A 144,179-nucleotide genomic window follows, 5' to 3' on the forward strand; every position below is an offset into this window, starting at 1 on the left:
AGGTGAAATTGTTCTGTGGAAACTAATGGTTCCGTTTTAATAATTATATACATTTGAAATTAAAGTTGCAGACACGGGACAACACAAAGGGTCTTTATTTTGAAATGGCACATCAAAATGACTTGAGTGACATGTCCTGATATCTTCATTATTTCCACAAAATAGCAAATATTTGTTTTTTATTCATGTATTATTTATTATTCGAAAAGTATTATTTATTACATAATTTCCTTTCAGTAACTTTTGGCTTTTATTTTGAAATTCGTTCTTCTACACGCTCTTACAGTAATGTTCAGAATACGCAGTTCCACCAAAACTAAGCGGGGGCTTGTTTGACCAAGCTTTTCCAAGTGAAGGCTGGCCTGACTCCAATATTAAACTCCAAGTGGAAACGGAGAGAACACCCAACTCCTCACAGGCAGGCACCCGCAGTAGGGCTCGAACCCACAACCCCTACAACCCTGGAGATGTGTCCTCACACCGCTTGTTGTGCCACCCCAATTGTTTTTACATATGGATACGTAATATTTTTATGCGTACAGGCAAGTGATTCTATATGATGCTAGCCCCCTGTGAAGCACGTGTGCTCCTGTATCTACCCCACCCCGATTTGAGAGATTTTTTCACAACTAATTTGCAACATGCACTCACTCCATTGTGACGTAAGCACAATAATTCCATGTGGTTGTGTTCCGCTTAATACTGGAGGTATGTAATCTCCTGAAATAAACCACCATATAAACCATGGCTTGGTATGATAAATAATTACCTCCCACCCAGCACGGTTATGTCAGCCATTTTATCGACTGTAAATGAAGAGTGGCTGTATTTATAAGCAATTTACTACATTAGAATAAATGCTAAAAATATTTATATAGTTTTGTTGCAAATCCTCTTCAGATTCCCTTGATTTCTGATAAGACACTGTACAAACTCTTGGATGTACATTATGTGATCAGATAATTATGGTATATTCTTTTTGTGTAGTGTTACATTTCTCAGGATCCAATAGGGGGCGCAGATTTCAAGGTTATAAGAGCACCACATTCTTCATGCTGATTAAGTTCTTTCAAGTAAAGCTCTTCCAAGTAAACCCTGGCCTACTCTGCGAATTATCAAATTCTCATTAATTAAAACATTAACCGTTTCTCTGAAGTTGTACTTCTTTTTCTCTGTGATCAGACTGCCGTTGTGACTATTACACGTACAGTTTTGTTTTGGATTTTTATCAATGCCCCCCAAATTAGCCCCCATAAATTAGCAGTAGTCCTCCCCCTACTCTGCCTCATGCCATGATAACAAGCTGAGAGGGTGAAAGCTAGAAAATGCGTCATATCAAACTTGTTATGTTATGTTATGTTATGTTATGTTACTTATGCCTATGGTGTGAGATTTGGAACAGCCTGTGGCTCTCCGTATCTGTGGCCTGGAATACACAAATGAAATTCAGTGGTACACATTTCCATTCACTTGTCTTCAAAGGTGTTGAAAAATGGTGGAACCAGAGACTTGGGGTGACCCCTCAGATAAGAAGGAGGAGTCTGGGTCACTTCTCAGTTCTCTGGACATCTTGTTCTTCTCTGTCATTGCTGGTCTGCTTATCTACTGGCTGCTCTTGCAGGAGGCCAGTGCCATTCCCAGAGATAAGGACACCCCCACAACAGGGTAAGGCCTGTATGTTCTATTTTGTCCTTAATATAACCTTAATATAGGTGTTGGTACAAAACACAAGACTCTTTAAAAGAAAGCAGCATCCACATGTAAGAGTACAAGGCAATAATGAGGCCAGGAATATTTTTTGTATCAGCTTTAGCTAGAAAAGTTACAGTTTGCAACTTTAGTACAAAATAACACCACCTGAAATTGTCTGAAGACTTGAATGTGTATGAATGACAGATATTCAGGAGTTTATTAGTTGATTAAAAAATCCTACATTGTATAGCTAGAGTTTTTGGCCTGTGACACTGCAAATAACAATAACAACATTCAAGAAGAAGCTGCAGATGTTTAGGTCTGGTCTAGGCAGACTTTTAACCCAGTTTAAACAAAGCAACCTTTTTATTGTCATGGCCTGTTTTAAGAAAAACCTTGCAGTTGAGTTGGTTGTCATTAAGTCAGAGTCATGGAAATAACAGAATTAATGTTTATGCTGTCTCAGAGTCCCAGTTTTACCAAGATTGAATGAAAGTTTACATTAAACATTGTAACTATATGTGAAAAAACAACAGTGCTTAATTTAAATAACACAAAGTTTCATATATTTCCTTATAAACATGAATAATAAAACATAAACACATTCTATGAGGCCTGTAGCACGTCCCGAAGTATTATTAAAGATAGTTTACCTATGTGCTCCATGACATTTATTTTCATCAACACTCTTTCTTTGGAGACAGAAGACACCAGTTAATCCAGTTCTGAAAACCAAATTCTTGGCCTTCTTTCCATTATACACATTTTCAGCTATGTGCCTGTACTGGGCATACATCCCTCAATTTTCTCTTTGATCTTTATATACAAACATTTCTACAGACTCCCTCAATCTTTTATTGATATTATGTGCTGTGGAGTTGGTTGCTTGTGTGTTTTTGGCAAATTTGTGAGCTTTGACCCTTCCTTTCTCATAAAGGTTTGCACCTATTATGGATGCAGCTTTTATATACAAGCATGGATACATCTAAGACATTTTTTAAATGTTTCAGGATGGATTCTATTGCCTCTATCCCAACTTCAGTTTCAGGATTAGTTCAGTTTCCGTTTTATAACCATAAAAAGCAGGGTGTTGAACATGTGAGTAAAAAAATAAATATATTTGATACTGCTTCACTTTTAAATACATGTCAACATGGATTTACATATAACTGTTTTCTAGTTTCATTAGCATTTTATCAATTGTGCAACAGCAAAACGGCTAAAAAATGTGTTTGTGTGCACTGCAAGTGCATAGGATTAGTCATGGTCCTTGTTAAAACGGTGTTTAATAATTAACCTCACCTATGGGTGTGGGCAAGTTACTGAAAAGACTGCAATTAATTTTAGTGACAGAAAGGTTTGGGAAACGGTCACAAATTAGACTGCTTTTCAGATCAGTGTTTTTTTTTAACCTTGCTGTTAATTACAACTTTTCCCTAATCACAGTCTGCTGTCAGACAGACTATTCATGAGAAATATATAGCGTTCAGTTGTTAAAATGGAATTCATTTGCTTAAAACTGAAAAAAAAGAATTTCAAAATGATTTTGCATGAGTCATTCATGAGAAACGTGGGGAATTCCCAGTAAAGGCGCCGCCTAAAGTTATACTTCAAATATACATCAAATAAAGCTTCTACAGAAGATTAGTATATCCCTTTATAAAAACTATTAATTGATTAATTAATTAATTAATTAATTTAACAACAAATTATTTAACCTCACAAGCACTGGATTTCAGAAAACATATGCTATTTCACTGATTATATTAGAAACAAACAAAATGGCTAAATTTGCATGTATTCATCACAAACGCTATTTCCTATCGCCCCCATTTTTTGAACTGGTATGGTTCTCTACAAAGTCCTATTTTCATTCAAGTACTTTTAAAAATTTTCATTAATAATTAACGGAGCTGGCATTTAACAAAACTGTTTCCTCTGAAATCAGAGCTTGTTTCTCCATATGCCTGTAGTAGCTAATTGTTTTTTGTCATTTTCCAGTATGACCTTTGGAGGAGTTACTGTGAGAAAAAGAATTATAGAAGGAAGTGGCCTATAACTAATTGCGTTGTAAGAATTGAATGTTTCAGGAAGAGCATTATTCAAAATATATTCCTGCTGTAGTTTCCTTTTTGCCTGCCATTTGCCCCCAGGTTGCAGCTACAAATGTCCAAATGTCCTGGGAAATGACTGGTCATCTGTTGTTTTTTCAATTACTAGTATGCAATGGAGTGTATGATGATGGACAGACCCATATATATATATATATATTTATACCACAGCATTTTTTCAACACTAAATTGTTTTGTTAATTATTTCATGTTTTTAATGTCTGTTTTTAATGGCCTCTCATGGTATTTTAATGCATTTATTTACAAACCCTATTTCCAGAAAGTTGGGATATTTAGTAAAATGCAATAAAATCAAGAATCTCAGACTTTTTTTTTTTTTACATTCTTTTGAAGCATTGTTTAACTGCCACATGCAAAAATAATTTCAAATGTTTTCACTGAACCACGGATTGTGTTTTGTAAATATTAAAAAAATAATAATTTCATGACTTAAACTCACTCAAAAAATAAATAAATAAATAAATAATAAAATAAATAAAATAATTGGGAAAGGGGCAAAACAAGAATGAGAAATGTAGGAGTATTTACAAAGGCTTAAAAAAATAGTAAATTGCTCCTTGTTTATGCCAAACTTCATGAGAGAACTGTCAACAAGTGCAAACAGAATCTTTTTCAATGCAAGATCGCAAATAATTTAGGTCGTTAATAGCACACTTAATATTGGGAAATGTTTTAGAATATCTGGAGAAATATAGTCCATGTAAGGCTGGGCATCAATGAGCATGACCTGAAGCTATTTTACGTAAGGAGAATGCTATACTTCTGCTATATATAGCTATAATGCTATATATTAATTCTATAAAGAAATTCTAATGAGTTCTTTGGGTACAAGCTCATCTCAGATGGTCTGAAAGACAACAGAAATATGTGATGTGATCAGAGGAATCAAGGGTTCATATTATTTTCTTGAAAATTGACCTTAATTTGTCCCATGCTAAAGACAAAAGACTTTTATAAGTGATAAAAAGCCAACAGTGCAAAGCCAACATCTCTCTCTCTCTCTCTCTCTGTACACACACACACACACACACACACACACACACACATATATATATATATATGTGATATATATATGATAGTGATAGAGATAGATAGTGGGAAAGACAAGATTGAAAGAAGTTTGGGAAATTAAATAAAGCAAGGAAAATGGGGGAGAGGGGGCAAGCGACAGAGCATAGGGGGAGAGATGAATGGGACGAGGACATAGATAGTTAATGGGGATAAAGAGAGGGAGAGGAGGATGGGAAGAGGAAGACAGAGAATGGAAAGTGGTGGGGAGGGCGATATAGGGAGAATGAAGACATGCATGCCTCAGTTCAGGTCTGTTTTTTTTTTGAGGTTTTAAGGTAGCTCTGAGGATCTGGAGGTAGATCTTGTTGTAAATGTGGGAGGAGGTGTTTTTTGTTCTCTAGCCATGGTTTGCTTGTTCTCTTTGCCTCAGGACAGGCTGAGAGTTTAGTTAAGTTTCTTCACACAGGGTCAAAGGGCAGCAGTTATTTTATATAGATGTTTGGACTTCAAACTAATTCACAAGCTCTCTTTTCTCTTCCATCTTTCCACATTTCTGTCAACATTTATCCTCTTTGTCCTCTATCTCTTTTGTCTTCCCTCACACTATACTATACAAACAGTGATTCAAACTATTTTATTCACAGTGTGATTATTTTGTTTTGCTTGTCTGTTTGTCTGTTAACTGTTTTAAAATGACTAATGAAGCCTGGAGATGAATGCCATTGTGTATTAGATGTGTTGCAAAATGCTGAACACAGAAAAGCGGGCGTGTACTTAAAGTCATGCGTCATTCAGAGACGGTTTTAAATCTAATAATGTTGAGTAACGTCCTGCTGCTGCCACGTCAGAGTCCAGACAATCTAAACTAGTCCGAGGAATGTGAATGGGCTTTTTTTGGCTCCCATGTCTTCAAGTAAAAGTTTTGTGTTCCAAAGCAAAGCATGGGAGTGCCTTAAACTACGCCATGCTGGCTTGATGCACCATATCAGTATAAAGGTACATTGTAATGTACAAGTCAAAAGTTTGGACACATCTTTTCATTAGTCATTGATGGAATAGGGCTGTTCACTGTATAGAACTGTATACCATCCCTACCTCGGCACAACCCAAGTTATGGTCTCAAACACATTAAGAATGCGAGCGGTTCTACAAATTAACTCTTGACAAGGCCACAGCTGTTCACTGAAGGCCATTCCAAGTGACGACCTCATGAAGCTGAGAGAACGCCAAGAGTGTGCAAAGCTTTCATCAAAGCAAAAGGTGGCTACTTTGAAGAATCTAAAGTATAAAACATATTCTAGATTGTTTAATACTTTTTTGTGTATTATATAATTCTATATGTGTTCCTTCATAGTTTTAATGTCTTCTATATTAATTTAAAATGTAGAAAATGATAAAAACTTTTGACTGGTACTGTACATTCACAATATGTGGAAAATGGCCCAAAACAAAGGAAACCCTCCTTGAGTGGGCGTATCCAAACATTTGACTGGCACTGTATGTCCAAACATTTGTGGGCACTCCTTATAATCAATTAATGGTACTACTTTAAGCTGCACCCTTTGTTGAAAGAAGCATTCACTTAAGCAAACATAGATTGCACAATCTGCATAGGAAATCTATAAAAAATGAAATGGGCCACTCTGGATTAACTGCACATGAACCTAAGCTCACCATGTCCAATGCCAAGCATCAGATAGAAGAATTATGAAGCCCCCAGGATTGGGCTTAGGAACAGTGGAGCTTTGTTCTCTTGAATAATGAGGCAACATCTAAAGCCAGTGGGATGTATTGGAGTGGATGAGTGAACTGCTCATCCATTATCAGTACCTGATTTCAATAATTTTCTTGAGGCTGATTGCAGTCAAATACTCACAGTAATGGTCTAACATGCCATCTAAATTCACAGACAAGTAAAAGCTCTTATCGGTTCAAACTTGAAAAAATTTTCTGTGCTGAAACCTTTGCTACATGCTACACTGTATATTTAATTTTTGCAGTATATTAAAGGGGACATATTATACTTCTTTTAAACAAGTTAGTGTAGGTCTATGGGTTATACAAAACATGTACATGAAGTTCTACACAAAATTACTCTCACATAAAGAGATCTCACCAGTTCTATTCTCCTCCGTTTAAGGTGCATTTAAACATTTAAGGTGGAACTGAAATTTCAAAGAACTCAACTTAGCACTTGGAAAAAACTAAGTCATTTTTTAAGGTGGTAGGAAATAATAAGCAACTTTAGACTGTACTGGTGTATTTGGGGAAGTTTAATCGAGTACTAGACAGGATAAAGACATCAGTATATGTTCACTTCAGCATCAAAATTTGGTTCATGACTGGGGGATTTTGGTCCAGACCGGCCCACCACATTTGATAACCCACACTTAGTTCAGGATACAAGACATAAAAGTACTATAGGCTTATTTTCTCATCTAGTCAGTGTAATGTCTTATAAATAGCCGCTAGTGGTAAGGACGTTATCAGCATATTTCACCTGCTTTTAAAATACAAACTAACCTGGCCAAGAACATTAGCCTTTAGAACATTAGAAATCATTAAGTTCTACTACATGTTCCTGCCACTGCCGGAACAGCCGTTGCCGCCATCACTGTCACCAGCCACGGGAGCTGATGATGGTCCTGCTGTGGCATGTCTTTAATTTTGGCACATTTGGCAGCTTTTACTTGAAGAGCAAGTTTCTTTTTTTCTTGCAGTTTCTCCATGCCTCCTTTGCGTTTTCTCTCCATCTCAGAACATCATCGTCATCATCATCATCACCTTCTTTTCTGCTTTTCCATTTCAGGGACACGGTCAGAAGATCATGTTACGTTCATTCTACATTGCACTGCACACCGGCGCACAGAGCTGAAGGGAGGAAGTGTTTCATGACATGATTTGGCCAGCGCTGTGTCAGTAAAGAAAATAACTCTTGCATTACGCATGCACGACCCACCAGAGCCTGGGACCAACGTGAAAGGAGTTAGTGTTTAACAATGTGTTAAAGCCCAGTTTCCAGCTACTGGTTTTATGGGCCGGCCTGATATAAATTATAATTAAAAAAGGGTCTTGACTGTTGGCCCACAGTCAACGCCTCGTATGCCAGATGGCCACTCCGTCCCTGTTCATGACACTGTGGCACTGAGTGGCTTTGGTCGTGGAGAGCAGCTGCACAGTGCAAGCCACTTCTAAATATATCCCAGTGGCTATTAACAATCCAACCTCGAGAAGAACAGTCACAGGTTTACCTCACTGCTCTGTCTCGTGGAGTCTTTTATTTCTGTTTTGTTTTCATGAAGCATAGTTTCTCTTCATCTTCTGATTATACACAAACTCTCTCTAACTTGAGACAAAGGGGCTTTCGAAAATTTGTGGGACTGTAGGCAATGTGCGTAGTGAGTGTATAGGTTTGGAGAGAGATTAGTCTCAAAATACTTTACAAATGCGTAAATGTTAATCCACAGATTAAACACAAGTCACAAATATGTTTCATTATTCACAAATGAATACATCCCAATCAGTGTCTCACGGTCTGCAGTTTGCTTTGTCTGCTTGAAAAAGTTAACATTTTCGCTGTGTCTCTCTCTTATTTATGCAGAGCAGTACCAATGAAAGGAACAAGCTTCATCGAGAAATTGAAGAAATCTGTGAGTTTAATTAACTCATAACTTTAAAAAATGCATACATTCCATGAATAAATAAAACAACATATTTTTTTTAATAAATTCAGTATAGACTTCAGTCTATGCTTGAGGTCCCCCATGTAAATACATTTTTGAATAAAACTAATTCTAATGTCCCTCACAAAAGTAATTCTATGATTTTAAAATGTTTCCTTATAGGTTGAGGGATATTGCTGTTTGCTTTGCTATAGCCTATTACTGATATACGATTAATTATGCTATTGTACGATACGTTACACATTTGGGTAAGAAATTACATTTACATTTTATATTGACAAATCAATGTAATAAAGTATATTTGACAGTTGTATACTTTAAGCTTTTACTGAATCATCCAGTATGCATTAGTATAAAAATGAATATTACAAATAAGTATTGACATAGTTGTTTTTTGTTTTTTTTTTGACAGAATTTTACCATTTGTTTCAGTAGATGAAAAAGTGTTAAAGTGCTTTGTTTGAGAATTATATTTTTGTTTTAGCTTACCTTAAAATTATTTTATATTTATAGAACAGAAATGTCATAGTGTTCTATGGCTCTCAGACGGGCACTGCTGAGGAGTTTGCAAATCGCCTTGTGAAGGATGCCCAACGCTATGGTATAAAAGGAATGGTAGCTGACCCAGAGGAATATGACATGGTATTTTTAATTCACACTTGTGTACTCTATAAACTTTATGTACAAATGATATTATATGCCAGTTACTTTAAAATGTATACATTTGTAAACAAAGACAGTCGGTGTAATTACCTTAGCAATGAAAGATATGAATTGGCACACTCTAAAGCAGCTTCCCAGCTAAAGTTCAACATGCTCAATGCCAGTGTTGAGTAGAGGAGTATGAAGTCCCAAGCACTGGGCTGTAGGTTAGTAATTGTGGTCTCTTTAATAATAGAGCTCAAGTTGGTATCTTTGTAATGAGATTGAGTGGTGTTTGTGATTCAGAAATAATCTTCCCAGCAGAGTACAATTTCCTATTAATATCCTAAAATCCAGAATAAATGTTGGAAGAGTATATGTCCACAAACATTTGGGCTCATTATATATTTGAGAATAAACTGCCATAAATATGCTTACTGAGTACTGTTGAAAAATCTGATTGTTATTGTGCTACTACACTAGTATGCACAAGTTTCTTTCACAAAGTGAAGAACACTTGTTTCACTAAATATAACCCACGATAGACAGCTTTTTTAAAGATTGAAATCACACAAACTATACCTTTTCAACTTATTTGGTTATTGTAGAAACACTTCTTTATTTCAGACAATATACATATATCTGACATTAAAGGGGCAATATTTCATCTTTACCCTGGCAATATAGCAATCAGTATTTATGAACATGATAAGTTATTATGATATATTTTCAATTAAAATGCTTTACATATGTGCCCTAATTGAACCTGTTTATTCTTTCATTGAGTGGATCCCTTCATGGGACAGCCATGTTTAAAAATAAGTTTATAACAGAATCTTTGATACAGCCATGCCACTAGGTATCAGTATAAAGGTGTTTCTTAATGTGAAGTAAAATGATTGACTGCTCTTTACTACAGTATATTTAGGATGGTAGTACTAATAAGTAATTGTTCCTCTTTTGCTACAGTAAAAAATTTTTACTCTTTTGGGAAGGCCTTACGCCGTGTTAATTTAGCCATGACAGTGTTAGGGAAGTCAGGTACTGATGCTGAAAAATAAGTTCTGGATCCCAAAACTAATCCCACTCATGCCAAAGGTATTGGATGGAGCACCATCACTCCACCAGATAACATGAATGCATGTTCCACAGCCAAGTGGCCTGCTTTATATATCTGAGTAGGTTTTACACTGAACTTATCATTCCAGAGAACGCAGATCAGCTGCTCCACTTCTTAATGCTGGGATGCTTACTACCCATCTAGCCAGTGCTTGATATTGGGTATGGTGACATTCAGTTCATTAGCAGCTGCTCCAGTGTGTACAATACTCATTTTATGTTGTGTGCACATGTTAACATTCACAAAGTGTGCAAATTAATTCACTAATTACAAGGGGGGTCTACACACTTTTTTACTTATACTTTTTGACAGCACTGTCATTTCAGGAAACTGTGCTGCAAATATACGTTCATTTGATCTAAAATGTAAATTAAAATGCTTTTTAGCTACAAAGTTCAACAGAAAACTGATATAAGCAAAGTTTTAGACATCCCTAGTGAGATGGTTAGGTATTATTTTTGAGTGAAAAACAACATTTTTTTGCCAGTTTCTATTGTCATTTGCTGAGTTATTGGAAAAAACATAAATCATTTATAAAATATACTTTTATGTTTAGTTAATTGCAATATGTCAAATTCTGCAATAATAATAATAATAATAATAATAATAATAATATTTTGGCATGAAAGTAGTGTGTAGTTCAAGTTACAGTCAACAAAACTCTTTTAAATTGGTAGGACTTTTTAGAGCACTAATTTGCCTGTGTTTTTTCAGTCTGAGCTTCCTCGTCTAGCAGAGATTCCTAGCTCTTTAGCTGTGTTCTGTATGGCAACATATGGAGTGGGAGAGCCCACTGATAACACACAGGATTTTAATGATTGGCTGCAGATGACAGATGCCAGTCTTGAGGGAGTCAATTTTGCAGTGAGTATGGTTATTCCACAACACGAAGCCATGAGAAAATGTGTTTCATTTTGGAAAATATGATTGCTGCAGATGTGGTAACATGATAACTCTTATCTACAGACTTAATCTTCAGTAGCCATCTCTATTGTAACAGACCTAAATCCGGGCTTCTTTGTTAAATCATTGCCTTTAGAATGAGAAGTATGTGGCTGGTGACAAATTCACTCTGAAAATGTTTAATTACAGGGTCCAGTTTTCATACCATAAACTACCCATAGAAAAGTTCTATGTGCCAAATGCCCAGTAGACTCGAGGCTATAAACTCTGGGGCTTTGTGCTGTAAAGCTTTGTTCTCTGCAGTAATGGAGTTCCACAAAATACCAGGAGGAGTTGCAGAGGCTATTGTAACTATTGTAAACTAATCATTCAACAAGAGTACCTGACATAAAGAAATATCCTTATGGCTATATGCCATCAAATCCTCACAGCCAGGAGTAAAAATTTTTATCTAACATTTTATTTAAAATTGTTTATTTAAAATTGTACTAAATACATGTTGTTTCACATAGTCCATTCATTTAACCTCTGTAAAAAGCTCAGAATCATTGGGCACAAGGCAGGAACACACCCTGTGCTGGTCCATAACAGAGCATCATTCATGCAGTCACTCACATCTATGGACAGTTCATACCGCCAATCCACCTACCAACATATGTTTTTGGATTGTGGAAGAAAATCATAGCACCCGGAGGTAAACCCATGGGGAATCAGTGACCCAAAGTGGTAATTTAACCCACAACCCCAAGACCCCAGAGATGGGTAGTAGCAATAATGCATTTCATCACTTTTCAGCCCTGTTCATATAGATGTTTCACCAAATTATTCAGTTTAATTCACTAAATAACAATTATTTTAGAAATGTACATTTTCTGTTACTTAAAGGTGTTTGGTTTGGGGAATAAAACCTATGACCATTACAATGCAATGGGAATGTACACAGACAAACGTCTGGCAGAGCTCGGAGCTTCAAGAGTCTTCGAACTTGGCCTGGGAGACGATGATGGAAAGTACGTATATGATGTTGTTGAATAAATTTGTTGCTATTTATAATATTTTCCTATCTACAGTTTTAGGGTGAATCCCATTTCTTAATTCTACCCCTACCCCTCATTTTCGAGTGTCATCTTGCCCCTTGGACCTGAGTTACAAGTTGTGGTTAAAATCTTGATCTATGAAATGGGATAAGCCTTCAAGATCCTGATAATTCATCAAAACACAAAAACGTAGCCCCTCAGCAGTGCTCTGCAGCAATATTAGAGCTTTTAAGGGCATTTTAAGCCTCCAAAAGCCTTTGACCATCATCTATTATCACCCAGTTCTAACTCTCTGTGATCTGAAGCTGAATTCTGTGTTTTTTGTTCGAAACTTCCAGTTCCACCTAAAATGCTGCGGTTGCCACAAACATTAGAATGTAATTGCTTCAGCATTTAAGGTGTAACTGGAAATTCTGAGAAATCAGTAACCATTTATGCCTGTTATAAAATAATGGGACACAATGCACTGAAACTATATTAAACTAAGGTAATATAATGGTTGTAATAGTTTTAAAGGAGAAAATACTGATTTTTGTGACTTTATTTGGTTGTTTGCGCCACCATTTTGCCAGTGATTCACAAGGCATTTATTGCTCTTTCGTGAAGTGTGCCCCAATTAAAATCACAGTTTGAAGGGTTATCTAGACCTTCCCTCATCTCTACTCTCTTTCCCAACATGAATAGAGACAACCCTACCCCTAGGCAACATGGAGAGGTAGGGCAAAGGGATGAAATGGGATTCACACTTAATTCTACTGCAACAATTGTAAGCATATTTTAGAACTTAATATATTGAATATTTGACCTTATTTGTCATTTCAATATTTGACCTATTGATTCAGTGTTTATATGTCAACTGTTTACTTTTATGAGCTCTACTGCCACTTTAACCCGTCTAGTGACAAGTGCACTAAACAAAAACTAAGTGACAATTAGTTGTACTGCATATATCTATATATCTATAATGTAAATATTTGAAGTTTTATTATCTTTGAATTTGTTTTTTCTTTTTAAGTTTGGAGGCAGATTTTATTACATGGAAGGACCAGCTCTGGCCGGCTGTCTGTGAGTTTTTCGGACTGCAAGCAACACAGGAGGAATGCAGGTATTTTTGTTGGTTCAGTGCTAATTAAAATTAATCATATTAATTATAATCATACACAGGATACAATGTAATATATCCTATGCCATTAGAGTCTCACTTAGGACCCACCACACTCTCTTCCTACCTGCAGCCACAAAATTTCTGTTGTTTGAAACCTCAACACTAACCTTGCTGTGGCCGTTTATGATCCAGTCAGCAACTAGATACATCTAGCAACATTTAATAGTATCCTAAACCTACCCACTCAGGTTGCTGTGGCCATTTATGATCCGATCAGCAGCCAGCTACCCTTAACAACTACGTTTACTCATTGAGGCCAACCCATTAGTGCCTAAACCATCCACTGTATCACTAGCTATTCACAGGGGTCGTTAGTTAGGCACAGCCCCTCGTCTGTGTTTCACTGAATTAAGCCCACAACACCTCCAAAAGGTTCAACAGTGAAGTCTGGCATCCCAGACCCAGCCCCCTCCAAGCCAGCTTTACATTCCTACCTTACCCTTTACCATCAAGAACTTTAAATCCTCGCTGGCCTCCCTGGTGCCTAAGGCAGTATCTAGCCCCACTGGCACCATTAATGCATGCTCACTGCCAAAAGTTCCATGTGAACTTTACATATATCACACACAACCACAATAGCACTTCTACCATGCATTTCCCCAACTAATCTGTGCTCTCTTTATCTACAATCTACAAAAAGGATATATAAAACCTGAATATTCATCATTTGTATTCATTTGCTACCATACTAGTAATATTTTATAGTTGTGCATTTTCAGTGTCTCATATATACATATGCATTAAAAGAGTGACTTTAGACTTCATAGGTATTCTTCAAAAGCAGACAATGTAGGAACATAATTTCTTTTTATGTTTGCAGTGTTCGGCAATTTAAACTGGTGGTCCACAATGATGGCAATATGAATCAAGTGTACACAGGCGAGGTGGGCTGTCTCATGAGTTTTAAGCTCCAGCTACCGTGAGTTACTTTTAGACAACGAGTCCGTTTACTGATCAATGTGTATCAGCTATTTTGTCTCTGTCTATAAAGAATGTTTGAAGCTAAATTACAAAAATTCCTCAGCCGCTCCTGTCCCAGCGAAGGCGGCTTCCTCAGCCGCTCCTGTCCCTGCGAAGGCGGCTTCCTCAGCCGCTCCTGTCCCTGCGAAGGCGGCTTCCTCAGCCGCTCCTGTCCCAGCGAAGGCGGCTTCCTCAGCCGCTCCTGTCCCAGCGAAGGCGGTTTCCTCAGCCGCTCATGTCCCTGTGAAGGCGGCTTATTCAGTCGCTCCTGTCCCTGCGAAAGCGGCTTATTCAGCCGCTCCTGTCCCTGCGAAGGCGGCTTCCTCAGCTGCTCCTGTCCAAGCGAAGGCGGCTTCCTCAGCCGCTCCTGTCCCTGCGAAGGCGGCTTCCTCAGCCGCTCCTGTCCCTGCGAAGGTGGCTTATTCAGCCGCTCCTGTCCCTGCGAAGGCGGCTTCCTCAGCCGCTCCTGTCCCTGCGAAGGTGGCTTATTCAGCCGCTCCTGTCCCTGCGAAGGCGGCTTATTCAGCCGCTCCTTTCCCAGAGAAAAATCCTAATTTTTGCAGGACATTTTCCTGTTGTTATGGTTACCATTGGTTACCATTGGTACAAACAGTACAATATAATTTTGTGGATGCTAAACAGTGGCTTGCACCTATTTTAATGTAATTAAATGCTTGGCTAGCTTTATTGTTTGCCCATTTTTCCTGTTCAGACCTTTTGATGCAAAGAATCCCTTCTTGGCACCTGTAACCATCAACCGCAAGCTAACCAAAGGAGAAAGTCGCCATGTAATGCATATAGAACTGGACATCTCACGCGCAAATATTAGGTACTCTTTCATTTTTTATTGTTTATTTTCCTTTTACAGATTCTCTAGCAATACAAGGTTTCAAACATTATATAAATATATATATATATTTTTTTTTTCATTAACCTCTCAGTCATTCTATATTTTTATTCAACATTGTACCATCCTTAAATTCATTCATTCATTGTCTGTAACCACTTGCCCAATTATTATTATCCATTATTTTTAAATCATATTGCTGGTTGTGTGAATTCTGGTGGTTCTCAGTTACCCTTTTGGGTTTTAGTCCATCTGAAGGTTTGTTTCTAATAATTTGAGGATGTTTTTATGTTATTACATTGCTGATGCTCACTAGGGGCTTGGATATGAAGGTCTGTAAAGTGGCTTTGTAACAGGGTCAGATGTAAAGACAGCAATATAAATGAAATGGAATAGACTTTGAATTGAATAGATATTATAAGTATTATTATTATTATTACAATTTTCAACCCTTTGGAAAGTTAGTTTTTATGGGCTGATTAAAAATGGTTTCTCTCTCCACAAACCCCAGCTATGATGTTGGAGACCATGTTGCTATTCATCCTATGAATGATACATCACTGGTGAATAGACTGGAAAAAAGACTGGATGTTGACCTTGACACAATCATCACACTGAAAAATCTAGATGGTAAATGGCAGCTTGACAAACAGGTTTCAGTAATTATGTGGTGTAGATGTTTGTGGATACAAATGTTTGTACATGATCTAATAAAACATTGTCAGTTTTTTTGAAAGGTACATTGTTTATAAGATTTTTTGTCCCTTAGAGGAGGCCAATAAGAAGCATCCGTTCCCCTGTCCCACCACTTACCGAACGGCACTGATCCACTACTTGGACATCACCAGTCCTCTGCACACAAATGTGCTGTTTGAACTGTCCCAATATTCCTCTGACCCAGAGGAAAAGGAGTTTCTGTGTAAAATGGCATCCTCTTCTTCTGAAGGCAAGGTAGCAGAGATGTCACATCGCACAAAATGGCTTAAGTTTCAGAGCACCAATGAGCACCTCTGTTCTATCTCTAGTTACTTAAGGTCTGATATAGACTATGTATTTCAGGCCTCATTGGCTAGCTAGAGATTTTACAGTTTGAATAAACCAATAAAAATCTGTCTTTGTTGATAATTTACATATGATTGTTAGGCTCTATATCATAGCTGGGTGGTGGAGTCTGAGAGGAACATCCTGGCTGTGTTAGATGACCTGCCGTCCTTGCAGCCTCCCTTAGATCACCTATGTGAACTTCTACCTCGTTTGCAGGCACGCTATTACTCTATAGCCTCATCTGCTAAGGTAAGCCTTACAAAGGCATGATAGCAGGCATTGGGAAATATTTTTACAGTTAGGTCACCTTTCAAATAACCAACAAAATTTGTTCATGGATCAGGTAGATAAGAATAATGAGATAACACTTTATTTAAGCCAATGGTAACTGCATTAGTGTGCAAGAAGGGAAAATACAATGGCTGCTTTAGCAAACTTTTGCTACTACTACTGTCCTTCCCTTTATGCTGTTCATCTTCTACTACATATAACTATGGAGGGATCAGTTATTATGTAACTTTTATCTTAAGAATCCTTTAGTTAGGAAACTACTCCATATTTAATTTCTGTTTCATTTTGTATAACTTAAAATGCATTTATTCCATGAATTCATTCTAAAATAAACATGTTCGTATTTTTGAAACCGTATTCTTTAGAAATGCACCTTACCATACAGTTTTTCTTTTCTGAAAGTGTGATGCTCCCAAACATTTTGGCTTCTTATACATTTGTACCTAAAATGCTGAAACTGCTTAGAGGGATTCTGAAAATTAAAATGGGCTTTGTAGTCAAGGCTATTCAAGGTGATTTCCATAAGTAATGTTTGTTGTTGTTCTTCATAAGGTTTACTGACAGCTTCTGTTCCTCTGTTTAGGTTCACCCCACCTCTGTACATATCTGTGCTGTCGTAGTGGAGTACACTACTAAGACAGGACGAGTCTTCAAGGGTGTAGCCACCAACTTTCTCAGAAACAAAGTAGTGACCAACAGTAACCCTAGGCCTGTGGTGCCAATGCACATCAGGAAGTCGCAATTCCGCCTCCCCTCCAGAGCCAGTAACCCTATTGTTATGATTGGGCCTGGCACCGGCATTGCTCCCTTCATGGGTTTCATCCAAGAGAGAGCATGGCAAAAAGAAAAAGGTAATACTGAGCCTAAACACCAGAAATTTTTTATCTTTTATCCATTTTGTTCGGTTCTCTGCCTATTAACTGGTTAACTACTTGTGGATGGTTTTTTGTGATTAATTTTATTGTTTGTCTTTGCTGGAATTCTGTGAAGCTGCTTTGTGACAACATCAGTTGTAAAAAGAGCTATATATATACATTTAATTTGATTTGATTATTTAGACTGATATTGGTGTCAACTGAATTAATGTAGCTCAGCAGTCTTTCTCTGTCTCTGTCTCAAATCTGATCAAATTCCTTTCCATTCAACATTTGACCCTAAACAAAAATAATAAACTAATATTTTTTGTCATTTCTTGACAGGTTATTATCATTGAAAGCCTGTTGTTTTATGTTCATACCAAACTACAAAGCTGAAGCCCTGCAATAAAGCGACTTGTTTACACCAGAAAATGGAGATAAAATTTTAACTGTGTTTTATAAACGTTATTAAAAGCACACATATATTATCAAACAGACTTGAAAAACGATCAGATCAGAATACTTATATTTCATATTTTATAAGGTCTGGCTGATAAAACCTGCTGTACGTTATACAATTAATTCTCGCCCCTGATCTGGCATTAATAATCCGGGGATTTCGCCTGTTTTTCTATAAAATTAATCATAAAAGAAAAATTGTGCAGATGAAAGTTGAAGGTCAGTAACGGTCAGGTGTGTCTGTGTATTCATGTCCTTATATGTACAAAAGAGAAGACTATCAGATTTGTAAAATATAGAGCAGAAAGTGAAAGTATCATGTGACACAGAAACTTTCCAAATACAAAGATTAGACTATGGTAAATTATCTTAACAACGTTCAACACATTTCTGTTCAAGATTCCAGTAAAACACTGTGATATTGAGTGGAGCTCTGCTGAAACTGTATAAACCGTAGTGATGTGAACACGAGAAGGCGCGGCGGACATTAGCTGATAGCGAATACCCATAATGCACTGCGCAAACATGAGGCTGTCCACTACTCTTCGGAATTCAGTTAATTATAACAGTGGACTATATAGTGAGTAACATAGGGAATAGTGAATAGGGAGCCATTCTAGAGACAGAGTATGAGAGAAGAGGTGATATTACGCAAATTTGGAATCGCCCAATTACAGCATGGACTGTAGGGAACGAAACAAAACCTAATGCTGATTGGACTGTGATACTCAGAGGTGGGAGTATACAAAACCTAACGTTGTTTGGCCTATGACTCTCACAGGTGCGACGGAGTATTAGGGCCACGGCATTGAAAAAAATAACATCCGAGAATAAAGTCAGAATTCGGAATAAAATGTCAGAATAATTCTGAAAATTATCACACAACCATAGTGTAAGTGAGGAATGCAGTGTATTGCTGAAGTCATACTATGGTACAGATTTCAGGAATAAATACTCAATCCTCTGCCACATCAGGACCAGATTGTGATTAGTATTTAAACCCTGAATCTGTTTTGCAAGTGCCCGTTTAGTCAGAAGAGGGCATGTAGTTTCACAGGATACAATGATCATGAAAAAGATCGATCCAGAGGGAGAGGTTAATATTGGGGTAGAGAAAAAGGAAAAATATTCTTCCTTTTTCCTTTGGGTAATGGGTCGCTCCATCGCCCTAATGAATAAACAGCGCCTATATTTTGGAATGGATTTTGGCTTACAAAATTTTTGTGCTATGACCTGGCTTTATCAAAAGTGCACATGCCTGGTTACAAGCTGTGGGGTTTGGCACTAGTTAAATACATATATATGTCATTGCATGTAAGGAACCTGTAGATGCTTATTTTGATATTTTGGTATTATATGTGTTGTTATATTATTATGTTTTATGCACTCATTGCAGGCATGGAGCTTGGTGAGACCATACTTTTCTTTGGCTGTCGCCATAGGAATGAGGACTTCATTTATCAAGAAGAACTGGAAGCGTTTGAAAAGGCTGGGGTGCTGACTCAGTTAAACGTGGCTTTCTCCAGAGATCAGGAGCACAAAGTAAGATCACATTTATTCCCTGGACGTTAAAAATAGGTCTAAAAGTAGTCTGTCCGTCAAGGACATATTTTAAACGTCAATGGACGTCCAAAATCCATCTTAATAAGTTAGTTAAGTGGTGACCAATCGATAACGTCAGTGGACGTCCAAAACTTTTTATACAAGTAATTTATTTTGGGACCAATTAATAACGTCAATGGACGTCCAAAATACGTCTAATAGTTGTCTTTTCAATGTCTGTGTTTGGACGTCTTTTCAACTTTCATTTTCAACCCTAAGAGAACGTTGATTAGACGGCAGTCATTACGTTATTTCAACGGCTAATTGTTTACTGGGTTTTATTTTTGTACACATACAATAAGGAGTTACTCTAGTAGTAAGTGGTGAGAATGGATATTCTGTATGAAAAAGTATCATGCAGCAGTTGCATCTGGTGCCTTCCATACAGCAAATTAAGGTTTAGTTCCAATCTGCGTTTTTGTGCTACACTTGCCTGGCTCTGTACTGTAATGCAAAATGTATGTTTCTCTTGATAAGAGCATTTGCCAAATGTTTACAATATTAATATTGTATGTAACAACAGCATTTGCTGTGTTATGGCATAGGTCTATGTTCAACATCTACTCAAGCAGAACAAGGAACATTTATGGAAACTGATCTACTCCAACGGTGCACACATTTATGTCTGTGGGTAAGATACTAAATTTTCCACTTAATTATAATTCTAGGGCTCTTCTTTACAGAAAAATAATTCCATAAAAAAAATAAAATAAAAAAAAAAGGGTCAGGTTTTTTTTTAAATGCAGAGGTTTTCAGTTTCTGCAGATGTAATCCATAAGCCAAGGTATTTTTTGATATTCTAATATTTTTTTTTAATTTAGAGATAGAGCTACATATGAATAAAATCCTGGATGCACATTGTGCCAGTATATAGATGCTAAATTACATCTGCAATTTCTATATTTATATTATCAGTAATAACATTTTGTATTATTCATCAGCATCCATACATGTGACATGCAGGTAAACAAAAGAAGTAATATCTCACTTAGGCCATAAGCTTAATTTGACTAATGGACTACATATGCTACAAGCAGTATATTAGATTTGTATCATTGTTTTGAATGGTTAATGTATAGTTCATAACAATTAAAAAATGCATTAACTTAATATCACTTTGCTCCTTATAGTGAAGCTCGTAATATGGCCAAAGATGTCCATGTGGCTTTCCATGAGATCGCTGAAGAGGTTGGAGGACTGACACATTCTCAGGCTGTGGACTATTTCCAAGGGCTGATGACCAAAGGGTGCTACTCTCAAGATGTATGGAGCTGAAGCAGACAAACTCATCCATTTTCCTTCATAACATACATTAAATGATAGCCTGTGGGGCCATTCATGAGCTAAGATACAGATATACGCACATTTTGAATTTGACAGAATAAACTGATTTGTCAGATTGCTTCTGTACTTGAAAAGTACATGGATCATTGCTGAGCTAAGAAGGGTCATCAACACACAGAATCCCATCACAGCACTTTAAATTTTTCAGCATTATATGGCAATGAAACTCAGGGTTTTTTTTCCAAAGTGTGAATTATCATAATTTATTTATTTACTTATTTGAACAAAGCTTGAATAGCTTTAAATAATATAAACATTACACTATATGTGTTGTTTTGTAGTGTTTCATGCTGTAACCCTTTTTTGAGGAAGTAAAATAGCAATATTGTTTCATGTTTAAGACAAAAAAAGTCACTCTTTGCTTAACTAAGCAAACTTAGCCAAGAAGTTTGTTTAACATTTCTGTTCAAGTTAAACTAATCACTATCCCATTGTACAATAAATAAAAGGACACATCTGTCCAGTTACTCACAGAATAAAAAACTTTTATATAAAATATGATATAAACAGGACTGTTAATATTATTAATACCTCACAACATTCCTGCAAGTCCATGTGTGTGTGTGTGTTGTTATATATATATATATATATATATACATACATATATGCATTGAATAGGGGGCGGCACGGGCGCAGCACGTAGTGTCGCAGTCACACAGCTCCAGGGACCTGGTGGTTGTGGGTTCAATTCCCGCTCCGGGTGACTGTCTGTGAGGAGTTGGTGTGTTCTCCTCCTGGGTTTCCTCCGGGTGCTCTGGTTTCCTCCCACAGTCCAAAAACACATGTTGCAGGTGGATTGGTGACTCAAAAGCGTCCGTAGGTGTGAGTGTGAGAGTGAATGTGTGTGTGTGTGTGTGTGTGTCTGTCTTGCCCTGTGAAGGACTGGCGCCCCCTCCAGGGTGTATTCCCGCCTTGCGCCCAATGATTCCAGGTAGGCTCTGGACCTGTAACTCTGGACGGTTACAGATAATGAATGAATGAATGCATTGAATAGGGCCACAAGGAGTTGAGAAGAGGTGCTTTAGGTTTAAACTGGTCCGGTTTAAATGGCTCAACTGGGCAGCACAGTGGCAGTAGTAAGGGACTCAGGCAGAGGAGCTTGAGCCATTGCTGGATGTGTTGCCTGTGTTTGGTTATTGAAAGTCGGCCCAGTGATATTCACAAAATGGTTGAATTGTGAATGGGCATGAGGAGTGTTTGGAGTCCAGACACTTGATTCCAAATGCTGGTGACTGTGTCCATGAGCATGTCCACAATCTTGCCCATGGCTATATCCGTAGCCATGCCAATGACTGTGTCCATGGCTGGCCCCAAAGCCATGCTGTTGCATGTAGACTGCATATGGCCACCCATCTAAATGGTTATGGAGGCTTTCTGTAGCTTGAAGGGTGAGATTGGGTACTGGAGCATAGGCCTGAACAGGATATGATCCTGGTGGTGGGTTGCATCTGGAACAGGTGAAATATATATTATTGTCCAAATTCTACAACTAATAGACCACAAATGAGAGAATGATAAACTATGTAACAGATATTTCTTAAAGTTCAATATAGACTTTCCTTTTTTTTTTTAATTCATCTCCTTTAACTGCTTCATTATTATTGGGTTTATTATTATTGGGTTTGTAGTGCACAGCCTACACAGCCTACACAGCCTGGAATCACTGAGGACAATGCATAAAGTTTATTACTGTCATTAAGGTGTGTTAAGCTGTCCAAAGACAGGAGTATTAAAAATGTAAATGGCCTTGGAAGAAGCCTGTGTTAGTCTCAGACTCCCAGTTTAGTAGCATCCTGTGGTAGGAAATAAATTGGGCTATGCAGACATATAGTGAAACAATTCAAGAATAATCTCTCTCAACTTATAATAGCAAAGAACTTTGGGACTTCTTCAAGTACAGTACATAATTTCATTAAAATATCTAGAGAATCCAGAGAAATAGCTATATAAAAGCAAGTACTCAGAAACACTTTCCAAAACCACTATCTATGCACACAGTTCGTCACTGCACCCACAGATGCAAGTTAAATCTCAAAAATGCAAGGAAGAAACCATATATAAACAGGATTCAGGAATGCTACCATATTCTCTTGACCTGAACTCTTTTAAGATGGACATTTGTAAAATTATTTTGGAAGTTATGGATGGAAATGATCCTCTGGGTTAAAGAGGAGAGTGACCATATGACTTGTTACACGTGCACAGTTCAAAAGCCAACATCCATGATGGTATAGGGTGAATTAGTGCACATAGATGGGTGACATGCATATATGAGATGACAGCGTTAACTGTGAATGATATATACAGGTGTTGGAGAAATATGTTGCCCAAGTCATTTTCAGGGAATATGTTGCTTTTCTGCATGGATTACAATAGCATGGATTCTTAGTGAAACTATCCAGGTAATAAATAATTACAGGCCTGAAAAACAATTGATATTTTATGTTTACAGTGTTGTTATACACAGTGGTAATGCAACACAGCTGTTCACATGGCACCTTCCCAACTTGTTTGGAATCTGCTGAGGGCATCAAATTAAAAATGGGCAAGTATTTTTCAAAAACCATAAAGTTTCTCTGATTCAAATTGACATATATATATATATATATATTTTTTTTTAATTATTATTTACATTTTGAAATGTTCCATATTTGTATAGTTCTAGTTTAATTATGCCTATAGTGTTTTACTTTGTTTTATAGTTTATAGAACATTTGCCTTAATAGCTTGTGTGTTAGCTAAGGGCTAGCAAAGTAAGAAATTAATTGTATATAGTTACTGCCTATTTACTGTGCAGTGTGCACAAGACGATAAAACTCTGGAATCTTTAATCTAATTTTAATAATTGGCCTATTGGGGCATCCATAGCATTTACAGAAGTGTCAAAACACAAGATATTTAATTAGATACATTTTTAGGTCACTTACATGGCATGTAGAGTCTTTTTTCTCTCCTCAGCAGATGCAGGGACAAACTGCACACCTGCCATCTTCTTCAGTAACCTAAAAGGGATTTTCTTTTCAAGCACACAAGCTCTGGATTCTGACATCTCCAACACTGAAACCCACCCCATGCCATCTGGAAAATGCTCTGGTTAAGGACACACTATGCAATTGCAACTGTGATTAATTAGTCATGATTTAACAATGAAAATTAAGACAAACATATTATCCTGTAAAAAGGATACATATCTCACCTATAATTACAGCCACAGCATTGCAAAGAAACACAGTGTTTGGGATAAAGAATGTGAAGAGAAGCAGAAGAAGCCATGGAAGAGATGCAGTGGGGACATTAACTCCAAGAAGGAGTGCCTTCCGCATGGGGGACCTGATTGTTACTGTACCCAAAATGGCAAGAGAAACAGGAATTAGGCCTGAAACTAAGCTCCTGTTGGGTGGAGAAAACAGCATCAGCTCCAGAAAAACATGCAGTAGGCCAACAAATGTGGAAAGGAGGAATAACTGGTGTAGAAATCGTACTGTGCCAACTCCTTTCTCTAATCCACTGCAGAAGATCACCAGCACAACAACACTGAGGAAGAGGTGTCCCACATCCTTATGGTAAAAGCTGTATATGAGGAGTCTGTGGACTGTGGTAGAAAGGTTTCACATTAAGAGAAAGAATTAATGTTGGCAAACATTAAATATCACATGGGATTTGGGCACAAAAACAACATAGGTAAAGCTGTCATTCTGGTATGATGTTAATAACAGTGGTAATAAGTAAGTAAGCAAGTAGCAAAATGATGCTGATAACAGGGTAAATATCTATGTTTGGAATATTACTGATTAGTATAGCTGTAATGTATGGACTAAGAACAGTTCAATGCTCTGAGTGAATGAAAGCCTTTAGGTAAATATAATTGAGTTTATACAACTTTGATTGATAGCTAAAAGAACCTAATACATTATTTCAATATTCAAAGATTCAAATTTTGACATACAGGTGATAGGAATAATAGAACAAATTATAGTTTAAACCCATTCATCCCCGATCATAGTTTAAACCAATGAAATCAAATTTATCTTTATTAAAACTAAATATTAAAATTGGTTTAAAAAAAACACCCTATGTCCTAAGTTGGCCTAATTTATTTGTTAAAATTAATGTTTGTCTTAAGACGCTCCCATTCTGCAGCAACTACCCAGTAAACAATTAGCCGTTGATTCAACGTTGAAATAACGTAATGACTGCCGTCTAATCAACGTTCTCTTAAGGTTGAAAATGAAAGTTGAAAAGACGTCCAAACACAGACATTGAAAAGACGACTATTAGACGTATTTTGGACGTCAATTGACGTTATTTGGTCCCGAAATAAATTACTTGTATAAAACGTTTTGGTTTCCGCTTATGCATGTTAGTGTAAACAATTTTATACTCTGTAAATTCTGCAAAGCCCTTACCTTGACCATTAAGAATAGAGCTCGACTCTAAGCTCAGTATCTGCTCTGAAATGTGGAGATAACCACTGACAACACAGAGAATAGTGGACACGGCCACTGTAAACATGACTCCACTGGACACCCCAAATTCACCCACCATACGAGAACAACCACCAAGACCTTTACTCAACACGGAGCGCATGTCTACTGCATAACGTTAGTGTACCGAAATATGTTTAAATGAAAACGCGAAACAACAGAGCCAGCCCTTTATTTCAGTTCAGTTCTCAAGCTGAGTCTGTATTTCTACCTAACGTTACTTCCGCATGCGCACGGAAGAACTACAGCTTTGGTCACGTGCGCCAAACTGCGCAGCATTGCGCAGCCCACAGACAAACACGGCCTTGCCTGTTTTGTCAATAACAATTCTGATAAAAAAAAAAAACAAGTCAGATAACATATATCTAGTCTGGTTTTGCTAATTTAGCAATTAAAAAGAGCTAGGAAGACTTGCCGTGGATTATCTTTCCCTGTATATCACTCAAAATGTAAAATTTTTCGCAGCATAGTGGCTTTTTCCCCAGTCACATTTCTGGGTTTTTTTTTTTTTTTTGGAGATGAACCCAGTATTTGTACTGGAGATCTGCAGATGTATTCTGAATAAAACAGCACAGTAAATTCATGCCGCAAGACAGCGCTCTCTCCCACCCTACACCATCCACTATGATTCTCCTAAGTCCATAAACAGTCGCAGTCACACAGCTCCAGGGACCTGGAGGTTGTGGGTTCGATTCCCGCTCCGGCTGACTGTCTGTGAGGAGTTGGTGTGTTCTCTCCGTGTCCACATGGGTTTCCTCTGGGTGCTCCGGTTTCTTCCCACAGTCCAAAGACTCAAAAGTGTCCGTAGTGTGTGTGTCTGTGTTGCCCTGTGAGGGACTGGTGCCCCCTCCGGGGTGTGTTCCCGCCTTGCGCCCAGTGATTCCGGGTGGGCTCTGGACCCACCGCGACCCTGAACTGGATAAGCGGTTACAGATAATGAATGAAAAGTATGAAAGTATGACCCCCACTGACTAGGGATAATGTGCACATGACCACAGATTAGAATTTCGTACATGAGAGTATATTAAATCATCTCATCTACTCCTTAACAGTATCAAACGCAAAAGCCGTATAGCTGAGCTACTACATGGAACTCAAAAACCCACAGGAGGAAAAGAGAATAATACTTTTAAAAAATGAAATAAATACATGAATATAGTGTCATTTGTGATCGTATATTGTTTTAAATACTATATTAGAACCTGACAAATCTCAGTATTTCATTTGAACCCTTGCTAAACACACAAATCATGAAACACACCTGAATAAAGCAGCATCCCAGTAAACAAGGAACGTCCCTGGACGTTCAAAATATGTCTAAAAGTAGTCTGTCCGTCAAGGACATATTTTAAACGTCAGTAGATGTCCAAAATGCGTTTTATACAAGTAATTTATTTCGAGACCAATTAATAACGTCAATGGACGTCCAAAATACGTCTAATAGTCGTCTTTTCAATGTCTGTGTTTGGACGTCTTTTCAACTTTCATTTTCAACCTTAAGAGAACGTTGATTAGACGGCAGGCATTACGTTATTTCAACGTGGAATCAACGGCTAAAAGTTTACTGGGATGGGGCACGTAAGCTCATGCAGCAAAACAGCGCTCTCTCCCACTCTACTGGTAACGCAAAAGATAAAAATTAAAAAACTTTGACTGCGTTATACATACTCACACAGTGTCCGTTATTTTAATAGATTAATACTGCATTTTTCTAGAAGAGCAGAGCATTAGGCCTTATGCATATAGCATCCACTATGCTTCTAATGAACGCGGTGGAACCCCCACTGTATGTACTTACATTAGGAGTAAAACCAATTACAGGTGCTGGTCATAAAATTAGAATATCATGTAAAAGTTGATTTATTTCAGTAATTCCATTCAAAAAGTGAAACTTGTATATTATCTTCATTCATTACACACAGACTGATATATTTCAAGTGTTTATTTCTTTTAATTTGATGATTATAACGGACAACTAATGAAAAGCCCAAATTCAGTATCTCAGAAAATTAGAATATTGTGAAAAGGTAGAATATTTAAGACACCTAGTGCCACACTCTAATCAGCTAATTAACTCAAAACACCTGCAAAGGCCTTTAAATGGCCTCTCAGTCTAGTTCTGTGCTACACGATCACGGTAAAGACTACTGTCTTGACAGTTGTCCAAAAACGACCATTAATACCTTACACAAGCAGGACAAGACACAAAAAGTCATTGCTAAAGAGGCTGGCTGTTCACAGAGCTCTGTGCCCAAGTACGTTCATAGAGAGGCGAAGGGAAGGAAAAGATGTGGTAGAAAAATGTGTACAAGCAATAGGGATAACTGCATCCTGGAGAGGATTGTGAAATCTGCTGGTGTTAGTCCATTGTGTTTTCTGAAGTCCAAGGTCAATGCAGCCATCTACCAGGAAGTTTTAGACCAGTACCTGGTTAAAGGACCATGGTATCCCTGTTCTTAATTGGCCAGCATACACAGCAAATTCACCAGTGTTAAATTAACACTATTAGGTATGGTGGAATGAGATGTAGGAGGTTTGATTTTCTCAGCCTTCACATAATGTTGAGATGCCAGTGGACTTTCTTGGGCCTATGTGTTGAATACATTGCTTATTGGGCTAAAGTCCAAGAGCCTTCAGAAGACTTTTTGGCTTTAGTTTAATAAAACAGACAGTAATATTATAAAAATGAGCATTTAAATAATCAGGCTCCTGGTGAAATCTGGTGACCATATTATAAATTTGCATGTCACACGTTCACAAAGAAGCATGATTAGTTAGTCCACAGCTTACCTTATATGTTCTGTCACTATGTCCTTGGTATGTCTTTGAACTGTAGAGCCTACATGCTCCTCCTGTTAAAGAAACCTATTTAGGATTGTAGGGAGTTGATCCTTGCCTGAAACACAATTATTGGCACGCATTTTACTTGTTCAAAACAGATACGTCATTTGGTCACAAGGACCATTATATTTACATTCCCATCATCTAGAAATACTATCTAAATATAGATTATGCTGTTAAGCTATTATTCCATGAGGCCAAGCATAAAACAAAAAACAAGCTTGGTCCCATTCCATTTTGCTTACATAAGAACAAAGGTGTTTCTGCTCACCACCTACATGTTGGTGTGCACCTGCCTTGATGTCATACATTTCTAGCCACATTTCTGAAATTCTTCTTTTTTTCCTCTGTCTGGGTTCCATCCAGAATTCATAGATAAAAATTGACCTTAAAAAACGAGTTTAATTAAAGACTTATGTTGACATGTTCATACGGTAGATTTTGTGCATTACTTACAAATAAGAAATAATCTGAAGGGTGTATACTTAGACAACAAATAGACAAACAAACCGCTTATCTCTTCCCTTATAGAAAACAACAAAGACAACCCTAGATTCCTTTTTAGCACTGTATCAAATCTAATTGGCAACAAAAAGGAAATCAACCCCATTGTCCCCTCTGATTTCTGTAGCAATGACTTTATGAGGTTTTTTAATGATAAAATTGATTGCATTCGCCTCAAAATCCAAAATCAGTCCAAAGTCACATCGGCTTTTGTTAATGAACCCCCCGCCAGCTCTGAGGTGCACTTAGACTACTTGAATTCTGTCGATGAAAATGACTTGCTTAGTTTAATTAGCTCATCTAAATCAACTTTATGCTTACTGGATCCTGTACCAACACAATTATTTAAACAAATTTTACCTAAAGTCATTAGACCATTGCTCACAATAATAAACTCATCCCTCAACATTGGATATGTACCAAAAACACTAAAACTAGCGGTAATCAAACCAATTATTAAAAAACCCAATCTTGACCCTCTTGTACTCGCAAACTACAGGCCAATATCAAACCTCCCTTTTATTGCTAAGATTCTAGAAAAAGTCGTGTCACAGCAGTTGTGCTCTTATCTACAAAACAATGACATTCATGACATTTTTCAGTCTGGATTTAGACCAAATCACAGCACAGAAATGGCTCTAACAAGAGTAACTAATGACTTACTCCTTTCACATGATAAGGGCTATATCTCTATTCTGGTGCTGCTTGACCTTAGTGCAGCATTTGATACCATAGATCATGTGATGCTTCTTGATAGGCTGGAAAATCTGGTAGGAATAAAAGGATCTGCCCTCTCTTGGTTCAGATCTTATTTATCCAATCATTATCAATTTGTTTATCTGAATAATAAATCATCTAATCATACTTAAGTTAAATACGGTGTTCCACAAGGATCAGTGCTTGGCCCTGTATTGTTCACACTCTACATGCTGCCACTGGGTAGACTAATCCGTAAGCATGGGATTCAATTCCACTGTTATGCTGATGACACACAACTGTATATATCAGCCAAACCTAATGATGTTGCTTGTCTACGTAAAATAACAGAATGTCTAACTGAAATTAAAGACTGGATGATGCAAAATTTTCTCATGTTAAATTCTGATAAAACTGAAGTCTTGTTACTAGGTACAGATACTCAGATACATTCACTGAGAAATGCTGCTATTAATCTTGATAATTCAACAGTAAAACACAATACCATCATTAAAAACTTAGGGGTAGCCTTTGATTCGACTCTCACATTTGATACCCACATATCCAATACAATCAAAACCGCCTTCTTCCACCTACGCAATATTGCCAAAATTCGGCATATTTTATCATTAAAAGATGCAGAGAAACTAGTGCATGCTTTTATAACTTCACGTCTAGACTACTGCAATGCGCTCTTGGCAGGGAGCTCATGCAAAGCATTACACAAGCTTCAGTTAGTTCAAAATGCAGCAGCCAGGGTGCTCACTAGAGCTAGAAAATTCGAACATATCACCCCAGATCTCTCGTCCCTACACTGGCTACCTGTAAAATTTCGCATTGGCTATAAAATACTCCTCTTAGCTTATAAATCTGTAAATAGTTTAGGCCCGCAGTATCTTACTGAACTTCTCATACCTTATTGCCCGTCACGTACACTTCGTTCACAGGATGCCCATCTACTCTTTGTTCCTCGCTTTAAGAAAAACACTGCAGGAGGAAGAGCCTTTTCTCACAAAGCTCCTCAACTCTGGAATAGCCTTCCGGTTTCCTGTTCGGGGCTCAGACACACTCTCAATCTTTAAATCTAGATTAAAAACCTACCTTTTCAAACAAGCTTTTGGTTAATCATTCACTTTCAGGTTACTCTTTCTCTATTTGTGTTTGGGCTGGTTTTCATATTTTCACTGTTCTGTATTAACCCTGCATTAAGCATTTTTAGTTAGCCTTCTAGTAACCACCAACACGCTGTCTGTCGCTGGGTTCTCTTGCCTGACCCGTGGAAGCTTTTTTCGCAGGACAAATTTGCCCGTTCTTTACCATGACCCTACTAACCTCTATTTTTATTAGTTCCCTTTGTCTGGTTTTCTTTCTCCCGTCTCTCTCATGCTTTGAGATATCCTGCTGCTCTCCAGGTGTTGCCCTGATTCAGCCCCTGTGTATCCTGTACAAGATCCTGGCCTTGTCTCATCTACACTATCATGCTTGGCCATACTGTTTTATCTCAGATTAACTCTGCACCTAATTTTAACTCACACAGAATCCCCGATCACCTCCTCCTTCATCAGACTCATACATCACTAATATCATCATCCTCATCATTTTCTTTTCCGCTTCTCCATCATCACTAATATACTACATTTATATTACTATAACCCCTTCATCTGTCATCATTTCACTTTTACTTCTGTTCTCTGTTGTGTCTCCGGTGTCGACCCGAGGAGGATGGGTTCCCCGTATGAGTCTTGGTTCCTTCCAAGGTTTCTTCCTCGTGTGCTGAGGGAGTTTTTCCTTGCCACTGTTGCCCCTGGCTTGCTCATAGGAGGCTTGGACCCGGATCTTTGTAAAGCTGCTTTGTGACGACTTTTTGTTGTGAAAAGAGCTATATAAATAAAATTTGATTGATTGATTGATTATCCAATTCAGGGTCATGGTGGGTCCAGAGCCTACCTGGAATCACTGGGGGCAAGGCAATTAATACCCTAATAGACAAACATACTTAAGAATATCATTGTAAGACTAATAGGATGATTGAAACATTGAATGTAAGTTTACTTACAGCATTCTGGAATAGTTGAGTACAAATATCCTCATTACTTTGTAATGGGGATTTTATATGTATAAATGTGGGTTTAAGTACAGCTCTCTGTAAACAGCAGTATCTATAGTTACAGGACCAACAATAAAAACAGGCAAAAACAAAGCCTGGGAGAAAAAAGACCTGCAGGCACTTAGGGCTGGGCAAGAGGTGTGCTCTAATGACATGTATGATGCCGATATGGGTGCAACCACATAGTCCAGATCTGATAGTGGAGAAAAGGGTGTATCAAAATTTCAGTCTGTAGAGGATATGCCTGAGATCCTCAGTGTATCCACGTTAAGCGATTAATACAAAGAAAACACGAGGATTATTTTCTTGACTCTGTCACGTATATATTTTTTAAGAAAACAAACATTTTAAGAGGCTGTATTAAACCGTCGAGGATTTTGCAGCTTGTGGAGAACACTGGTGGGGTCGTTGTGGAAAGAGGCTACTCAGCTACAGAACGTAATGACCTGAAGTGTAGGGGTCTCACAGCTGATCTTCGTCCGTCCACAAGGTATTACACTTACATGACATTAAAATGATATTCGAAACGCTTCCGTCAGTTTATAAAGTTGCACGTAATTCTAGGCAGATGAGATTCAATGCTTTTTTTTTCAGAATGTGTTCATTCAAACCAGAGCAATCTGTGTCGAAGTGAATGATATTAAAATGTACATTTAACCCACGCGCACAATGTTTGTTAATTATTGTGCCATTTGGGACAACTCTCTTTAGGAAAAGAATTAAATTAACTATACTTCCACAATTGTTCCTCCATTTATTAGATGTGTAATATGAGCGATCAAATAAGGAACGAGAGTTGTATGTATTTAAAATCGTTAATAGCCACAATCCTCAAGTAATATCTATGTACAGAAAGGATCAGCAATTGAGTTTGTAATATACTTCTATTCGAATTTATATTTTTAACTATCCAATCTGACCAGGGAATAATTTTCTTTTAAGTTGATTATAAATTGAAAGTGACAGGTGATTTAAGTGTATAAATGTATAGTGGACGTTTATTCAGTTTGTATTAATATTTGGTAATTTATTTTAATCTTCTAAATAGGCTTTGGCTTTTACCTTTGTTCTTCTAGAGACAGATTTCATTTAAAAAATCAGCAAATGAAACTGCCCTTCATGAAACTGTCTGGACAAACAAGAGCGGCATTGTCCATGTGGTGAAAATAAATGTAACCTTTCCAGTAATAACTAGACGGAACAATAGAAACCTTACCTCACAGGTAAAATACAAAGCATGTTGATCTCCCACTCTATGTATATGTGTGATCATCAAAGGCATTTTAATATTTCACAGCCTTTGTAGTAGCTAGATTTATATCAGTGTTGATAAGACAAAATCACTGCAGCTATTGAGGTAATGCTTCCTCTTTTAAGCAGGCAAAGGCGTTCATTAATTTTTAGGTGTGTTCAGAATAGTTATGTGGTTAAAGATGCAGTGTTTTTTTTTTTTTTTATCTTTAATTTACTTAAGATTCGCTTGCATAACGTCTTATAAGTCACCTTTCTCCAGTGTACATTAACATGTTGGTTTTGTATAAGGAAGTAAACAAGACTTGAATGTAACACACATTCAACAAGCATGCAACAATGAAATAATCATACAGAGTACCCAGTGAACAATTTGCCGTTGATTCCACGTTGAAATAACGTAATGACTGCCGTCTAATCAACGCTCTCTTAAGGTTGAAAATGAAAGTTGAAAAGACGTCCAAACACAGACATTGAAAAGACGACTATTAGACGTATTTTGGACATCCATTGACGTTATTAATTGGTCCCGAAAAAAATTACTTGTATAAAACGCGTTTTGGACGTCCACTGACGTTATCGATTGGTCACCACTTAACTAACGTCCATTGACGTTTAAAATACAAACCGGATTCCCAAGTCGGGACACTAAACAAATTGTGAATAAAAACTGAATGCAATGATGTGGAGGTCCCAACATCTAATATTTTATTCAGAATAGAACACAAATCACAGACCAAAGTTTAAACTGGGAGAATGTATCATTTTAAGGGAAAAATATGTTCATGGCGTCAACAAATCCCAAAAAAGTTGGGACAAGGCCATTTTTTACCACTGTGTGGCATCCCCCTTCTTCTTACAACACTTAACAGACGTCTGGAGACAGAGGAGACCGGTTTCTCAAGTTTAGAAACAGGAATGCTCTCCCATTCATGTGTAACTAACATTCATGTCCTCATATAACATAACATTCATATTATTCATGTCCTCTAACTGTTCAATCGTCTTGGGCCTTCTTTGTCGCACCTTCCTCTTTATGATGCGTAAAATGTTCTCTATAGGTGAAAGATCTGGACTGCAGGCTGGCCATTTCAGTACCCGGATCCTTCTCCTACGTAGCCATGATGTTGTGATTGCTGCAGAATGTGGTCTGGCATTATCTTGTTGAAAAATGCAGGGTCTTCCCTGAAAGAGATGACGTCTAGATGGGAGCATATGTTGTTCTATAACCTGAACATAGTTCTCTGCATTCATGGTGCCTTTCCAGACATGCAAGCTGTCCATGCCACAAGCACTCATGCAACCCCATACCATCAGTGATGCAGGCTTCTGAACGGAGCATTGATAACAACTTGGGTTATCCTTATCCTCTCTGGTCCGGATGACATGGCGTTCCAGTGTTCAATAAAGAACTTCAAATCGTGACTCATCTGACCACAGAACAGTCTTCCATTTTGCCACACTCCATTTTAAAAGACCCCTGGCCCAGTGCAAACGTCTGAGCTTGTGGAGCTTGCTTAGAAATGGCTTCCTCTTTGCACTGTAGAGTTTCAGCTGGCAACTCAGATGGCACGGTGGATTGTGTTCACAGACAATGCTTTCTGGAAGTATTCATGAGCCCATTCTGTTATTTTCTTGAGAGTGGCATTCCTGTTTGAGGTGCAGTGACGTTTAAGGGCCCGGAGATCACAAGCATCCAGTAGAGTTTTACGGCCTTGACCCTTACGCACAGCAAATGTTCCAGATTCTCTGAATATTTTTACGATGTTATGCACGGTTGATGATGATAACTTAAAAGTCTTTGCTATTTTACGCTGGGTAACACCATTCTGGTATTGCTGCATTATCTTTCTGCACAACAATGGTGGAATTGGTGATCCTCTTACCATCTTGGCTTCAGAGAGACACTGACACTCTGAGAAACTCTGAGCATCATGTTGTCAATTGACCTAATTAGTGTTAATTGGTCTTCCAGCTGTTCTTTATATGCTCAATTTCCTTTTTCCAGCCACTTATTGCTACTTGTCCCAACTTTTTTGGGATTTGTTGACACTGTGAAATTTTGAATCAACATATTTTCCCTTTAAAATGTTACATTTACTCAGATTAAACTTTTGATCTGTCATCTATGTTCTATTACAAATAAAATATTGACATTTGCCATCTCCACATCATTGCATTCAGTTTTTATTCACAATTTGTTTAGTGTCCTAAATTTTTGGAATCCGGTTTGTATGTCCTTGACGGACAGACTGCTTTCAGACCTATTTTGAACGTCCAGGGACGTTCCTTGTTTACTGGGTAAGGCATTCTTTAGTAATAGTATTAGTATTAGTATTAATATTTGTATTTTATTAGAATTAGTAGTAGTAGTATTTATCTAAGTGTAACTCACAGCTCACTTGTGCTCTTAGAATCATTGAAAAGCAGGCAGGGTTTTTTTTGTTTTATTTTGATCTGTGAAATACTCACTAGGATGAATTAATAATAAGATCTGCAGTCTCTAAACATAATTTCCTTTCATGTTTGTGGAACAGGATTACAGCCCTAAATCCTATTGCCAGACCTAGTGTCAGTAATCTAAACACAAGGTGACGCCATATATATCGACTTTGTGAGTGATTTTACTACTTTGAATTTACTCTCTGTACATGTTATAGAAGTAATATTTCTTCGTTCAAGCTTCGTTCAACATGTTCAAGAAAATAATAAATACACACACAAACAACCCCCCCTCCCAAAAAAAGAGTGAGAGGGAGAGAGAATGAAATTTAATTAACTTTTGTAGGAAATCATTTGTAGTGCATGTCAGAAATATGGTCTGCATGATGGCATAACAGGATGTGTTGCTGTCACACAGCTCTAGTTCTGTGGTTGTGGGTTTGAGCCCTGCCTCAGGTGACTGTCTGCCCTTGTCTGCGTGGGTTTCCTATGTGTGTTCCCATTTCATTCCACAGTACAAAAATATACATATTGGTAAGTGGATTGGTTATTCAAAAGTGTCCTTAGGTGTAAATATGTGAATGTGTGTGCTATGTGATGACTAGCGCCCTGTCCAGTGTGTGTCTCCGCTTTGCACCCGGTGAATCCGGGTAAGCTCCAGACCCTCTGCAACCCTGAACTGGATAAGTGGCTACACACAATTAATTAATGAATTTTCTGCTTAAACAGATAACAAATCCTTCTCATTCTGCCTTTAACACACTTAAAAAGGTGACATTAACAAATTTAACCCATAAATTCAAGTCTAAAATCCAGATAGCAAAAATACTAATCTAGGACAGAGGTCAAATTGCGGACTTCTCAGGTAAAGTTAATGTCCACAGAGAGACTGCATTTTTTTTGCATTCCATTGATTGCAGCATTAAACAATCACAGTGCCCTCTTCTCAAAACCACCAATCACAGAGCGGTCACACAGTGTCCCATTTCCTGCCCTGAACCCTAAAGAACCTCCTTGAAGTGAGCATTTTAATGGCAGGGTAAGCATGAGCAAAAGAGCACAATGTTCTATTGATCAAGGGGCCTGAGAGTAGAAATGGAACACACTTCACCTCATATCTTTGTGTCCATCACTTTTGCTCTAGTTTAGACGATCTCTGCTCAGTGTTAGAGTCTTTTACTGGACGCTCAGACAGAAATATGTTGAAAGTTGTGGAGATTTTATAACTCTTATTCATATGTGGAGGTGTTTCTGTGACACAAGCCTTTCACTTTCTGACTGAAAGTCAGCTCCTCTGTCCGTAACCCACACCAACATTGAACACAGATTGTTACTGCCTTTCTGACAAGTTCACAGCAGATTTTATTCTTTAATTTTACACAAAAACAAACAAGATCCCAAGAATATTAGAGCCACAACACCAGAGAGCGAGTGGCTTGATCAGTAACCATGAATCACAAATACTAACACTGTTTTTCAATCAAACATTTATAGAAATATAAATATTTCTACAAAAACACCTCATCAAGTATATATTATTGTGGTTAAATAAATGTAAAGATGCTTGGGTTTAATGACACATCATTATTAAAATTTTAGTTTTTCAGCTCCTGCCATGATCGAGTGTAAAGGAATTGAGTGCCATTTATCAGTGTCTTCAATTTTGTAGTTTGTTATGAACATAACATGATCATAAACTGATCTGAACTTTATGAGGTTTAAATTAAATCTCTACTGCACGTAACACAGAGCTTTTCCCCTAACACAATATCCATTATTATCTGTAACCGCTTATCCAATTTAGGGTGGCGGGGGGTCCAGAGCCTACCTGGAATCATCGGGCGCAAGGCGGGAATACACCCTGGAGGGGACGCCAGTCCTTCACAGGGCAACACAGACACACACACATTCACTCACACACTTTCGAGTCGCCAATCCACCTGCAACGTGTGTTTTGGACTGTGGGAGGAAACCGGAGCACCCGGAGGAAACCCACGCGGACACGGGGAGAACACACCAACTCCTCACAGACAGTCACCCGGAGCTGGAATCGAACCCACAACCTCCAGGCCCCTGGAGCTGTGTGACTGCGACACTACCTGCTGCGCCACCATGCCGCCCCCCTAAGACAATATGTTTTTAAAAAAAGACTGTACAGAAATGGCAAACATTTACACGAGAAAACTGTCAGATCATGAATATATTCAATTTAAACTGTGATATTCTTAATGTTACTAAACCCAAATACTTTTATATAATTATTACCCAGAATAATATGGTACAGGGCATAGTGGGGAACCCTTCATGTACATACAAATATTTTATTTCAGTAAATGTCTGATTATAAAACAGTGCTAATGGAGGTCCAGTCGCCTCATCTAAAATTAGTGAGACCTGAACCTGAACCTAAAAACATGCACTGGTGGCTTTATAATTGGGAGACCTGCCTTGTTTGGAGTAAAGTTAAGAAGACAGGAATATACTTTTTCTGAGAAGCCCACTGGTTCACCTGTGTCCTTGATTTGTATTTTTGATTTTTTAGACTTGAATTTATGTGTCTGTATTTTTTAAATACATTTTTTTAAACATGAAATATTATGATCTGATTTTTAATTTACATTTTTTCAAATCTAAATATTTGACCACCTCAAAATTTTAAGTATATCAAATGCCATTTATTATACTAAAATAATACAAATATAAAATATTCGGACAAATATAATTAAAATATTCAAAATTCAGATTAAAATACTTATGTCAATGATTTAGCTCCATCCTAATGTGCGTTAATGAAGCCCCAGTGCCTGTATCTGGGTAAAAAAAAACAAAAGGTCTCCATATTTTGATAATGAAGAGATCTTCAAAGGTTGAAAAGCAAGACAAGAATATTGCTCTATTCCTGTCCCATTTGTGTGTATTATTCAATTATTTTTGCTGTAGATGGAACTGATCCTAATTTCAGGAAAGCACTAACTGCATGGAATTAACCACAGAGAAGAAGTGCTCAAGTAACAAGTTTCTGTGGTAATTCAAACAGTGAATAAAAAACTTAGACAGTTTTTTAAAGTTAAATTTCAGCCACGTACAAATGTGTACAAAGTCATACAAATGGTTCCACTTTAAAAAACTCAGAGCTTCTGAAGATAAACAAACCAGAATACAGTATTTTTCCCCACAAATATAGACATTGCCTTTGAGGAACCAAAAATAGTTATTCTATGGCATTGCTCAAAGAAACTTTGGTGGCACCTTTGTTTTTAAGTTTAAATGAACCTTCAATTTTAAACAGGGAAGCTGGTTAGAAAGGTGAGCTTGAGGCCAAAGGGTCGCTTATTCAATTCCCAGGACTGGCAGGAACAAATTATTCATGGCTGAAATGCCCTTGAGCAAGACACCTAAACTTCCAAACTGCTCCCTGGGCGCCGAAGTCATTGGCAGCCTCTTGCTCCAGTTGTGTGTATGTGTGTGTGTGTGTGATATGAGACTAAATTTAATAACAAATTAATCATAACATTACTACCACTTCCTTGTTTGTGCACTCACTGTCTATTTTCTCAGCTCCACTGACTATACAGGAGCATTTTGTATTTCTACATTTACAAACTGTAGTCCTTCTGCTGCTGTTCATACGTTTTTTACCACCTTTTACAATTTTCATCAATACTCAGAACCCCTATAGGACCATTACAAAGCAGGTATGATTTGGGTGATGGATTATTCTCAGCCTTGCAGTGAAACTGATGTGATGGTGATGTGTGAGTGTGTGTTGTGCAAGGGGTTGTGGGTTGGGTGCAACAAAGAGCTACAGTGTGTAATTTTAAGTGTGTAGATCAAAGAGGTGGTATTAATGTTATGACTGATCAGTGTATATTGGTAATTAATTAGGAAATTATTTGGGAAATTAGTTATTAGTATTTTTCAGTGTATTAAGAAGTATATTAATATCTCTATAGTTTTGTTAAAAACAAGTAATAGTTTTTGGCACCTACACATGTTGTAATCAGGAAAATGTTACTGTGCTGTGTGTCACTTTAAAGGAGCAATATGTAGGATATTTACTGTACTTACTCTTAAAATGTCCAGGGTGTGTGATCATAGATTAAGGAAACAGTCACTGCTGCCTCTCAGAGCATTGCTAAAACAGAATATTCTCCTTGAGAAGTGCCCAGTCCAGAGCAGAGCTCCTATGATCCTGCCCTCCGAGGTCCTGCCTGTCATCCCGCCCTCTGTCCAATCCTGACCAGGTCTGCAAACAGCCTGGTGAACATAGTTAATGTTATATTTCACCAGACCCAAAAAGCCCCACTGCCCTTCTAAAAATCTCCATGACCAAAGATGGAGTAAAATGAGAGGAAATATTGGCCTTGTGTTTGAAAAGTGGAGGCAGTTTACAGAACAAAGCAATTCTACAGAACAAAGTCAGCGCTTGCTAATTTCCTCCTGAACAGGTAACAGCAAATCATTTCTGAAAAAAATATATAGAAATATTTCAGGTGTATGTGGACAGTAAAGACAGTAAATGCAGAGAAATGGCGGCCGCATGTTCACTTTTTATTTGGCATAGATGGATGTTTTAGTGAGATGAAGAAAAATTTTGTGTGTAAATTGGTTGATTATGGCACATTCTTCTTAGGTATTACGACCCAAGTTCTTAAACTCGTCTCTTGCTTGTTTGTTCAGTTTTCCTGGAACTGGCAACCTGCTCGATCTTTACGTTTGGGGAGGAGGCAGACAGTTCTCTCAAATGTTTTGAAACTGTATTATAGTTCCTATTTTAAACGCTTGATGTCAGTATTACAGATTGCTCCTTGAAAGGGAGTTCATCTGATTGGATATCGGTAAACCACTTTTGCTAATCAATAATTATGTCTCAGCCAAACTGTTTTGCAGCTGCAGCCAGATTTTGCACATGCATTGGTCACAAGAATATCAAAATATTGTCTGCCAAGTTCACAAGTTTGAGTGGTGATCATATGCCCATGTCTGCACTCGCCCTGTTTAAAAAAAAACACACAGGATATTGAATGAATGAGTGGGTGTTTTCCAGGGATGCTAGTAGATCAATTACATCTTCTACAAATTAGGCAAAACTGATTTTCATATTAAAAACATGAAGCCCACATAGCCTAAATACAGTGCAGATTGATAACACTGATTACAGTGCTGTATTTAGTGTTGCAATACTGAGCCTTTAGACATTTAGCGCCTTCAGGTTTTAACATTTTTATTATGCTTACATTTATGGGCCAAAATAACACAAATGTGCCAGACACACATTGCAACATGTAATTTGTTCACTATGTTTTATATTATTTTATATAAAAAAAAAATCCACACATATTTTGGATATAGTATTATGCCCATCAGAACAATGCAAAATTTCCTGCTCTGTTTCCTGGATATTACTCATAATGAATGTAGTGACGAATAAATTCTTACCACTTGCCATTTTCAAACTTTTTTATGGTTATTTTTGTTGAATTAAATGACCATTGTCATGTTTTATATTATGCTACAGTTACCATAAAATGACAAATGATTGGAGGGTACATTTTTTTATTACTGTTGAATTAAACTTTTGTTGAATTAAAGTTTTTTTGTTTACTTAATCTTTATTGACCAAGTCATGTTTTCTTTCATGTCTTTTTTTGGAAATAGAAGAAAAAAAAAACAGTAACAACAAAAGCCAAATCTGTGTTGCATTTACAATTTTATCATTTGTATTTAAACCGGTGTGTATGAATGTTCATTCATTGTCTGTAACTGCTTACCCGGAATCACTGAGCACAAAGCGGGAACACCCAGGAGGGGGCACAGGGTGACATAAACTCACACATTGGGACACTTTTTGAGTCACCAATCCACCTACCGACATGTTTTTGGAGCGAGGGAGGAAACCCGAATATCACGCATATGAACGTTGCTGAATAACTCTTATAGAATTTACGCTTTCCTAATATTTAAACATATAGCCCATTTTTGCTTAAACAGCATACTATTAGGACATTTTACATGTTTTGTCACTTCACCTCTTCTTGTTTATTAACATCATTCATTCATTCATTATCTGTAACCGCTTATCCAGTTCAGGGTCGCAGTATTATTAACATTAATAATATTTATTATTATAATTATTGCTGATTGCTAATGTTGATTAAAGATGTTTTAAATGAATCATTCACGTTTCCTCACAAAATGCGAAAATGACAATGGACTTTGCAAAGGTTCTATACAACTTTATTAAATTTGCATTCATTAAAGGAACAAGAACATCTCTCACACTCCTTATTGTCATGTTTCTCTTTTCTCTGACCTCATGTAACACAAAATGCACATATGAAATTTAACTCTGATCATCAAAATAAAATCTGAGCATTTAAATCATAACAGCCATTGTGGAATAGGTTCAACACATTCGTAAACGGGATTCTGAACAGGAGCTCAAGCACTAATATAAAAATATTTTACAAATAAACAGAAATAAATGCTCATTTATTCTGTTTTATCCTGAGTAAACACAGACATCACTGTGCATTTACCTCAGATCTGTATCTACGAGAGACAAACAGGTTTGTTTTCACAGTAATATTTTTTAGACGAAACTACATCAATATCTATATTGATATCGTCGGACTTTGCAGGTATTTTAGCGTTTTAAAACAGTAAATCACAGAGAGTGTTCATGTTTATGTAAAATCCCCACTGTGTCTCTTCACTGCTGAGCTGCAACGTGAAGTACGCATGCGCAGTTCAAAATACCTTGGACACTGTTGTCACTTAAAAATTCATTAGCCAATGGGAAGGCATCCCTGAGAAAACCCGCCCACGCGAGAGGTTTGTGTCAAAACTGAGAGAGCTCGCGCACAATACTGAAGTCATAGAGCACAAACGTCAGAGCTGGATATTTTGTTTGCTAGTTATAAGTTTTATGTTTGAGATTATTTCATTTTGTGCGATTCTTTATGGCAAAAATCTGATTCCATACAAGAAGGATAGTGCAGAAGGCCAATCGATTTGATATACTGCGCATGCGTGGTCTGCTGCGTCTTGTCTTGAACTGGTGGGAGAGGTGTCAAATAAAAGCGTATGGTGTCCCCTTGTGTCAATATCCATCCATCCATTATCTGTAACCGCTTATCCAATTTAGGGTCGCGGGGGGTCCAGAGCCTACCTGGAATCATTGGGCGCAAGGCGGGAATACACCCTGGAGGGGACGCCAGTCCTTCACAGGGCAACACAGACACACACACATTCTGTGTCAATATATGTTATTTTATTATTATATGGTATTAACCTGTAATGAAGTGTATTTACATATTAAAGCCCCATTTCTATGTTTTATTTTATTTTCATGTGGTAACTGATGAATATAGTGGAGCAAGGAAGTTGTAGACAGACAGATGAAAAGGACACATTTTATTAAAAGTAACATCATCTGAGTTGTATTTAATTTTATTTTGGTCATTTGTTTTTATCTATGTTATTTTGTTTTTCCTGCTTGTGCAATATTAAGCTTATGTGCCTGGAGCATTAAAAAAAAACGAAAATATAACATATAAAGTATTTTTCTGTGGTTGAATTATAATGCCAGATAATAGAAACATGCCCATGTTCGTTATCTATAATTAACTCTATGAGCAGGCAAACCATATTCAATTTCATGAAATTCAATTTAAAGATGATTTTATAATCCATTTAAAATAAAATGCAACCCCCCCACCCCATGTTAAATTATAATGTTAAAACACAGTATACATACAAGTCTGTAATTTCACACAAACTGATAATACATGCGTGTCCAGAGTCTAAGAGTTTGGGAGTTTTATTTTAACTGCAGAGAGCTGCTAAAGAACAGGTTATCGCTCAGACTGACTAAAGAAGTTTAAAGTGTGCTTTAAGCCCGCCCACACTTCCTAATCAAAATAATGAACCGACTGTATTCTCGTTCCTGTCTTCGTGTGTTCAAACTGAAAATGAATAAATAAGCCGTTTTTTCGTTTCTCCCATTCTCCATTCAGTCCAAGAACCAAACTAATAAAATGTACACTGCTGCCACCACCAGTTCACAACAAGATGCAGTAGACCACGTATGCGCACTATATTAAATCGATTGGCCTGCTCTATCCATCTTGCCTGTGAGTACAGTGACTTATTTACTGCGGTTAAACCAGCCGCCGTTTGAGAAAACACGGTTAAACTAGCCGCACGTCAGATTTTAGTGCGCGTGTACTAGTGACAAACCGGTAATACTCAATGCGCGTGAAGACCTGAGCTTATGCCCTTCATTTTAAAGGAAGTTACAGTATTTAACCGGTTTATATATTGGTCATTTCTAGTAAGTAGGCCAAACAATCAACAGATATCAGTTCAGAGTTTACTACACTATGTATCTATGAAGTATGAAGTGATTTTACTGTATAGTTTTTATGTAAATGACATTCAAAATCCCAATAATTATCCATTGTTTTTAATATTAACTCAAGTTTACTGCTTTATAAAATGGTTATTTTGAATAAGTAGTCCACACAACCAATATATATCAATTTAGTGTTTGCCATACTATGTACCTATAAAATATGAAGTGATTTTACTGTATAGTTTGTATGTAAATGACATTCAAATTCCCCATAATTGTCCATTGTTTTTAATGTTAACTCAAGTTCACTGCTTTATAATATAGCCATTTCTAACAAGTAGTCCACACATCCAAAAGATATCAGTTCAGAGTGTACCACACTATGTACCTATGAAATATGAAGTGATTTTACTGTATAGTTTTTGAGTAAATGATATTCAAAATCATAATAATTCTCCATTGTTTTTAATGACGACTCAAGTTTACTGCTTTATAAAATGATCGTTTCTAATAAGTAGTCCACACAATCAACAGATATCAGTTCAGGGTTTACTACACTATGTATCTATGAAGTATGAAGTGATTTTACTGTATAGTTTTTATTTATGTGATTTAGTGATTTTACTATACAGTAAAATCACTTCATATTCATAGGTACATAGTGCAGAACTGATATCTGTTGGTTGTGTGGACTACTTGTTAGAAATAACTATATTATAAAGCAGTGAACCTGACTCAGGTAAAAAAAAACAATGGATAATTATTGGGATTTTGAATGTCATTTACATAAAAACTATACAGTAATATCATCTCATACTTCATAGATAGATAGTGTAGTAAACCCTGAACTGATATCTGTTGATTGTATGGACTGCTTACTAGAAATGACCAATATATAAACCGGTCAAATGCCGTTACTTTTGCTTTAAAATGAAGGGCATAAGCTCAAGTCTTCACGCTCCTCGAGTATTACCGGTTTGTCACTAGTGTACGCGCACTAAAATCTGACGTGCGGCTAGTTTAACCGTGTTTTCTCAAACGGCGGCTGGCTTAACCGCAGTACATATTTTTGAGTGTTCTTATTTTCCAATTCGTGTTCGTAATCCGTCGTACCCGTAAAAATTCAAGTCGTATGCGTAAGTCTTTATAATCGTATATTTTTGAAGTCTTATTCGTATAAAAAAAAAACCCAAAACATTTTTGTGTACAAATTAAATATTTATGCACGGAAGTATATGAGCATGCACACGTTTATTTTTAACAATAATCTTACGAGAGGAAATGAACAAAAATATGTTACGGAAAACAGGCGAGTGACTTAACCCACAAACGCAGATACAACATTTTAAAAATACATTATATATTCGAGACTGTGACATTACATATATATGCAATGTAAAGGTAAACAAATGTATTTATTTTTCACATAAAGTGATGATATATGTATGAAAACCAAACACATCTATTTATGAATATAACTATTAATGAATATAACTATATATAACAATAACTATTGTACAAATTGCAGACCATGAGACACAGATTGGGAAATATTTATTTCTGAATACAGAAACTTATTTGTAACTTGTTTAATTTGTGGATTAATATTTACGCATTTGTCAAGATCTTTTAGACCACCTCTTGAAGATAAAAATGTTCTTTGGACCGTTCTCAAAGTATTTTAAAATTTACCAACTCATGAGAAAGTAACAAAAAGGTCCAAAAATACACTCTCCCTCTTCGGGGGAGGCGTGTCCGTCACGAGAGAGTCGCAGACACCAGTCGAGTGAAGTTCAAAGCAAATCAAAGTATTTATTTTACAATATTGGATCCAAGAGAATTAACACATTGAGAACAGTGTGATACCCCTCCCAAGTAAAAACTCTGACCTCCCATGATCTGACTCCAACAGTTATACCCCAGATGACGTATAGCCTGGTGGTGAGGCGTTTCTGGCTGATTAGCGTATATTAATATGCATAATTTCACGTGTTAGTACTCAGCTCTTCCGTGCAATATTCAGGTGCCTGAATTCAGGAAGCTACAGATCAGCGCCTCCGTGACCAACACTATGATGTCAGTGTGTTACAATCCTGGAGTGCACATCTGTTCAAGGTTAGACGTTAAGAATTAAAAATGTGTAAATATCAAGTTATCATGCCATATAGTGAAGTTAGTCTTTAGGAGTAATTATCATATGAGTTAGTAGTGCAGAATCAAGCAAAAATGTCAAGCAAAAATAAATGCTGGTTAGTCATTCATATAAATGCATATAAGATATAGGATTTCACACAATGAGTATGTAATTGTAAATGCTAATTTAACTAATCATCATTTAAGGACATTTGTCAACAAACACAAAGTAATAAAATTGTTTTCTACAACACTCTCTATATGTTTTTCTGTCAATGATTGTAATAGGCCTTGATCGTTTTTTGTTGATAAAGTCATGGCCATAAGTACAGTCCAGACGTGTATTTCAATTGTTAGTCTCATCATCTCATTAAGTTTTGGATTCCTTCCATTCTAACAGCTTAGAAGATATGTTGGATGTGACTAGAAAATTAAAGCCATTCACTAGTGCTCTGGATGTGAACCCTTTTCCTTTATTTTAAAAAGTTTTACCAAGTATTGTCCCTGCAGTATTTGCTATTATTAATTCTTCACTGTCTACAGGTTGTGTTACATCTTATTTTTAACATGATACTGTTTAGCCATTATTGAAGAATTCCAATTTAGAGACAGCTGTGTTTCAGAATTAGAGGCCTATATCGAAACACCCTTTTTTGGCTAAAATTCTAGAGAAGGTGGTGGCCAATCAACCCCCTGTTGCTTTAGAGACATACAATATTTATGATCAATTTCAGTCTGGGTTTTGTAAGTGGCTCTTCTGAGGGTCTCTAATGGTTTGTTAACAGTGGCTGATGTAAGTGATTATTCAGTGTTAGTATTACTCGGACCATAGCTCTGCGTTTGTTAGGGTAGACCGCTGATAAATAGGTTTCAGATTTTGTGTCTGAGTCTACTCCATTATCCTGTGGTGTTCCGCAGGGTTCAGTTTTGGGGCCATTTGTGTTTACTTTGTATATGTTGCCATTGGGGCAGATTATACCTATCACTGTTAATGCATGCTCAATGCCACCAGTTCCATGTGAACTTTACATGCTACATCACCAACAATCCCAGTGCAATCTCTACAGTGTGTTTGCTCCAGTAATCTGTGCTCTCCTTATCCACAACCACTGACAACACCTGTCAGCTGTTTCCGATAACTTCTTCACAGCTCCCCTTCATTTCTGGCCCCTGATGCCCAACTGCACAAGCAGGGATGTGGCTGATTTGGCTACAAATACAAATACAAACACCTATCTCCACAGGTCTTACGTGTGCCTGCTAATTCCCTCACCTCAGCCGCCAAGTTTGCGTACTTCAGCTTCTTCCTTTCAACTGCTTTATCTACTGCATCCTCAAATGGAACCATTAACTCTATGAAATAAACTATCCGTTTACCTTCAGTGTACAGCACCATGTCTGGCCTCAGTGTTGTTAACTCAATTCACTCTGGGACCTGCAGCTTTTTTCCTACATCCACCAGCAATTTCATTAATGCATTAACCTCTAGCAATTTGCTTTCCAGCAAACATGCTAAAATCATTAGCACCTGATTATGTCTCCATATATACTGACCCTGTGACAAACTAACTTTTCAAGCTGATAGAATATGCTTCAGGGTGCCAGCCCCTGTACACTACTCACACCAGAAAATCTACATTCTCCCATTGAAGCCACTGGCCTTGTTTTGCCTGTGACGCTGCTGTTACGAAACCGTGCCTCCTCTTCCTGCTCGCGCATAAAACTAGTCACTTGCCTTTTATACTGATGTATCAATTAATTTGTTGTTAAATATATTATTTAGTTTAACACACATTGCTTGTCAGCTTTTATGTCATGTTATCTGTTTTAATATCAGGTCAAATATTGCAATATGTTCCGGTATTTTCCAGAATCAAACTAAATATAGGCTAACAGGCATTTGCTCATGTACGTTCTGCTTCTATATTTCTATCAAAATATAGTTAAGCATCTGTATGTATATGGTAGAATACCTGTGGTTTGTAGTGAGTTCTAATATTGTGGATCTCTGTTGCAGAAGGATGGCGAGCCCGAATCCCTGTGGATGGCATGGCAAGCAGAAGAAATTTTGGTATCATGTCCTGCACTTTGTCCTCATCTGGCTTGCATATGCAGGTAGGGGTTAACCTCACATATTACAGAAGGAAAACATGTACTAATTTTCATCACTTAGATGACGATGTTAATTTGAGCCATTTCTGTATCATGTATACACTTATTTAAAGCAGCAATTAACAAAATCTAATTAACACAAATGTATTTTTATGCCAAACCCTATTTTCAAAATGTTGGGAGGTTGTGCAAAAAAAAAAAAAAGATGTGCAAATCACTTAAACCATATTTTTAACAATACAAAGACAACATTTCAGATGTTGAACTGAGAAATTGAGCTCATTTGGCAGGGACTGAATGACACAGAACAAAAATTTAACATATCAGACATGTCATCATTTTGAAATACCTTCCTCATTTTGCCATATTGTCAACATTATTACCAAATTATACAATATTACCGTTAATATGTAAAGTAGTTGTGGATCGGGTGGCAGCCGAGGTCGGGGCCCCTGGCGTTCTGATCCTCGGTTACAGAAACTGGCTTTTGGAACATGGAACGTAACATTTCTGGTGGAAAAAGAGCTTGAGCTGGTGCGCGAGGTTGAGAAGTACCGACTACATATAGTTGGGCTCACCTCGACGCACAGTATGGGCTCTGGAACCAATCTCCTTGAGAGGGGCTGGATGCTCTTTTACTCTGGAGTTGCCCAGGGTGAGAGGCGTAAGGCAGGAGTGGGCTTACTCATAGCCCCCCGGCTTAGCGCCTGTAAGTTTTGGGGTTTACCCCAGTGGACGAGAGGGTAATTTCCCTGCGCCTTCGGGTTGGGGAAAGGGCTCTGACTGTTGTTTGTGCTTATGCACCGAACAGCAGTTCAGAGTTCCATGACTTCTTGGGGACCCTAGAATGGGTGCTGGAGAACTCTCATTCTGGGGACTCCATTGTTCTGCTGGGGGACTTCAACGCTCACGTGGACAATGACAGTGAGACCTGGAGGGGCGTGATTGGTAGGAACGACCCCGCTGATCTGAACCAGAGTGGTGTTCAGTTATTGGATTTCTGTGCCCGTCACACTTTTGTCCATTACATATACCATGTTCGAACATAAGGGTGTCCACAAGTACACCTGGCATCAGGATACCCGAGGCCGCATTTCGATAATTGACTTTATAGTCATATCATTGGACCTGCGACCATATGTTCTGGACTCTGGGGTGAAGAGGGGTGCTGAGCTGTCAACTGATCACCACCTGGTGGTGAGTTGGATCAGATGGCGGGGAAGGATGCCAGACAGACCTGGCAGGCCCAAACATGTGCTGAGGGTTTGGAACGTTTGGCAGAGGAACCTGTCAGAAAGATCTTCAACTCCCACATCGGGCAGAGCTTTGACTGCATCCTGGGGGAGGCTGGTGACATTGAGTCTGAATGGGCCATGTTCCGGACCTCCATTGTTGAGGCAACTGAAGGGAGCTGTGGCTGCAAAGTTGTCGGTGCCTGTTGGGGTGGCAATCGGTGCTTGGACACCCTGGCTGAGGGGGGCTGTCAAGCTGAAGAAAGAGTCCTATCGAGCCTGGTTGGCTCGGGGGACTCTGGAGGCAGCCGAAAGGTACTGAGGAGCCAAGCGGCTCGCAGCTTTGGCTGTCGCTGAGGCAAAAACTCGGGTGTGAGAGGAGTTCGGTGAGAACATGGAAAACAACTTTCCATTGGCTCTGAGAAGTTTCTGGCAAACCATCAGGTGACTCAGGAGGGGAAAGCGGGTTTCCACCAACACTGTATATGGTGGGGGTGGGGGACTGTTGACGTGGGAGTTTGCTCAACCAGTCTACATGTGTTTTGTGGATCAGGAGAAACATTCGACCGTGTCCCTCGGGATATTCTGTGGGGGGTGCTCTGGGAGTATGGGGTACTGGGCTCTTTGCTATGAGCCATCCAGTCCCTGTATAAACAGAGCAGGAGTCTGGTTTGTATTGCTGGCAGTAAGTCTGACTGGTTTCCAGTCAGAGTGGGACTCCATCAGGGCTGCCCGTTGTCACCGGCTCTGTTCATAACTTTTATGGACAGAATTTCTCGGTGTAGCCAAGTGGCGGAAGGTGTCCGGTTTGTTGGTCTCAGGATTCCATGTCTGCTTTTTGCAGATGATGTGGTCTTGTTTGCTTCATCAAGCCGGGACCTCCAGTTTGCCTCTTGCTGGACCAGTTTGCAGCTGAGTGTGAAGCGGTATGGATGAGGATCAGCACCTCCAAGTCCGAGTCCATGGTACTCAGTCGGAAAAGGGTGGAGTGCTCTCTCCAGGTTGGAAGTGAGATCCTGCCTCAAGTGGAGGAGTTTAAATACCTCGGGGTCTTGTTCATGAGTGAGGAAAAGATGGAGCGGGAGATTGACAGGCGGATCGGTGCAGCATCAGCAGTAATGCGGGCTCTGTACCTGTCTGTTGTGGGGAAGAGAGAGCTGAGCAGAAAAGCAAAGCTCTCGATTTACCGTTCAATCTACGTCCCAACCCTCACCTATGGTCACGAGCTTTGGGTAGTGACAGAAAGAACGAGATCATGGGAGTTTTCTTCGCAGGGTGTCTGGACTCTCCCTTAGAGACAGGGTTAGGAGCTCAGACATCCAGGAGAGACTCGGAGTGGAGCCGCTGCTCCTCCACGTCGAGAGGAGCCAGTTGAGGTGGTTCGGGCATCTGGTTTGGATGCTTCCTGGACGCCTTCCTGGTGAGGTGTTCCGGGCATGTCCAACGGGGAGGAGGCCCCGGGGCAGACCAAGAACACGCTGGAGAGACTACATGTCTCGACTGGCCTAGGAACGCCTCGGTATACCCCTGGAGGAACTGGAGGCGGTGGCTGGGGAGAGGGAGATCTGGGTTTCTTTACTCCGACTGCTTCCCCCGCAACCCGGACCGAGATAAGCTGTGGATAGTGGATGGATGTAAAGTAGCAAATAACCTCATATGTCAAGTAAAAAATCATCTACAGTACTTAATATCATTACAAGATTGAAAAAATCCAGATAAATCTCTAAAACAGTATTAGCTGGCTGTGAAATTTGAGCCTCAGGTGGCACTGCATTCAAAACTCTGTGGTGGAAATTATTGCATTAGCTCAGAAACTTCCCAAATCCATTGTCTCTGGACACAGTTCATTGCTATATCCACAAATGGAAGTTCATCTATCATGCAAAAATAGAAACCATATAAACAGTTTCCAGAAACAACACTGCTTTCTCTGGGCCTGACCTGATTTTTTATGGGCCTGACTGAGGCAAAGTTGAAAAGTGTCCTGTGTTTGACTAATTAAAATGTGAAATTCGTTTTCGGAAAGAGAACCACTGGTCCTGATGCAGAAAATCTCCTGCTAGGTAATGTATGTGTGAATGGGACATCTCTGTTCCCAATACTCCAGAGAGTCTCTAGAAATTCTTGTTCATGTGTGAAAGAGTCATTGTAGTCCAGTTAAACTAGCTCTGCTTCATTTTGATGGCTTGACAAGCAAGTATGAAATCAAGTCAGGGATTTTGATTGGTATTTGAGCTTCTGAAATAATATTCAAAAATATTTAGAATATCTGTGGTTGTATATCACCTTTTGATAATTTTGGTTGTATAAGGGCCCCGTTTGCCCTTAATATACTTAAATACAGAACCCAAAAATACAAAGCCCAACTGCACCTTGGATTTTTACTCAGAAAACAAGAGCATGAATTTTTTGCTCCCTTATTGGCTACTCAGGGAGCAGCATTCTCACTGGTTAGTGATTGGGAAGCATGTGATTGGCTAGTCATCTCAGGTGTATAAACAGGAACAAAATTAATACCTGTGTTTTGAGATTCAAACTTGTAATTTTAGTGATGCACACAAACATATATAGTGTGTGTCCCAATCTCAAGACATGTGAAACCTCACTAATGAAAATATTTCTGCAAAATTTGTATTCATTCATATTTACATATGTTTAGATTAGATTAGATTCAACTTTATTGTCATTACACATGTACAAGTACAAGGCAATGAAATATAGTTTAGCATCTAACCAGAGTGCAGTAAGCAGTAAGTGCAGAATGTACAATATAGAAAATATAGGCATGAATATGAACAAATATACGTGTATTTTTGTCCATGTACATGTATATTATATATTATGTAATAAAACAATATATAGTTTGGCAAACCGTGACCCTGAAATGGAGAAGCGGAAAAGAAAATTTATGTATGTATGTATGTATGTAGTTTGGCAAGAAAGACATGATGTGCAGATGGAGTACAAAAATGCTATAAACATGATATACAATGGATATATAGATTCTATAAACATGATATACAGATAACTAATTTACAGGTTGGGTTACCAAAGGAGGGTTGGATATGTTTACATTAATTGAATGTGCAGAATATGTGTAACCCAATATAATATACAATTATGTACAGTGTAAAAATAGTATATAGAGAATGTAGTGCAGTCAATGACCAGATTACGGATGAGTATGTGTTATCGGTGGACAGAGTTCAGTAAGGAGACAACTCTGGGGAAGAAGCTGTTTGTCAATCTACTTGTCCTGGTCCGGAGGCTGCTGATGCGCCTGCCAGAAGGCAAGAGGACAAACAAACTATGAGCAGGGTGTGAGGAATCTATAAGAATGCTGCGGGCTCGACGAAGACAGCGTTTCTTCTGTACGTCCTCAACTGATGGAAGTGAGGTCCCTGTAATTTTCTGGGCCGTATTCACCACTAGCTGTAGTGACTTACGGTCAGCAACAGTGCAGTTCCCAAACCAGACTGTGATACAGCTGGACAGGATACTTTCAATCACACAGCGATAGAAGAATGCACCAGAATGGCTGGAGACAGATGTTGTTTCTTTAGCGTCCTCAGAAAAAAGAGGTGCTGGTGAGCCTTCTTGACCAGGCTGGAAGTGTTGCAAATTATATCTGGGTGTGCAAAACATATGCACACATGCACAAAATATTTCTACAGTGGCGAATCATTTTTACATGTTTACAATTTCACGCATTCATGTGTGTGTGCCTGTTATGCACATGAAAAGTAATATATAACTACAGAATCTAAAAGTATTTGTGTATATTATTTCAGAAGCTCAAAATATTTTTACCCTAATCTGTTTCCATAAGCATGTGCGAAACCAAAGCTGAGAAGTATACATCTGTGAATTCTCATTAGTCAGTCAAAAGAATTATGCATTTCATTGCTCTTTTTATTATAATTATTTTTAAATATATATTTTTTAAACATTAAAATGAGATACACTGGCATGTTAATAAATAACTTTAGAAAACTTTGATTTCTGACCTAAACCAGAGCTTGCTACTGGAAGGTTGCTGGTTCAATCCCAAAGACTGGCAGGAACATCCATGGCTGAAGTGACCTTGAGCAAGACATTGAACCCACAGCATCTTCCTGGGTGTTCACAGTCCCTAGTGCTCTAGTGTGTGTGTTCACTGCTACAGATGGATTAAATGCAGAAGACACATTTCTTTGTATGTTTTACAATGACCAATAAATACACATAAAAAAAAATAATAAAGGAATGCTATTAGTCTTTCAATTTATACATAGACATTTTTATAATATTGTGATTTTCCAAGTGAAATTATATTAACACATCCTTTACATCCAAGAAACCTCCTGCATTTTGAAAAAAACAAAATTCAACAAAATTATAATGTGTTTTTCTTTCATATGTAAAATATTTTATTCTTCAATTTTCAGATGCATCTTCTCAGAAATTAACTACAGTAATTACTAGAATTTCATCTACACCAAATTCTCCAGTAAACACCTCACCTAATCGAAGCATAAAGTCCTCTCTGGCATCAATTGTCGAATCATCCACAACTGTCAGAGACACAACATCCTTATTTAAACTTAGTTCATTTGTTCAACATCAGTCATCCACAAATGGAGCCAGTTTAGGAAATGTGTCATCACCTTCTCCTGACTCAGGATCACCACGTTCATCCTCAAAACCACCATCCAATGCAAGCATAACATCCCTACACTCAACTCTAGGCCAGCTCAAAACATCTGGTAAGAGAGGTCAGGTGCTATGCAAATATTTTTAGTGCCCCTTTTTGTAGTTATTAATGTGGGATTTCAGTGTCACCTTCTCCCTCTTTTAAAGATTCTGGTTCCAAAGATCAAACAAACATAAGTACATCACTAGTAGGAGACACAGCAGTGACTTTGACTTCACTGACCACAGTTAGCTTAACTACAACAGGTGAGGTTGCCAAATATAATAGCATTTACTAGGTTTTGCAACAATTGTATTATCCAGATTGAATACACTGGAAGAGTGCTGTGATTAGTGTTGTAGAACTCAAGCCCAGTTTCTGTCTTGAAATAACTTTGTCTCCGTTAGTCAAAAGCTCCCTCCATTGGATGTCTTTGGAGAAATAGCTATTTTTATTGTTTAATTATTATTTAATTCAGATATGAGTATCCATGAATATCACTGTAATTAACTGCTTATGTTTTTTTCTGTGAATACAGGCATTATTAAAAAAAATTAAATTTTTTTCCCTTTTTCAGGTTCACAGTCTACAGATCAAACAAATACAACTGCATTGCCAGTAAGAGGCACAGCAAATTGGTCTTCACTGGGCACATTTAGTTCTCAAGCTACAACAGGTAAGATGGCAAAATAGAGCGGCCTTTAGTAGGTTTTTCTCCTGATTGAGTGTACTGGAATCAGGATTGTAACTAGCAACTATCACTGTGACTCTTGTCTTGGCCTAGAGGTAAGGCAGACTCATAAATTGCTTTTGAGGGTTTGTACATCTGGCATAAAAAGCAGCCTAAAGAAGAGTCTCCCTACGATGTCATTTGGTTGCTCTTGGTACACACGCATCTTCCCCTAGTGCTGTTACACAAGGTGTTCTCCAAGGTTCAGTCCTAGGCCCTATACAATTCATCATCTACATACTGCCACTTGGTTAGATCATTCACAGGTCTTAATTACCATTGCTATGCAGAAAATACTCAAATATACTGAGCACCAAAAATACCTCCACTCTGCCCCACTCTGCCCTTATTTCCTGCATTTGGGATCTGAGACACTGGATGCATGCCCACATTTTGAAACTCAACACAGAAAAAAACTGAAGTCTTGCTCATTGACCCAAAGTCCACTCTATCAAAAATTTCTGATACTACACTTAACTTTGATGGTGTGGCGGTAAAACTTCTCCAGTTGTTTGAAATTTAGGTATACTTCTTGACTCCCTTCTTTCCTTCCAACATCATATAAAGGCCCTAACCAAACCATCCTTTTGTCATCTACGTCATATTGCTCGCCTTCGTCCCCTGCTTTCTGTTAAGGATGCTGAAATTCTGGTCCATGCAATTTATCTCTTACCGTTTAGACTACTGTAATTCTCACTTAATTGGCCTTCCTTTTTTTGCACCCCTATTGTCCTATAAGATCATTGAGGTCCTCTGAGAGCAGTCTTTTGTCAGTACCCAAATTCAAATTAGTTACCGCTGGTAAGGTTCAGTGTGATGGCACCCAAGCTCTGTAATTCTTTCCTGTCTTCCTGTCTGCTCTTCATTTTCTGCCTTTAAATCCTAGGTAAATACCTATCTCTTCTCTCAGTACTTCTGCACTTTGCAGCTGTAAGTATCTTCTGTTTTCTTTTTTTGTTTCTCTTTTGTGTAAAGCATCCTTGTGTATTAGAAAGGCGCTATATAAATGTAAGTTTTTATTTTTTTTATTATTATTTATTTAGAAACAGAAATTTTATTGAATATCTTAACTATGACTGGCTAATAAGGAAAAACAAATCATGCTCTTCTCATACACTATCCGTTTAGTCCATTATTTTGACTAATGTAATATTAATGATAATGTGCATTTTCCCCGCCCCTACTTGCTGTGTTGTAAGTTTTACATTACCATGTCTGTACAACCTGGATTTATAGTCTTTGATTATTTTAAGTATCCTGAAATATTTTGTAGAACATCTCTAAAGAAAAGATTTAACTCAGCATAATCTCTGCCGTTTTTCAGTGACAGTTCCATTGTCAATATTACATTTTCCAGACATCTGGAAATCAAGAATAAGGAGGTGCAGGTTTTAAATAATGTAAATAATATTCTTAGACAATATTTTATTTATTGTTAGATATTCTTCTAAATATATTATAAGCTATTTTCATTTTTAAATATTAATATTTATTATTTAGTATCTTTCATACAGTTGAAATCATAAGTTTACATATACCTTAACTATTTCATTAAAACATTCCTCACATTTAATCCCATATTTTAAGAAAGTAAACTGTCAGAATAATGCCAGATACAATGATATATATATATATATATATATATATATATATATATATATATATATATATATATATGTGTGTGTGTGTGTGTGTGTGTGTGTGTGTGTGTGTGTAAACTTCTGAGCCACTGGGAATGTGATGGAAGTAATAAATGCTTTTATATATATATATATACTGGGAATGTGATGAAAGTAATAAATGCTTTATATATATATATATATATATATATATATATATATATATATATATATATAAAAGCATTTATTACTTTCATCACATTCCCAGTGGCTCAGAAGTTTTTCAGAAGTATTAGGTAGCATTTCTTTTAAATCGCTTAACTTGGGTCAAATATTTTGGGTAGCCTTCCACAAGCTTCCCACATTGCTGGACTTTGGTCCATTCCTCCTGTCAGAACTGGTAATAAAAATAATAATAATAATAATGATAATAATAATAATAATAATAATAATAATAGTAACATTATATTATATTTATATAGCACTTTTCAAGAAATCAAAGACGCGTAAAATAGTCAGTACATAGAACACTGAACGACAAACAAAACTGTACAGAAATACAGAATTCAAAACATTAACAAACAGTACAGAACAAGCATGAATATATTAAGTTTGAGGAATATTATAAGCAAGGGAGAAAATATATATTTTGAGGTTTCATTTGAATATAGAGGGAGCTGGAGAATGTTGACCCAGAGAGGGAAGAGAGTGTCAGAGTCACAGAGCACATCTAGAGAAAGCACGATCACAATAGCTGTGGAGGCTGGAAGGAGGGACAGTGAGCAGCCCGGAAGACCTGAGAGTGCGGGCAGCAGAGTTCACAACAAACTGAAGTCTTTGGACAGAGGAACAGCTAATTCCAAAGAGAAGAGAGTTGCGGTAGTCCAAATGGGTGGAATTGAAGGCATGAATAAGATTTCAACAGTGGATTGAGAAATAGTTGGCCTGATTTTGGCAATATTACGCAGATGAATACATGACATTTTGATTATAGAACTGATGTGACCACTAAGAGTTGAGTTGAGGATGACCAGATTATGAAACAGGGAGGAGGGAGATACACTTGAATTATCAATAGAGAGAGAAAGGGAACCAACATTTTTGAGAACTGATTTGGGACTGATTAGCAAGAGTTCAGTCTTCTCACTATTTAACCTGAGAAAGTTATGATTCATCCATTTCCTGATTTCCAATGAACAATTTTTTAAAATAAATTTATTACTAAAATAAATCTTTATATCATTTTATAGCAGTGAAAGTCAAGATTAAAATGATGCAGGATATGTACAAAGGGGAAGCATGTATACAATGAAAAGAAGGGGCCCAAGGACTGATCCTTGAGGTACACCTGGAGTGTCAGGATAAATGTAAGAAGAAAGGGTAATGAACTGTTTTCTGTCAGTTAGATATGATGTGAACCAGTCCAGGGCGGAATCATCAACGCCCAGCTCCCACAGTCTGGAAAGAAGGATGGGGTGACTTACTGTGGCAAAAGCTGCACTTAGATCTATCAACAATAGGATACAGAGAGAGCCAGAAACCATAGCTAAAAGGAGATCATTCAATATTTTTATTAAGGCAGTTTCAGTGCTGTGGAAGGGACGGAATCCAGACTGGAAAGGTTAAAAAAGATTGAGTTTCAAGATAGTTCTGAACTTGACTAGCAACAGTACGTTGGAGGAATTTGGCCAGAAAAGGAAGATTAAAGATAGGCTGAAGTTTACTAGAGCCAGAGGATCCAAACCAGGTTTTTTGAGTAGAGGAGTGACTGCAGTGGTTTTGTACGTAGATGGAACTTGACCAGGTTGATTGATTAATAAGGTTAATTGAGTTGTGAGATGAGGGATCAAGGAAGATTGACAGGCTTTAGTTAAAGAAGAAGGAAAAGGGTCTAGTGAACAGTTGTAGCTTTAAATTTCATTAAGATATTAGCAGTGAAAAAGGAGAAGTTTAGTGACTGTTGAAAAAATATGGCGAGTATTTGAATTAACACTGTAAATAAGGCTGGACAAATAGGATGATTTGTCTGCATGTAAGGCATCTCTGTAGGCAGCTAGGTGCTTCTTATAGGCCTCAGCATGAACTGAGAGCTTAGACTTCCTGCAGAATCTCTCCAGCTTATGGCCAGTCTGCTTCATAGTGTGTAATTCTTTAGTGTACCAGGGAGAAGAAGAAATAAAATAAGTTACTGTTGTAATTTAGTCAGGTTTGTAGGTCTCATTGCTTGTGCAGGCTTTAGATGGGCTGCCTCTAAATTTTCTGTGGGCCTGAGGTAATGGCTTTGTGATGGCCACCCCATAAAACTCACTTTGTTGTCCTTAAGATAGGCCTTAAAATACACCTAACAGGTACACCTTCAATTAAGTCAAAAAAGGTCAGTTAGCATATCAAAAACTTCTAAAACTAAACTATAGTTTGTTAACAAGGATTCTGTGAAGAGGACAAATGAGTTTTAATGACTTCACCCTAATTGAATTCAATCATACAGACTGTGAATGTGCTACAAATTAGTTTATTTCTTTTTACTTTTATATTCTGAAATATTGTTAAACTGGTCTCAGTCTTGACTTGGTCTTATCTCTAATAACCTTGAGTACAACACTAGCTGTAAACAACTCCTATTTGTCTGGGATGCCAAGCATTATGAAAACACCACTGTAAATATTTAATTAATATTCTGTGACTTTTTCTTTTAGGTGTGGATTTGAATTTTGCTTTTTCTATTTGTCAGGTTCAGAGATTACAGAGCAGACCAACACAAGTACATTGTCAGTAGGAGGCACCGCAATGACTTCACTGACTATAGTTAGCTCAAACACTACAACAGGTAAGGTAGCTAAATACAGTGGCTTTTAGCAAGTGTAACTAATCGTGTATAATCTAAATAAGGAACTGTCGCAGTTCCCCCTCTGATCATAGATAAACCACTTAAAACCAAATGTCTGTTTACCAAAATGTCATATTTAGATGTTATTTCTAAGAAGAAATGCCATAATTCCTTAAAAGTCACATAAATGTAAATTTAAATTTCTGATCTTATTCATTATACACGCATCTATGAATTTGCAATTAGTCCCCACATTTATTTCCACTTAACCCTATACAATTCACCCAGTCAAACGCCCCACATCAACAGATTGAAAGAATTGATTCCAGGTAATAAACCCTGGCTAAATCCACTGGGTTAAGTAAACTGCAGTTTCAAAGCAGGAATACTCAACCATGGTATTGACTGCTTACTTGCACATTGTATGTATTTTCGTATAAAAAAAACACTATACACAAGCATGTTAACAAGGTAAAAGAAAAACTTGCACTAAGAACTTTTTTTTAAAGTTGATTTATTTTAATGTTGCTTTTTGCTTTTTATGTTGCTTTTTTCAGGTTCAGAAACTACACATCAAACAAACACAACTATAGTGTCAGTTACCACATATAATATAACAGGTGGGCTAACAGTCAATAATTAAGCAAAATGACTTTCATTTGTTTTTTTCATTTGTTCATTTGTTTTGTTTTTGAAACTTACCATACGAATAGGTTCTTGGAAACTATCTAAGATATTTCCTTATGCACCAAATTGATTATTCATTCATATAAGAAAATGAAATGGACACTGAACTATCACTGGATTAGACCTCCTACCTCGTATCTACATTCATTGTTCGTTTTATCAGCTCCACTGACCATACAGGAGCACTTTGTAGTTCTACAATTACAGACTGTAGTACACCGGTTTCGCTGTATACTTTCTCATCCCCATTTCAATCTGTTCTTCAATGGTCAGGACCCACACAGGACCACCACAGAGCAGGCGTGATTTGGGTGGTGAACTATCTCGGCGCTGCAGTGGCACTGATGTGGTGGTGCCGTGTTAGTGTGTGTTGCAATGGTACAAGTGGATAAGACACAGCAGTGCTGTTTGAGTTTTTAAATAGTGTCCACTCCCTGTCAAATCTGTTAGACACACCCACCTCATTGGTCCACCTTGTAGGCCACGTATCCCTGTTGGTGCTTCTTGACCTAAGTGCAGCCTTCGATACAATAGACCACAATATTCTCATAGAAAGGTTAGAAAACATGGTTGGAATCACAGGGACAGCCCTATTATGGTTCAAATCTTACTTAACGGAACGTTATCAATTCGTAAAAGTAAACAATCTAAATTCAAATTATTCAAAAGTAAGATTTGGAATTCCACAAAGCTCTATTTTAGGACCATTACTATTTACATTATACATGTTACCGCTAGGCACAATTATAAGAAACCATGACATTAACTTTCACTGTTACGCAGACGACACACAATTGTATATTTCAGCCAAGCCCGATGACAAACACAGATTAAAGAAAATAGAGGACTGTGTAAAAGACGTGAAAGGCTGGATGTTGCGTAACTTCCTCCTTCTAAACAGCAACAAAACAGAGGTCCTGCTTTTGGTTCCAAAAGTGGCAAGAAATAAATTATCAGATTTAATTTTAAATCTAGCTGACTTTCCAGTTATCCTGGTTCAGCAGCAAAAACTCTTGGTGTCATAATTGACCCGGAATTATCATTTAATCAACACATAGGTAGTATCACTAGGACAGCTTTTTAACATCTTCGCAATATTGCTAAGATTAGAAATGCCTTATCCCTTCAGGACGCAGAAACATTAGTACATGCCTTTATTACTTCAAGGCTTGACTACTGTAACGCACTACTGTCAGGATGCACCAGCAGCAATTTAAGAAAACTTCAACTAGTTCAAAATGCTGCAGCTAGGGTCCTCACTAAAACTAGAAAATTTGAACATATCTGCCCAGCTTTATCATCACTTCATTGGCTGCCTGTTAAATTCCGCATTGACTACAAAATTTTGTTATTAACATATAAAGCTCTACATGGGCTTGCTCCTGAATATCTTCAAGATACAATTTCCTATTATGAGCCTCCACGTTCACTCAGATCACAGAATACTGGATTTTTAATTCTTCCCAGAATTCAGAAGGCCTCAGCTGGGGGAAGAGCCTTTTCTTATAAAGCCCCCAGACTCTGGAATGATCTTCCAGAAAATGTTCGGGACTCAGACACAGTCGCAATCTTCAAATCTAGGCTAAAAACACATCTGTTTAGTTTATCTTTTGGTAGCTAATACTCGCCCATAGATAAAGGCGGCAGATCAGGGAATTATAGTAAACTGAGACGCTGGTGCTGTCGTCCCGCCGCTTCTCGCGATCACTGTTTGTTGACGGTGGAGCGGAGGGATGCCAGTGTTTCAGGATGCTCCCTTGTCTGTGTGTCCTTTTGGTTCTCTCCTTTTAGTTAAAGCTGTCATAGTCAGATCTGTCGGAGTCATTAGCCACACTCTGGAAATTTTCATATTTTCTACTTTACAAACACAAAACAGTTCAAAACTAATTCCATCCCTTTACATCTTTCCGAGTAAACAACTGCCCACCTGTCTGTCTGGACACTGATGGATGACTGTCGAGATCCTCCTCCACGCTTCAGACCAGCTGCCCACGCTCCAGCAACCACCAAGTGCCTTGAAGCTGTCCCTACACTGAAGTTCTCATGGACTACTAACTATCATCACCAGTAGATTGACCAGAGGAGGATGGGTCACCCCTTGTGAGCCTTGGTCCCTCCCAAGGTTTCTTCCTCAGCTGGGGGAGTTTTTCCTTGCCACTGTCGCCCCTGTCTTGCTCACTTGAGGGTTTTACATTTTGTTTTTACATTTCATGTCAAATCTTAGTCTTACTGGAATTCTGTGAAGCTGCTTTGTGACAACATCAGTTGTGAAAAGCGCTATATAAATAAATTTGATTTGATTTGATTTGATTTAGATGTAAAGTCAGAAACATTAGCTCAACTGCTGCTGAAGTGTGTGGTAGTCCTCTAATACTTCATCAGTGGACACAGGATGCTGCCCTCTGGACGCTGTCAGCTGGATGTTTTTTTGTTGTTTTGTTGGAGGATTATTCTCAATCATGCAATGACACTATAAGGGCTTGAAAACTCAAGTAGTGCTGTGTCTGAACCACTTGTAAAAGCACAACACACAAACACATCATAACCACATCAGTTTCAATGCAGCACTGACAATGATCTAAATAATTCCTGCTCTGAGGTGGTGCTGTGGGGTTCCTGACCAATGAATGTGAAATGGGGATAAGAAGGTATGCAGAGAAACAGGTGGACTTCAGTCTGTAATTGTAGAACTACAAAGTGCTGATGTATTTTCAATGGAGCTGATAAAATGGACAATGAGCGTAGATACAAGGTAGGACTATACAGTGGTGTTAAATGTCCTCTCTAATCATTGAAAAAAAGTTACAATTCATCTCTGTTCATCAAAATGACATATTTAGATGGTATTTTGATGAAATTATTATTTTAAAGTGGCCTAAACATTTAAATCTAAGCATTTTCCTTTATTCATTATGCATGAATCTATGAACATACAATTAGCCCCCACAAATGTGGGATATTAATGTTGCTTTTATGTTTTGTCAGGTTCTGAAACCACAGATCAAACTAATACAAGTATATCTTCAGCTACCATATATAATACAACAGGTAAGCTGAGTACATTGACTTTGATTTGTTTTAGCATTGTTCAGATTAAAATAACCAGATGAGTTGGCTTTTGGTGTTTATGTCTTGCTACTCTGGTAGAAAATGGATTGAAAGAAAAGACATTTCCTCATGCGTCAGTTGGATCATTAATTCATGTAAGAAATTTATATATACACTGAACTGGTCACTGGAACTATCACTGGATTAGAACCTTGTATCTACATTCATTGTCCATTTTATCAGCTCCATTGTCCATATCCAAGCTCTTTGTAGTTCTATGATTACAAACTATAGTCCACCTGCTTCATTGTTTACATTCTTATTCCCATTTAACCCTGCTCTTCAATGGTCAGGACCACCACAGAGCAGGAATCATTTGGGTGATGGATCATTCTGCTGCATTACACTGACATGGTGTAATGGCACTCCTACCTGGTTGGTCCATCTTGCAGATGTAAATTCAGAGACCATAGCTCATAAGTTTCTGCACAATTGTGTCAGTAGTTATTCATTATTAGACAGGCTGCTGTTGGCTGGGTATTTTTGGTTGGATACAGGTAGGTGTTCCTAATCCAGTGATCATTCATTGTATAATTGTGATAAAGAACAATACATTGCCGTTAAAATCACAATCTGATCATTAGAAAACCCTTAAAATTCATTTCTGTTCATCAAAATGACATGCAATACCAGTCAAATGTTTGGGCATGCCCACTCAGGGAGGGTTTCATTTGTTTCGGGCCGTTTTCCACATATTGTGAATGTAGAGTACCAGTCAAAAGTTGGACACATCACATTCAAAGTTTTTTCTTTGCTTTTTATTATTTTCTACATTCTAAAGGAATATGGAAGACATTAAAACTATGTAAGAAAACATATGGAATTATGTAGTAAACAAAAAAGTGTTAAACAAACCAGAATGTTTTATATTTTAGATTCTTCAAAGTATCCCCCTTTTGCTTAGATGATTCTTGGCTTTGCACCCTCTTGCGTTCTCTCAATCAGCTTCATGAGGTCGTCACCTGGAATGGTTTTCGGTGAACAGATGTGGCCTTAATTTGGTCAAGAGTTAATTTGTAGAACTGCTTGCCTTCCTAATGTGTTTGAAACTATAACTTGGGTTGTGCAGAGGTAGGTCTGGTACAGAGTTATATACAGTGAATAGCCCTGTTCCACCAATGACTGAATAATGACATATGACATGTACTGTACATAGAGGTTACTTCTATGTAGTAATGCCATAATGCCTTCAATGTGGCTTACATTATAGGCATGAAACTCTGAATAATATACTGCTGTTGTTGGTGCTGTTTCTGTTTTGTCAGGTTCAGAAATTACAGATCAAACAAACACAAGTATACCTTCAGCTACCATATACAATACAACAGGTGGGCTTAAAGAGTGAAACATCTTTCATTTGTTTTAGCATTGTTGTGTAATCCTAATGAAACTAACAAGATGTGTGTACCTCTTGTTACTTGGTAGAAAATGGATTAAATTAACAGATATTTCTTTATTCATCAAAGGCCTTTTCATTCATATAGGAAAATTATATGTAGTAAAGCACAATAATAATTAGATAATCATCATGTTATAAAATAACAGCAAGACATATTTAATCTTTCACTCGTTTTGTTATAGTGCCAACAATCATTACTTGCAACTTTTCACAAAACTGTAGTGATCAGTGTGAGTATTTCATTCGAATTTTTCCTCACTGCTTTAAAGAAAGCATTTTTTTTCACACGGAATAATAAAACATTTCTGTGCTTATTCTACATCTCTTGTAGCTGTGTACTACTGGATGATGATCAGTGTTGAAGTAACTGGAAACATGTCTGAAGAGTCAAATATTACTGAATGGGTAAATACAAAAGTGGCATGCTTGTATTACATGTGTAGAGGAAAATGGTTATCTTTAGGAATACATATTTAAATCTTGGATTTGTTTTCATTTTTAGTTATTGACATTTTGATTGATCAGATGATTAATCAGGTAGTGTGTAATAAAATAAATGATAATGCACAAGAACTAACTCTCAAATGTTAGTTAGTTCATGTTATGTAATTTTTATGTAGTAGACAAAAACCCTTTAAGAGAATATGACAAAATACATTCCAAATGTGTTTTGCAGCTTGAGACTCTGTTCCAGCGTCACCTAGGTCGATGTAGCTCTAGCATCATTGCTGCTTCTGCCACCCCATCACAAGTGCCATTCACATTGTCCACTCAGACCTCTGCACTTAGCACTGACTCACAGACCACCAGCTCGGAAACCACATTTTCTGCCAACTCTACTTCTGTCCCCTATATGCAAAATTTCAGCTCACTTACAACAGTTCAGATTCAAAACTGGACATCAGGAAACAGGTAGTGTGACAACCACTGTGTGACTACAGAACCTTTTCATAAATTGAGTGGATCAAATTTTGAAGACAAGACATTTTTTGAAAACAAGAAAAGTTTTTGTAATTTGTAATTAAATAATTTAATATAATAATGAATACAGTTACAGTGACTTGAACTGATTGTTAGCCATGATATTAGTCACAGTCAGTATGGTACTTAATATTGCTGGGTTTAAAATGCATTGCCTTTATATGGTCCCCTTTCGTCAATGACGTTCTTTTTAATAAAATATTTAAAGAGCATAAAATTAGGATTATTCAACAGGCTTTAGTAAATATATGATTCATGCAGTTAAAGTCAACAGTAAGTTTCTGTTCTAATGGCTTAAGTGATGAATGTTCCTTCCCTTTTATTTGCCTGTAGTTCAGTAAAAGAAAATGAAACTACTACCAGCCTCTTTCAAGTAAGCTCCATTTTCTGTTTTATAGAGTAGCTTTTCAGTGTGGTATATTTACTCTTCATTTTATGTCCTTCTTTTTGTGTGTTCTGGGATGAGCTGTGTAAATATCATGCATAATTGACTCTTTGTGTTTCCCTTTCAGAACATTGAGGTCATGTGTGACAATAAGACTGCCATACGGTCAGTTAAAACTATTATTTTCCACTGTAATCTTCTCAAACAGTGCTGAAAAGAATGTCTGAAGCTAATGTTTTGTGGCTAATGTCATATTTTGTCCCGTAGGCAAACTGTGTGTTCTGCATTATTGAAGTTGAGTCAGCCAGCCAGTTCATGCTGTATTTCTAGTGTTATAAGCATAGAACAAATTAACTCCACCATCAAGGGACAGGTGATTGGAAACAAAGTTGAGAGAGTGGGTGAGTGTCTTCAAACAGACGTGTCCAGCACTACATATGAAACAAAAAACATGAAAACAGTGAATAGTTTGTGTATAATACCAGTATTATAATTTTGTAACGGTAGTATGAAACAAATTATATAGCAGAATAACCTAATGTTGTAGATTTGAGATAAATGCATGTCATGTGTATTTTTTTGCTTTGGATGATGATGATTTCCCAACAGCAAAAGGGTTTTGTCACAATAATGGTATAGCGCCTCCCATTGGTAGCTTTGAGATTTGTAATGGTTCTCTCAGCTTTGAAGTCCCTTGTAATCCGAATGTCACCTCGGTAAATGTCTCATGGTAAGTTTGAAATCTGCTGGAATATTTAGCAACATAATACATTTCATACTAAATAATAAATTTTTAAATGCACACTTCTTAAATAAAGCACTACACACAGTACAGTGTGTCATTGCATTGTTTCAGCAGTGGGACCACAGAGAATGTATATGCTTCTTTGGGTATTCACGACCAGATGAACTGCAGCTCTGGTATGTATAGCAAATATATGATATCCCTAGCCTGGTAGTATTTCCTAATGTTCTGCTTTTAAAATATTCACATTTCTTGTATATAACTTAAGTGATAGTCTGCAAGCAGTCTGTAATTTTACATATTTCTTGTAATTAAAACTTATTTGTGAAACTATTTAAGGCATTATACTAAACAATTCTTTTATTTCTCAGAAAAGCCAACAAATTACTGTTATTGTTCTGCCTACTGCAACAGCACAGGTAAGAATTGGAAAAACAACTAAACACATTAACTACTTTGTTTTTCCTTCTTGTTATTAATAACACATTTATTAAATTGAAATAACAATCATCTGTTATTCGTTTTTAAAACATCTGCTATTCTTTTCAAACTTGTTAAATTAAATGTTATTAATGAATTATCCACAGATATTTGGTATACAATTCTTCAAATGTATGAGTTAATAACCAGAATTACAGTTTTCTCAAGCCATAGTTGTTTCTTATTTATCTATTTTTTTTATAGACGCCTATTACAGTTTGAATATTATACCAGGCACCAGCACTGTTGACCAGCTAAAATCATCTGTAAAGTTTTGTTGAACATCCTACACATATATATATATATATATAATATTTTGTTTATAGCAATATACATCAATTTATCCTGCCTTGTAAGATGTAAACTTTGTTTCTTTTTTTACTCCACAGTTGCAACTTATGTTAATAAATCCAATATGTAATGTCACTGAGTATGTCTACACTGATATTTTTTTATTGAATTATATTACACTAGCTTTAATATCTGCTCTACAACACCTAATATATATATTTTTTTTCATTTAGCTCTGGGTGCAAACTGTTGCATAATATTTCAGCAGTCTATGAAGTAAGTTATCTCTTAATGCTTAAAGTAACAATTAAAGGCACACAATAAAAAAAAGTGTATTTGAGAAGTTTCATTACAACTTCTATATTCATTCAGAATTCTACAGTGCAGTGTGCATCATCAGTAAGGTAAACTCATGTATATTATAAAATGTTTTGAGTATATTGGAAATTAAGAAGACATTGATAGCTCTAATTCAGAGCCAACTTGTTTAACTCAATGAATATGTTTTCAGTTTAATAGTTATAACTGTGCGCAGTGATTCCGGGTAAGCTCTGGAACCACCGGCACCCTGAATTGGATAAGGGCTACAGACAATGAATAAATGAAAGAGTTATAGTTGTATATTGTTCATGGCCCCTTTGATTTCAATAATCTGCTAATATTTTTCTAGTCCTCAGAGCTGCAACCTCATTGTGAAACTGAAGTTTGCCGTGAATATATGTTCAGTCAGTTCAGCTCTGATGACTGCTTTACAATACCAGAATGGTGTTCAGATTTCTGGCCCTCTCACCAGAGCTGGTATGGTAATTTAATTTCTTAACCCCTAATATAACAAGGTATTTGTAAAACTAAGTATTTTCATAAAACTTTTTTTTCGTTCTTTCAGCTATTTGTAGTTGGGATAATATTCCAAATCTAGCTCGTCTGCAACCAGACATCCAGGTGTCTCTTAATATCAGCCCTATAAAATTCTGTAAGGTGCCAGACTTGGACAACCTTCTGAATTACTGGTTAGTCTTATTCTTTAAACCTATATTCTTCTGTTTTACCTATTGACTAATATATATTATAGTGACTGTGCAATAATATGTATTCACCAAAATAAAAGAGGTTTTGTTAATTTACTTTTTATATTATTTATTTATATTTTTACCTTATTTGAATGTAATTTTTTGTTCTTTGGTAGTAAACTGTAGAATGCATAATATGAGTAATTTGTGTTTCTTATAAAACATAGTAAAGTAGGAACAGATTTGGCTGTACTTCTGGACGAAACTTGTATCAGCAATGTTGTGACAGCTCCGCCCATCAGCCAGTCATCGTCCACTGCAACCACTATGATGGCCACAGTTACTACCAACACCACTGTGACATTTCCAGATAATACAACCACACTTCAGCCTACACTGGTTAATTCAGTGGTTAATGTAACAGCTTTTACAACTATCACAAATACACTGAACACCACCCCTCCAGTTGTTCTTGCAACTTCTACAACTACGAACCCAACGATTACATCTGTGACAGTGAATACAGCAGGTTGGCTGCATAATCCCACTTCTTCTGTGATCTTTCTGATCTTGTGTTAAATACATGAAATTTATTTTAATATGAACACAAAATATACAGTGTACTGTAAAAGTATTTTGTCCTTTTTACAGTTCTCAACATTTTTTATAGGTATATACAGTGCCTTGTGAAAGTATTCGGCCCCCTTGAACTTTTCAAACTTTTTACCTCACTGAGCTCGAGCTGTTTTGCAAGGAAGAATGGGCAAGAATTTCAGTCTCTCGATGTGCAAAACTAAGAGAGACATACCCCAAGTGACTTGCAGCTCTAATTGCAGCAAAAGGTGGCGCTACAAAGTATTAACGCAAGGGGGCCGAATAATATTTCACGCCCCACTTTTCAGTTTTTTTATTTGTTAAAAAGGTTTGACACATCCAATAAATTTCATTCCACTTCACGATTGTGTCCCACTTGTTGTTGATTCTTCACAAAACATAAAACATTTATATCTTTGTTTGAAGCCTGAAATGTGGCAAAAGGTTGAAAAGTTTAAGGGGGCCGAAAAGTTTCGCAAGGCACCATGTTGCAATAATTTAAACAGCTTCAGAGTTCCACCTTGGGCCACTGTCTGCATAGGTTTTCTCTGGGAGCTCCGGTTTCCAAACCCATGTTTGTAGGTGGATTGCTTTTGCAAAGGAGTCCATAATTGTGAATGTTTTAGTGACTGGATTGATGGCCTGTCTAGGGTGTGTTCCTACACTGAACTGAACCGGATAAAGCTGTTACAAAAAATGAGTGAATGAATTGGAAAGTTGTTTCCTTCATAAGAACACGGTTGCCTCTGTGCATGTGGGCTTTCTCTTGAAAATGGAGTAAATTAATTTTAGGAGCTCTTTGAAATAACTCACATATATAGGATAGTGACAAGGAACATATTTAAAAAATATAAAGTTTCCTTAAATGTATGATAGTACTCCAAATAATTTGTTATATAGGGATGCTTTTGAATTGAAAATAAGTGAATATTTTCACAGAGCATTGTATATGTTTAACGGCATTATGTGAACTATGAAACTTGCATTCTTAAATTATAATTATGCACAGGATAAGATGTAAATTATTCTATGCCAGTCTATTAGAGCTTCATAATTGCATTCTTAAATAATGTTAAGTGGAAAAAGTACTGATGCATAATTTTTTATGTATACAATTTTACATACAGTCTCTACCACCTTGTCTGCCAGTGCAGAGAAGACAGCTGAAGGTCTGCTAAATCTGAGCATGAATGTTTCTGCTCTTAACTCCACGCAAGTGGAGCAGCTTGTGTCCCAGCTTGAGGCACTTCTCTCAGGGCCCAATGTCAGTCTGGCCTTGGGGAACACTTCTATCAATATAGTCAGCAATCTGCTAGATGCACCAGCAAAGACACTGGTGTCAACTTCAAACAGGTGAGATGACCAGCAGTATACAATATGACCAGTGGTACTAAGTACAGTAGTATGAAATGGCATTTGCTGACTCTTGATAATTTGATGACTAAAGTAAGTAATATTTAACACCGTCAGCTGTTGGTTTATGGTTGACAGTGATAGATAAAATACTGCATGAAAATTTCTTGAAAATAGATTATGCAACATTTTGTAGTATATTTTGTTGTATATTTTTCCCTAAAATGTTGGGCTTCATCTGAGTTTAGGACTCTGATCCTCTTTGGATATACATTTATAATTTTTTTCACAGTTTGGTGCTGAAAGAATTATATAGATTAATTGTTCTGTAGAGACTCCGATGGTGGTGTTGGAATTCTAATTTCATTAATGTAAAAAACTATATGTCTGTTTTGTTTGTTGTGCATGAATCAAAACACCATTGTCTTTCTGGTTTTATAAGGATTATTGGAATTGTGGATACGGTGGGCTTAAAGCTAGTGGTAAAAATGCAGAGTCAGAGTATTCTCTCCACATCTGTGGCTCTGGCAGTGGAAAAGGTGGATGGGACTAATTTTCAGCAAACATCCTTTACTATGACAGACCCTTTCAACCTGCAGGTAATACTTCTAATGTTAACAATGCTGACAGTAAAAACATATTTACAAGTTTTCTCTCATGTATAACTTCAATGTACATCTATTATTTTGATATTTCCATAGTACTTGTCATAACTCATGTACAGAACATATGCCGTATTATGGGTAACTGCATGACACTGTTACTTAAACAAGTTCAGAATATCCATATTATCACAATATTTATGTATTGTTTTGAAAATTATATCGATATTATTGTGAACGATATGATATTGCACAGTCCTACTTGGTTGTCGTTTACTATTGCACAAAATGTATGATAAAATGGACTCTTATGAATATATACGTGAATTTAAATAATAAACTGATAAACATATGCTTTTAAACAAATATTTAGCAAAAAAAGCCCAGATTAAGATTGAAGAGACACACCCACACCAATAACAACACTAATGTAAGCTGACCTTTGCTTTATGTTAGATTGGTGGTGGCTCCAGGACCAGCAGAAGCATAAAGGCCACACTCCTGCCGCCTCAGGGTTCTATCATTCTCCCTTCCTCCCTCCTGAACAATCTTAATCTCCAACAGCAACAACTAGCCTCCAGAGTACAGTTTAATTTCTACCAGAAAAACACTCTATTCCAGGTGTGCACTTTTACTTTCACAGAACATTTCTTATGCTTATCCATTGTAGGTTGATTATTCCAGAACATTTGTGAAACATTTATAAAGCTCTCCCCTGTGAAAAAAAAAACCTGTAGGTAAATTGTTACTACTAATTTGGAATTTAATTTAAGTTATATTTTAAATTATATATATTTATATATTTAAATTATATTATATTTTTTGCCACTCTTTAATACCATTTAAATATACTTACATGCTTAGTGTATTATAAGTCATATACTTCTTATTTACAATTGTTGTTGTAATTTGTAACACAGTACATTGCCATGTTAGTTGTTTTATATATATATTTTTTTTGAAGAGTCCTATTTTGACATGGTCTGTTTGGTAATTTGTATGAGGGAAAATATGCGGAAGTATGTTCATTTAAATGTTTCACATTATTTTTTTTTTATTATTATTGCTTGGTATAAAAAAACAAACATTTTTTTCCCTAATAGTGAGATTAGCCAGAAGGGTAAATATAATGTTAATGGCTAACATGTGTTATACCAGTTTAATACGCAGATATATATATTTTTTTATTTACTCCTCATGGCTCAATTAATACAGGAGAAATTTTTTTTGAAGAACCTGGTGTTAACAGTATGTTCCAGTTTTGACCAGCAGGGAGCAGTCCAACTTAATAGACTGCCCATGGCAGACTCATGACCAAATTCATACAGCCAGAGGTGAAATAAATTGTTCATTCATTCATTATCTGTAATCGCTTATCCAGTTCAGGGTCACGGTGGGTCCAGAGTCTACCTGGAATCATTGGGCACAATGCGGGAATATACCCTGGAGGGGGCGCCAGTCCTTCACAGGGCAACACACACACAATCATTCACACCTACGGACGCATTTGTGTCACCACCGGAGCACCCGGAGGAAACCCACACACCACAGAACACTCTCAGAAAACACTCCTCACAGACAGTCAACTGGAGCGGGAATCGAACCCACAACCTCCAGTTCCCTGGAGATGTGTGACTGCAACACCTACCTGCTGCGCCACCATGCCACCCACAAATTGTTCAACTGTTCTTAATTATATGTAATTTCTGTATTTATAATTAAAGGTTCACAATTTTAATGAAAAAAAAACCCACTTATGAAATCTCGATTTGCTAGCTCTCCAGTCCGTGTGCTCGAAACCCATATAGTGTGATGATCTCTGGTCTTAGTAAACAAGTAAATAAAAAAGCTGTCTGACTCTGGTAAGCAAGGCTTTCTCTCTGTCTGTTCATGGCAAAGAAAAAGCATTTTTTCATTCTTTTACCCAATGGAGAGAACACCAAACAATAAAAAGGACAAACCAAGATGAAGATATTGCACTATTCCTGCTCCATAGGTGCATAATATTGACGTATTTTTGCTGTTTTGGATTACTTAATGATTGAGTTACAAATGAGTTTCTGTGGTAGAGCAAACAGTTAGCCATGTTCAAACAAGTCACTTTTCTTTCAAACAGACTGTTCCACCTTAAAAGACACAGAGCTTAGACACATAAACACACTGCGTTTCTCCACAGTGGTCTCTGGTCTGGCTGTACGAGCAGTCTACTGAGTTAGACAGCTTCCATGTGGTCAAAGCTGGTTTTCTCTCATTTCAACAGAGTCTATCATCTGCCTATGATATCCTGATGATAGAAATATTTTTTTTACAGTTTTGGTGTATATAACAAGCAGGAAAAAAAATAATGTGAAACCTAGTCTAAGGAACATACTTATCAATTTTTTTCCCAATAAATCACGACTACTACAGTCAGTTTAAGTGTAGCTTAAAATTATATTAAGTATTAGTAGTGATTAGTGCAAATTAGTTGATCCATAATATAAGTACACCCCCCCCCCACAGTTTGTCAGTTTGACTGTAGACTTAGGGAAGGCCCATATTACTGGTTAACTATAGTATATTATACATACGTACTAATTTACTATATGTACCTTGCATAATTTATGTCATTACATGTTTTGTATGAAATATTTATTCCTTATTTATGTGTAGGACAGTGCACTGAATGCAAATGGAACCAGACTTGCCAGTGGAATTTTGAGCTCCAGTGTGACTAACATGACAATTTCAAATCTAAGAGACAATGTGACAATTACCTTGAGGAACACTGAGGCTGTTTCGGTCAGTAATATAATATAGAAAAAAATATATTTTTGATATTTTTTAAATAAACCTTCATTTTATAGTAAATATTTCAGTACCTATACTTAGAGAGATCTAATAATAACACGTTACTGTCTTTGTTTTGACAGGCTAATTTGTCATTATCCTGTGTTTTTTGGAATTTTAGCTTAAATGGTAAGGTCAATGCATGTTTATTTTCTGAGAGTGGCTTCTCTTCCTTGGTAAATAGAAGAGCAATAATATTCTTTGTACACATATAATGAGTTAATGAGACTAACCTGAGGTGTGTTTCCCAAGAACATAGCTGCTCACTATGTTAGCAAATATCATAGTTTGAACAATGCAGTTACAATGCAAGTGTTTTTCAAAACCGTTGTTGGAACTGTTGAGGTAACTGCGTTGGTCACTTGCATAGTCCATACCATCGTTAAATGACACAGGTGTTTCTCAAAACCATAGTTCAACCAAACGTTCGCAGACACAGTCGTTAAGTTTTGTAATTAGACCACAGTAGAATTATTCATTCACTCATTTATTGTGTGTAACCGCTCATCCAGTTCTGGGATGCGGTGGGTCCGGAGCTTATTTGGAATCACTGGGCACAAGGCAGGAACACACTCTGGAGGGCGACACATTCACTCACACACACCTATAGACACATTTGAGTTGCCAGTCCTACCAATGTGTTTTTGGACCGTGGGAGAAACCCGAAGCACCTGGAGGAAACCCACGCCGACACGGAGAGAACACAAACTCCTCACAGACAGGAGCAGGACTTGAACCCACACCCTCCAGTCCTTGGAGCTGTGTGACTGCGACATAATCTGCTGTGCCATATAAAACTACCCTAATTCTACTGTATATATGAAAATTATAAATAAAATAATATATAGTTTAACTATGATTTAATAAAAAAATTAGGGTAGTTTTAAACTTTTAAATAATAAAAATGATTGTGAACCACTTGTAGCCTATATATAAATTAAATGTTATTATTTTTAATTATTAGGTTTAATTTAATTTATAAAATTACAAATATAAAAAATGTATATATAAAAAAACCCTTGTCTTAATACACAGCCATTGTTTAACCCCTGGCTTTAAATACCTCATCATCATTTTTAAGTTTATGTGCCTGATGTTTTCGAATTATGTATGACCATTATGAAATACATTGTGTGAATCTAGAAATAAGTTTTAATAAATGGAACAGGAGAGCAATAGTTAAGGATTAGCAGCATTGCCTTGCTTTAAGTCCATGTATTTATGGATAAGTTGTCTGATGTGTTGACTGGCAGGTGGCTCTGGTGGCTGGAGCTCTGAAGGCTGCAGTGTATTAAACAGTACTGTGAATGAGACAGTGTGCATCTGCAATCATCTTACCAGTTTTGGCGTGCTGCTAGTAAGTTATTCCTTATTCCTTATAGGAAACATGTTCCCTTGAAGTTTAGATTTCTGATGTCCATGTCCAATGTTCTATTCATTCATTCATTCATTGTCTGTACCAGTTTTTCCAGTTCAGTGTCATGGTGGGTACAGAGCTTATGCTGAATCACTGGGCAAAAGGCAGGAACACATTCTCTCACACACTCACATCTTTGAACACTTTTGCACAGCCAATCCACCTAACAGTGTGTGATTTTGGACTGCAGGAGGAAATCCAGAGGAAACCCATGGAGAACACATCAAACTCTTCACAGACAGTGACTAAAAGCAGGGCTTGAACCCACGACCCCAGGACCCTGGAGTTGTGTGAGAACAACACTACTGGGATGACCTATTCTCAAGTTTTATGTAATAAAATTGTAACACCCAGGATGTTGTAGCACGCTGGCACAACAGATACTGTTGTTGTCGCACAGCTCCATGGTCCTGGCATTGTGGGTTGGAGCCCTGCCTTGGGGAGGGTGTGAATGTGTAGGTCCAGTAGTATTTTCAAATATATTTAAAAAAAAAGGGTTATAGTGCTGATGGCGACCACATCTAAATAATTACAATAAATATATTGTTTTTCATTTTACATCTTTTAAAATACTTTTTATTATATTTTGATAATGTTATATTTTGTTGAACACAATATATAATAACATGATTTAGCAGCACAGTGATGTAGTATCACTACTAGAGGTTTGTGTGGGCCAATTTTTTTACTTGCTCCTGCAAGACTTAAAAAATCAGCAGTATTTGTCCTGCTTTGGCTTACATTTGGTCTGCTACTGCTCATGCAGTCCCACATACTTCAAAAATTTTCTTTTTCAAAAATTATTTTCTTCTGAAATAGTACAGCTCCCCTAAAGGGACTGGGGAATTGCAATTTAGTCCTTGGTCTCAGCCTGAGTCAGTTTTGCCTTCTTTCTTTTTTCTGCTAGGCGAGTATGTGGGTTTCCTCAGGATGCTGTAGTTTCCTCCCAAAGTGTGTGTGTGTTTGTGTGTGTGTGTGTTTTGTTTGTGTGTGATATATTTTGTGATGGTCTGGCACTGTGTCCATGGTGTGTTCCTGACTTGCACCCAGTGATCCTGACCACTATCCTTACAGGGTGAAGCAGTTGCTGAAGATGAATGAATCAAATGAATTTCTGGTAATAATTAATAGGATATAAAGTGGGTGCAGCCATAGCCTGGTGGTTAGGGAACTGGGCTTGTAACTGAAAGGTTGCAGTTTGATCCCCAGAGCCAGCAGGTCATGACTGAAGTGCCCTTGAATAAGGGCACCTAACCCCCAAGTGCTCCCCAGGCGCCATGGCTAAGGCTGCCCACTGCTCTGGGCATGTGTGCTCACTGCTCCCTAGTGTTCACTAGTGTGTGTCAATGTGTGTTTCACTGCATGGATTGGGTTAAATGCGGAGATCATTCTCCTCTTTGTGCAATCACAGTGGCCAATAAAGTGTTTCTAATCACAATTCTAAGTGGTATGAAGTGGTTCCAATTTTGTGAAAGATAGTGTTAAGCCATGATAAAAGAAGTTTAGAGAAGTTCACAGTTTTGGTGTGCGTGGTGAAATGAAATGGGAGTTTTTGCCATGTAAGCATGTTTACTTTTTATTGTAAAATGTCAAGATGCGAAATATCTTCCAGTTGTTAAGTTATAATGCTTCTGTTTCATGTAACTCCCTGCATTCATGTGATTCCATTCATATTTCATGTAACATGCATTATATTGTTTTCTCTTTTAGGACATTTCGAGACAAGTGGTAATGAGTCCACTTCAGGCCACCATCCTTACGTATATCACTTACATTGGCTGTGGCATCTCTGCTATTTTCCTTTCCATTACCCTGCTCACATACCTGGCTTTTGAGTGAGTTTTATATTTGTTCCCTGAGACATATTTCAGAGATAATGTATAAATTACAAATATACAAATTACAGAGCAAAGTCTTTAGTTTTTTTCTCAATGTTGATTTGGTATCTTTAATTATATATAGATGATTCTCAAAATATAGTTGTATTCAATTAACAGTAATTTGATTCTCATGAAATTCATGCTTATTTTATGTGCTTATTTAACCTTTTGTAGGAAATTGCGTAAGGATATCCCATCCAAGATCCTGATCCAACTTTGTTTGGCTTTGCTCCTATTGAACTTGGTGTTCCTGTTGGACTCTTGGTTGGCTCTGTACCCTAATGCTGTGGGTCTGTGCATCTCCACAGCCTTCTTCCTGCACTACTTTCTGTTGGCATCTTTCACCTGGATGGCCTTGGAGGCCGTTCATATGTACCTTGCCCTTGTCAAAGTTTTCAACACATATATTTCCCGTTTCATGCTCAAATTAGGATTGGCTGGCTGGGGTATGTATAGCCTCTCTGTTATTTCCATTTAACCATTCTGTTTGATATTTTAAGATTTAATTTTGTTATAAATGAATATAAATTATTGTATTCTTTCTCCTAAAAGGCATTCCCCTTGTTGTTGTCATCATTGTCATAGCCATTGATAAGAACAATTATGGACTTGTATCCTATGGTAAATTTGAAGACGGAGCCACAGATGGCTTGTAAGCTGCAATTACTAATTGTTTTGATATCTACATGGACAGAAAATTAGTTTATTTTATACTAATCTAAGATCTGAGACAATAGAAAAATCTGATAAATTGTATTGTTCTGAAATTCATTGTTAATAATAATATATTCAGCATACATTTTTAAATTATAAAATAGTGTCTTTATGTGTAATCTTGTTCTTTTTCTCACCGTAGCTGTTGGCTGAAGAACAACATTGCCTTCTATGTAGCAGTGGTGGCATATTTCTGTGTTGTATTTATGCTGAACTTCAGCATGTTCATCGTGGTTATGGTTCAGCTTTGTCGTATTAAGAGGCAAAACCCTCATAACTTACAGCACCGGAGTGGCTTGCAGGACCTTCGCAGTGTGGCTGGACTCACTGTGCTTCTGGGCCTTACCTGGGGTTTTGCTTTCTTTGCTTGGGGACCTGTTAACTTGGCCTTTATGTACCTCTTTGCAATTTTTAACTCACTTCAGGGTAAGTACCTTATTCATGTTGTAATTTCTGCTCCCTCATTTATGTATTTTATACATTCATTAATTCATTCATTATCTGTAACCGCTTATCCAATTCAGGGTCGCGGTGGGTCCAGAGCCTACCTGGAATCATTGGCAGCAAGAGACACCCTGGAGGGGGCGCCAGTCCTTCACAGGGCAACACAGACACACACACACATTCACTCACACCTACGGACACTTTGGAGTCACCAATCCACATACCAACGTGTGTTTTTGGACCGTGGGAGGAAACCGGAGCACCCGGAGGAAACCCACGCGGACACGGGAGAACACACCAACTCCTCACAGACAGTCACCCGGAGTGGGAATCAAACCCACAACCTCCAGGTCCCTGGAGCTGTGTGACTGCGACACTACCTGCTGTGCCACTGTGCCGCCCTGTATTTTATACAAACATTATTTATTATTAAATTGAACTAATGTATAAAAAATATTATACAATATTTCATATAATATAGTTCATACAATAGAGCTTAAAGAATCTTTAGCAATTTATGTCCAGCAGCATAGTTTGTATGACCAAAATGTTCCCATCTTTTGAAGCATAACACTCAAAGTGCTATGTGGCACAATTTCTTTGGATAGATGGTTTCTGGCAACAAACAACCATGTAAACACTGCAATTTTAGTAAATAATTCTGATTTGTCTGTTGTCTTTTCTCTTACCTGTGTTACACATTTAGAATCAAAGCTAATTATATTTAAATGGATAAACAAAAAATGTTAACTAAATGCATTTTTTAACTGCTTAAAATATTATTTGAAGTCTGGTCAAACTACCAAAATATGACCTATGTATGTGAAGCAACGAATGAAGTGCCCTAACTTGTTTTTAGTGTTTATACTGTACTTTCATTAATTATGTTGAGAAAAGCACCCATTCAATGGTTCATAAGATAACAAAGTATTAATATCCATCCATGCATTAAAAAACAAAGTTTAGCAGCATTGCATTTTATATAACAGTGGGTAACCTATGATGCTCGACTATAAATCCACTTTTAAATCTTTTAAATAAAGACTGGAGTGTGTTTCAAGCACATGCCAATTATCAACATGTTCTTAATCAAATAACTGCAGAGACCTAACACCATTCAACTTTACAACTGTTTGGTATTAATATTAGCAGGGTTAGGTATATCATTTTATGGAAACCAACATTTTCATGATCAAAATTACAGAAGAAATTAAAGAAGTTGCTAAAAGGAAAAAAAAAATTAAAATGTTTTGCTTGTGATAAAACATTACATTTTTGCACTAATGTCTTTAAATTAGAGCATAAATAAAATAAAAAATTCAGCTTGATCTTATTTTAGATATCATAAACATTTGTATAAAGATAGTATTATTGTTGATCTTGAGTTTTTGCGTATATTCAGCATGCAAATAGTGTAGTTTTGACATTTAGCTGGTATTCTGTTCTCTGAAAGACTGGGAGAGACTGAGCTGCAATTTTTCTTGTATAGATGGTTAATTAATGGAATGTTCCAGTCTTGTTTATGTTGGTTCTTTTTTTGATTAACTGCACAGACGCCAACCAACTCCAACTTGTTAATGTGAAACAACTAACTGGCTGTATCTAAACTAATTTATTTACCCACATTAATTTTTCTCAGGGAAATTCATTATACTTGTTTTATGGTGGCAGATCTATTAATCTAGCATTCGTCATAGATTTGTCACTTTTTTTTTTTAAACTTACTTACTTACTTTATTCTTAGCTTTGGTTGTGAAACTGGAATTCAGACCTTATAAACATTTACTGCCTCCTACAGGGTTCTTTATCTTTGTGTTCCACTGTGCTGTGAAGGAGAATGTCAGAAGACAGTGGAGGATATACCTGTGCTGTGGCAAATTCAGGCTTGCAGAGAACTCTGGTGGGATCTATTGTTTAATTTATCAAATATTTTTGCATTGTTAATGCCGTTAAATGTGTGTCCACATTAGGGTTTTCATGTACATGTGAATATTTTTGTGAGTATTATCAAATAATTTGACATAGAAATAATCTACACTTAAATTGGTAGAGAAGGTGACTGTAATATAAATGAACATTAGAAAAATCTATATAAATTATTCTTTTTTGTGTAACAGACTGGAGTCACACTGCTACACAGAAGACGAAGAAATCCTCTGTAAATAGAGTTGGTTCCTCATCAGTAAGGTCATCAAATTCCAATAACTCATCCAGCTCCACAACCTTCCTGGGCAGCAACAGTTCAAGATCCGGATCAGATAGGTCACTGGGTATCAGTGAGTGTCAGCCATACATATATTTATATGCATTATACACCTCCATGAACACTGATGCTACTCTTGAAATATGTCCTTTGCACCTTGTACTGATAACAGACTAGATGTTCCATTGCTTCTTTGGCACAGAGAACTGTGTCTGTTTTTCCTAAAAAAAAAAAAACAAGCTGAAACAGACTCGTGACTAGATCACATGCTGCAACTGTCTACTGCAACTGAGTACTAAAACCAATCATTCTTATATTTTAGTTACTGTACTTGCAGTTTGAACAGTCTCAAGAGCTGGTACTGGCGCAGCAGGTAGTGTCCCAGTAACACAGCTCCAGGGGCCTGGAGGTTGTGGGTTCGATTCCCGCTCTGGGTGACTGTCTGTGAGGAGTTGGTGTGTTCTCCCTGTGTCTGTGTGGGTTTCCTCCGGGTGCTCATTTTCCTCCCACAGTCCAATAACACACGCTGGTAGGTGGATTGGCGACTCAAAAAGTGTCCGTAGGTGTGAGTGAATGTGTGTGTGTGTGTCTGTGTTGCTCTGTGAGGGACTGGCGCCCCCTCCAGGGTGTGTTCCCGCCTTGCGCCCAGTGATTCCGGGTGGGCTCTGGACCCACTGCGACCCTGAACTGGATAAGCGGTTACAGATGATGAATGAATGAATGAATGAATAGTACCAAGACCCCACCTCACACTCCCACCTGTCCCTGCTACAGTTTGTCCTACACCTGCAAACTACTGCCAAAATCAGCAGTATTTTTATCACTCCTGCCCTCAGTATAGTCATGTCCGCCCACTCCCGCTCGCATTCCCGATATTATTATATAGTATATTTCACCTAAAAAAAAATACAGTGTTACAGTTTAATCATTTTGCCACATACAGCTACTTGGACTAGTGGAAAAGATCAGTCTTTGAACTTTTTTTTTTACTTTCTTATTGAATATTTAGCTATTTTCTTTTATGTTGATTATGCATGGTAATTATTGTGTGATTATTAACTTTTAGACACAGGTTTTATTCATTTGCGGGATTTTTTGGTATCCTTTATGGTATCCCATTCCTGCAGTTTCCTGTATTGATTAACCGCAGCTCCTGCACAGGACACTGAAATTTTGTCCTGTGCCGCAAGATACTGTGGCGGGACCATGAGTCCTGCAGAACTCCAACAGAGACCAATAATGGGTAGTCAAGCACTCTCTAATGGTCCCTGGGTTCGTTCCTGAGGACTTGTAAAATTATTTTGAAACACAATCTGGCAGAAAAGAGAATAACATCCTTTAACGCTAAAATGACTAATCAAGATTTTTTTTATAAGGGAAACTGTGCTCTCAATCCCCCTCTCCCCTGCTGTGAGACACTTGGTGCCCATTGTTACATTAATGACCCACAGCACATCTAAACACAGCCTAAAACCCCCTCACCCCAAACACTACAGACAGATATCAACTTAGCAGACTGGGTAAAATAAATTTCAGGTTTGATATTGAGAAGATTCAGAATTCTGCTATTCAGCACCATTTATCTCAACGGAGAGTGCAAATACGGTTTCGGTTTAGTTCTCAAATTATGAAAAATGACTAAATAAAACCTCAAGTACTTCTTTATATAACTTTTATTTGACTCAGCTTGGCTTTGATATCATTATATGTGACAAAACTAACCATAACGCCTCCACTCTCCCATAAATATTGCACTCACTGCTTACTCTCTCCCTCTGGTCGTGCTGCTGCGTTGGCATAGGCAGCATGGACCAATTCTGTACTATACTCGGCAGCTGTGCTGCTTAACTTCCAGCAGCCCAACACACTAAAACATGTCATAAATATACTTTTTAAACAGACACAAGCAGTGTGGGCCGATTTTGTATTTGATTGGGGTTTTAGTCAGCTACAAAAACACTACAAAAACGTAATAAATGGAACACAGCTGGAGCATGTTGAATTCATAAATGTTTACCTCATCTTAGTCTTGGCAAATGTTGCAAATATTATTATTATCATTATTATTATTTTAACATAATAATAAAATATAGTCAAAAGTGTATTGTCCAGGTACAGTTTGATTAATGTCTCTCTTTCTCTCTTATAGATCACCAATTTTTCAAATAGACTGAAATACATATAATTACATACATATATAATACATATAAAAGCTGGGGGTCAGGAAAAGGCTGTTGAGGCTGGAGAGACCCAGGAAAAGCAATAGAGCAGGATTTTGTGCCATTCTTCCTGTAAATCTCCACCTTCCATGTTGAGAATTGCTCATAACTTCACATGCATAAAGTCTCCCCAAGTTGATGTTTGGCATAGGGAGACCACAAGCAAGAGCTGTCTCTTCAGGATTTACGCAGGCACAAAGTGGCAGTGGACACAACTGTCTGGTGTCCACTGCCAGTTTCTGGATGATTAAAACACCAATGCTGCTGATATATTTTGGTTAAGGGTTTTTGACATAAATAAAATTGGCACAGTAGGACAATGGAATTTGGACACATTTACCTACCAACCACAGGTTTAATTTCCCTGTGCACATCAGTGAGCATTGGGCACCAATGACCTTGTTGCTGTGTACCAGTTGTCTGTTTTTGGGTCACTTTTGACAGGTAATGACCATTGCAAATTGGGACCACCTCATTTAGACCTGCTGTTTTGGAGAAAGATTTTGCTCGGTTTTCCCAGTTTTCTAACCATCACTATTTGGCCCCCTTGTCCAAGTTGCTCTGTTCCAACACAATAACTTCAAGAACTGATTGTTTACTTGCATCCTAATATAACCCACCCCTAGGCAGGTGCACTGTAACAAGAAAATGAATGTTATTCCCTTCAACTGTCAGTGATTTTTTTTGTGGCTGATTGTTTATTTATTTATATATATATATATATATATATATATATATATATATATGTTTTAGAGCTTAATAATTTTGCCATGTAGTTTGGTTAATTAAAAATGTCTTTTTGTAATCATAGGCAGTCCATTTGATGACAGAGTTATCACAGCACAGGAGGAATCCAGCCCAGATGTTGTTCAAAATGAAATCAATCACAGATACCGGAGCCAGAGGTCCTACTAACTGGCAAGCCAACAAATGACGTATATAATTTATATGTTGCATAATATACATGCAATATTTGTAAGATTACTCAGCCTTCAGTATATACCAAATATACATCTGGAGATGTAATGATAACTGTATACATTTTAAAATTTTTAAATATATTTTAAGAAAAACCAGACTGACTTGTGAGCTTTACTTTACATATTAGTGCTGGCTAATTATGTATGGAATTAAATTATTTGCTGTTTTTTTTTTTTTACCTTTGTATCATTTCATGTGTAGAATACTTGTTATTGATCTCGACTAAGCTTTTAGCTGTTTTTCATTTCACACAGAATCAAAATTAAGTGTTCAAAAATTGAAGGTATTTTTGATATGTAATTTAATGTACTTCAAGTCCATAGAACGGTCTGTATACAGAAAGACTGAGATATTTCTCCTTAATTTCTCTCTGCTAAAAAACAAGTACACATTGTCTTAATGTACAACATATCACAACTCTTTGGCTGTGTGATTCTTCGTCTAAGTCATCGGGACATGCACTCTCCTGTTTGTGTTATTTTCTGGTGTTTTTATCCCTTTAGAAATGTACACACAGACAAAATAAATTAATCCATTAATATCGAAATGCATTTGTAAAATTATTTTCACTGAATACCCTCAACATTTTTTGAATGAAATAATGCAGGCAAAAAACAGCAAATGGAAACACACACACACACACACACACACACACACACACACACACACACACACAAACAAATGACTTATGTATTTACCTTTCCATAAAAACCTTTTTCCTCTTGTCTAGTTTGTGAATGCAAATATATTACATATGACCCATATTTATTTTACAGATGGCCTGTCTCATATTTGATTTTATTATGGAAAATATCACAAAACTATGGCAAGATATTTTCTTGTATCTAAATGAAAAAGAAATCAAAACAATTTTAAGCACAACATGTCACCTTCATAGTGACAGAAATAGCTTCCTATTCCCTACAACTTGTTTATGTACATACATTCATTCTATGTAGCTTTTTTTGTCAATTTTATGAATGTGACCATAATAATGATACTCTAAGAACATTGCATATTAAAGAAGTTTGGAAACATGCATGTGAGAATGAAGAAAAAAGAAACAAGTGGAACAACAAAACAACACAGACTTAGAGGCTCATTTGAATAATTGCTTCAAAATCAGTCGAGGGATGACAGTGGCTTTTTTGAGGAAACAGTACAGCACAGCATACATAAAAGCAAACTGCCCACTAATGTGACAATGCAGGTTACTTTAGTTGTATCAGTCATTAATATTAGGTTTTGTGTGCAGTGTCTGAAAATCTTTATAGGAGAAGGAGAAAAACTTAAATGGAAATCAATATATATTACACCAAGTAATATTGGAGTATTTCAATCTATCATTTCATCATAACCTTTTCTTACAATATGAAGTACTGCTTGTTTCTGTGTTCAGCTGATGTAATAATAAAATAATTCCACAAAAATTGAGATACGTATTTTTCTATGAACTTGATAATAATGATATAATAAACAATAAAAATAACATACAGTATTACTGATTTTGCTTACGATTGGAAACTTGATTGTTCCCTTCTCAAGTTTCAGACATTTTTGATACAAGCACACAGCTCTGTATGACATATCTCAAAGACAATAAATCTTGTGAATGGTGTTCTAAGTTTTTTAAAATAGTTTAGAAACGTTTTTCTTCTATACTGAAATGCAGGATAATGTCAAAAAACAATATTAACTGATCAGCCTATAATTTCCATCCCTGGGTACAGTATTTGCATAAAACTTGCATATAAGCTGTTCCACTGAGCAGGAACTTACTTGTGCCTATAGTTAGCATATATTGTGGCATTACAACTACTGCATTAAACTACGACATATTTATTTCAGAAATATTATTATTATTATTATATATATATATATATATATATATATATATATATATAATATTATTCTCAAATTCAAGAAATAGGTGATATTAAGGACTGATTGTTTATGCTGATGTGAAAAAATGATGAGTGGAGCCCTCAATGAATGGTGTATCATGAAGCCTAATCTGGTCATATGTGTCACGTTCTCGGTGCTGTTTCAGCTTGGTCACACAGGTAAGACCAAATATTGTTACTCAAACACCAGTTAGAAACACCAGTTAAAATAAATGATGATCGACTGTATTGTATCGTACTGTGGATAGTATTTAAATTTACAGTTTACACTCTGCCAGCTACACTCATATTAAAGCTACACTCTATCAGAACAAATAAATTCTCACATGCCTTGACACACAGGTTGCCCAAAACTAAAGGCAGCAGAAGCATTGCCTGCAATCCTAGAATACAACTCAAGATTGTTATTGAGACATAGAAAAGTCAATGAAGTGCCAAGTTGGCAAAATAGTACAGCATTATGCTGACACATAACTGACTACATGTCCCCAAAATGACTACACCGCCACAGAGGTACGCTGAAATGTTGACTTTCTTGACATAAGAACAATAACATCAGGACTGGCTGAATGTTAATAAGTTCTACTGGCTGGCTCAAAATCATTATATGTTTACTATACATAATAGACTACGATGGAAATACATTAGCTGGATAATAGTTAATGTACCTTGCTATGTATATGTAGCTCTCAGTTATACAGCCCATGTTATACAGTGGTACATACATTGTATATTCCAGCGTTTTAGTCTTTCCTGGTACTTACTGTGTAATTTTCAGCATTTTAAAATGCAGTTTTATCACACTTTAGAGCTGTAACTTCCCACATTTTACAGTGTATTTTCCTGGTACTTAGAGCATAACTACGGAGCCCCTAAAGGGACTGGGGGGAAAATAAAAAAACACTATTGATTTTGCGTTCCCTCGAAAACATAATTGCGTTCCCTCGCAAATCGTTTTGCGTTCCCTCGCAAATACTTTGTGGGCTCCGTATGGTACAGTACTGTGCTTACTGTTGATTGTGTGCTTGCTATGTGTGTCAGGTGAACTATGGAGCAGCTCGCTGAATTTTACTTTGATCTTGGACTGAAATATAAAGACATTGCATCTCTTCTCAGCGGTAAACATGGATATGTTATTGGGGAGCACCAACTGAAACGTTTGTTGCGGTCTATGGGACTTTCTAGAAGGAAGGATTACTCTAATCCACATAGTGTTATTACTTTCGTTCAGTCGCAACTGCAGAGCTCGGGACAACTCCATGGATACCGATGGATGCATGCTAAATGTAGATTAAATGGGCTTCGAGTGAGAAAGGAGGATGTCCGTTTGATTCTCAAGGAGTTAGACCCCAGAGGGGTCGCACTCAGAAGAGCAAAGAGGCTGTGCAGACGGAATTATTTTTCAAAAGGACCAAACTTCATCTGGCACTTAGACTCCTATGATAAGCTGAAGTATTATGGAATTTGCATCAATGGATGTATAGATGGGTTTTCCAGGAAAATATTCTGGCTGAATGCTTATACTACCAGTAGCGACCCAAGGTTGATTGGAGGCTATTACATCCAAGCAGTTCAGCGTTTGGGGGGCTGCCCAGAAATCGTGAGAGGAGACTGAGGAGACAATTTTTCCTCAGAAGGAATCACCATGGAAGCATAGAGAGCTATCTGGATGGAGCAAGCACAGCCAACCAAAGAATAGAAAGCTGGTGGGGCTTCTTAAGGAAAGAATGCATGCAGTTTTGGATAGCTCTCTTTGCTGACCTCAAGGAAAGGGGGCTCTTTGATGGAGAATTTCTGGACAAAAGCCTTCTTCAGTTCTCCTGCATGGGCCTCATACAGGTGAGTTGATGAATTAGCTATTTGATGGGTGTTGATTTGATAAGTGCTAAGATGGTGTTTGAAAGAGGCTGAATAGTTTATACAGACTAAACCATATCCTAATCTGTTAAACATAGTATAAATTCATTAATTCATTCCTTCATTCATTCATTATCTGTAACCACTTATCCAGTTCAGGGTCACGGTGGGTCCGGAGCCTACCCAGAATCACTGGGTGCAAGGCAGGAACACACCCTGCAGGGGGCGCCAGTCTTTTACAGGGGTTGTTAAGCTGGTTATTTTTTTTATTATTTATTTTAGCGAGGCTATAAATAAACAACAAAATATGTCTAATTGTTTGTGGACACCCCTTTTAATGAATACATTCAGCTACTTTAACTTGCACCAATTGCTGACAAAGATGTGCCAATGTACACAACTTGTCTAGTCCCTGTACAGAAGTATTGGCAATAGAATAAGACTCTCAGGAGCAGATAAACACAAACCTGTTGTCACCATAAATAAAGCCATATGGGAACTAGAAGCGTATAAAGCCCCCAGCATTGAGTTCTGGAAATGTGTTTTCTGGAATGATGGTGTCCCACCCAGTACTTTTGGGATGAGTTGGGGAGTTGTGGATGAGGCAGGGTGCTGAAAATCCAACATCCTTATTTCACTGCATTGCTTCAAATCATTGTTCCAGTAGACAACCTTCTCTGTTCAGTAGACAGTTACTTCAACAAAAGCAGAGAGGCAGAGTCTTTCAGAACTAAAAATGGGGACTAATATATATATATATATATATATATATATATATATATATATATATATATATAAGCTGAATAATAAATATACAGGTTATGGAGTGACTGGAAGGACAGTCCACATTCTACATGTCTCCTTTAGTAAAGAGTCCAGGAGCTAAATTAATCCAGACCTGTTACCCACTGAAAACAATTATAACAGACACCCAAACTGTTAAGCACCTGAAATCCTAGCAAGAATGGGAAAATTGTTATTTCACAACTACAGAACTTGGTCTTCTCAGTTCCCAAGCATACAGTGTTTTGGGATAAAACACAAAATGATGCAGCACAGTGGTAAATATGCTCTCATACCAAATTTTCTGTAACCCTAAGCTGGCATCAAATTCAAAATAGGTGAATGATTTGCACAGCATCCCCACATTTCTGGAGATGGTGTTTGTCATTACCGTATATTTAAGTTATATTTAAATTTAATAAATGTGCAAAGTTGGTGGCACGTCCTGGAGGTTGTGTGTTTGAGTTCCGCTCTGGGTGACTGTCTGTGAGGAGTGTGGTGTGTTCTCCCAGTGTCTGCGTGGGTTTCCTCCGGGTGCTCCGGTTTCCTCTCACGCTCCAGAAACACACAACGTTAGGTGGATTGGTGACTCAAAAGTGTCCATAAGTGTGAGTGTGTGTGTGTGTCGCCCTGTGAAAGACTGGCACCACTTCCAGGGTGTGTTCCTTCCTCGCGCCCAGTGACTCCGGGTAGACTCCAGGACCACCGTATCCCTGAAGTGGATAAGAAGTTACAGACAATGAATGAATGAATGAATGAATAGGCAAAGTTGGCACTGGAGATGTTTGTAAGTTATGTTTATTGGTAAAAGTATATGTGTCTAATAATTGTACTTTGTATTTTAAACAGTGTAGTAATAGGGACATTGTTAGGGATTGTAATACTGCAGTTAATTTTGGTGTTTTCTGGTACATCTTTTAAAACCTTTTTTCTAGGATGAGCTGGATGACACTGCAGATGTGTGGGATTCACACACCATCAGACCATCAAAGAATGACAGTGTTCCTAGTGGCCGGCCAAACACAATGTATGGACTGCCAGAACTGTATGGAACCACAGACTTTCTTCATTCAGCTGAAGATGAGGACATTCATACATGCAAAACTGAATGTACATTTCGCCAGTCAGTGCCATGTGATCCAGATGTATATGACCTTTGTAATATAATTATGGCTGAATCCCAGTTGACACTCCCAAGAGATCCATATCAAGCTATTGATTTGTACATATTTTTGAGAGATGTTATAAAATCATCTATGTAGTCGTTTTGTAGTGGTGACACATATGATCATAACAGCAACATTTTATTCTTTTCATTTCTTTAAAGTAAGATTAGTGTGTTAAATACAAAAGCATGTCTGATAGTCCTCAGTGAAATAATATGATAGAAAATGTTTCTCTTTTGTTTTGTTGTTAAATGACATTCGAAATTTGTATACAGTCTGTACGCATATTCTTTTCACATACTTACATTCGAATGAGACATGTTGCCTTTTTGGCCCAAACTGCAGGATCAAAAAAAAGAAAAATCCTCAGAATAAAAATATGTGCGTTATTTTTTTTTTTACTAATGTAAATGTTTAAATTCTGTAAGAGACACACTCTAAGGACAAAATATTGGGAACTCTTAGTAAATTCAGGTGTTTCATTCAGTCGTATGCTACAGGTGTATACAATCAAAAACCTGCCCACAAAAAAGCAGCCCACATTTACAAACATTTGTAAAACAAGTTATTCTAAAGAGCTCACTGAAATTGAGCATTGTACTGATGTAATAGGATGCCACCATAGCAACAAGTCATTGGTGTAAGTGGAATCATTTAGGAACCACAGCAATTCAGATCACTAGATTAAAATCACTGTGCATTTTATCAGCTCCACTGACCACACAGGAGCACTTTATAGTTCTACAGTTACAGTCTGTAGTCCACTTTGCACACCGGTATGATATGGGAGGTGGATCATTCTCAATGACACTGTAGTGGTCTGCAGTGTCTGTAATTGCAAAAATACAAAGTGCTCCTCTATTGTCAGTGGAGCTGAGAAAATGGATAGTGAGTGTAGAAACAAGGAGATGGTCATGATGTTGTAGTAAACAAACAGAAAAATATTTGAGTTATAATTCCATTTATTTAAATGGGAACATGGCTTTAAAAGATTCCATCCAACAACAAATATCAAAATTTGAATATTTTGTAACTTAAATATATACTATATATATATAAAGATACATTAAAAAGGGACATAATGTACATTGTAAATTGTTACAGGCTTTATAATAACTAAAGCCAGTTTATTTTTAGGTATATTAAAACACAACTTTGCACTTTTAACAATTTGCACTTTTAACAATGCACTGAAAAAACAAAACAAAACACTTTCTTAGCAAGTAAAACCATAAATCATAAAATAATAAATCTAATAACAAAACACCTTTCTCATCTTGTGATTGCTGTAGGCTTATTTAGCTTGTTATATGTTTGCATGTTTATTATTTTTATGATAACTTAAAACAATTTAAAAATGAAAAACATTAGGTATTTGTTGTAGATTTAAAATGTTTTCACATACCAAGATATTACTTTTGAGGCAAGGTAAACAAATCTGTGTAAATGTGCAACATTAGGAACAATTATAACTATAATAACATTTATAAGTCTGCATGTGCAAGTTTACGCCAGATGTCCAGCAGATGGCTTTTTTATGTCTTATGGGCAGTGTTAATTCCAGCAATGGAGCTTAACTGAATAAAACTCATTTCATTTAAATTATTGGTACTACCTTAAAATAAGAATACATGTATCTAATATGTATACAGGTAAACTTATTAATGACTTTTAATGCATTAACAACATTTAATAATCATTAATAAACAGATTTTAAATTATGGATAAACCTTTATAAGCGTATTCTTATTCTAAAGTGGAACCAATCTATTAATCATTTTATAGTATGTCCATGGAAAAAAAATCACCAGACAAGATGTTATCAAATTCTGTGCGACATTCTGGATAGGAGCTATATGTTGAAGGAACTTCGAGTACAGCTCCACAAGTATGAGCTACAGGCCTTCGACTCAAACCAGATACAGCATTGAAACTTACATCTATCTTCTCTGTGCAAATTACAGATGAACCAGTGCAAAAGCGTAAGAACATCTCTAGTTTACGCTGATCAACATTTCTAATGTAGCGCTGCAAGTAACTGAATGTTGTTTGCTCCTTTTGAGATAGAAACACAGAGGATGTTTGTAACATTTCACAAACTTTTTTGCTTGTTGGCCTTTTGCATGCATACAGATGCATCACACTCTCTTTGTCTGCCAGATTCAGCTGTGCACTGGTAAGACTATGAGAGAAACAGTCCATTATAAATTTTTGCTCTTGAAGAATGGCTTTATGTGCCATTGTTTCAATGGCAATGCGCGTGTTTTCTTTGCAAGGAAGGCTGTGTGACCCCATCCTTGAGAAAAGGTCAAGCAAGTCTTCCTTGTCATCATCTCCAATTCTGCCTTTAAGTGCCTTTTCAACAACTGATAGCTCACTAACAGACAAATAGTTGAAGAAAGAACACATAAGGACATCTTCATCCACTGCATCAATTCCAAATATGCAAGCTAAAATGAAAGCCTTTGATAGTCTCACTGGAATTATACCATGATCAATGTAACCCTTTGCCCAGATTCTTCCAAGTGCTTGCCACTGTGCTTCAGAGAAATCAGGCCTCAACCTTGGCACTCGCTCTTCTTCACCCTCACACTGTTCCAGAAATTCTGTCCAGAAAGCAGTGTAAACCTCCCTTGAAACTCCATTGTCATCCAGGGCCCGCTCATTTTTGAACTCCATCTTTAGACCAACTTTCATTATTTTGCTGTCCATGAATATGTCTAAAAGGTCATCCACAACGTTAACCCGACGTATTACAGCATACCGTTTCTCAACCGCTGATTCTGCAGATGCAAAAGACTCCTTTTGTGTGCAAGAAATTTCTATGTTTTGCTGTATAGAAAGATAAGGAAAATCATAAATAAAACTTTAGTGAGACAGCATTACTAATGCCCAAATTTTGTATGTAATTATTCTGACACATACAAGGCACTAATTCTCACCCTGATTCTTCTGGCCAATGCTTTCAACTTTTATTATTATAAATAAATAAAAGCATAACTATATAAATTAATGCACAAATAATATCTTGAATCTATTTTTTATATTTACATAAATTAACTTCAATTTGAGCTATATCTGTATTCATATTTATTTATTCATACATTTGTTTTTGTATTTCCACATTCAACATTTGTTTATTTACTTCACTTTTTCTGCATATGTGTCTTCCTGTATTTCTGTCTGTATGAGGGCCGTCCTAAACTTACTCTAAAGCAGGATTGGTCAGCTTGGCATACTAGTACATGGCTCAGTGGCTCTTCTGTCCTGACAGTATTACTGACAGATTGGGAACACAACAGAGACATGCTGCTCATACAGTGACTGTATAAAACGGGGTAAAAGCTCTCTCCATTCTTTTATCTATACATTCTATCCATGCTTGGCAGAGGCATTGCTAGATTTATGAACGGGGACTAAACTTGCAGGAACACAGACAGCTGAGGGACAGCAGCAATTCTGTCTGTCTCAAACAAATCATCTTAACTATCTGTCTTTATAGTCTTAACTTCAAAAAAAAAAAAAAACACATCTAAAGTGTGAATAGAGTTGTTTTGACTTGTTTTAACACAGTCACTGTGCTGCTGCACATCTGTACATATCGTTCATGTCTCTGTTGTGTCCCCAGTCTGTGATATGTGATAATACTGTCCAGACAAAAGAGTCACTGAGCTGTGTACTGCTTTGCCAGGCTGACCAATCCTGCTTTAGGATATTAAACATAGACACAGAAATACAAGAATAAATAAATGTAAAAATAAAGAAAGATTTAAATAAATATAGACATATAGAAATAGCTCAGATTTTACTTCATTGTGTAAATACAGAAATAGATTCAAGACATTTATTAAAGTATCTGATTTTTCTTATAATTTATTTACTTACTAACATACATACTTATTTACCATGTAACTTTGGTCCACAATCCTGTGGGCAGGTTATTAATTATGCCCATTTTGGACACACAAGCAGTTTAGCATTTTATGGTACACCAAGCATATAGACTTCTAAGCAAAATATTGTATTCTCCTAGACCAACAGCGTTTTAATTTTCTAAGTGAAAATAACAAAGTCTACAAGTTAATTTCTTAATTATGACATTCTCTTAATATTTAATTGTGTAGTTCTATTTATTGCCTGAAATTAACTAAGCAGAATAATATATATTTAAAATTTGCCTTTTGCACATATTTCCAATATGTTTCTGTAAAAATGAAAACCTTTGCATTAAACTATGTTAGATACATTTGCTCATTGCGATAGTAAATTATACTAAATTCAAATAATCAACTTATTTTGCCACTTAATCACTGGATTAGGAAAACCTTATTTGTATTTACACTTGTAATCCATATTAACAGATCAACTGACCACACAGGAGCACATTATAGTTACAATTACAGACTGTAGTACACCTGTTTCTTAGAATATATTCTTGTCCCCCTCTCCCCCTGTTCCTCAGCGCTAAGGACCCCCACAGAGCAGGTGTGATGTGGTGGTGGATCATTCTCAGTGCTGCAGTGACACTGATGTGGTGGTGGTGTGTTAGTGTGTGTTGTGCTGGTGCGAGTGGATCAGACACAGCAGTGCTGCTGAAGGTTTTTGAACCACTCTGTGTCACTGCTGGACTGACAAACTGCAGCAACAAATGAGCTACCGTCTCTGACTTTACATCTATAGAACTACAAAGTGCTCCTGCATGGTCAGTGAAGCTAATAAAATGGACAGCGAATGTAGATACAATGTATGTGTTCCTTATGCAGTAATCATTCAGTGTATAAGTTGATGACTACAGTAATATGTGAAAAATAATTTTACAAAATAAAGCCATCAAGTCCATGCTAAGAAGGTTAATGAAGAATTTCAGCTAAAACTTTAAACCAGAATTACCCTTAATCTAAATAAATAAATAACATTGATATTGTATGAGTCACCTGTACATGTTGTAAATCTTCTGCATTTACAGGACCCACTGATGATGGTGATGGAGGGTCATTTTCTGTAGATACCACATCTTGGACTTCATTCCTCTCATCATTCTGTAAAACAAAATTAATTAAACATGTGAATATGATATACAAACTACTGGACCAACCAACCAAAAACAGCGACAGACATTCCTTCATTGTTAATACCTTTGTTATATCCTTGTGGTTATACTCAAAATTCCACTCAATTGTTGATGCAAGCTCATCAACCGTTTCATAATATGGGTGTCCAACTTCTATTTCTGAATCTTCTGGTATCAAAATCAATTGTTGCATTTCATTCTGTGCTTGACTGTTGAATTCAGGCACCTCATATTCTCTAGGAGTGTCCTGGAGTTCATGTGAGGACTGCACTATGCCAGTTTCATTCAGACATTCTTCTGCATGAGACGAAATGTGTATTATATTCTCATCTTGAAAGTCCTGGGTGGAGTGCATGACTGCATAGCTTCTACCTTAATTTGGTGTTGAATGTAGGTAATTTAAAGGCCCTGGGACTTCATCAGCTAAGGTCTCAGAGGGTGCAGCACTGCTATGCTGGTTCTGGCTGACATCAAACATCTTTTGTCTTTTGTGTCTTTGTAGTCCCTGTTCTTTCAAAATCTGTAAAATATTAATTGAATGTTAATTCTCAATATATTCAATAAAATAAATTCATTTCATAACGTGCTGCTGACATGTATTTGCACCATTTACTTTAACTTAAAAACTTAAGACAGATTTTTTAAAATAAAAAATAACAGCCAAAATCCATATGAATATTTGTCATACCTCCTGATTAAATTATTCCTGAAACATGTTTTATTAATCCATTTGTTTTGTTGACAATTTATAAAGACACATATTTTCTGGCCATTGTCAATGCATTTCTCCCAGTTTCCTAGTAATTGTTGAGGCAGCAATTCAAAAGCACAGAAACAATAAAACTTCAAATACCTCTTCAGTGAGAGATCTGTGAGGTAAACTCTTTGAAGAAGGCCATTCTGTGTTGTCATCACTGTCTGAAGATGTTTCATGGATCATGACTGAAGAAACTTTTTCTTTTGTGCAGAAGTTATTGTTTACACAAAAACGATTTGTTCTTTATGAACGTAGTTCCTACGTTTCATCTGAATTATTCATAACATAGTGAGCTAAGCACTGACCTATGGCTACTTTGAGCCCTACATGAGCAGTGTGAAGACACCAACATTAGTAAGCTGATCCCCATGGCAAATGGAAGTTTAATTTTCACATTAAAAGACTCTGGTGTTTAATACCTTAAATTTTGTAAACATGCATATTATTATATAACTTCCCAAAAAAAATACTTTTATATCAGATAAGCATCACTATTCTCTCACACTATGTGTGTGACACGTACTGAAGCGTAATTCATTCACATTGATAAATTATGTACATTATTTTAATAGCATACTGCTAAACAGTACAGTGTCAATACAAACCCATGGTCATCTTTCCAGATCCTCCTCTTTCTGTGAGAGGTTAAATCTCCTTCAAAATGGAATTGAACAAAAAATCTGAATAAGACTTTTTTTCAGCAGTGAATTTTGTGGGATATATATATATATATATATTTATATATATATATATATATATATATATATATATATATATATATATATATATATATGTGTGTGTGTGTGTGTGTGTGTGTGTGTGTGTGCTTAATAGTTCAACAATATAAAGTATTATATTTATATATGTATAATGTTAATACAAAATCTTATAAAAGACATTGTTCAGAACATTAAACACTGGAATTTTTCAGTTTTTTGGTACAAACCGGATTCCAAAAAAGTTGGGACACTCAACAAATTGTGAATAAAAGCTGAATGCAATTATGTGGAGATGGCAAATGTCAATATTTTATTTGTAATAGAACATAGATGACAGATTAAAGGTTTAATCTGAGTAAATGTAACATTTTAAAGGAAAAATATGTTGATTCAATATTTCGCAGTGTCAACAAATCCCAAAAAAGTTGGGACAAGTAGCAATAAGTGGCTGGAAAAAGGAAACTGAGCATATAACGAACAGCTTGAAGACCAATTAACACTAATTAGGTCAACTGACAACATGATTGGGTATAAAAAGAGCTTCTCGGAGTCTCAGTGTTTTTCTCTGCACCATTGTTGTGCAGAAATATGTTAGAATGGTGTTACCCGGCATAAAATAGCAAAGACTTTTAAGTTATCATTATCAACTGTGCATAACATCATCAAAAGATTCAGAGAATCTGGAACAATTGCTGTGCGTAAGGGTCAAGGCCGTAAAACTCTTCTGGATGCTCATGATCTCCAGGCCCTTAAACGTCACTGCACCTCAAACAGGAATGCCACTGTCAAGGAAATAACAGAATGGGCTCAGGAATACTTCCAGAAAGCATTGTCAGTGAACACAATCCACCGTGCCATCCGCCGTTGCCAGCTGAAACTCTACAGTGCAAAGAGGAAGCCATTTCTAAGCAAGCTCCACAAGCTCAGACGTTTGCACTGGGCCAGGGGTCTTTTAAAATGGAGTGTGGCAAAATGGAAGACTGTTCTGTGGTCAGATGAGTCACGATTTGAAGTTCTTTATGGAACACTGGGACGCCATGTCATCCGGACCAGAGAGGACAAGGATAACCCAAGTTGTTATCAACGCTCCGTTCAGAAGCCTGCATCACTGATGGTATGGGGTTGCATGAGTGCTTGTGGCATGGGCAGCTTCCATGTCTGCAAAGGCACCAGGTGGGATGCCACACAGTGGTAAAAAATGGCCTTGTCCCAACTTTTTTGGGATTTGTTGACACCATGAAATTTTGAAACAACATATTTTTCCTTAAAATGATGTGTTCTCTCAGTTGAAACTTTTGATCTGTGATTTGTGTTCTATTCTGAATAAAATATTAGATGTTGGCAACTCCACATCATTGCATTAAGTTTTTATTCACAATTTTAGTGTCCCAACTTTTTTGGAATCCGGTTTGTAAGTTAAGGCTTTGTTTGTTCAGCAATAATGCCATACACTGGTAGGTGGCAGTAAAGCATCATGATTCACGAACATCTTGATTCCCCACAGCAAAAAATACCCTAATGTGTTAAAACGTTCACATAAATATCTTTATGGTACGGAGCCCCTAAAGGGACTTGAAAAAATAAAGGCTTTTGATTTTGCGTTCCCTCGCAAACATAATTGCGTTCCCTTGCAAATAGTTTTGCGTTCCCTCGCAAAACCTTTTGTGTTCCCTCGCAAATACATTGCGCTCATTTGCAAATGTTTTATGATACACAATTGTCTTCGTGACTGTTAACACATCAGGACACTGCAGTTTCCAGGGAAATTCAGCCACTCGAAACAGAGATTATATATGTATTTATTTATCTCTACTAACACAGTTTCGTTGCCAGTGCAAATCGTTCATACATCTGTAAGGAACTGCCTAACATCAGAGGAAGTTGTGAACAACAAGTTTATATACGTTCGGTAGCGTCCTGAAAGTGCAAGTCAGAATGCCGTAGCTCCGCGTATTTCCACAGTAACAGGTGTATGAGACGTACGCGGCTTCGTGAAAGAAAGTAAAAGTGTGGACGGGTGTTTTTTTATTGTTATTGACTGGGGTATGGGGTCAAGCTAAGAATCTTAATGAAAAACCTTTACCAAGCTAAGACTCTCTTAAAAGCCCGGTCATTCAATAACAAAATGGAGGGTGTAAGGTAGGTGATTTTTACAGAGACATGGCTCAGCGCAATGACTCCAGACACAGCTGTGGAGCTCGCGAGTCGGTCGCTACACCATGCATTTCGTTATATCTGGGAATTCTGTTTTTTTAAAGCTGCAGTAAAAAAGGACACCATTTTCTGCCAGAAACTTTTACACACATACACACATTACTCCAATACTCTACCAAAAGCTACACATTTATTCAGGTGTTCACTCTCCATTCTCTCCCACTGTTTGGAAGCTGTTCATTGTCTGTATCTCTGTACTGTTCACGTAACCTTTGCCTATGCGCTTGCACTTTAAATACTCTCATCCTCATTTCATAGCAGTTAACAACACAGCAACAAACGTTTCAGTTGACGCTCCCCAATAAGATATCCATGTTTTCTGCTCAGAAGAGATGCTATGTCTTTATATTTCAGTCCAATCTCCAGGCCCTTAAACGTCACTGCACCTCAAACAGGAATGCCACTGTCAAGGAAATAACAGAATGGGCTCAGGAATACTTCCAGAAAGCATTGTCAGTGAACACAATCCACCGTGCCATCCGCCGTTGCCAGCTGAAACTCTACAGTGCAAAGAGGAAGCCATTTCTAAGCAAGCTCCACAAGCTCAGACGTTTGCACTGGGCCAGGGGTCTTTTAAAATGGAGTGTGGCAAAATGGGTGTTTTTTTTATTGTTATTGACTGGGGTATGGGGTCAAGCTAAGAATCTTAATGAAAAACCTTTACCAAGCTAAGACTTAAAAACCCGGTCATTCAATAACAAAATGGAGGGTGTAAGGTAGGTGATTTTTACAGAGACATGGCTCAGCGCGATGACTCCAGACAAAGCTGTGGAGCTCGCGAGCCGGTCGCTACACCATGCATTTCGTTATATCTGGGAATTCTGTTTTTTTAAAGCTGCAGTAAAAAAGGACACCATTTTCTGCCAGAAACTTTTACACACATACACACATTACTCCAATACTCTACCAAAAGCTACACATTTATTCAGGTGTTCACTCTCCATTCTCTCCCACTGTTTGGAAGCTGTTCATTGTCTGTATCTCTGTACTGTTCACGTAACCTTTGCCTATGCGCTTGCACTTTAAATACTCTCATCCTCATTTCATAGCAGTTAACAACACAGCAACAAACGTTTCAGTTGACGCTCCCCAATAAGATATCCATGTTTTCTGCTCAGAAGAGATGCTATGTCTTTATATTTCAGTCCAAGATCAAAGTAAAATTCAAAGAGCTGCTCCATAGTTCACCTGACACACACAGCAAGCACATAATCAACAGCAAGCACTGTACTACGGAGCCCACAAAGTATTTGCGAGGGAACGCAAAACTATTTGCGAGGGAACGCAATTGGGTTTGTGAGGGAACGCAAAACCAATAGTGTTTTTTTATTTTTCCCCCAGTCCCTTTATGGGCTCTGTATTATGGAACCCAAGAGGGTAAAAAAACGGCATCTACAAGACGTGTTTACTTTATAAAACACCGAAAAATACGGCGTTTCTCCCGGCCTACCACCGTTAATTAAGCCATAAAAGTATAAATACCGCCGTACTGTGCGATTCTTTTTGGCACAAATCTGATTCCATACCTCTGAGCCGCTTGACGGTGCAACAACAAAAGTGAGGTGGGAGGGTGCGCTGCTCCGTGCTGTGTGACACAGCGCAGCGCTACTCTTATAGAGAGTAGAATTTGATGAATCCGCCTGCGCAGCAGACAGTGCCTGTGTTAGATTCACATTCTTATGGGAGACTTTGTGGGAGAGAAAAAAAAACTTGAGTATCGATCTTTTTACACGAGTGTTGCTCAATATCAATATCAGCGTTGGTATCGATATTGACGATTTTTGGATTGATCCGCCCACCTCTATTAGAGATTGAGTAAACCCAAAACCACAGCATTCCCATTACATTCCACACTGCAACGACATGCCTTGGAACTGCCGGTCTAGAACTGCAGTTGGCTCTCCGGCTCTGCAAATGGATGCATGTGAACTGTTCCGATCCAGATCCACGTTTCCTCTGGCAGATCCTCCTGCATTCACATTGCAACGAAGCGAAACTCCTTATTCGCCATCTGCTGGCCGCTTTGGGGCATGTCTCTTAAAAAAGCAAGTAGGTTTGTCTGTCCCAAGTGTGTGGTGTCAAATGCTGTGTTAATGATACATTTGCTGCGTCCGAAATTTACTGTATGTACAGTATGTACTGAATTGGATCCCGACTGTTAAAGCAGTATGCTCTTTCAGCACGCTACTGTGCAGCATCTACGCAACCTCAGACGCACTACATCCGCCATCTTACCAACGTCCTTTAACCTATAATGTCACACCACGGATGACAAAATTCCCTCTAGTCACCAAAAGCCCTGTTCACCAACTCTAATGTTTTAATTTTGTATTTTTTGCTAAACTTACTGGGGTCGTTGCCCTCATTAATTCTAACTCCACACTGAGACACCATTGTGTAGTAGCTCAGAGAAGACTCACTATGAGGAATTCATTGATTCTTTACCTCGGGAGATATGTATGTATCACTAGCCTTAGTTTATAACAGCTTTAAAAGTTAATAAAATGTTAATTAAAATGTTAATACCACTTTAAACAACAAGCAAAATGGGGTTGTTGTTTTCCACAGGGTTACTCATAACGTTACTTAATGTTGGGACAGATGGTGGCGCGCGCGTGAACACTCGTGCAGCGGCCGCTCTGGAACCAAGCGGGCTTTTGTTTGTTTAAATACGTTTTTTTTTTCATTTTATTTATAATATATGGACGCAGGAACACCTGCAGTATGTATATATCACCGCCAGACACTGCTTCAGTATCGCAAACAGGTAATATACAATATCAGCGATGACCTCCAGGAGATGCTGCGGAACCTCCACTTGCTACGGAGGCCAAGCCCTGAAGCCTCGACATTTCCTGATGCTGGTGGCCGGGGAAGGAGACGACGCAAGTGGTGTGAGAGGAGACAGCGAGGGGGGATCCATGCTAGGCTAAGAGCTTTCGCTCTTTCTCTCCAATGTCTGCTAGCTGGATAATAAATTGGACTATATCAAACTTCAGCGAACTGCATGGCGAGAATACAGAGACTGCTGTGTTTTTGTTTTTACGGAGGCATGGTTCAGCGACACTATTCCCGACGCATTCAGCTAGATGGGCTAGCCGCATTTGGAGCCGACAGAGACCCAGGGCTATGCGGTGAGACTCGTGGCTGTGGTTTATCAACACTGAATGGTGTAAGAACTCTGTGCTGGTCTCTGCTTAATGTTCATCGTTAGTGGAGTTTGTGGCTGTAAGATGTAGGCCTTTTTATTTACCTTGCGAATTCATCGCTGTTTACATCTTCACAGTTTATATTCCTCCCGATGCAAACACAAATCAAGCGCTGTGGGAATTATACGAAGCCATAAGCGATTTCCAAAACACACACCCGGATGGACTGTTTATTGTTGCTGGAGATTTTAATAATGCAAATCTCAAGAAAGTTTTCCCTAAATTCCACCAGTATGTGAACTTTGCTACGAGAGGAGCGGACACGTTGGATCTTGTTTACACAAACGTTCCAGACGCGTACAGGGCAGAGCCCCACTCCCACCTCGGACACTCAGATCACATGTCTGTTATGCTAATTCCTGCATACAGACCCATCGTCAGGTGATCGAAACCTGTTCTGAAAGAGGTGAAAATCTGGCCATCAGAAGCAATCTCTACTCTTCAGGGCTGTTTCAAGTGCACTGACTGGGACATGTTCAGAGTGGCTGCAACTTACAACAACACAATCAACCTGGAGGAGTATGCATCATCAGTGATCAGCTACATAGAGAAGTGCATCGATGATGTGACCATCTCCAAGACCATCACAATCCGCTCCAACTAGAAGCCGTGGATGAATGCAGAGGTGCGTGCGCTGCTGAAGGCTAGAGATGTCGCTTTCAAATCAGGCGATAAGGCCGCCCTGAGAAAAGCGAGGTCCAAACTCTCCCGAGCTATCAGAGAGGCAAAGCGTGCACACGGTCAGATCATCCACAGCCACTTCCAGAGCAGTAGAGACACTCGGCGCCTGTGGCAGGGCATCCAGAGCATGACCAGCTACAAGACTACACCACCTGCTTGTGACGGAGATGCTTCCCTACCAGACGTGCTGAACCATTTTACACACGGTTTGAGGCACAGAACAACGTAACGGCGAGAAAGTCCACCCCTTCTCCCAGTGACCAGGTGCTGTCTTTTACTGCAGCCAATGTAAGGAAAACTCTATGCAGAGTCGACCAACGGGAAGCTGCTGGACCAGACAATATTCCTGGCAGAGTGCTCAGAGAATGTGCAGACCAGCTTGCTGATGTCTTCACTGATATCTTCAACATCTCTCTGAGCAGCACTGTTGTTCCAACATGCTTCACGAACACCACTATCATCCCTGTGCCTAAGAATTCTCCTGTGTCCTGCCTCAATGACTATCGTCCCGTTGCACTCACACCGGTCATCACAAAGTGCTTCGAGAGGCTCGTCATGAGGCACATCAAGACCCTACTTCCCTCCACACTGGACCCTCTACAGTTTGTGTATCGTCCTAACCGTTCAACGGACGATGCCATATCCACCACGCTCCACCTGGCACTCACCCACCTGGACAAAAAAGACACATATGCCCGAATGCAGTTCATAGACTTCAGCTCAGCATTCAACACCATCATTCCTCAGCACCTGATCGGGAAGCTGAATATACTGGGCCTTAACACTTCTCTCTGCAACTGGATCCTGGACTTCCTGACTGGGAGACCTCAGTCAGTCCGGATCGGTAGGAACACCTCCAGCACCATCACACTGAACACTGGAGCCCCCCAGGGCTGTGTGCTCAGTCCACTGCTGTTCACACTGCTGACCCATGACTATGCAGCGATGCACAGCAAAAACCATATCATCAAGTTCGCTGATGATACGACTGTGGTGGGTCTCATCAGTAAAAATGACAAGTCAGCATACAGAGAGGAAGTGCAGCGGCTAACTGACAGGTCAACAACCTGTCTCTGAACGTGGATAAAACCAAATAGATGGTTGTAGACTTCAGAAAAACAAGGGGTGAGCACTCGCCGCTGAACATCGACAACTCTGCTGTGGAGATTGTCAAGAATACCAAATTCCTTGGTGTTCACCTAGCGGATGATCTCACCTGGTCCACTAACACCAGTAACATCAGAAAGAAAGCCCAGCAACGCCTCTACTTTCTGCGAAGGCTGAAGAAGGTTCATCTCCCACCTCCTATCCTCACCACTTTTTACAGAGGAATCATCGAGAGCATCATGACCAGCTGCATCACTGTCTGGTTTGGGAACTGCACTGTGGCAGATCGCAAGTCCCTCCAGCGGATCGTGAGGACAGCTGAGAAGATTATCGGTGTGTCTCTTCCCTCTATCACAGACATCTACACCACTTGCTGCACCCGCAAAGCACTCAGCAATGTGGGAGATCACACGCACCCTTCACACACACTTTTCAACCTACTGCCGTCTGGAAAAAGGTATCGAAGCATTCGAGCCCTCACATCCAGACTCCATAACAGCTTCTTCCCACATGCTATCAGACTCCTGAATATCTAGAGATTGAGACTGGACTGAAGAAGCGCACACACACAACTTCACAAAACACTGGTTTGTTGGAGTGAAAATGAGTGTACTGTTTACACATATCCCGTTTACATCATTGTTACATCCAGTTACCGTTTACAGCACAAATACACTTTAAATTGCAGTGTCTCTCTCCCTCAGCCCCCCCGTCCCCCGTCCCCCGTACTTATGGTTTTGTATTGTCTTGTATTCTATTGTATTATATTGCATTGTATTGTATGGATATTGTTTTGTATTTTCTTAACCATGTCTTTTGCACTTTAAAGTGTATGCACTGTTTTATGTTTGCACTAGCTTTGCAGTAGTTGCACTTTAATATTTTGTATTGTTTTATGTTTTATGTCTTTTGCACTTTAATGTGTGTGCACTGTTTTATGTTTGCACTAGCTTTGCACTGGTTGCACTTTAATGTTGTGTATTGTTTTATGTAGCACCTTGGTCCTGGAGGAACGCTATTTCGTTTCACTGTGTACTGTAAACACTTTATACTGCTTAAATGACAATAAACTTCTTGAACTTGGTGTCCATAATCATAATTTTTTTTTATTTGTATTCTATCAAACACTTGTAAAAAGCTGGTTCCTCGCTTTTCGCCATTTTTCTTTCTAAGCCAGATCCAGTGGAATCATGGGATAGGACAGTGTGCTGGGGTTGCATACTTCATAATTTCTCCCGATGAAATATGTCATCCAGGGACTTTTCACGTATTGATTGATGAATTCTTTGTATTTGGACACCCTAGTCATTCTCGCATGCTGCTTTTGCTTACTCTGCCGTATGGAAGTGCACGATTTCGGACGCAGCCGCCATTTACTAAAACACACAATCTATGGTGTTTACTCATTTTAATCTATACATAGGCACATACACTTCAAAATTATATGCTGTTACCTGTTCAGGAAGGAATTAGCCAGCTCTGGCTCTGTTCTGTAATGTTGCTGCTTGTAAACTGCCTCAATCTTTCAAACACAATGCCAATATTTCCTCTCATTTTTCTGGTCCTGGAGATTTTTATAAGGGCAATATGGGGGTCTGGTAAAATACAACATTAACGCTATTCACATGGTCATTTCATGGATGCAAGGCACTATGTTTGTAGATCTGGCAATGCAGTGGGTTTGGACTTAATCCAAGTTCTCATCTGCTGGTCCTCACAAGCCTACCACAGATACAACCGTACCCATGCCCACGATCTGTTTGCAGCCCATGAACGATTAGCAACTGTCTAATTTTGGGGGCACAGCTTTATGTGCACACCTCTGTGCCACCTCGAACTCCAGCCCAAACCTTCTGAGTTCACCCCCCTCTCCGACGCTTCTTTGGGCGTGGTCTATGCTAGTAAAGTGAAGTCACCACGTGACTTAGTTTTGGGAACCATGCTCCAATTACCTTGCCACAGCTGCATTTATTCACTCTCACTCCAGCTGCATTTATTCACTCTGACTCCATCCCCGTGTCGAACAACATTGCACCCACCACCACCCCGTCTCCCCCCTTTTTCATTCTGACCAGCCCAAACTTTCTGAGTTCACCCCCCTCTCCGACGCTTCTCTGGGCGTGGTCTATGCTAGTAAATGGTGTAGTAAACAAGTCTCAGTTTCAATTGCAAAGAGAAGACTTCGAACTGCAGGTTTCACAGGATGAGTTGCAGCAAGAAAGCCATTCCTAAGATGTCAGAATAAGACAAAGAGGCTTGCCTGGGCCATGAAATACCACCACTGGACTACTGAAGACTGGAAGCAGGATCTTTGTACACTATCAATTAGGCGAAAGAATGGTTCCACAGTGTGTAACATAAACTGTCAACCATGGAGGAGGAAGTGTGATGGTCTGGGGCTGTTTTGCTGGATCCAGGGTCAGTGACTTGTACAGAGTGAGAGGCACCCTGAACCAAAATGACTAGCATAGCATTCTGCAGACCCATGCAATATCCTCTGGCATGTGTCTAGTTAGTCAGGTATTCATTCTAAAACAAGATAATGACCCAAAGCATAAGTCCAAACCATGCCAGAACTACCTCAGGAAAAAAAGAACAAGATGGTAAGCTTGAGAACATGGAGTGGCCACCACAGTCTCCAGAGATCAACCCATCGAGCTGATTTGGGATGAACAGAACAGAAGAGTGAAAACAAAGCAAACTACGAGTGCCACACATTTATGGGAACTTCTTCAACATATTTGCAAAGAACCTTCTGAATAATATTCTATTATAGTAAGAATGCCACGAGTATGTTCAACTATTATATCTACCAAAGGTGGCTACTTTGATGAGTCAAAATTTAGAATACATATTGGTCTATAAATTGATATCTGGCAATTGCTTATTTGTAATATGCTTTCATTTCTGAAGGCAATGAGACAGTAAACTGAAAAGTTTCCAATAAAAAATTGAAAATTTGGTATGTTCTAAAAATTTGACTGGCAGTATATATATATATATATATATGGACTCACCGTGACCCCTGAACCACTGAAAGGTTTATTCCAATTTGTCAGTTGGTGCATTCATTGCCATAGTATTGAGTCCAGTCCAGACTTTAGTGATTTTTAATTTTCTTATTATTTATTTATTTTTTTGGGCAGGTAGTGTCGCAGTCACACAGCTCCAGGGACCTGGAGGTTGTGGGTTTGAGTCCCACTCCAGGTGACTGTTTGTGAGGGGTTTGGTGTGTTCTGGTATGGGTTTCCTCCAGGTGTTCTGGTTTTCTCTGAAAACACGCATTGGTAGGTTTAGACTGGCTTTGGACTGGCGACTCAAAAGTGTCCATTTGTGTGAATATGTGTGTGTGTGTGTATGTGTGTTGTCCTGTGAAGGACTGGCGCCCCCTCCAGGGTGTATTCCTGCCTTGTGCCCAATGATTCTGGGTAGGCTCCGGACCCACCATGACCCTGAACTGGATAAGCATCCATCCATTATCTGTAACCGCTTATCCAATTTAGGATCACGGGGGGTCCAGAGCCTACCTGGAATCATCTGGCGCAAGGTGGGAATACCCCCTGGAGGGGACGCCAGTCCTTCACAGGGCAACACAGACACACATTCACTCACACCTACGGACACTTTCGAGTCGCCAATCCACCTGTAACGTGTGTTTTTGGACTGTGGGAGGAAACCGGAGCACCCGGAGGAAACCCACGCGGACACGGGGAGAACACACCAACTCCTCACAGACAGTCACCCGGAGCGGGAATCGAACCCACAACCTCCAGGCCCCTGGAGCTGTCTGACTGCGACACTACCTGCTGCGCCACCGTGCCGCCCACTGGATAAGCAGTTACAAATAATAAATTAATGCATTTATTGCTTTTAAGCAAATGGAAATAATTCTTGCACATCCTCATCCAGAAATTATACATCTGGTAAGAGCAATGATAAAATATTGGGCAAATTATTTCTAATATAAATGCTAGTTGACATTGGGTACATCAAATTATACAATATCTTTCTTACATACTTTATTACAGGCACATCTAACAAATTACTGTTTAGAATCACAGAATCTGGCTCATATAATACAACAAAGGTAAGTCTATATGTTATTTATACATTTGAGTATTGAATCATATAATGCAAGTTTTCTGAGGCTTTGTGTATGAGTCAATAAATTAGTCTGCTAACAGACATTTTCAAAAAGCATTATTTTTTGTAAAATGCAATAAAAACAAGAACCTTTGAATACAAACCGGATTCCAAAAGTTGGGACACTAAACAATTTGTGAATAAAAACTGAATGCAATGATGTGGAGGTGCCAACATCTAATATTTTATTCAGAATAGAACACAAATCACGGATCAAAAGTTTAAACTGAGAGAATGTATCATTTTAAGGGAAAAGTATGTTGTTTCAAAATTTCATGGTGTCAACAAATCCCAAAAAAGTTGGGACAAGGCAATTTTTTACCACTGTGTGGCATCCCCCCTTCTTCTTACAACACTCAACAGATGTCTGGGGACAGAGGAGACCAGTTTCTCAAGTTTAGAAATAGGAATGCTCTCGCATTCATGTCTAATGCAGGCCTCTAACTGTTCAATCGTCTTGGGCTTTCTTTGTCGCACCTTCCTCTTTATGATGCGCCAAATGTTCTCTATAGGTGAAAGATCTGGACTGCAAGCTGGCCATTTCAGTACCCGGATCCTTCTCCTACGTAGCCATGATGTTGTGATTGCTGCAGAATGTGGTCTGGCATTATCTTGTTGAAAAATGCAGGGTCTTCCCTGAAAGGTCATTTTAAAAGACCCCTGACCCAGTGCAAACGTTTGAGTTTGTGGAGCTTGCTTAGAAATGGCTTCCTCTTTGAACTGCAGAGTTTCAGCTGGCAATGGCGGAAGGCACAGCGGATTGTGTTCACTGACAATGCTTTCTGGAAGTATTCCTGAGCCCATTCTGTCATTTCCTTGACAGTGGCATTCCTGTTTGAGGTGCAGTGACATTTAAGGGCCCAGAGATCACGAGCATCCAGTAGAGTTTTACGGCCTTGACCCTTACGCACAGCAATTGTTCCAGATTCTCTGAATCTTTTGATGATGTTATGCATGGTTGATGATGATAACTTAAAAGTCTTTGCTATTTTATGCTGGGTAACACCATTCTAACATCTTTCTGTGCAACAGTGGTGGAATTGGCGATCCTCTTACCATCTTGGCTTCAGAGAGACACTGACACTCCGAGAAGCTCTTTTTATACCCAATCATGTTGTCAATTGACCTAATTAGTGTTAATTGGTCTTCCAGCTATTCGTGATATGCTCAATTTCCTTTTTCCAGCCACTTATTGCTATTTGTCCCAACTTTTTTGGGATTTGTTGACACTGCGAAATATTGAATCAACATATTTTTCCTTTAAAATGTTACATTTACTCAGATTAAACTTTTGATCTGTCATCTATGTTCTATTACGAATAAAATATTGATATTTGCCATCTCCACATAATTGCATTCAATTTTTATTCACGATTTGTTTAGTGTCCCAACTTTTTTGGAATCTGGTTTGTATTTATTTACTCAATAAAAAAAACAATATAATATGACAGTTGTCACTTTTAATACTAACCAAGTTACCATTAAATTACAAAATAAAAGGAGAATGGAATGTCACTCAAATTCATATTCATGCAAAGGCAGACAAGCGAATAAATTTGGCAATATAGTGTATGTAGCCCAGAGCAAATCATCCAACATTAACTCACTAACCCTCTTGTAGCTTTAAAGCCTCTAAAGATCATTGCACACTCAATGTTCCAAAACCTTGTCTAAATCACTCTTAGTAAATGCTTTGAATGCTCTTAAGGATTATTAATAGACACAAGTAACAGAAGTGCAGTAATAATGTTTATCATCCCTAATTTATTATTGTATTGCTTGCACTTTCAGGGTGAAAACACAAAGAATTTTTCAGATTATCTGGTAAGTTAACTTTGTTTTAATCAGTTTTATATACGGAAGCTTTCAAGACACATTTTATTGGTTTTTGATATTTTCCAGGGATGGCTCATAACTCATAATGATTTTACACAGACATGCGAAATGCTACTAGGATCTACCACAAAGTAAGCAAAGATTTACATTTTCATCGACTTTGTAAATTAAACAGATAAACAGATACAGAGCACTCACCATTTTATCACATTTAATAACTGTAATGGTTTGACTTGGTCATGTGTATTGTTTTAGTTTACACATGGTCTGTGTTTGATGATATTATGCCTTTGTTTATCCTTAATTACAACCCTTTCATGTGTCCTTGATTACTGCAAAGTCTATTCACAAGTGTAAAATCAACAGTATTTGTGTTAAATTAACACTGGGATTGTTAAAATGTAATACTCTAACACTCTCAGTGTTCAATTAACACTAACATTGTTGATGTGCCCTGTTGAGTTTGCTGTATCCCCAGGGGTTCTGTATTTTCTAGGCTTTATATGCATTTAGTTAGTTAGTGTGTTTGATGCCCCTAGTGTCATGTGCCTGTACGTCTTTCAGTCCACCAGTATTTGATTTATTTCCGGTATTTCTGTGTTGGTTAGCCATTAAAAATTTCACATATTTCCAGCCTCTGTGTGGCGTGATTTCTTGCCAGCCTTACAGTAATTCAGTAAAAAAGGTTATAATGCCTGTCAGGACAACATAAAGTTAAACTTTTGCAAAGCATAATTTGTTACAGGTACAGTGAGTTTAATGTGGATGTAGTTTAGCTGTGTAATGTTGGCTACATATATGTTACAAGTATGCTGTGCAAAGCTGATGAGTTTTATATTTGTAAAATCTGTTCTTCATTTTCTAGCCCTGCAGGTGTAACCCTGAACACTACAGTAAATGACAACGTTATAAATAAAATATATGGCATCTTAAACAATTTAACAACTACCGAAACTAACATGATGACCAGAGTAGGTATGTTTGTGGACATACAGTTCCATGCAATTGGAAATGTTAATTTCATGTTTTATGTTTATGTTATAATAACAAATTTGCAGGCTACGTATTAAGTTTTTATGTGATAACAGATAATTATATATTGAACCTATCTGGGTTGTGAGCTATCTTACATTCCTTTTCAATTCTCTTAAATCTCAAAGCATTTTGCCCACAACCATGTAGAAATGCTGTTGTGTCCAGTTTACTGACTTGAAATCTATTTGAATTCAGCATTAATAATGAAGGTGGCTAATGGTGTATAAATACAACAGGCAACAGTGATCCCAGCACTGTCACATATCATTCCAAGATTTTTGTAAAATATAACATAAATAAATAAGTAAATAAATGTATGTAGGGTTTTTTTGGCTACCAGTGTCCAATTCAGTACATTTCATTTTGTGTCATAAAAAGATCAATGTATTTATTTGTGGCTTGTAGTCTAATCCATGCCCAACTTTATTTATAGTCTCGATGTGTAAATATCTTGTGGCATGTATTAGTTTGAGGACTCTATGTAGTATTTTCTGGCTACAACATAATAATTACTGGCCATGCCTTAAAATTGAGCAATGATGTCATGTTAGCACCTCCATATATAATTGTCTCATCAATGGAAATGCATATTTAATGTATAACATTGTACTCTTAGACATATCCTACATACTTCCTGACATAGAAATGCAAAGTCATTATTCTTCTGTTATTATTCTTCTGTTTTAGATGTGATTTTCCAAATCTGCAGCACCAACCCCATCTTAATGAGTTGTAACCTCAGTGACCCAAACTTCTTCATAAAGATGAATTTTGACAACTTTGCTGAGGAAAATTGTAGGTTAGTGGTTAATTTTTTATGTCAGAACAGTTATTTTTAGAGTTTTAAGCTTTTACAGAAACCTTTTACATTTGTTACAAAGTTTAAGTTCAACCCCTATAAAAACGCTCGGCACTTCTCTACACATCTCCTACATTACAGCTGGCATAGGGTTCAGCAAATAAATAGAAATTGTAAAAAACTAATTTGTAATAAATAAATAAATAAATCAGTGAATAGATTTGTGTGTTCTCGCCATGTCTGCATGGGTAGCCTCTGGGTGCATACTTTTCCTCCCACAGTCCAAAAACACATGCTTGTAGGCAGATTGACTATCCGAGTGTCAACAAATGTGAGGACAAAAAGTGTTACACAAACATTTGATATAATGTGAATGTTGTTTTCCAGTGTAATGTTTATGGAGAGAGATTAGTCTCAAAATACTTTACAGATGCGTAAATGTTAATCAACAAATTAAACACAAGTCACAAATATGTTTCATTATTCACAAATGAATACATCCCAATCTGTGTCTCATGGTCTGCAGTTTGTACAAATACAGTTACATTCATAAATACATATGTTTTGGTTTCATACATTCATAGATTTCATAGAGTTTTGTGCAAAAATAAATACATTTGTTTAAGTTCAATTGCATATACTTGTAAAGTCGATGTCTTGAATTTAAAATGTATTTGTGAATTGTAGATCAGACCATTTGTGCATCAAGTCACTCACGTTTTCTGTGACATTTCTGGATTTTGAGACTTTCCCTTCGCATTTCACTCAACCCAAATATAAATGCAGCTAGATACACAAATGTGGCCAGCAGGTTAACGAGCCACCGCTAGGTGGCACTGTTGTTTCCTCAGTGTTTCAGGTCTGACCTGTTGCTAGCAGGGCTGCAGCAAAACAACCCCAGGTAAACGGGACTTTGACTCCATTGGCTGCCACAGTAATTGATGGACAGTTAACTCTGGCTGTGGATTGGCTAAATAAAAGTGATGACCAATGAGAAATGCATTTTCTGTTTCAGAGCCACTGGTTATCTGCCCCTTTCCAAATACGGGATGCTCTTAAAGTATGTTATTTGATAACCTTAATCTGCAGCAAAATTGGGGAATTTTCATACTTCACATTCATTTGACAATGCAGACTCCACGTGCTGGCATCGGGCCGAGTGTTTTTGTTCCGGCATGCGTGATTCTGCCCGAGTGTAGTGGAGTATGGACCAGATCAAGAAATGAAATATTAAGACTCTCCACTCTGATGATAAATTTTGGGACAGAACCCACATTCCACACACAAACTCATGCACATACCTATGTCTGACAACAAGCAGAACACTCTTCAATGACCCCCGTCCTCTTCAGGAATGTAAAGAAAAGGAAAACAAGTTTATGACTCCATTAAGCCTAAAAAGATCAATCAGAGCCTTGGAGACCAGGATTAAAGAACCCCAGTTTTATTGCCATCAGCTTCGAAATGACGACTCATTATCTTATCCAAACTCAACAGATGGCCAATGCCAATGGTGACCTCCAATGCGAGTTCAAACCAGACAAACAGCATGGACCAACAGTGCCCCCAAGTGGACATTTGCGAAATCACTCTTCACCCCCTTTCCCTCTAAACCTCATAATCTGACACATACGTATCATAAATTATAATGTTTTATGCAATGTGTATTAATGTTACCCTCTGTTATTCTCAGGTGAATGTCTACTAACTAACCGAGTAATGTGTATTACTGTTTCAATCATGAGGAAAAATTCCTGTCTCCATTTAGAAAGACAAATTAATTTCTAACATCTAGAATAGTTGGTAATGTACTTGATATATATATATATATATATATATATGTGTGTGTGTGTGTGTGTGTGTTTGATACAAGTAATCCAGTACACTCATTACGCCTTGTGTCAGTTAGCAGTGCAATATAGAGACTACAGAGTAACGTCGAGTAATTGTCAGTAATCTTTTCTTTGTTTTATTTGTCTTCGTGTTTGTAGCCCAATCCAAGTTTAATTTTACGACTGATCCAAGCAGGTGAAACTTATCTTGGCCAGAATGAAGGACACCGCTGGGACAGAGAAAAAAATTGTAAAATAAGTATAACCTAAATAATTCGTAAACCAGATTCTGAAGATCGGAGGAAAACACCAAATTTTATCTTGACACCCCTTACATCTGGAAGGAGAAATCCAGCCAGGCCAGCAGTTCTCTATGAAGGGAATCTCCGACTGACGTCACACCGTCTAAAGGACTCCGAAAGTGGCTGGCTCATCCTGGAGGAACTCTCCCCACTAATCAGCCTAACTTCAGCCGTGACAAGTCAAACACCGGAAAACAGAGTGAAAATCTGCTGGACAAGTCAGCTGTGATCATAACCAAAAGAAGAAAAAGTAAGCTAAATTCCTCATTTTCAGAGCTGAGAACGAATTAAATCTCTTGGTAAAATTATACCCTAATTGAATAACTTAGCAACCCCTCATTTACAAGCCATATAGCCTAGCCAATTACTAAATTCGAACTGGTTTCACCTGCGTTGATTCCGTGAGATTTTGATGATTGTGCTATGTTTATCAACCTATTATCTTTCCTTTAATAAAGTGTTTCCATTATTTGAAATAATACAGTGTGTGGAGTTTATTCCTTGAGAGTCTGAAAATCCTGAAGAACTCATGTAGCGGTGACAGTATTTCCCTCTCTAATTAATTGTTAATATTTTTGTCATTTAAGTCAGTAATAATAATAATCATTATTATAAGTTATAATCACTATTAAGCATAACTAGCTCAAACACTGTTACTCCGCTACATATATATATATATATATATATATATATATATATATATATAGTTATAAAAAATAAAAGTGACCCAAACTTCTTCATAAAGATGAATTTTGACAACTTTGCTGAGGAAAATTGTAGGTTAGTGGTTAATTTTTTATGTCAGAACAGTTATTTTTAGAGTTTTAAGCTTTTACAGAAATCTTTTACATTTGTTACAACTTTAAGTTCAACCCCTATAAAAACACTCTGCACTTCTCTACACATCTCCTACATTACAGCTGGCATAGGGTTCAGCAAATAAATAGAAATTGTAAAAAACTAATTTGTAATAAATAAATAAATAAATAAATATATAAGAGAGGAAAAAGACTGTCTTATGAACAGACTATAAACACTGATAAATAATCTCAGCTTGGGTTATAGAAATCCTTTCTGCTGTTTATGTTGCTGAATAACGATTGAGATTCAAAGCTTGATGTGGGCAATTTTGTGTTGTGTGTGTTACTGTTGAAAATCTGTTCTGTGGTATATACCGCCGAAAATAAGCTTGGTCGCTTTTTGAAGTGTGCGGCTCTGCGCCATTTTGCATGCATAAACTGTATAGGCCTTAGCATCCCCATTGCGCGTATTCCGCAGTGGGTCATTGCTACAGTTCGACCCTCGGCCACGAAATCCGGCGCGAAGGACCACCGAACCGAATTCCTCTGCTCGTTTTAAAACTGCATTAATAACGAATCGCGTGCTAGGCAATTGGAGGTTACTAAAGAACACAGCCGAAAATACGGCTTGTGTAGAGAGTGGTCTGCTCTCTTCAGCTCTTCCTGGTGGACTGAATGCGAATTCAGGAAACGAATGACCCCTTTGAAGGGGCGGAGCTAAAACTAAGGAGGGAAATTCCAAACGCCCCCAAAACAGAGGAAGCCTAATTCCCTCTTGTTGTTAAAGTGCGTGATTGCAGGGAAATCACTTCATAATTAGCGTCTATTAAAGCGTGTTCTCCCGTGCTCCTCCTTGTGGTCAAGTGTGGTGTTACCCTTGACTTTTGATTCCCGTACACACTCTAGTGGTTGGGAGGTTGTCTGCCGAGGCAACCTTAAGTGTTTAACAGCCCTCTGGTGCTTAAAAGCTGTCATTACAAATGAAATCCTTTTAATGTACCTTAGTGTTCGAAATCTGTCTTCCCATTTTAGATTTTTTTTAGTTAACACCCTCTAGTGTTAAAACTTCCCGCTACAGTGGAAATTCCCACTCGTGTTGCACTGTATCTGCTCATGCAGTGGTTATTAGAATTCCCACCAGTGCCGACTGGTGTTCTTTGCTAGTATTGCATTATAAACTTGCTTGTCACCTTCTGGTGTCCCAGTCTGTTATTACTATTTAAGTTCAACCAATACTGAAAACTTGCTATTGCCATTCAGATTTACTTTCAGTGCCCTCTAGTGGAGAAACTTGCTATTGCAATTGAAATTGTCTGACCATTTCCCACTAACAAGATCTGGTATTACAGTTCTAGTGGCTGTCTCTAAACTCTGCATATCTGAATAACTACGATTAAAGGCTTGGAAACACAGTAAGCTGATACAGCTATAGCATACAGTGTGCAGTAATTAGAGATTGGCATTTTAACTTGATACCAGCTCGTAAACACAGTTAAAAGGGAACGTTTTTTTTTTTTATTTTCGTTAGTTTTAATAATTCCTTAATTTAGAAAATTTCTTCTACTTTTATAATTCCTTAATTTGGAAAATTTCTTTTGGCTTTTATAATTCTTTAATTTGAAAGTTTTATTTAGTTTAATAATTTTAATTTGAATTTTTTTCTAATTCTTTAATTTGAATTTTTTTCAATTTTTAATAATTCTCTAATTATTAAAAAAAAATTTTTATTTCCTGCTCACTTGTGTATAGCAACTTTTCCTCCACACTCTACTACTAACAGTCTTCCTTTAGATATTCACAAGTGAACTCAAATACCATACAGGCTAGCATTTATTCTTAGAGCACTCGGTACAGGTGAATTTTAATTCAGTTTAATTTAAAAGGGATTAACGGGATTAATCCTAATTAAATAGAATTAAGGTACACCTCACAGTTAAACACAGCTAACATGGCAGAAGGGACTTCTCCCCCGGAAGTATACATAGATAGCTTGTGGGATGAGGCATTCTCTGTTCTGATCAGCCTCACCAGTGATGTGATGCCTGGATTCGGAGAATCTGTGCAGACAGCCTCACAGGTCAGTTGTGACCACATGGTGGCCAAGTGGATAGAGAACCACTTAACAGACATACTCAAGGGCAAGTCCCTAACTGAGGCATTAGGTCAAATCGCCATCCTCGCTGTAGTACAGCTCAGGGCCAGTGAACGTGAACTTGATGTATCATGGCAACAGCTGGCAAAGCTGGAGGCAGAATTAAGTCAACTTCAGAGCAAAATGGCTGAAGGGAACACACTGCCCCAGGTCACTCCTGATGTGCCACCTATTGCCGCTACAGAAAGACAACACCAGCAGGAAGATAGTGAGGATCAGGAACCAGACTCAGGGACCATAAACTTCATTGAATGTCAGCCAGACTATGTGAAAGCGCGATATGATCTGCTTTGCCAAGCATTGGAGGAAGAATTCTCCAATTACCTGTCACAGACAGGACTGGCCGCTGCTTTGAATGTAAAACAGCAACGCCAGGAATCCCCTCAGCATTTTTATAACAGACTCAAACAGGCATATTTCGGACCTACAAATGACTCTGGAATGGACGAAGAGTTCAATTTTAAATCATTATTTATCCAAAACCTGCATCCCTACACTAGTCCTCAGCTGGGAGTCTCAGTTTGCCCTCGCACCCTTTCTAGCAGACAGCTGCGTGACTTAGCACTCAGAGGTTCCTAAAATCACAACAAAATACAAACAAACAGTCCGAAACACCCACAGTCTTAAACGTCGACTCCAACTCCCCACATTTAGAGTTGGCGGTCCACAAAGATCCGCCCGGGACCCTTCACCCACTCCGTGGTCCAGTGAGGGCCCGAAATCTCCTCCGCCCTCACACCACTACAAACGCTACCCTCCTCGCAGGCCAGACAGAAATCGCGACAAAGATTTCTGGAACCCTCGGGACAGGGCTGGGTATGGTCGTGACTATTACCCTGCAGAAAACTGCAGTGCGGGCCGCGGAAAACCAGCATATTCCCATAAGGGATATGAGCGAACAGCTCAGAACCAGCCTTCTGACTCTAATAAAGAAAAGAAGGAAAAATACTGGTATCAAAATAAAGAAAATCATGCCAAAGACAAGTTTAAAGGCAAGGAATTTAACTCTAAGGAGTTAGAGGACATCCGCCGAATGCTTGCAATAATTTGCAAAGAGAAAAAGAAAAAACCCGATGTTCTTTCTATAACCTCTGTGCAGTCTGACCCCAGAAATGGTACAGAGCTATGTATGAGAGGTGACAAGCGAAGCTCCGTCTTCTAGTGTACCGTGCAATCTCCTTGTGACCCAGGCAAGCGCTGAGGACCAAATGGTACAGGGGGGTGACTCACAAACACCCTCCAGTGCTGTCTTGGCTGTTCAGTTAGACGGTAAGGAAGGTTTAACGCCAGACGACCCTTCGGTCATTGAAGGCGACACACCCGTCCAACAATTCATGGGACACTTAACTGAGAAAGGAGTTGCACGCAAGTTCTATTTGTCCACCATTGAGGAGAGAAGGCTAGTACATGAGGCCCTGCTGGACACTGCATCAGATGTCACCCTTATGTCTTCCACCTTGTTCCACCAGGTTCGAGCCATTGCGAGGCGTGAAAATCGTGAGATACAGCTCCAACACTGTTCTCTTAAAATTCAGCCGTACTCACATGCAGGCCTCATGATCCAATCCAAGTGCGTGAGCCTTTGCCCTTCTGCACCCCACACCACCGGGAAGCTCAACGTTGCTGCCTTGAAATCCGGCCTGAATCAATAGGAGACCCACCAAGTCAGATCCCTAACTTTGAGGAAGAGGAAACTGAGCCCATGGTGGCCACACCAGAGACCGCAGTCTCTTCCTGGCCCCCTAATGCCATGTTAGAACAGCGGAGCACATTTCTGTGCACTTTGACTAAGCCTTCCACAACAGACACTCCCGGCCTTCCCATCATGAATGGCCTCACAATGCAGGACCATCTTGTTGACAATGTCGTCAACAACCCTCTTTGAGACCCTGCGCCTCACTCAACCAAATATTCCTTTGGTGAGTCCTTGTCGCTTTCCTCTCAACCCAACATCAAAAGTAATGTCACCCACTGATGGAATTTGTGCTCTAACCATCCAGTGGAACAAAAGGGTACTCACCCATTATTTCTTGGTCGTCCCTAACTTGCCACACGACACTTACATTGGAAGTGACTTCTTGGTGCACCTCGATGTCCACGTAGACACCCACAATAATGTGCTGTGGTCCTTGACTGATGTTTCGACAGAAACCTGGTCCTCAGATCCCAGCAACCTAGGCTCAGGACAAACTATTCCTGAGGTATGTCAGGTTACTAACCAAGGTTCCCTTGTGGTACCCGCGAACACCGCAAATGTACCCATCCGCTTGGTCATGCGACCTGGCCAACACTTAAGCCACGCTCATGCGCTTTTCCAACCGTCACCTCAGTTCTTTGAACTAGGCCTCACCCTAGAAGCCACACCTTTGGTGGAAACACAAGCAAGGTCCACCTATCTGTTCGTACGAAATGAAACCACTCAACCCTTGACAATTCCTCATTCATCTCCTCTGTGTTGGCTGGTCAGTACAAAATTCCATGACCTCGAGTTGCGAATCCCTATTATAGGACCAATGCCTGAATCCCTGCTTCTTGATCATCCAGAATCAAAGGTGTTCTATACCCAACGGACATGAGCCATTGCTCTTTTCTCAGCTCTGGACATGGGCAAAGATGCCCTTTGCAGAATAGATCTTGCCGATGATGATCAAATGGCGGTCATGGTCCTTTCTTTAGATTCGTCCTTGGAATCCTCCTGGGAACCATCTCTTCTCTCAGAAATGGGAGAAGACACTTTGAATCCACGCAATTCAAAAGAACTATCTGACTCTGAATTTATGAATCAAGTTGAACAAGTTCTAAAGGAGGCCGATGCCCTCCAAAGCGAAGAAGAACGCGAGAAACTCTGTGAAGTGCTTCTTAAATACCAAAAATCTTTTACCAAAGATTCAACGGACTGTGGTTTCACTGACATTGCGCATTCCCACTCGTCCAGGAGCACCACCCACGTTTGTCCGCCAATACAAAATTCCATTAGCATCCTATGGACCGGTACAAGATCATTGATGACTTGCTGGAAGAGGGCATAATTCGAACCTGCAACAGCACGTACTCTGCACCATTATGGCCTGCCATAAAACCCAATGGTAAATGGCACCTGACCATTGACTATCGGAAATTAAATCAACAGGTTCCATTGTCTCGGTGGCCGATGACACAATTAGAGCAAGAACTTCCCTCGGTCCGGAACGCTAAATACTTTTCCACCATCGATGTAGCCTCTGGATTCTGTACCATCCCGGTGCAAGCAGAAGACCAACACAAGCTAGCTTTTATCTTTGCAAACTGACAGTATACATTCACTCGGTGCCCTTTGGGTATGCCAACTCTCCAGCGGAGTTCAACATTTTCTTGAACAAAGCATGCCCTGATGCCCGCGAGCGAGGCACCCTCATATATGTGGATGACATACTCATGCGTAACCACTCCCTACAGGCACACATTGATCGTGACGAGATTGATCATGTTCTTGACCAGCTCACAACAGCAGGTGCGAAAATATCACTCTCCAAATGTCAGTGGTGCAGAACAAAGGTGAATTACGTCGGTCTGCTTGTAAGCACTGATGGTGTTGAACCACAAGTGAGTCGAGTGCAAGGGGTAACAGACCTCGCAGCACCCACCAATCTTAAGGAACTCCGTAGTTTCTTAGGAGTATGCAACTACTCACGCCAGTTCATAGAAAACTATGCGGACCTAGCCCGTCCACTTTATGACCTACTAAAAAAGGATACTCCATTCACCTGGGGCGAAGCCCAGGAACAAGCCATGCAGGCACTGAAATCGAAACTGTGCACGGCCCCATGCCTTGCCTACCCTGACAGTAGCAAAGAATTCTACCTAGAAGTGGGGTTCTCTGACCACTTTCTCAGCTCCGGTCTGTATCAATTACATGACAAAGACAAACGTGTCATAGCCTATGCTAGTAAAACTATGCTGGCTGCTGAACACAAATATAGTGACTGCGAAAATGCACTACTAGTAACAGTGTGGGCAGTCAAACATTTCTCCAACTACCTAGGTGGTCAGAAGGTGATTGTTGAAACTCATCATCAGCCAGTCACTTTCCTGAACAGCCAACGAATTCGAGAGGGTGTAGTAACTAACGCTCGAGTAGCCTCCTGGCTAATGGCTCTCCAAAGCTGACTTGGAGGTACGTTACGCACAAAACTACAAGAGCCCTCTAGGCACAGGCCTTGCCTCCTGCAGGCGATGCGAAGGAGACATTCCTTCCCAAGTGTCACAGACTCCAGAAACCCTCATACCTACCGTGGCTAACCACCACTATTTAGACCCTAACACATGCAAAGACCTTGTCACTGCATATGTAGATGGTTGTTTGTTCCGCCGAGAACACACCCTAATGGCAGGGATGGGTATTGTCGGAATAAACAGGTGGCCTCACGAACCCCTAAGGTTCAAATTGGGTGCTCAGTCCTCCCAATATGCTAAAATAGCAGGAATTCTCATCACAATTCAGTCTGCGGTCCAGAAAAGTGTAAAAACGTTGGTGATCTGCACAGACTCCAACTATGCGCGCCTAAGCTTCACATGCCACTTGAAATTGTGGAAAACCAACAACTATACCACATCAAACAAAAAGCCAGTCAAACACAAAGAGCTTTTTGCGGCGTGTGAACACTTGGTAGACACACATGACCTGCAGATCTAGTGGAAGAAAGTGAGGGGTCACTCCTGAATCCCGGCAGATGACAAAGAATTCAATGACCAAGCAGATAGCTTAGCCAAACAAGGAGCCCGCGAAGGCACATCATGGACATTCGATCCCTCCCTTTATCCAAACCCACCCGACATCGAAGTCCTAGCTATTACACGGTCTCGAACTGTAGCGACAGCGTCACCTGACAATGCTAAAACTACCATTGTCTCTATTAACCCTGCTTTTTCTGACGCCGACTTAGTTACTCTCCAAGCTTGGGACCCGTCCATTTCTAAAATGCTTATGCATGTCTCTGACCCATCTACATGTCCCATTTCGGCTCAAGATATTGACACCATACCAAGCCTTAAAGACCTATACGGCGCCAGAGCGTCCCTCCAAGTCGTCAAAGGCTTGCTTGTTTATGCCACTGACTCGGACACTTTACCTGCGTTCGTGGTTCCTCAGTGCCACAGGGGGGTGATGCTGATGCATGCTCATGACTCCCCATCTGCGGGACACAAAGGGGTCAAAGCAACACACCATGCACTCCGGCAGGTGGCATATTGGCCCCACATGGTAAAAGATGTGGCTGATTACATTAAAGGCTGTCTGGTATGTTGCCAATTTAAATCCTCAAATCCTCTTCATAGAGCCCCCCTTGCAAAAGAAAGGGTTATCATTTCCTTGGTCAAACCTTCAGATAGACTGGGTTGGACCGCTCACCCGAAAGTAAGAGGTAACAAGTACTTCCTCTCAGTCACATGTGCATTCACTAAATGGGTAGATTGCCTCCCCGCACAGAATGACACAGCGCTAACAACTGCCTACTTACTGATGAACCATGTCTTCTCACGGTTTGGCCTACCCAGCCGTGTTGACTCTGACAGAGGGACATATCTCACAGCAGAGGTCATGCAGCAGCTCTGGGAATTCTTAGGAGTAAAAGCCAGTCTTCACATTAGCTACCATCCTCAAAGCTCAGGTCATGTAGAGCGAGCCAACCGAACTGTTGTTAGCATACTGAAAAAGTACGTAGCAGCAAACCAGCGAGACTGGGATGTCAAGCTACCCCTTGTACTGATGGCCATACGTGTGACCCCACATGATGCGGTCGGGGTCTCACACTTTGAGTTGATGACAGGGAGACAGATGACTCTGCCTCTATTTCTGTTATATCAGCCAGGTGAAGATAGCATAGCAGTAGCCTACACCACTCATCAGTATATGGAGGATCTGCAGAAACACCTCAAAGCCACTTTTGCATTCGCCCAGCAGAAACTGGAAAAAAGTGCAGAAGGTCGCAAAGTGTACTATGATCAAAAGGCATCCCATGACGAACTCAAAATAGGGGACAAAAATAAGGTGTGGTACTACAGACTGAGGACACTCAGGGTGCAAGATCCTAGTCCCTCATCATGAATTATTGTAGAGTGTTTATCCTAGACGTAAAACTTTTATCAAAAGGGGGGTATAGTGGAAAGTTTTTTTTTATAATTTTTCTAAAACGACTTGCCGCAAATACCCTAAATCTAATCATGAGCATCTCTCCCGGTAGGATGGCCCCGCTGCTCATTCTCCTGATTGTCTGCTCCCTAGGAACCACCGTGCTCCCTGAAGTGATTAAACCGGGTCCTGACTCCGGAATAATACTGAAAGACCAGCCAGGACTGCTAATCACTAATTGTCACCTCCATACCCAGAGAGTATTTGTACGGGTGAATCCCACCGAAGCATGTAGGAAAAACCTACCGATAACCACCTTGCAAACTTGGCCGGAATGGAGTTAGATGGACTGAGGAAGCTATCAGCCATGCTGAAGCTGACGTAACTCATATGCTCCACCAGCTAAAAAAGTTTACGTAACGCAATCAGAACTAAGTGGTTTTAACAAACAATCTAAACGTTTCATAGGGGGATTGCTAATGGCAGCTGCAACCGTGGGATCACTACTGAGCCTCGGAATGTCCGCAGTCAACGCCATCAACGTAGCCACTGTCAAACGTCAAGTAGGAGAATTGCAGGCTGAAATTCCAAACATTAAAACCCAATTAAACAAGCAGCAACAACACATGCAAACAATCGGGCAAACCCTACGTGGCACCGTCGTAGTACTCAATGCTCACAGTGTCGCTTTGAACAAAACGCTCCAGACGGTTAACTCCTTGCTTTCAGTACTGCAACTTGACCTTGCCCACATCCAGCTTGTGAATATGCTATTGTCTGATATGCTACAAGAAATCAGCTCCTCTGTGGATAGCCTAGCCATGGGGAGGATTACTCCCTAGCTGGTGCCTCTATCCTTAGTACAGGAGATTCTGTCTACAGCAACTCGAGAAGTAGTTACTGATCTCCAGGCCCACCTAGCCTACACCCTAGGTAGCGCCATCCCTTTATATGTCAATCCTCAAGACAGAGAATTAGCATTCATCATTAACCTTCCCATAATGGCGCCTGGAAACTATCGTTTGAAAGATGTTGTCAACGTTGGCTTCTGGCAAGATTCTGCCTATGTTCGTGTAAAGACAATATCTCTTGTAGCATACCAAGATGATAACCCTGATCTATACTTGGTACCCAACTTGCTTATGTGCACACTCACTAAAGACATCCACTACTTGTGCCCTAGCAAGCCTTTTATTCGTGATGGCGCAAATGGGATTTGTGGCCTTAAGCCTATGATGAGTAATACTCAGTGACCAGTGGTCGTCACACCTCGACGTTTGGTAACCAGTACTCAAGTTGAGATAGTTGGAAACCGTTGGTTGGTTAACACCCCCTTTAGAGAGGCCCTACTAACCTATGATCAACACGACACCTCAGAAAGGGTACCCCTTCCTAGCCAGACTTTCTGGGTAGATGTCCCCGTAAACGCAATTCTACATGTAGGAGACCTGGCCCTGTATCACATGAACCCTGACCAATATGAGTGTGACATAGAAATCTCAGAGTTCTTCTCCAAGGACACCATCGAGCTAGATACTAAAACACTAACTCGCCTAGAATATGAGGGAACCCAAGTCATTGATCTAACCTCTATTGATAACACTCTTAAAGAACTGTCGTCTCAACCCCTCTGGCCAGTACAGCCTGTCACATATGCATGACATACACACATATCCAGACACCTTACTAGTTACACTGGTAGGATTAGGATATCTTTTGACCTTTGGTATAGCGTGGTTCTATTTCAAATGCACTCGAGCCTTACAGAGCAGGTTAGAAACTTGGTCTAATAAAATGGTTAAGTTTGTTAGACATAAGAGAGCCCAGAGAGGTGAACCCCCAAGTTTTAGATATGAAGCCGAAGGCCATGTCGAAGAACCAGCTCTTGAGGTTGCGTTTGAACAAGACCTACCCATAAGTAATTAGAATCCCTTCAGCATGCAAACATCAACACTCCATATGCACCCATACACTGATAGGAAGTCATCAGCTCTGAAAATGTGTTTGAATGTGCTTGCTGATCTCACCTTCCTCCACAGCGAAAGTTCTTTTCAGCTCCATGCTCCCTGCCAGACCATAAAACTGAAAAAAGGGGGGAATGTAGTGGAGTATGGACCAGATCAAGAAATGAAAAATTAAGACTCTCCACTCTGATGATAAGTTTTGGGACAGAACCCACATTCCACAGAGTGTGTGTGTGTGTTGAAAAACTCTGCTCACACCCCCCACACACACACAAACTCACGCACATACCTATGTCTGACAACAAAAAGCTAAGCAGAACACTCTTCAATGACCCCCGTCCTCTTCAGGAATGTAAAGAAAAGGAAAACCAAGTTTATGACTCCATTAAGCCTAAAAAGATCAATCAGAGCCTTGGAGACCAGGATTAAAAAAACCCAGTTTTATTGCCATCAGCGTCGCGATGACGACTCATTATCTTATCCAAAATCAACAGATGGCCAATGCCAATGGTGACCTCCAACGCGAGTTCAAACCAGACAAACAGCATGGACCAACAGTGCCCCCAAGTGGACATATGCGAAATCACTTTTCGCCCGCTTTCCCTCTAAACCTCATAATCGGACGCATACGTATCATAAATTATAAACATGTTTTATGCAATGTGTATTAATGTTACCCTCTGTTATTCTCAGGTGATTGTCTACTAACTAACCGAGTGATGTGTATTATCAATCATGAGGAAAAATTCCTGTCTCCATTTAGAAAGACGAATTAATTTCCAACATCTAGAATAGTTGGTAATGTACTCGATATATATATATATATATATATATATATATATATATATATATATATATATGTGTGTGTGTGTGTGTGTGTGTGTGTGTGTGTGTTTGATAAAAGTAATCCAGTACACTCATTATGCTATATTCAAGCATGTATAAAGTATATTCTATTCATTATTCGTATTAGCCAAAAATATGTGTAATCTCTTTCTCCCCCCTGAAACGTGAAAAAAGTCACGTGAACCTCAGACCCAGGATCCAATCAGAGAAAAGAGACTCCCAAATGGGTGTGACCGTGTCACATCTGAAAAGGGAGTCGCTCTGCTCTTGCATCTCTCTTCTGTTTCTTGATTTTTTTCTCCACTCGTCGGGATCTCTTCTCGTACGGCTCTCGTACGCTCTTTCCGCTCTTTTGTCTTCTCTCTACGCCGACAAGCCGACTCTTCAGAAGACTTAGCAGTCAGTTAGCAGTGCAATATAGAAACTACAGAGTAACGTAGAGTAATTGTCAGTAATCTTTTCTTTGTTTTATTTGTGTTCGTGTTTGTAGCCCAATCCAAGTTTAATTTTATGACTGATCAAAGCAGGTGAAACTTATCTTGGCCAGAATAAAGGACACCGCTGGGACAGAGAAAAAAATCGTAAAATAACTATAAGCTAAGTAATTCGTAAACCAGATTCTGAAGATCGGAGGAAAACACCAAACTTTTACCTTGACGCCCCTTACATCTGGAAGGAGAAATCCAGCCAGGCCAGCAGTTCTCTGTGAAGGGAATCTCCGACTGACGTCACACCGTCTAAAGGACGCCGAAAGTGGCTGACTCATCCTGGAGGGACTCTCCCCACTAATCAGCCTAACTTCAGCCGTGACAAGTCAAACACCGGAAACCAGAGTGAAAATCTACTGGACAAGTCAGCTGTGATCATAACCAAAAGAAGAAAAAAGTAAGCTAAATTCCTCATTTTCAGAGATGAGAACGAATTAAATCTCTTGTTTTTATACCCTAATTGAATAATTTAGCAACCCCTCATTCACAAGCCATATAGCCTAGCCAATTGCTAAATTCGAACTTTCGCCTGCGTTGATTCCGTGAGATTTTGATGATTGTGGTATGTTTATCAACCTATCATCTTTCCTTTAATAAAGTGTTTCCATTATTTGAAATAATACAGTGTGTGGAGTTTGTTCCTTGAGAGTCTGTAAATCCTGAAGAACTCACGTAGCGGTGACAGTATTTCCCTCTCTAATTAATTGTTAATATTTTTGTCATTTAAGTCAGTAATAATAATAATAATTATTCTAAGTTATAATCACCATTAAGCATAACTAGCTCAAACACTGTTACTCCGCTACACGAGTGTGGGCCAATACAGTTTTGCTAGCATACCCAGCTAGCATGTCCGACCATGACCCGCTACTAATAACCACACCAGGTTTAGTGACAGAGAGCGCGGAAATAGATGAGCCTACCACCAGCGTCAGCTGGGTTGACCAGCTGGACGAGGCAGCCCCATTCACGAACAAGTTCTGTGGCCTTAGTTCCAATGGGCACCATTTTGCCAAGCAAAGTGGTCACGTCAGATGCATCTCTCCTGGGCTGGGGGGCTACACACGAGGGCAGATCTGTAAATGGCACGGTGGTGCAGCAGGTAGTGTCACAGTCCAACAGCTCCAGGGACATGGAGGTTGTGGGTTCAATTCCCGCTCCGGGGGACTGTCTGTGAGAAGTTTGGTGTCTTCTCCCTGTCCGCATGGGTTTTCTGATGTCCTCCCATAGTCCAAAAACACACGTTGGAAGGACTTTTTTGGTGACTCAAAAAAGTGTCTGTAGGTTTGAATGTGTGAGTGTGTGTGTTGCCCTGTGAAGGACTGGCGCCCTCTCCAGGGTGTATTCCTTCCTTGCACCCAATGATTCCCTGGTAGGCTCTGGACACACTGCGACCCTGAACTGGATTAGTGGTTACAGATAATGAATGAAGGAATATTGGCAGTGCCATCAACTGCACACACTGGCACACAGACTGTGTGGAGTGGAATGCACTTCCAGTCATTGAAAGCCACTCATGTGCCAGGGATTTTAAATCAGGCAGCAGACTTACTGTCAAGGGGCAACCCTCATTATGGGGATTGTCACCTACACAGAGCACACTTCTGTGGCCATGCACACTCCTGTATGCATTCCCTCCACTGGCATTGATACTACCAACATTAGCAAAGGTCAGACAAGGGTCTATCACTCATTTTGATAGCACCAAATTGGCCGGAGAAACACTGGATAGCGGAGATAGTACAGCTGCTGTCTTGGCTCCTCCCCTTGCGCAGGGATCTACTGTCGCAAGTGGAAACTGTAACTAAGGCCTATACCAGCAAGGGCATACAACCTCCAGTTGGCCTGTGGGCACATTCTACGAGAGGAATGGTGACATTATGGGCTTTGTTCCGTGGTGTATCTATTAAGGAGATCTGCCAGTTGGCCGCCAGATGCCACATACATTTACAAAATGTTATAGGTTGGATGTCACTGCACCTACATTGACACATACAGTGCTCAGTGTAGGCTCATCTGAGAGGCAGCATCCTCCATTAAGGGAGTAGTCTGCTGAAGGACAAGATACATGATAGAAGTGAGCATGTCTGGCAATTTGTGAGTTGGCATATCCCATAGTGAGATACCGAAACAAATGCTTGAAAGAGAACTTTAGGTTACTAATGTAACTCGGTCCTTTGATAGCATGAGTGAGGTATCTCACCAGACCACCCTCCTTGCTTGAAGCGAGGAAGAGGCTCATTTTTGAATAACAAAATGACGTGGGACTGGGTATTAAATAGGGAGGAGAGGAGGCTCCTCCTCAACATCCACGTGAAGGCTGCCATCCCAGGCCTGGCGTAGTGAAATAGGAACTTCTGAGGACTACGCAGAGAGGCGTACCCATAGTGAGATACCTCACTCATGCTATCAGATAACGGGGTTAAAGTAGCAATCTAAAGCTTGCTCGCCTGCTGGCCACATTTGTGGATGAAGCTGCATTCTGTGAATTGGGTGAAATGTGAAAGGAAAGTCTCAAAATCCAAAAACCTGTGTGAGGAAATGAACAAATACACATCACAAAAAACATGCAAGTGACTTGATCCACAAATGCAGATTCAAAAATTTACAAATATATTATAAATATGAGACTTCGACTTTACAAATAAATGCAATGTACACTTAAACAAATGTATTTATTTTCTCATATAATTCTGATATATCAATGAAAACCAAAAAAATGTATTTATTAATTTAACTGTATTGGTACAAAATGTAGACCGTGAGACACATTGGGATGTATTCAATTGTGAATAGTGAAACATATTTGTGACTTCTATTTAATTTGTAAAGTATCCATAAATGTTGGCATAAATGTTACAAGAATGCTATGCATGTAATCTATGCATCTGTTCTTCATTTTCTAGTCAACATTGCCCTGCAAATGTGTCAGTAAATCACACCTTATACACCTTAATAACTACAGCAATCAAGATGATGACCAGAAAGGGTATGTGCTCTTGAAAATGTTAATACTATATGTTGTACTGATAATTACAGAGCTATTTCATATTGTTGCTGTCCAATTAAAAACATGCATCTACCAAAATATTAACTTTAGAAGAGAAGTAATAATCTTTCATATCTTTGAATGGAATCGAATGTAAAAAGATCTAATTCCAAGTTATTTTGTAACATTTTTATTGGTTCATACATCATCAGATGCTATGCTCAAATGATGTATTAAACTAAAAGGCCACAAAAACTGAAATACATGTTTTTAATTGGACAGTGATGATATTTCATACAATATTTACTCCAGATAACTTATCTGCAACTTTATAACATATAGGGAATATAAGTTGCCTGGCCATGCAGTCATGTGAAAGACAAACAAATGCACCAGAAGGTGCAAAGGCTGCTGTAGGTATGTTAAACAGTATATAAGTGGGCCATGTCAAACAATGAATATCACATCCATAAATTATTTTTTTCCTAACCAGGATATGTATTATTATCAATGATTGATTCACAGGAAATTTGTTGGCGGTGGTTTCAAATGCAAACAACTTTAGTTTTTCTCAAGCTCAAATGATTCTCACAAAATTAAGTGATTTGATGAAAAACCTGCAAGACACTGAGTCAACAAACAAGTAAGTTAAACAGACATTTTGGTTCTTTTATTAAACTTATTAACATATAGTTACAGCACTGACGCATTGGTTTGTGCACAGCAACAGCACACACATAAGTATACAAACATTAAGATTTAAATTTACCTTTGAAAGCATTAATGCATCACATAAATTTCATACAACATCACCAAAATTCAAATCCAACAGCTTGATGATGTAGTCAGTATACTTGCTTGGAGAAGTGGGAAGTGTTACCACCTACCACCATGAAGGCTCTCAGTTCAAAAGTGTACATATTATTTGTTTTTATTTCTGGGTTGAAAACAGTGTATTCACATGAAACAAACAATTGAACTTACTCAAAGTACAATATCTCATTTATTGAAATACTTATATGAATGGCATAAATTACATTTTTGGTAACACTTACTGTAGGGTGCTGCTCTTAAGGCTACATGACACCTACATAAAGCCTTCATGACAACTGACATAAGCATAAACATTTATAAACACTTATTTCAAAAGGCAGCAATTGTCATAAAGGCTGCTTTTGTCAAATTTGATTTGGGGTCTAAGGACATTTCTCAGTTTTTGCAAATTTAAAGCCTATAAAGTACTTGTATTATAAAATAATGCCCACAGGTTTTATATCAAAATGTTCAGAACAATCTCAGCACCATGTGACCTAGAGCACTGTATGAAGAGATAATCTGTCTCTAACCCTGAAAAACTGATTATGGAAATTCTTCATATCTCTTGTGAAACATCCCTTTACTCATGTGGATTAATTGTTCTGGTGTTTGAAATGGGTTTAAGAGACTCCCAGGGTCACAGAAATAGGAAATTGTATTAATTAAATACTGAATAAATTAGTCAAAAATTCTATTTTGTAAAATTTTTATTTAATTTTTTTTTTTATTTTTATTTAAAATTATTTAATAAAAATGACATTTATCACTCAGATTAACAAAATGTTCATGCAATTTTGAAATTTACCATTAATAACATACTTTACTGTATAAAAGATCATTATCTGTCGATTAGTAAAAGATTATTGTGTAAAAATTTATGGTTTGTTAGTTAGTAAATGTTACTCTGTAAAAGTACATGGTCTGTCCAATAGTAGCTAAATGTTCATTTTACTGTGCAAAAAGGTAATTATAAAACCCCCTACCTCCAAGTTTGTCCATTTGTATGTCTTGCCCTGTGACATAATTTTAGCAGCCTGCGTGTTTATGTTTTGACACAGTGTTTGTTCAGTTTGCACAGGGAAGTAAACATGTCAAGGAATGTAAAGGGGGTAGAGATGGAACTGAGCTGTGTGTCCGAGCTGGTCCCAGCCTGGAGACAAGGGGACCAGTGTCTAGTTCTTGCAGCCTAGTTGGCTGCAGTGTAGGATGATCACTGGTGTAGACATCCAGCATGTGGTTCACTGGGCCCTGGGAGCTGTGAATCCTCTCTGTAAAAAAATGCAGGACATTTTGAGCAAAGATTTCCAGTAATTTTACATTCAGTATAAAGTCACACATGCACACAGCTAAATAAATACAAAATGAAGTCTCGTGCACAGCGGTATGATTAAAAAGTCTATAGTCAAAACATTTGCAAGGGCAGCTTATTTTACACAAGGAAGTAAATTGTACAAAGTAAACATTACTTAGGTAGACTAAGAACTTTTACAGAGTATAGTAAGCATTACTAAGGGACAGACTATGAATTTTTGAAATGAGAACTAAACATTACTAAGGGACAGAATTTTGTCAAAGTTCATGGCTACAGTATCACATCAATTTCATACATTGTGCACATAGCATTAAAAAGGCACCATCAGGCGTGGCTCTTTGTCATTTCGACCACATTCTCGTTCAGCTTATCCCAACATACAGGCAGAGACTCAAAACCAACAAGCCTGTTGTCACAATAGCAAAGAGCTGGATCAGTGGAGACATTGGAAAGCTACAGATCTGCTTTGAATCCACAGACTATTTTTGAAGAGGCAACAGACAGCCTGGATGAATATACAGATACAGTGATGTGATACGTCAGTTTCTGCAAGGAGAGCTGCATTTCAGCTACAATATGGGTGAAATACGAAATACAGCAACAATTAATTGTGGTTTTAAGCAGAACTCAAGGAGCTTAGGAGGGAAAAGTAGGCAGCATTCAGGAGTGGGGACAGAAGTACAAGCTGGAGAAAGGGATTAAAGCAGCAAAGAAGAAATGTTCAGTAAAGCTGAAAAGCCACATTGCTGCTAACGACACGACATCAGTCTGGAAGGGCCTTCAAAAGAGATCATGAACGACAACTCACCAACGAACTCAGTGAGTTCTACTGCAGGTTTGTATGCACAGAGGACAATCTTCAATCTCCCCTAACAACTCATGCCCCCTCCCCCACCCTGGCCCTTTCACCTCTGTCCTCCACCCATCTCTCCATCAACAAGCATGATGTTAAGAGGCTTTTCAGTGGTCAGAAAGTTAGAAAAGCTCCTGGGCCAGATGGAGTCTCTCCATCCACCCTAAAGCACTGCAGTGACCAGCTAGCCCCAATATTCACCGCAATATACAACAAATCATTGGAACATTGCTCTGTTCCAACATGCTTCAAGACCTCCACCAGTCATTCCAGTCCCCCAAAAAAACAATCCTTACTGGACTTAATGACTACAGGCCAGTGGCCCTGACCTCTGTTGGATCCCCTGCAGTTCGCATGCAGAGCAAACAGGTCTCTTGGTGATGCAGTCAACTTAGCCCTGCACTTCAAGCTACATAATCTTGACAGTCCTGGAACCTATGCCAAAGTTTTTTTGTGTACTTCAGCTTGGCATTAAACACCATAGTGCCAGAGCTGCTGCATGTCAAACTGTCCCAGCTGTCGGTGCCAGATCCCATTTGCCACTTGATCATGGACTTTCTGACAAACAGGAGACAGGAGGTGTGGCTAGGAAAACACGTCTGACACACGGACCCTCAGTACTGGTGTTCTGTTGCAGCTTTTCCTGTTATAGCTTTTTCTATCTGCAGCCTTGCTTTTTTTTTTAGGGAAATTAACTCCTCACTACAGCCACGTGTATTTTTTGGGGTCTCTGGAGCATGAGGAGCCCTTTGACTAGGCTGTGCACAGAAAGGGCCAAGAGATGATCCTGGACTGTTGCACAGTGAAGAAGATTGTACAGGTGATGTAGGTTAAGGTGTGAGAGATGTGAACTTGTTTAAACATACATTTACCCCACCAGAGATCCCTTCATTTTGCTGTTGAGCCTAGTATTCCAAGGGCTTTTTCCTTTTCTGAAGTAAGGGCTGGTGTAGATAACTGACTGCCACCAGTCTTAGTCCTCTCTTTCATGAGTTCTTCTCCTTTTCTTTTAGCTTGACTAGAAAAAAAATTATGCCATTTTTTATAATGTCAGTGGCAGATCTCTTTTTTGTACTAAAGGCACTTATGTTCCTGGCAATCTCCTCCCATTTCTGCCTTTTCTCTTTATTTGTAGAACTTACCCAAGCTGTGGAAAATTTGTTTTCGTGTTTTTCTATTTGTTCAAGCATTTGGCTTAGTTCTTCTGGGGAAAAATTCAGTTTGCGTGGTCAGTTCGCCATGCTTCCTGACTGAGTTATGGCAAGTTAATTTTGTGTTTATTTATAGGCTTAACATGCAAAGGACAGCAATTGCAAGTGAAATGTTTTAACTTATTTTTTAATTATAATAATGTAAATACTTATATTTTGTCATGTTTATAATAATTATTTACATAATGAGACTTTTGTGGCATAATAATAAAGAAATGTATGTAAATCATGGTCAGCAAAGAGCTACTTAAAAGTCTTTCGTAAGTTTGGAGACTAAGAAGGCTTTTGGGAAACAGTCAAAAAAATTATGGAGAGGAATTAGTAACAAATTGAAAATCAATCACTGCAGTAGGACAGTGTGAAATTGTAACGTCCAAAGAAAAACAGAGAAACTCAAAGATCCAATCGCAGGAGTTTTATTTGCAAATAGGATTAAGTGGACGTGTACAGTCCAGACATGTTTATTCCTGTAAGCGTAGTCAGGGAAAGTGTGGGTCACACTGGAAAGGCAGAGTCTAGAGATTATCCAAGGGGCTAGGTGAATGACGGGTCCTGAGGGGAAAAGCACAGGTCGAAACACCAGAAGACAGAGAGGAAAATTAGACAGTTTAGTTAATCGCATGAAAGGGGCAATACTTTGCAAGGAAGAGAGAGGAGAGAGGAAACTTAAAGGCTGCCACCGGGGTGTGGCTTATGAGGTGCAGGTGTAACTAATTAGTACTCAGGTGCGCTGGAGTGTGAGTGGTTCGTAACAATACCCTCCTCCTGACGGACGGCTCCTGATGCCCTGGAATGCCCTCCCCTTAGTCTACCTCGCCTCGTAGGAGCTGGATGGTCTGGGTGGTCTGCATGAAAGTTGTCGATAAGTGCAGGGTCCAGGATATCCCCAGCAGGTACATTGCTCCTCTGGGCCATAACCCTCCCAGTCTACGAGGTATTGGAGGTGTCCACTTCGTCTGCTGGAGTCTAGTAATGTCCGCACTATGTATGCGGGTTGACCTCCAACCTCCAGGGATGGAGGAGGGTGGAGACCTGTTCCAGCTGCAGAAAAAGGACTGTAGAAAACAGGTTTCAATAAGGAGACATGGAAGGTAGGATTTTATATCAGGGTGGTAGTTGTAGCCGGTAGGACACAGGGTTGACCCGTCGAAGTACCTTGAAAGGGCCAATGTACCGGGGACTGAGTTTCTTACAAGGCAGTCTGAGATTCTGGGATGGAATACCAGGGTGGGATTATGGCGACGGTTGGCGTATTCCTGCCGAGTTCTGAATGCTTGTCTTAGGTGGACATGGGCCTTTTCCCATGTCTTGCCACTATTGTGAAACCACTCGTCCAGTGCTGGGATGTCCGTGGTTGTGTTATCCCATGGGAACAGGGCTGGTTGGTAACCATATACACACTGGAAAGGAGTAAGGTTAGTTACAGTGTGAGTGAGTGAGTTCCTAGCATATTCTGCCCAAGGGAGGTATTTACACCAGTCACTTTGGGAAGTGCAATTTTGGCGGAGGAAATGGCTTACTTCTTGATTCACGCGCTCGACTTCTCCGTTACATTGTGGGTGATGTCCTGAGGACAAACAGATTGTTATCCCTAATTTCTTACAAAACTGTTGCCAGACCCAAGATGTAAACTATGAGCCTCTGTCTGATAGTATTTCCTCAGGCAGACCAAAGATTCCGAAGACTAAGGAAAATATGGCCTCAGCTGTTTCTGTAGCTGTGGATAGATGAGGGAAAGGGATTAGACGGCACATTTTTGAGAAACGGTCAGTGACTACAATGATAGTGGTATTACCTTCAGACTCGGGCAGATCTGTTATGAAGTCTATGGTGAGATGTGTCCAGGGTCGACCAGGAATAGGTAACGGGTGAAGCTCTCCTACCGGTAGGGCTCGGGGGGTGCGAGATTGGGCACAAACAGGGCAAGCTAAAACGTAGTCCTGAATATAATCTCTCATGGATTTCCACCAGAATTTTCTAGTGATTAGTTGTGTGGTCCGAGTAACCCCTGGGTGACCTGTGCCCAAAGCTGTATGTGCCCATTGTATCACACTGCCCCGTAGTGTGGCCGGAAGATATTGTTTACCTTGAGGACAGTCTGGAGGGCTGGGGTCCTCTCATAGAGCCTCCTCGATCTCCTCTTGAAAACCTCATCTAATTGGGGCTTAAGAAACACCTGGCTGGTAGGATGGGAGCCGGTTCAGGGTTGGGAACTCCCTTGTGGGTCAGGGCGTCAGCCTTCAGATTTTTAGAGCCTGGACGAAAAGACACTGAGAAGTTAAAGCATGCAAAAAATAGGGCCCACCTGACTTGTTGGGGTTTCAACCTCTTTGTTGCTTTCAGATACTCCAGATTCTTATGGTCTGTGTAAACAACGAATGGATGTTTGGCTCCCTCTAGCTAATGTCTCCATTGCTCCAAAGCCAATTTTATGGCTAGGAGTTCTCTGTCACCAACATCATAGTTTCTCTCCGCAGGCAGTAGTTCCTTAGAAAAGAAAGCACAGGGATGTAACTTAGGGGGATTACCTGACCATTGTGAGAGGATGGCTCCTGTGCCCACCTCAGAAGCATCCACTTCCAGCATGAATGGCAGGTCAGGATCGGGTCGGCGGAGAATAGGGGCAGAGGAGGATGCTTTCTTCAGGTGTTTGAATGCCATGTCAGCGCTAGATGTTCAGGTAAGTTTCTGTTTGGGATGTTGCTTGAGTAGGTCTGAGAGGGGAGCAGCTAAGGATCCAAAGTTACAAATAAACCACCTATAGAAATTAGCGAAGCCCAAAAATCATTGTAACTCCTTTTTATTGGTAGTTATAGGCCAGGAGGTAATAGTGGATACCTTGTCAAAATTCATAGATGTATAACCTGGAGCTAGGGTGTATCCCAGGAAGGTTATGGTATTTTTGTGAAACTCACATTTTTCTGCCTTAACATACAGGTGGTGTTTGCGTAACCAGAAGAGAACTGCTTTCACATGTTCGATATGTTCTGGGACGGAATGAGAATAGATTAAAATATCATCAATGTAAGCCAGGACACTCCTCCCAATCATGTCACGAAAGATCTCATCCATGAAGGCCTGAAAAACAGAAGGACTATTAGTTAAACCATAAGGCATAACTAAGTACTCATAGTGCCCCCTGGAGGTGATAAAGGCAGTTTTCCATTCATCTCCAGCTTGAATCCGAATGAGATTGTATGCACTTCTCAAATCAAGTTTAGTGAAAATAGTTGCTCCTTTTAACTGTTCATGAGAGACAGACATGAGAGGAAGTGGGTAGGCGTACTTCACTGTGATGTCATTTAAGGCCCTGTAACCAATACATGGTCGGAGGCCGCCACCTTTCTTTTCAACAAAAAAAAACAAAACCCTGCTGCTACAGGAGAAGTAGAAGGCTGTATGAAACCATTGTGTAACGCTTCTTCCACATTTCTCCATAGCACTCTCCTCAGGACGGGATAAGGGGTAGGCTATAGCACGTCGGGGTAAAGGCGCCCCTGGTAGAAGGTTAATAGCACAATCCCATGACCGATGGGGTGGTAGATGAGTTGCCTTGGATTTTCTAAACACATCACTGTATGCCTGGTAGGGACGTGGGATAGATTCTAAAATCGGATTCTCAGGACTTTCAATGAAAGTAGACCGGAGGGGTAATTGGATACAGTGTTGAAAACAGAAAGAACTCCATGAGGTGAGTTCTCGGGTAGCCCAGCAGATGTGGGGGTTATGTTTAGAGAGCCAGGGGAAGCCTAATATGATAAGATCATGTGGGATAGGTAGTAAGAGAAATTGTATTTTTTCCTGATGAACTAAACCAACTTTCAATGAGACCTGAATAGCCTGATGTCTCACCCATCCCTCTCCTATTGGTTGACCATTCATAGAGTTTACTCGTATGGGGGGTTGCACAGGAATGGTAGGGAGCTCTAATTGACGGGCTAAATTGATGTCTAAGAAATTACCTGCTGCTCCTGAATCTATAAGAGCAGACAGAGGCACCTTTTCACTGGCCCACGAGAGCAGTACAGGTAAGTTAAGCTGTTGATTTATGAGATTTAATAAGGAGGATAACCTTACTTGAGTAATGCGATGAGTGTGGTTTCTTAATCGGTTGGGACATCGATCCCGAAAGTGATCCTTTCCCCCACAATACAGGCATAGTCCCTCTGACAGGCGTCTGGTGTGTTCCTGCACGGACAGAGGGGATCGACCCAGCTGCATAGGTTCGGTAGTGTCCTCCGTGAAACCCTGAGATGAGGTGGTAGTAGTTAGAGGCATTGGCCGAGGTTCTCAGTTCCTACCGCTTGGTTGATGCGTGCATCTCAGGTTGTCTACGTTAATAGCAATCTGGATGAATTCGGTAAGGGAGCTATCCCCACGGCAAGCGAGTTCAAGTTGTAGCTCGCTAGAAAGCCCTCGGCGGAGCATTGTTTTCAAGGTTGGGTTGCTCCACCCACTCCCGGCTACAATGGTGCGGAATTCCTTTGCATATGCGGCTACGGTACGTTTACCTTGCTGAATCTCACATAGGCGTGTACCAAGGTCCTTGCCGTCAGCTGGGTGGTCAAAGACTGCCTTAAACAGAGAGATAAATGCTGTAATTGATTGGAGAGAGGAATCTCCACTGTCCCAGAGTGACGTTCCCCAAGCCCCAGCTTCTCCAGTGAGGAGGGACAGCATGAAATGGATACGGTGACAAACTGAGAGGTATTGTAAGCAAATTATATCAAACATTGCATTAAGAAATTTTTACAATGGTTGGGAGAACAGTCATACCTCTCTGGTAAAGCTACCGGAACGTGAGGAGAGTTTGCTCCAGAGATGGTAGTTGAACTAGAAGCAGGTTGGGTAGGGTTAATGAGTCCTTGAATTGTTTCCTGGAGCTGACTGATAGTAAGGTCCTGTCGAGCAAGGTGAGCTGACAACTCCACTGGATCCATTTTTTCAGGCGAAGTATTCTGTAACGTCCAAAGAAAAACAGAGAAACTCAAAGATCCAATCGCAGGAGTTTTATTTGCAAATAGGATTAAGTGGATTGCAGAGATGTGTACAGTCCAGACGGGTTTATTCCTGTAAGCATAGTCAGGGAAAGTGTGGGTCACATTGGGAATGCAGAGTCCAGAGATTATCAGAGGGGCTATGCGAATGAGGGGAAAAGCACAGGTCGAAACACCAGAAGACAGAGAGGAAAATTAGACAGTTTAGTTAATCGCATGAAAGGGGCAGTACTTCGCGAGGAGAGAGGAGAGAGGAAACTTAAAGGCTTCCATCGGTGTGTGGCTTATGAGGTGCAGGTGTAACTAATTAATACTCAGGTGAGCTGGAGCGTGAGTGGTTCGTAACAGAAATGCAATCCCCACATCATTGCTTTTCCAAACTAATATGAAGAATATGTGCCAAAATTAAAAGGAAAACCAGTATTCCATTATTTTACATTGCTTGACTTCTTTACTGAAAAACAATACATGAGAATTTGAATTTTAAATATTACATGCTAAATTAGTGTCAGAATTGAATACAATCACTTCAAAATGTAATCAGTATGTCAGACGAGCAGACACTATTTGGGGTTTCTTCCTTGTTTTGGTTATGTTAATTAATGTGTGTGTTATTAGATTAAGGTGTTAATTTTTATTTTGGTTGTTGTGGAGTGTGCACTTTTATGGACTGTGATGTTTTGGGATGTCTGAACTGACTCTCCATAGATGATGCAGCCAATCCCTATGGACTTTATATTAGTGATGGACAAATCAATGCGAAGAAGGAACGGGTAGGAGGTGGGACTCTTATTTTAAAACCCAGGTATCTGTAGGTGTAAGGGGCATGAATCTGGCCTTACTGTACCATCTGCCCAGGTGCCACACCAGTCTGCAGTGACTGCTGCCAGACAAAGTAGGGCCCAGCCTATATCAGGGATGAGGGGTGCTGATGGTAAGCCTATCTGTCAGTGCTGTAACCAGCTGGGCCATTTAGCTAGGAATTGTAGGTGAGCTGGTGTGGCAGAGCCATCTTTAAACTAGCTTGTCCTACTGCAGAGGTCCAGGCTGTGGGGCCCGTGGAGACAGACAGAATGCGATAGGACCATTGTGACTTTTTTTTTGGAAACTGCTCACTAGTGGAAATATTTACTGAAAATGTAAAATGTATTGGACATTTAGACACTGGTTCTCAAGTGACTTTAATGCAAAAAAGCATGTTTATTACATCCACTAGGGGTTGGACATAATAAAATAAATGTACAACTTTTTTAGAAGACTGCCCACTCAACCTCAGACAAAAATGACTTAAATAAAATAAAAATAAAAATAAATGATAATAAAGGCAATAATTTATTGATTTTAGAGTCAATATTGACTACATGCCAGCTTTAAAACCTTGGAAAAACAGAATAAATTTAAGGGTGACCAAGGGGCAAAATATCAAACAAGTACTCCAAAAAAAATTTACTGACTAGGAAAAAAATATTCACTGACTAAACTTACAGAAAAAGAAATTACAAACATCTGCCCTGTCTACTCTCACCAAAAACATGGCCCAAAACATAAACAGAATGGCAGGTCTCCCCTACAAATTTTGTTTAAGTACAGCCTCCACAAAACACAAAAAACAGAACTTTGGTCTGACAATGGTGGGCAACCAGCTGGAGCAAAGTGTAGGCCTGGATGGAAGAAAAACACAGTCCAATATCACATGTTCAAATAGCTCTCCCATAACAGGAATAGATCTAACAGGGATAACTTGATTTGGCTTTCCCACCATCTGACTATTATGACAAGATCTACAATATTGTGCCACATCAAATTTCTGAGGAACAACTAACTGATAAACTGATTGCTGTTCTGAATTATTCAAAACTGTTGGCATCCATTTACGCATTAACAACTCACCATCCCAAAAGAAGGCTACTGCTTTCTTAGACAAGCTTTCCTTATTTTCTGCTGCTGTTCTATAGCAAAATACTCTCTCTCAACTGAGAGTGACACATCAGGTTCAGCACAACAAAAAGCAGAGTGCGTTGGATCCATGTTAGTATGCAGTATGCAACTGAGGCTTAACTACAGACCCATGGAGTGCTCCTGAAGAAAGATAGTGTTCACAAGAAATCTCTCATTAAAATCATCAGCATGAGAAAGAAAACTATCAGAGAGTTCAATCACATCCCCAAACTTATGAGATTCACTAAAATGAGATTTTTCTCCACGAGAAGATGAAAGAAAAGTGCTCTTATGTGTTAAAACAAATTCATCACAACATACCACAGCTTGAGCTACAGTCAAAACCTTCTGTTCATTTAGATGAACCACAACTTTATCTTGTAATGAATTTTTAAAATCCTCCAACAGCACAGGTTCACGGAGCTGCTCAAATTTTGTCACCTTGCTGGCTTTGATCCATTTATCAAAAAGGTTAGCAAACTCTACAAATGTCTGATCATTTAAGTGTGTATGAAATTTTTGACCTCAGGTACTAATTCCTATGCTCTCAAAACAGTTGCCTTTAATAAATCATAATCAAGACTATCCTCAAGAAATAATGCGGAACATATGTCTTGAGCATTCCTAAGCAGTTTACACAACATGAAAAGTGGCCAAACTTCCTTTGGCCAAGGTAGGGCAGCATCAATGAGCTCAAATGCACCAAAATACAAATCTACTTCTGTTTCTGTAAAAGTAGGAACCAAGCAAATCTGCTTACAAATATCAAAATCACTAGATCTGGCTATACAGTGGGAGAAGAGACAGAATCTTGAGGTGGAGACACAGAGGTCTGCATCTGTAGAGATGAAGGAACATGTGACACAGGAGGCACCACTCCCACACCATGTGCATCTTCACTCTCCCGTTCATACTGCCTAACGCGCAAGAGCCGTGTTTCATGCTCTTGGCGTTTAATTTGAACATCCAGCTCTTTTAACATAATAGCTAAATTCAGTTCTTCCTTACTTAGGCCAATTAAGTAAAGAGTTCAGATTCTGAACTGGGTTCTAAATTACTTCTTTCATCAGAGACAACCCCAGCTGAAATGAATCCCTTCTGCAAAACTCCCCTTATTACTTGCATAGTAACTGATTTAGGGACAGAAATATAAAAATCTGAAAACAAATCAGACTTGCAGCAAGTAATACCTCAATACTAAACTCCATGGTACTAAAGTAACCACAACTAAACACTCCCCCACCACAAAAAAACTACCAAGCAGAATAAAACAGACAACTTACCAGCAAGCGACAAAACCAAAAACTGAGAAAATGAATCAAATAATATCTTAGATAAAAAATACTTACATAATAAAGGCAATAATTTATTGATTTTAGAATTCAATATTGACTACATGGCAGCATTAAAAGCTTCTTGGAAATAGAGGATAAAGCTTCAGAGTGACCACAGGCCAAAATAACAAACAATTACTCCTAAAGAAATAAACCACTAAACTTACAGAAAAGAAAATACATATATCTGCTCTGTCTCCTCTCACCAAAAAAAACAGTGCCCAAAAGCATAAACAAAATGGCAGGTCTCCCATACAATGCTGTTTAATTACAACCACCACAAAATATAAAAACAGAACTTTTGACACAGGTGGGTAGCGTCAATCCCGAAAGTGTAGGCCTGGATGGAAGAAAAAGAAAAAGAGCAGCTCCTCAATTCCAGGACAATGGTCCTTTTTAAATCTCCTGCCATGAGAGCCATCTAATGAGAAGTGGAGCATGTAGGTGGAGCAACAGACAGCAAATCAGCACTAGAAGAGCATTCACCTAAAATCTCAAACAAGGAAAAGAGAAAGAAAAACAAACTCTTCAAAATAACATGGGACGTAACAAAGTTAAAGAAATATTTTTCTCAACATCATTTGGGCAGGGCCCCTATATTAACTTTAAGAGCTGCAAATGGACTTGAGATCCCCTGTGTTGGTTATGCTGTGCTGTATTTTGAAATCATAGGAGTCCAGGTTCCCGATGTCCAGGTGTTGTCATTGTTAAAATATGAGTGTGCTACTCACCCCTTAATTATTAGCATAGATGTCCTTTCTGAAGGTTGAGAAACCTTCCAGAAAAAGAGAAGCTGCAGTGGGAATTCTGAGTATGGAAGAATGGCTTTGTAGGCCATAATTGACAAAATTAATATCTTACCGCAATCCTCAGCAATCTCCGATCATTACTTAATTTCATATGAGCTACGTTTTATCCATAATATATGTAAGAACCCTCGCTATTCTACATCTACCGCCCTACAATTTATAGAAAACCTACCAGAACTATCGACCCCAGTTCCAACTCCATCAGACCCAATGGACCTAGATGTACTAACTGATTACCTAGAAAATACCTGTCGATCTACTTTAGAAAAGGTAGCACCACTTAAACATAAAAGTATAAGACAGAAAAAGCTCGCACCATGGTATAACGATAAGACCCGTACTTTAAAACAAACATTACGAAAACTAGAGCGGAAATGGCGATCAACCAAGCTTGAAGTGTTCCATTCTGCCTGGAAGGACAGCCTTATAGAGTATAGAAATGCCCTCACTAAAGCTCGCTCAGCATATCTGGCCTCGCTGATCTCCCATAATAAAAATAATCCGAGAGCACTGTTTAGTGTGTTTTCTAGAATTACAAAAAATCAAGCAGGTTCTGAACAACTAATTCCAGCAACTCTCACCAGTAAAGATTTTATGGACTTTTTTAATAATAAAATTGAGAATATTAGACAACAAACTCTAGCCACAGGATCAAATCCATCCTGGCTGCCACCTGATGTGAATGAAATAAAACATAATATAACTGTAAAAGAAAGACTTGAAACCTTTTACCCACTCCCACAATTAGAACTAGAGAAGATTATCACCTCCGCAAACTGTACAACTTGCACACTTGATGCAATTCCCACAAAGTTGCTCAAAGAAGTACTACCAGCTATTATTGATCCTCTTTTAACTATAGTAAACTCATCCCTTAGTCTGGGTCATGTACCCAAAGCTTTTAAACTAGCAGTTATTAAACCTATGATCAAGAAACCAAATCTTGATGCTAGTACACTGTCTAATTACAGGCCTATTTCTAACTTGCCATTTCTGTCTAAGATCTTAGAAAAAGCTGTGGCCCAACAACTTAGTTCATATCTACATAAGAATCATATATATGAAAAATTCCAATCTGGATTCAGGCAACATCATAGTACAGAGACAGCTCTAGTCAAGATAACAAATGATCTTCTTCTTGCCTCTGATCAAGGCCACGTATCCCTGTTGGTGCTTCTTGACCTAAGCGCAGCCTTCGATACAATAGACCACAATATTCTCATAGAAAGGTTAGAAAACATGGTTGGAATCACAGGGACAGCCCTATTATGGTTTAAATCTTACTTAACGGAACGTTATCAATTCGTAAAAGTAAACAATCTAAATTCAAATTATTCTAAAGTAAGATTTGGAATTCCACAAGGCTCTATTTTAGGACCATTATTATTTACATTATACATGTTACCGCTAGGCACAGTTATAAGAAACCATGACATTAACTTTCACTGTTACGCAGACGACACACAATTGTATATTTCAGCCAAGCCCGATGACAAACACAGATTAAAGAAAATAGAGGACTGTGTAAAAGACGTGAAAGGCTGGATGTTGCGTAATTTCCTCCTCCTAAACAGCAACAAAACAGAGGTCCTGCTTTTGGGTCCAAAAGTGACAAGAAATAAATTATCAGACTTAATTTTAAATCTAGCTAACTTTCCAGTTAAACCTGGTTCAGCAGCAAAAAATCTTGGTGTCATAATTGACCCGGATTTATCATTTGATCAACACATAGGTAGTATCACTAGGACAGCTTTTTTACATCTTCGCAATATTGCTAAGATTAGAAATGCCTTATCCCTCCAGGACGCAGAAACATTAGTACATGCCTTTATTACTTCAAGGCTTGACTACTGTAACGCACTACTGTCAGGATGCACCAGCAGCAATTTAAGAAAACTTCAACTAGTTCAAAATGCTGCAGCTAGGGTCCTCACTAAAACTAGAAAATTTGAACATATCAGCCCAGTTTTATCATCACTTCATTGGCTGCCTGTTAAATTCCGCATTGACTACAAAATTTTGTTATTAACATATAAAGCTCTACATGGGCTTGCTCCTGAATATCTTCAAGATACAATTTCCTATTATGAGCCCCCACGTTCACTCAGATCACAGAATACTGGATTTTTAAATGTTCCCAGAATTCAGAAGGCCTCAGCTGGGGGAAGAGCCTTTTCTTATAAAGCCCCCCAACTCTGGAATGATCTTCCAGAAAATGTTCGGGACTCAGACACAGTCGCAATCTTCAAATGTAGGCTAAAAAGTCATTTGTTTAGTTTATCATTTGGTAGCTAATGCTCCCCCATAGATAAAGGCGGCAGATCCGGGGGGGTCCATGGACACAGGGAATTATAGTAAACTGAGATGCTGGTGCTGTCGTCCCGCCGCTTCTCGCGATCACTCAGGTTTGTTGACGGTGGAGCGGAGGGATGCCAGTGTTTCAGGATGCTCCCGTGTCTGTGTGTCCTCCTGGTTCTCTCCTTTTAGTTAATGCTGTCATAGTCAGATCTGCCGGAGTCATTAGCCACACTCTGGAAATTTTCATATTTTCTACTTTACAAACACAAAACAGTTCAAAACTAATTCCATCCCTTTACATCTTTCCGAGTAAACGACTGCCCACCTGTCTGTCTGGACACTGATGGATGACTGTCGAGATCCTCCTCCACGCTTCAGACCAGCTGCCCACGCTCCAGCAACCACCAAGTGCCTTGAAGCTGTCCCTACACTGAAGTTCTCATGGACTACTAACTATCATCACCAGTAGATTGACCAGAGGAGGATGGGTCACCCCTTGTGAGCCTTGGTTCCTCCCAAGGTTTCTTCCTCAGCTGGGGGAGTTTTTCCTTGCCACTGTCGCCCCTGGCTTGCTCACTTGAGGGTTTTACATTTGTCTTTACATTTCATGTCAAATCTTGTCTTACTGGAATTCTGTGAAGCTGCTTTGTGACAACATCAGTTGTGAAAAGCGCTATATAAATAAATTTGATTTGATTTGGCCAGCTGGTTGAGACTGGATTCAGGTGCCCCTG

The 144,179-nt window shown here is 38.7% G+C and overlaps 3 protein-coding genes and 1 long non-coding RNA gene across 4 annotated transcripts; 3 read left to right on the plus strand and 1 right to left on the minus strand.

Moving 5' to 3' along the window:
* Positions 1-1,492: 1,492 nt before the first annotated feature.
* pora (P450 (cytochrome) oxidoreductase a) lies at positions 1,493-20,731 on the plus strand. Its single transcript, XM_066651345.1, is given in 16 exon segments — positions 1,493-1,617; positions 1,619-1,678; positions 8,437-8,485; positions 9,032-9,160; positions 10,995-11,144; positions 12,069-12,193; positions 13,236-13,325; positions 14,206-14,304; positions 15,058-15,174; positions 15,704-15,822; positions 15,962-16,143; positions 16,336-16,485; positions 17,111-17,378; positions 19,240-19,385; positions 19,991-20,076; positions 20,576-20,731. Coding segments are annotated over 16 exon segments (2,040 nt in total). The 3' UTR covers positions 20,721-20,731.
* Positions 20,732-21,128: 397 nt separating this feature from the next.
* Positions 21,129-25,511, minus strand: rhbdd2 (rhomboid domain containing 2). Its single transcript, XM_066651344.1, has 4 exons — positions 25,196-25,511; positions 23,977-24,381; positions 23,717-23,867; positions 21,129-22,237 (listed from the first exon to the last, which is right to left on the minus strand). Exons 1-4 carry the CDS (start codon positions 25,374-25,376, stop codon positions 21,841-21,843), a joined length of 1,134 nt encoding a protein of 377 aa, XP_066507441.1. The 5' UTR covers positions 25,377-25,511; the 3' UTR covers positions 21,129-21,840.
* Positions 25,512-31,677: 6,166 nt separating this feature from the next.
* On the plus strand, positions 31,678-53,460 carry LOC136674353 (uncharacterized). Its single transcript, XR_010796041.1, has 3 exons — positions 31,678-31,911; positions 47,621-47,718; positions 53,375-53,460. It is a non-coding gene; the product is annotated as an uncharacterized lncRNA (long non-coding RNA).
* A 189-nt stretch (positions 53,461-53,649) lies between these two features.
* On the plus strand, positions 53,650-83,658 carry LOC136674678 (adhesion G-protein coupled receptor G2). The gene is made up of 35 exons (XM_066650811.1): positions 53,650-53,692; positions 53,787-53,885; positions 54,197-54,295; positions 58,700-58,795; positions 59,353-59,415; positions 63,856-63,918; positions 64,172-64,219; positions 64,321-64,394; positions 64,666-64,901; positions 65,304-65,343; positions 65,483-65,520; positions 65,623-65,756; positions 65,965-66,085; positions 66,215-66,276; positions 66,472-66,519; positions 66,785-66,846; positions 66,970-67,010; positions 67,105-67,147; positions 67,244-67,275; positions 67,542-67,669; positions 67,758-67,881; positions 68,109-68,410; positions 69,603-69,828; positions 70,271-70,427; positions 70,887-71,051; positions 73,083-73,211; positions 73,343-73,388; positions 74,513-74,616; positions 76,387-76,511; positions 76,731-77,002; positions 77,109-77,208; positions 77,413-77,696; positions 79,513-79,614; positions 79,832-79,990; positions 82,948-83,658. Exons 4-35 carry the CDS (start codon positions 58,756-58,758, stop codon positions 83,049-83,051), a joined length of 3,672 nt encoding a protein of 1,223 aa, XP_066506908.1. The 5' UTR covers positions 53,650-53,692; positions 53,787-53,885; positions 54,197-54,295; positions 58,700-58,755; the 3' UTR covers positions 83,052-83,658.
* Positions 83,659-144,179: the final 60,521 nt, after the last annotated feature.

Source organism: Hoplias malabaricus, chromosome 18 (assembly GCF_029633855.1).
Source record: "Hoplias malabaricus isolate fHopMal1 chromosome 18, fHopMal1.hap1, whole genome shotgun sequence".
Classification (NCBI taxonomy): Eukaryota; Metazoa; Chordata; class Actinopteri; order Characiformes; family Erythrinidae; genus Hoplias; species Hoplias malabaricus.

What these genes read in the sequence shown, in the direction of transcription:
- rhbdd2 (XM_066651344.1), bottom strand. Translation starts at nt 25,376, where the DNA reads ATGCGCTCCGTGTTGAGTAAAGGTCTTGGTGGTTGTTCTCGTATGGTG. An exon ending in CTCTATTCTTAATGGTCAAG is followed by an intron (nt 24,382 to 25,195) that starts GTAAGGGCTTTG and finishes TTTCTACCACAG; the next exon opens with TCCACAGACTCCTCATATAC. An exon ending in TGTAATTATAGGTGAGATAT is followed by an intron (nt 23,868 to 23,976) that starts GTATCCTTTTTA and finishes AGCATTTTCCAG; the next exon opens with ATGGCATGGGGTGGGTTTCA.
- LOC136674678 (XM_066650811.1), top strand. Translation starts at nt 58,756, where the DNA reads ATGACTTCACTGACTATAGTTAGCTCAAACACTACAACAG. An exon ending in ACAAAACTGTAGTGATCAGT is followed by an intron (nt 64,220 to 64,320) that starts GTGAGTATTTCA and finishes CATCTCTTGTAG; the next exon opens with CTGTGTACTACTGGATGATG. An exon ending in TTGGAATTTTAGCTTAAATG is followed by an intron (nt 73,389 to 74,512) that starts GTAAGGTCAATG and finishes GTTGACTGGCAG; the next exon opens with GTGGCTCTGGTGGCTGGAGC.